At 45.0% G+C, this 144,179-nt stretch overlaps 4 protein-coding genes and 1 pseudogene across 4 annotated transcripts; 2 read left to right on the top strand and 3 right to left on the bottom strand.

Annotated features, from left to right (window-relative positions):
* Nucleotides 1-5,352: 5,352 nt before the first annotated feature.
* On the bottom strand, nt 5,353-5,522 carry LOC145353573 (small nucleolar RNA U3; annotated as a pseudogene).
* A 2,599-nt stretch (nt 5,523-8,121) lies between these two features.
* On the bottom strand, nt 8,122-37,102 carry LOC145352897 (lipase member H-like). Its single transcript, XM_080203197.1, has 12 exons — nt 36,968-37,102; nt 35,180-35,412; nt 33,171-33,230; nt 30,669-31,042; nt 27,326-27,434; nt 24,924-25,025; nt 23,812-23,901; nt 19,458-19,613; nt 16,679-16,771; nt 11,365-11,476; nt 9,827-10,000; nt 8,122-8,631 (listed from the first exon to the last, which is right to left on the bottom strand). The coding sequence occupies exons 3-12, from the start codon at nt 33,217-33,219 to the stop codon at nt 8,544-8,546; spliced, it is 1,347 nt and encodes a 448-aa protein (XP_080059323.1). The 5' UTR covers nt 33,220-33,230; nt 35,180-35,412; nt 36,968-37,102; the 3' UTR covers nt 8,122-8,543.
* A 7,373-nt stretch (nt 37,103-44,475) lies between these two features.
* Nucleotides 44,476-73,563, bottom strand: LOC145353037 (stomatin-like). The gene is made up of 7 exons (XM_080203358.1): nt 73,399-73,563; nt 73,161-73,249; nt 53,509-53,581; nt 52,927-53,009; nt 50,338-50,541; nt 49,683-49,817; nt 44,476-45,031 (listed from the first exon to the last, which is right to left on the bottom strand). The coding sequence occupies exons 1-7, from the start codon at nt 73,469-73,471 to the stop codon at nt 44,846-44,848; spliced, it is 843 nt and encodes a 280-aa protein (XP_080059484.1). The 5' UTR covers nt 73,472-73,563; the 3' UTR covers nt 44,476-44,845.
* A 13,332-nt stretch (nt 73,564-86,895) lies between these two features.
* Nucleotides 86,896-103,951, top strand: LOC145353038 (splicing regulator RBM11-like). The gene is made up of 5 exons (XM_080203360.1): nt 86,896-87,081; nt 90,300-90,462; nt 94,082-94,160; nt 98,353-98,458; nt 103,583-103,951. The coding sequence occupies exons 1-5, from the start codon at nt 86,989-86,991 to the stop codon at nt 103,931-103,933; spliced, it is 792 nt and encodes a 263-aa protein (XP_080059486.1). The 5' UTR covers nt 86,896-86,988; the 3' UTR covers nt 103,934-103,951.
* Nucleotides 103,952-118,076: 14,125 nt separating this feature from the next.
* LOC145352898 (lysozyme C-1-like) lies at nt 118,077-134,369 on the top strand. Its single transcript, XM_080203198.1, has 4 exons — nt 118,077-118,206; nt 125,594-125,767; nt 129,656-129,734; nt 134,303-134,369. Exons 1-4 carry the CDS (start codon nt 118,077-118,079, stop codon nt 134,367-134,369), a joined length of 450 nt encoding a protein of 149 aa, XP_080059324.1.
* The last annotated feature ends 9,810 nt before the right edge of the window (nt 134,370-144,179 follow it).

Raw genomic sequence — 144,179 nt, forward strand, 5'->3', positions numbered from 1 at the left:
TGTCAATCTTTGCTTCTAAAGCTGCACCAGATGCCAGTGTGCGAGCGTCACCGTTAACAAGGACAATTGTGGTTCACGGAGAATGCTTCCTAGAAAACTAGGTATGGGAAAGAGAATGCGATGTAGCCAGCAATATCCAAACACCTGGCACACCTTTCGCAGGGGCGGCACGGTGGTTCAGACTGCTGCCTCACAGCGCCAGGGATCCGGGTTCGATTCCCGGCTTGGGTTACTGTCTGTGTGGAGTCTGCACATTCTCCCCATGTCTGCATGGGTTTCCTCTGGGTGCTCCAGTTTCCCCCCACAGTCTGAAAGATGTGCAGGTTAGGTGGATTGGTCATGCTAAATTCTCCCTCTGTGCACCTGAACAGGTGCTGGAGTGTGACGACTCGGGGATTTTCATAATAACTTCATTGCAATGTTAATGTCAGCCTACTTGTGACACTAAACTTTAAGCATTTCTCCTCTGTCTTACTTTTTCTATCCTTGATTTTTTTTTTCTATGCCATTGCAGTGGATTTATCAAGAGTCTCTTCGTTCAATTCTTCTCAAAACATTAAAGGACTAACAGACATTTCACCCCTTTAACTGTAGATGATACATCAGAAAGATAAACCATTCAATCTCCTGTTTATTTTTCGAGGACGTGAGCATCATTGGTTAGACCAGCATTTATTATTCATCTTTAATTGCCCTCTGAGAAGGTCCAGGTGAACAACCTTCTTCAACTACCGCACTTCATCTGTCATGGGAACGCCTCTAGTGCTTGATATATTTCCAGGTCGGGATGTCCCCATGCACTTGCTGCCCTTGTCCTTATGGTTAGTAGTGACTATGGGTTTGGAAAGTGCTGTCAAAGGAGCCTTGGTGAAGTTGCTGCAGTGCATCTTGTAGATGGTGCGGACAGCCACCACTGTTTGCCAGTGTTGGGAACGAATATTTGTGGAAAAGGGTGCCAATCAAGTGGGCTGCTTTGTCCTGGATGCTTCTTGTTGGAGCTGCACTCATCCAGGTAAGTTGGGGATATTCCATTACACTCCTGGCTTGTGCCTTTTAGATGTAGACAGGCTTTGATGAGTCAGGGAGGCGAGTTACTTGCTGCAGAATGACCAGCCACTGACTGGTTCTTGTAGCTACAACATTTATACGGTTGGTCCAGTTCAGTTTATGGGCAATAGTTGCCCCCAGGATGATCGAACACTTGAACCAGCTCCTTATCCCAATGGTTCGAAAAGGACTGGATCATGAATGGAGAATGCAAGTTGTGAATTAGGTGAGAGTGGGAATTCTGGGTGAGTACATCATTAACTGAAATCTGGTTTGATATCGTGAATTTAACTCAGGATTTTGAAAACTGTAAAGGATGCGCAGGTTAGCTAATGGAAACTGATAGGGACAGTCCACGAGCAATCAGATTGGAAATGATTGTTGGAACAGATATGAATTAGTGTGGGAAGGGAGTTGTGTCAGCTGTTGAAACGTAACATCAGGAATACCTGATATTTAAGTAACTATGATGCAATTTCTCATGACTAAGAGACCGTGGTCTGGAGGGAAGTAGAACTAGACCCTCGTGTAGAGGATTGAGATTTATATTTCATATTGTTTCTGAGACGTGGCCATCACTGGCTAGGCCAACACTTACTGCCCACCCCTAATTGCCCCTTGAGAAGGTGCTGGTGAGCTGCCTTATTGAACCCCAGTGCTGGTGTTGGACTGGGCTGGGCACAGTGAGAAGTCACACAACACCAGGGTAAAGTCCAACAGGTTTAGGTTGTATCACGAGCTTTCAGAGCACTGCTCCTTCAATAGGTGAGTGGAGAAGTAACTCACTCACCTGATGAAGGAGCAGCACTCTGAAAGCTTGTGATTCCAAATAAACCTGTTGAAATTTAACCGGATGTTGCCAGACTTCTTACTATTATTAAATCGCTGCAGTTCGTGTGGTGTAGACACACTCACGGTGCTGTTAAGGAGAGAGTTCCAGGATTTTGACCCAGCGACAGTGAAGGAACAGTGATCTGTTTCCAAGTCAGGATCATAAATGTCTTGGAGGGGGACCTCCAGGTGGTGGTGTTCCCAGGTATCTGTTTCCCATGTCCTACTAGATGGTGGTGGGTTTGGAAGGTGCTGCCTCAGGAACCTTAGCGAGTTTCTGCTGTGCATCTTGTAGATGGTGCACACGGCTGCTATTGGGCGTCAGTGGCAGAGGGAGTGAAATTTTGTGGAAGGAGTGCCAATCACGCAAGTGGCACTGTCCTGAAGAACTCCTACAGCGATGGTCCTGGAGCTGCGATTATTGGCCAATAACCACCACAATCATCTTCCTCTGTGCCAAGTGTGACTCTAACCTCCTGATTCCCATCGACTCCAGTTTAACTTGGGCTCCTTAACACTTGGCTAAGTGCTGCCTTTATTCTCAAGGGCAGTTATTATCACATCACCTCTGGAGTTCACCTCTTTTGTCCACGTGTTATGATTATAGCAAACATTAATTGCTGAATAATCCAAATCCCAGAGGAAAGCTTGGCTTCAGGAATATAACCCCTCTTGTTGTACCCTGAAAATGTCCGCAGCATAGCATTCCAGTCACATTTCTGGGATCTTAAAAGTTCAAAGATTTATTAACAAAGGGAAAAGAAGACTTAGGCACACAAGATTACAGTTACACCATTAAAATATCTTTGAAAAAAGCATGTCCCCTAAAGAAACCTACTTGGTCCGACCCACCAGGAAAAATATTCCAGGCAATATTCCGGATGTTTAACTATAAAAATCTAGTCATTTTACCCAAATCAAAATGCTGTCTCTGCAGTAAAAGAATACCACCCGACTTCTCAAACCAGCTTTCTTCCTTGTGTGGAAAAAGTAAAGTAAAGTAAGGTTTATTTATTGGTCACAAGTCACACTGCAATGAAGTTACTGTGAAATTCCCCTAGTCGGCACAGTCCAGCACCTGATCGGGTCAATGCACCTAACCAGCACGTCTTTCAGAATGTGTGAGGAAACACGAACACCAGAAGGAAACTCAAGCAGACATGGGGAGAATGTGCAAATTCCACATAGAAAGTGACTGAAGCCAGGAATCGAACCCGGGTCCCTGGTGCTGTGAACCACTGTGCGACCATGTTGCCCCAAAACTATGGAACTTCAGAAACAAGACTACTTCCTGAAAGAAGTTTTTGGATTTGTGGATGGCTACTTTAGATTTCATACCTTCTATCAGCTCAGAATACTTCCAGAGTGATTTCATCATTTAGCTAATCCAATTCTGCTCAACGTTTTTCCTTAATATCTTCCTTCATCTTTAATTTCATTGTCCTCAGCACCCCTTTGAATTTAACTTTTCCAAAATATAAAAATATTTCATGATCTTCCTATTGCCTCCCCTTACAGTCTTTACTAATCTTCCTTTGTTTACTTACGAAAGCTTTGCAAGTTGAAAAAGACTTATTTCCCTTTGAAATTTGACAACAGAAATAAGCAAGTCCATTTATATCTCCTAATGCAAATTTCTAAACTCTACTTACTTATCAATCCACTTGACCATAGCTTCATTGCAAATGCATGATGTTAACACTTCTACTCCTTTAATCTCTCAATTCTCCCAGACAAGCTGTCTCCATTAACCTTTGCCCAGCTTAATTACATCATTTACAAACACACAGACACATTGGGTGGAATTTTCCAGCCGCGCTTGCCCCAAAACCAGAAAGGTCTGCCCAAGGTCAACAGACCTTTGCATGGTCCATGTCCCACTCACTACAATTCCCATAGCAGGCGGGACAGGAAAATTCTGGCCATAGCCTTCTTTACAAAATGATGCAATAGCCCCCAGAAATATTTTTAGAAATAACATTAATCCTCACAGATGTCTGAAACAATGATGAAATGAGATCAGGGGCTGAGTGGCCCTGGTAGAACCCAAACAGATTATTGCTAAGCAAGTACTGCTTGGTAGATCCTTCTATCACTTCACTGATGATCCTGAGTAGACTAATGGGTTGCTAATTGGCCAGTTTGGATTTATATGTGAATGTAAACATGGATGTTATAATCTAAGTCAGAATTCTAAGGTAATTTCTGAAGTCACTTGGACTATGGACTTCAGCAAGGCGTTTGATAAGGTCCCCCATGCAAGACTTCTTGAGAAGGTGAGAGGGCATGGGATCCAAGGGGCTTTAGCCTTGTGGATCCAGAACTGGCTTGCCTGCAGAAGGCAGAGAGTGGTTGTGGATGGGTCTTTTTCGGCATGGAGGTCAGTCACCAGTGGAGTGCCCCAGGGATCTGTTCTAGGACCCTTGCTATTTGTAATATTCATAAATGACCTGGATGAGGAAGTGGAGGGATGGGTTGGCAAGTTTGCCGATGACACAAAGGTCGGTGGTGTTGTGGATAGTCTGGAGGGATGTCAGAAGTTGCAACAAGACATAGATAGGATGCAAGACTGGGAGGAGAAGTGGCAGATGGACTTCGACCCGGATAAGTGTGCAGTGGTTCATTCTGGCAGGTCAAATGGGATGTCAGAATATAATATTAAGGGTAAGACTTTTAGCAGTGTGGAAGATCAGAACGATCTTGGGGACTGGGTTCATCGGACTCTCAAATCAGCTTTGCAGGTGGAGGATGTGGTTAAGAAGGGGTATGGTGTACTGGCCTTCATCAATCGAGGAATTGAGTTTAGGAGTCGGAAGATAATGTTGCAGCTTTATAAGACCCTGGTCAGACCCCACTTGGGTACTGTGCTTAGTCCTGGTCGCTCATTACAGGAGGGATGTGGAGGCCATTGAAAGGGTGCAGAGGAGATTTACAAGGATGTTGCCTGGATTGGGTGGCATGCCTTACGAGGATAGGTTGAGAGAGCTCGGTCTTCTCTCCTTAGAGAGATGAAGGATGAGGGGTGACCTGATAGAGGTGTATAAGATGTTGAGAGGTATTGATCTGGTGGATTGTCAGAGGCTATTTCCCAGGGCTGAAATGGCTGCCACAAGGCTGTGCCCTCGATCCCTGACTATTCTCCTGATACACTTCATGACAAATTCCCCTCTAACTCGATTTTCAAGTTTGCTGATGACACCACCGTAGTGATGGGACAGAATACAGGAAAGAGATAGAGAATCTGGTGAAGTGGTGTAACAAAAATAATCTCTCCCGCAGTGTCAACAAAATGAAGGAGATTGTCATTGACCTCTGGAAGCGTAGTTGAGAATATATCCCTGTCTACATCAATGGGGACAAAGTAGGAAGATTCAAGAGCTTCAAGTTTTTAGGAGTCCAGATCACCAACAACCTGTCCTGGTCCCTCCACACCCAGCACTATAGTTAAGAATTCCCACCAATGCCTCTACTTTCTCAGGCTGTGATCTTTTCCTCCATCTCTCTACAAGGGAGGGAAGGAACCCTCAACAATAACACAGAGCAGGTGCTAAAAGCAACACTCAATATCTGCTTCCTGCTCAGAAGAGAACACTATCATTTCTCGAAGAAAGAACTATAGAAATGATCCCTATGAGTATAATCTCAGAAGACTAACCAACTGTGGCACGTCTGCTATGACATCCACCAAGTTCTACAGACGCACCACAGAAAGCATCCTTTCTGGTTGTATCACAGCTTGGTATGGGCTCCTGCTCTGCCCAAGACCACAAGGAATTAGAGAGGGTTATGAACAAAGCCTGTAGCATCATACAAAGATTGTGAAAAAAGTACGTTCTGGTCCTGTAGTTAGAGCCTTCATAGCAAAGGGTGCTTGGTATTTAGTGTGTGTGAATGCTGCCCCCCTGTGGTAACTATCAGTATACCTTCTCATTTGGGAGAATGCTTTTTATTCACTTTAAATGCAAAGTTAAAACAAAACGTAATTTAGACCCGTTCTTTATTAGAAACTCGGTTTATTCTTCCATGCTTTTCCAAATGGCTTCCCCAGGATATAAAAGTGATCAGCAACACCTTCCAAACCTATGCCTCCATCACCAGAAGGACAAGAGCAGCATTAGGACAGCGCAGTGGCACAGTGATTAGCTGTGCTTAGCACGAGGGACCCAGGTTCAATTCCGGCCTCGGGTCACTGTCTGTGTGGAGTTTGCACTTTCTCCCTGTGTTTGCGTGGGTTTCCTCCGGGTGCTCCGATTTCCTCCCACACTCCAAAGATGCACAGATTGGCCATGCTAAATTGCCCCTTAGTGTTAGGGGAATAGGGTCTGGGTGGGATTGTTATTGGTGCAGGCTTGATGGGTTGAATAGCATCCTTCTGCACTGTGGGGGTTCAATTCTATGATTCAGACAGGTGGGAGCACCAGCACCTGCAAGTTCACCTCCAAGTCACCTACCCATCCTGGCTATGGGCTGTTCCTTCACTGTCGCTGGATCCAAATCCTGGAATTCCCTCCCTTACAGCACTGTGGATGTACCTACACCGCATGGAGTGCAGCGTTTCAAGATGGCAACCTCACTACCACCTTCTCAAGGGCATTTAGAGATGGGCAATAAACACTGACCTAGCCAGCGAAGGCCAAATCCTGTCCATGAATAAAAACAACTTGCGGGATTATCAATGGCCTGAAAATTTGGTGAGGGTGGGGAAACCAAAACCCAACTCTAGAAGGCATCTCAGGGTCCCAACATCTCTGGATTAATTTAAATTTTCAACGACTTTTTAACGAGAGGGGCCTGCGTGTGTCCCTGAGTGCCATTTTCAATCCTTAATTTGCCGATGCCTGTTACTGAAACGCTGTCAGGTTCGCTGTGAAGCCTTTGCAAATTTCCCCCATTTATTTAAAGTAAAACTCTCCCAGGCCTCCATGTGCCAATTCCAGAGCTCGACCCTCATCTCGCCGGCGTGGTCCCCTTAATCGCCGTGGAATGCTGTCAACTCTCCGGCCTGTTGTCCTCTCTCTCCAGCCAGGCTGTGTCCGTCCCCAACGTGGCTGCCACCTGTCTTTGCCAGCAGGCAGCTCCCGCCTCCTCCTGGAGATGTTTAGCGTCAGATTCCCACCTCCTCGCCCGTTGGGTTATTCCAGTTTATAAAAAGCCTTGCAAGAGGCTGGGACGCAGGATTGGGGTTCGGGGTTCGTGCAGTTATTGGGTTCATCGAATCTTCTGCCCAGTGAGGGTATTGAGAGGGCAAAAGGTTGGGGTTAAGATGATTAAAAAATTTAGTAGGACAGAAACTGTTTCCGCCATTGGGTAAGACCAGAACTGGGAACACAAACTTTGAATGAAAGTCGGGGTGATGACAAGGGGCACTCTTCCACACAAATGTGGAACTCCACTCCCACACCTCCCCATCACCCCACACCACCCCCCGCACCCCCCACCCCCGCAAAACAGCAAACGAGGCTTGAGAACAGTTTAAAATTTCAAAACTAGATGATAGATTTTTGTTAGGGCTTTTGGGTTTATCAAAATATAAAAGGCAGGAACAGGAGGAGGCCATTGGACCCTCCGAGCCTGCTCCACCATTCACCACGATCATGGCCGATCTTCCATCTCAATAGCCTAATCCTGCTTTCTCCCCAGAGCCTTTGATCCCATTTGCCCCAAGTGCTATATCCAGCCGCCTCTTGAATACATTCAATGTTCTGGCATCAACGATCTCATGTGGTGATGAATTCCTCAGGCTCACCACTCTTTGGATGAAGAAATAGCTCCTCATCTCCGTCCTAAATGGTCTACCCCGAATCCTCAGACTGTGACCTATGGTTCTGGATTCCCTCACCATCGGGAACACCCTCCCTGCATCTACCCTGTCTAGTCCTATTAGAATGTTATAAGTCTCTATGAGGTACTCCCACATTCATCTGAACTCCAGCGAAAACAATCCTAACCTAGTCAATCTCTCCTCATACATCAGCGCTGGGAATCAGCCTGGTAAACCTTCACTGCAGAGCCAAAGAATTAAGATTCAGGTCAGCCACAAATGAAATGGAATGATAGGGCAGAATTTGAGGCCTGCTCAATGTTCTAATGATTCTGTGCATTGTCCATTGACTCTCAGTTGTTGTCTGAAATGGCCTAGCAAGTCACTCAGTTAATGTACGAAGAGGGATGGGCAATAAATGCTGGCCAGCCAGCAACTTCCGTGATCCCCAAATGAATTTTTAAAAAATCACATCAGAGAGCTATGTAATATCCATTTAATAACATTTTTATATACCATTCAGTTTAATGCAGGTGTATGTTCTAGATCAGTATTAAAAAGACACTGGATACATGGCTGGCAGGGCAGTGAGGAAACCAACCCCTGTTCTGAGTCTGGCTGGGTGGCAAATCAACCCTCTCAGAGGCCCAAGGCTGAGAACTCATGCTGTACGTACAAGTTTGGGGATTGACAATTACAGCCAAAAGAGGAAGGTTCTGCATCCAAACGGCCATCAGACTTCACTGATCATTTTACGCATGCAACAGGGTCCTCTGAGAATACACGGAGACATCATAGAGTTATTACAGCGCAAAAGGAGGCCATTCGGCCCAGAGGTGCCATTCGGCGTTGAAGAACAAGGTTGGTTGAGCACCCAACAGGCAGTGGGGGCAGGATATCCAGTCTACATTTCCTGCACTTGACATTCGATTGGGTGAAACGCCTCCTCCAAGTCCTTCTGCAGGGCTATATCATACCTGCACAAGTGGGGCCTTTGAGCAAAAGAATTTGAGTCAGACAACTGTTTTATTTGACAATTTTTGACTTATTACTAAATGTTTTTTCCCTGTTCTAATTTCGAAAGCTGTCCCCCAAGCGACCATCCTTCAGTGTTGAGTGCCATTGGCCTGCAGGTATAGAGGACAATCCCTCAATCTCCTCCCTCCCTCTGTCTCTCTTTCCCTGCTCCTTATCTTTCACTTTTCACAGCATTGCCAAAAGCCATTCATTCTATCCTTCCCGCTATATCCGTATTATAACAGGGAATACACTAAAAATTAAGTTGTGCTTTGAGATTCCCTGAAAGGTGCTATGTAGATGCGAGTTCTTCTTTCCTTCTTGCCATTACTTTTTCCTCTCTATCTGCCGCCTCATAAAATCATAGAGGTTTACGGCATAGAAACAGGCCCTTCGGTCCAACTTGCCCATGCCGCCTTTATTTTTTAAACCCCTAAGCCAGTCCCAATTGCCTGCATTTGACCCATATCCCTCTATACCCATCTTATCCATCTAACTGAATAAATGCTTTTTAAAAGACAAAATTGTATCCGCCCCTACTACTACCTCTGGCAGTTTGTTCCAGACACTCACCACCTTCTGTGTGAAAAAAATTGCCCCTCTGGATACTTTTGTATCTTTCCCCTCTCACTTTAAACCTATGCTCTCTAGTTTTAGACTCTCCTACTTTTGGGAAAAGATGTTGACTATCTAGCTGATCTATGCCCCTCATTATTTTATAGACCTCTATAAGATCACTCCTCAGCCTTCTACAGTCCAGAGAAAAAAGGTTCTAGTCTATCCAATTTCTCTTTATAACTCAAACCATCAAGTCCCAGTAGCATCCTAGTAAATCTTTTCTGCACTCTTTTTAGTTTAGTAATATCCTTTCTATAATAGGGTGACTAGAACTGTAAACAGTATTCCAAGTGTGGCCTTACTAATGTCTTGTATAACTTCAACAAGACGTTCCAACTCCTGTATTCAATGTTCTGGCCAATGAAACCAAACATGCTGAATACCTTCTTCACCGCTCTGTCCACCTATGTCTCCACTTTCAAGGAGCTATGAACCTGTACCCCTAGATCTCTTTGCTCAGCATCTCCCCCCAATGCCCTACCATTAACTGAGTAAGTCCTGCCCTGGTTCAACCTGAAGTTCTTACATTTCCAAGAATTCCGTGGAACTAACCTCTCGGGATAGGTCAATGACCTCAGCTTCATTCGCAGTATTCCAAGTTTCAGTTTGGGTTCTACCAGATTGGCTGAACTGAACATTAGTGAAACAGTGGCGATATTCCCCACGTCTTTGTCAACACTGACAAGGAGAGTGACTTCTTTGAACGTTTCGAATGATTTTGCCTTCCTGAAAAAGAAAAAAAAACAGGAATCGGCACTATGATAAATGTGGGAAGTCAATCCTTAGAATATTCAAGAATTGCCCCTTAGTGTCCAAAGATGTGCAGGTTAAATGGATTGGCCATGGGAAATGTGTGGGATTACAGGGATAGGGCAGGGGAGAGAACCTGGTTAAGACATTCTGTCAGAGAATCAGTGCAGACTTGATGGGCCGAATGGCCTCTTCTACACTGTAGGGATTCTATGATTCTAAATAGCATTAATGTAGTATTGTAAAGTTTAGTTATTAGTCACAAGTCACACTGCAATGAAGTTACTGTGAAAATCCCCTAGTCGCCACATCCCGGTGCCTGTCCAGGTATACTGAGGGAGAACCTAGCATAGCCAATCCACCCTGGCCAGCACATCTTTCAGACTGTGGGAGGAAACAACTGGAGCACCCGGAGGGGACTCATGCAGACACTTGGAGAATGTACAAATTCCATACAGACAGTGACCCAAGCCAGGAATCGAATCTGGGACCCTGACTTTGCAGCAGCGGTGCTAACCACTGTGCACTGTGTCATCCTGTGGTTTCATCCTGGAGAGAAGAAGAGTAGGAACTGTTGAGCATTACATTTGTTTTTTCGGGCATAAAACTGGAGTTAAACAAACAAATTTAGCAGCCAGATGCCTGGCTGCAATGTTTGCATGCGCTATTGTAGTGTCTCACAGTCCTGCATCTGTCAACATTGGTCACATTGCAAAGGTGGACTGGGGGGAGGGGATCAAGATTTTCAGGTGACCTGGGTGTACTGTTGTTTCAATATGTGACTAGATCAGAAGACACAGTAAGAAGTCTCACAACACCAGGTTAAAGTCGAATAATATTTGGAAGCACGAGCTTTTGGAGCACTGTTCCTTTATCAGGTGAATGGGAGTTGGTTCACAAACAGGGCATACATAGACACAAGAGAGTGGGTAGAATTTGGAACTCGCTACCACGCGGAATGGTTGAGGTGAATAACAGGTAACAGTTAAGGGGAGGCTAAAAAGGTAAATGAGGGAGAAAGGAATAGAAAGAAGTATTGATAGGTTGAGGCGAAATAAGGTGGGAGGAGGCTTGTCTATGCCAGTATAGACCAGTTGGTCTGTTTCAATGCAATGTATTTTTATGTCACGAGCGTACTGAAACAAAGGGACAATTTCTGCATCTATAGTTTGTGTAATTGCAATATTCTGTGTCACGGCATGTATTCCCGTAGAGCTTCACGGTGTTATCCAGTGGAGTCATCCGAATGAATTCAGAGGGATATCATAAAGGTGATTCAGATCCCTGGGAAAAGTTCCCATGTGATAGAAGTTTCCAAGTGGACAGTTCATTACACTCACCCATTGGGTTTCGATTTCGCCAGTAATCCATTCTCTCCAGTTAACCCAACTGTAATGTAACCTCTCCGGGTATTTTTGTTCCAGGTGATGATCTCCAGAAGGTAATAATACACTGCGTGATGTGAAGGAAGAAAGGACATTTCAATGTACCGTTCTGGCCTCCAAACGGCAAAAAGGATGCTGAGGCTCTGGAGATGGCACAAAGATTGACCTACAGCAACAATACTGGAACCAGTAGTTTCCAACAGTTGGGAAAATCTGAACAGGCTGGGACTCCTATCTCGCGAAAGGAAAAGATTTGAGGGGGTGGGCCTTAATAATGCCTTCAAAATTATAAAAATGTCCGCAAGGTTGGAAAAGATGGACAGGGTTTTCTGGCCTGGCTTGTCCTGAAACTGTAAAATCCCACACGAGGTCAACGGACCTTTCCGCTGTCCGTCCCTCACATCCCAAAGATGTGCTTTTAGGCTGATTGATTGGGTACTAAATTGTCCCTAAATTGGACCTCCCTGATCCTCGCACATTAGGCCTAGACTAAAATCATGAATAGGTCACTGGGACAGTGGGACGGCGGCGCGGGCTCGTTGGGCCGAAGGGCCTGTTTCCCGTGCTGTGTTGTTCTTTGTTCTTTGTTCTCTCCAATTCTCGTGGCGGGTGAGGTGGTAAAATTCTGCCCAATATTTCTATTTGTGGGGGAATCTGAAACTAAATATAAGGCAGTCACTAGCAAATTTGTTCGGGAATTTGGGAGAAACTTCTTCACCCAATGAACAGTAAGAATATGAAACTTGCCACCACAGGGAGGAGTTGAGATGAATCACAAAGGTGCACTTAAAAGCAAAGTCTGATAAACGCATGAGGAAGAAAGGAGAAGAATGGCTTAATGGCTCATAAATCCTTGACTGGACAATATAGATAGATGGACAACACTTGTTGATCCCATTTCCTTTTCTCATATGCTTTATTTTCTTTTTCCCAGAAATCATTAGGCTTTCATAGAATCCTACATTGCAGAAGGAGGCCATTCGGCCCATTGAGTCTACACCGACCACAACCCCACCCAGGCCCTATTCCCTGCTAATCCCCCTGACACTAAGGGGCAATTTAACATGACCAATCAACTTAACTCACACACCTTTGGACTGTGGAAGGAAACTGGAGCGCTCGGAGGAAACCCATGCAGACACAAGGAGAATGTACAAACTCCACACAGATTGTGACCGAAGGTCAGAACTGAACCTGAGTCCCCTGGAGTTGTGAGGCAGCTGTGCTGACCACTGTGCCACCGTGCCGCTTGAGAATTCAAACCTTGTCAGGGCAACTTGTGAAATTGAATTCAACAAGTCTGGTCAGTTTCTGAGTTGATGACAAGCTGGAAGTGCATTGTGCCATCTTTGTCCTGTCTGACTGCCTCCACCTACCCCAATCCTAATGCATGGTATAGCCTCATTGCCCCAGAAAAAAACCAAAATCCCTTCAGGAGATGGCCTTTGTTTGATCATTAAGAATAGTTAATAAATGAACCTTACCAGCTTCACCTACATTCTTTGACCTACCACACTGACACTGCTAACTGGTGAACTATGAATAAATTTTCTTCAAAGACTTCACTCTATTTCTCTGGGGAAGGGCTTGAGTAAAGTCAATCTGATTTTCATTTTAATAGAGTACTAGTGAAACATTCTGGTCCTAAGTTCCGGAATTCCCTCCCTAAATATTAAATGTATCATGGGATTTGGGGATAGTGTGGGAAAATGGCATTGAAGTCAATGATTAGTCATGCTCATATTGAATGGCAGAGCAGGTTCGAGGGGCTAAATGGCCTCCTCCTATTCCTATATTCTCTTCACTTCTCTAACTCTCTCTTCTTTCCTAGAACATCAAACATAGAACATTACAGCGCAGTACAGGCCCTTCGGCCCTCGATGTTGCGCCGACCAGTGGAACCAATCTAATGACCCTCTAACTTAAACTATTCCAATGTTATCCATATGCCTATCCACTGACCATTTGAACGCCCTTAAAGTTGGCCCTAAGATGGTCCTTAAAACGTCCTTCTTTCAGCAAACTTCAGCCACCAATCTGATTATCTCCTTATGTTGCTTTGTGTTAGGATTAGATAGGAGAACTAAGGAACTGAAGACTGATCTCCAGGGCACTGCTGTGTGCAATCCTATCGGGACACTAAGGAAGGTTAGCTTTTTGTCATTTTCTTTCTCTTTACTAGATATTGAAAATGGGAGTCAAAACTGCTTGGTTGACTGTGCAAATGAGCAATGGGCGGGATTTTACAGCCTCGTTCATCCCGAAATCGTAAAATCCTGCCAATCAACCTTTCCATGATCTGCCCCTCACCCACTCTGATTCCCATGGCAAAATGCTGGCCAATGAGTCTTTTTTCTTTCCAATTGATGGTTGGAAGGGTGTTCATTATAGAGTCGTCTGACTAATTGCTGGAGAATGGCAGTAAGTCGTGTGATAAAACCTGCAGGAATACATTTGTTATCAGTTGGCAAATGGTACTCAGTGTTAAATTATTATTTCTGATGACTGTCCTGTGAAAAGCTTTGGGATGTTTTGCTGCATTAATGGGTCTGTTAAATACAAACTGTGGAATTATTTGTGAAGGCTCTTTGCCAGCGTGGAATTTAAAAGCAAGACTTGTGTGTTCAGTTTTTGCAGGGGCTTAAATATAACAGTCTGGTTTAATTCCTTGTCCATGTTGAGTTAACTGATTTTAACCTTGCTCTCAATTAGCTGGGATAAAGTCCTGGAACTCCCTCCCTAAGGGCAGGCGATGGCCCAGTGGTATTATCATTCAACTATGAATCCAGAAATTCAGCCAATATCCTGGGGACCCAGGTTCAAATCCAGCCACACCAGATAGTGGAATTTGAAATCAATAAACAATATCCACAAATTAAGAATCTACTGCTGACCATGAAACCATTGTCAATTGTTGGAAATATTCTTCTGGTTCACTGATGTCCTTTTGGGAAGGAAATCTGCCATCTTTACTTCCCTACACATGACTCCAGAGCCACAGCAATGCTCAACTGCCTCTCTCAACTGCCCCCTGAACAAGGGCAACTAGGGATGGGCAATAAATGTTGGCCAGCCAGTGATGTCCATATCTCATGAATGAGTTTTTAAAAACAGCACCGTGGTTACACTATATAAACTGCAGCAAGACAAGAAGGCAGTTCACCATCAAGTTCTCAAGGGGAAATTCAAGATGCTAATAAAAATATAGTTACAGGCTAAATCATCTGCAAGGATGATTATAGCATTAATTAATTTAAGGTGAGAATGTACTTTTAGGAAGAGAGAAGATTGATAGATGTGAAGATAAATGAATGGATTTGAGGTAGGTTGGGAAAAATAGATCACAGGTTTGGGGGAGTCAATAGATTGGAGGGATAAATAGATTGGATGGGATTGAGGTGGAGGGACAAGGTGGCTTGGTAGGGTTGAAACATATAAGAAAGTGGTTAGATGGGTGTGAGGGGAAAATGATGAGAATACAGACAAATAAACTGGCCATATCGGATAAGAAGATGGTTAGGTGGGATTGAGGGATATGGGAAAAGGCTGAATTGAGGGATATGGCTAGAAGGTGGGTAGGTGAGATTGAGGGATGGGGAGAAGGTGAGTAGGTGGGATTGAGGGATATGGGGGGAAGGTGGGGAGGTGAGATTGAGGGATATGGGGAGAAGGTGGATGGGTGGGATTGAGGGATATGGGGAGAAGGTGGGTGGGTGGGATTGAGGGATATGGGGAGAAGGTGGATGGGTGGGATTGAGGGATATGGGGAGAAGGTGGATGGGTGGGATTGAGGGATATGGGGAGAAGGTGGGTGGGTGGGATTGAGGGATATGGGGAGAAGGTGGATGGGTGGGATTGAGGGATATGGGGAGAAGGTGGGGAGGTGGGATTGAGGGATATGGGGAGAAGGTGGGGAGGTGGGATTGAGGGATATGGGGAGAAGGTGGATGGGTGGGATTGAGGGATATGGGGAGAAGGTGGGTGGGTGGGATTGAGGGATATGGGGAGAAGTGGATGGGTGGGATTGAGGGATATGGGGAGAAGGTGGGTAGGTAGGATTGAGGGATATGGGGAGAGGTGGGTGGGTGGGATTGAGGGATATGGGGAGAGGTGGGTAGGTAGGATTGAGGGATATGGGGAGAAGGTGGGTAGGTGGGATTGAGGGATATGGGGAGAAGTGGATGGGTGGGATTGAGGGATATGGGGAGAAGGTGGGTAGGTAGGATTGAGGGATATGGGGAGAGGTGGGTGGGTGGGATTGAGGGATATGGGGAGAAGGTGGGGAGGTAGGATTGAGGGATATGGGGAGAAGGTGGGTAGATGGGATTGAATGATATGGGGAGAAGGTGGGGAGGTGGGATTGAGGGATATGGGGAGAAGGTGGGGAGGTGGGATTGAGGGATATGGGGAGAGGTGGATGGGTGGGATTGAGGGATATGGGGAGAAGGTGGATCGGTGGGATTGAGGGATATGGGGAGAAGGTGGGTAGGTAGGATTGAGGGATATGGGGAGAAGGTGGGGAGGTGGGGTTGAGGGATATGGGAAGAGGTGGATGGGTGGGATTGAGGGATATGGGGAGAAGGTGGATCGGTGGGATTGAGGGATATGGGGAGAAGGTGGGTAGGTGGGATTGAGGGATATGGGGAGAAGTGGATGGGTGGGATTGAGGGATATGGGGAGAAGGTGGGTAGGTAGGATTGAGGGATATGGGGAGAGGTGGGTAAGTGGGATTGAGGGATATGGGGAAAAGGTGGGTAGGTGGGATTGAGGGATATGGGGAGAAGGTGGGTAGGTGGGATTGAGGGATATGGGGAGAAGGTGGGTGGGTGGGATTGAGGGATATGGGGAGAAGGTGGGTAGGTGGGATTGAGGGATATGGGGAGAGGTGGGTAGGTGGGATTGAGGGATATGGGGAGAAGGTGGGTGGGTGGGATTGAGGGATATGGGGAGAAGGTGGGTAGGTAGGATTGAGGGATATGGGGAGAGGTGGGTAGGTAGGATTGAGGAATATGGGGAGAGGTGGGTAGGTGGGATTGAGGGATATGGGGAGAAGTGGATGGGTGGGATTGAGGGATATGGGGAGAAGTGGATGGGTGGGATTGAGGGATATGGGGAGAAGGTGGATAGATGGGACTGAGGGATATGAAGAGAGCTGAGTGAGATTTGTCCATGGGGAAGGAAAAAGGCTATTGGGCCTTTCCTGTTTCTAAAAATCCTTGGGTTGTGATGTTCCTTATATAATGAAATATGCATTAAAAAAACAACTTACTGCAAAATGGTTCCTCTGTGGAGGTTTGAAAGAACACTTTATTTGGAAACCTCATTAAACTGCTGGAGTTTGCCCACTTGTCAATGTGATAGCCTGCATTTCAGTGGAGAAATTGAACACTGGGGATTAGTGAAGAATACACGAGCAGCCAATGGCAAATAACAAATCCTCATTCTGTGTTACAGTCATCACAACAGGTGGGATGTACAATGATATAGATTGGAGCCCAGGGCTCCAACAGTGTATCCTGCTTAAGCTATATGTGAATAGCTTTAGACTAAATTAAAGATTTGGATTGATATATGACTCAGGATGTGCCAAAGCATTTATCAGCCAATGCAGTAGTTTTTAAGGCTGTGGAACAAATATGAACCCAGGGAGAATTTTCCCCGACATCCTCGAGCTAGTGTTGTAAAATAGATATTCCCCAGGAGTTGATGTGAGGACAAATCTTTTCCTGAGATACATTAATGATTTGGACTTGGGTGTGCAGGCCACAATTTCAAAATTTGTCAATGGCACAGAACATGGAAGTATTGTTTTTAAAAGTAAAGTTTATTTATTAGTCACAAGTCGGCTTACGTTAACACTGTATTGAAGTTACCTTGAAAATCCACACTCCAGCGCCTGCTCGGGTGCACCGAGGGGAAATTAGCATGACCAATGCACCCTAACCAGGACTGTGGGAGGAAACCGGGGCACCTGGAGGAAACCCACACAGGCACGGGAAGAACATGCAGACTTTGCACAGACAGTCACCCAAGCCGGGAATTGAACCCAGACCCCTGGCACTGTGAGGCAGCAGTGCTAATCACTGTGCCACCGTACTGCCCCGTATGAAGGAGGATAATGATAGATTTTGAGAGGACATATACAGGTTATGGGATGAGCAGACACATGGCAGGTGCTACCTAATTCACAAACTGTGAAGTGATTCATTCTGGTGAAGATGTAATGGAAAAAAGAATACAATTCAAAAGGAGGTGTTGTATAAGAGAGTCCTGAGAGTTTATGTGCTGAAGGTGAAGGAAGTGATTCAAAAGGCATATAGCATCCTGGGCTTTATAAATCCAAAAGATGTGCTGGTTAGGTGTATTGGCCATGTATATCCGAACAGGAGCCGGAGTGTGGCACCTAGGAGATTTTCTCAGTAACTTCATTGCAGTGTTAATGTAAGACTACTTGTGACACTAATACATAAATAAACTTTAAAAGAGCCACAAAGTACAAAAGCAAGAAGCTTATGACCAAAATTTATAAACATTGATTCAGCCACAACTGAAGCATTAAGTACAAATTTGAACACTGCACTTTAAGAAGGATGTGGAGGCTGTAGAGAGGGTGCAGAAAAGATCAAAGACAGTTCTTTGACAGAGTTATCAAATTTGTCCCACTTACTCACTCTTTGCATTTCCTTTCAAGTAGTTATGCAATTTTGGAATTTGTTTCCACCGGCCTTTCAGACAGTGCGTTCCAGATCATCCCTACTCGTTATGTGAACAATTCTTTTCTCATCTCCCCCTGTTTCTTTTTCCAATGATCTCCAATCATTGTCCTCAGGAACAGCGTCCTGCCATTTGATATATTGCTTCCTCTATCTCCCCTATCTTGTCCGCACCTTCATTATTTTGAATGCCTCTATTAATTGTCCTCTTGGGGAGGCAGTGGCGTAATTGTATTGTGGTTGGATGAATAATCCAGAGACCCAAGGTACTGCTCTGGGGACCCGGGTTTGAACCCCACCATGGTAGATGGTGAAATTTGAATTCAATAAAAATCTGGAATTACAAGTCTTATGGTGGTCGTGAAACCATTGTTGATTGTCATAAAAACCCAGCTGGTTCACTAATGTCCTTTAGGGAAGGAAATCTGCCATTCTTACCTGGTCTGGACTAGAACATAGAACATAGAAAAACTACAGCACAAACAGGCTGTTCGGCCCACAAGTTGCGCTAAACATGCCCCTACCTACTAGACTTATCTTTAACCCTCCATCTTACTAAGTCCCATGTACTTATCCAAAAGTCTCTTAAAAGACCCTATCGAATCCATCTCCACCACCACTGCCGGCAGCCAATTCCACGCACTCACCACCCTCTGAGTGAAAAACTCACCCCTGACATCTCCTCTGCACCTACTCCCCAGCACCCTAAACCTGTGTACTCTTGTGGCAGCCATTTCAGCCCTGAGAAAAAGCCTCTGAGAATCCACCCGATCAATACCTCTCAACATCTTATATATCTCTATCAGGTCACCTCTCATCCTTCATCTCTCCAAGGAGGAAAGACCGAGCTCTCTCAAACTATCCTCATAAGGCATGCCACCTAATCCAGGCAACATCTTTGTAAATCTCCTCTGCACCCTTTCTATGGCTTCCACATCCTTCCTGTAATGAGGCAACCAGAACTGAGCACAGTATTCCAAATGGGGTCTGACCAGGGTCTAATACAGCTGCAGCATTATCTCCCAACTCCTAAACAGCAATGTGGTTGACTCTTATATTCCTCTGAAGTGATCTAGGAAGCCACTCAATTGAATTAAGGATTGGCAATAAATGCTGGTCTAGCCAGGAATGTCCGCACCCAGTGAATAAAAAAACGTCTCTGCTCAGAGGAGAGCATTTCTTATTCTCTCCACTCTAGTCTCCATCTGGGTTGACACAATTCTGGTTGGGTGAGAGAGCAGGGGGTAGTCTCGTGCATGTCAAACCAATACTCTGATTAGCACCATCAGATGAGGAGAGGAGACAGTTGACAACAACAAAAACATGATATCTTACCAAATATAGGATAGGTACTGTCTTGTTCTGTGCAGCGGGCTTCCAGGAATTCTTCATACGATGCACAAGGATAAACGGTGATATTACAGGTTGAGGTCATGGAGTTTATATACAAATAGACAGATCTCTGATGGTCGCACACCATATATTTTTTTCCTGGAGGTAAAAGAATAGATAAACAAAGCAGCAATGGGCAACTTGCATTGAACATTGGTGAGATCACAGGACAAGCACCATCAACACTTCAATTTTCCTCTGAATGGCCAGTAGCTCTCAGAAATCTTGCCTCAGGATATTTGATTTGATTTGATGAATTATTGTCACGATTGATTTGATTTATTATTGTCACATATTAGTATGCAGTGAAAAGTATTGTTTCTTGCGCGCTGTACAGACAAAGCATGCCGTTCATAGATATGCAGGTCAGGTTGATTGATCGTGTCAAATTGATCCTAGTGTCAGGGGAATTAGCAGGGTAAATATGTAGGGTTACGGAGATAGGGCCTGGGTGGGATTGTGGTCAGTACAGACTCAACAGGCTGAATGGCCTCCTCCTGTACTGTAGGGGTTCAATGATTCATAGGGAAGAAAAGGAAAGAGTGCAGAATGCAGTATTACAGTCATAGCTGGGGGGTAGAGAAAGATCAACTTAATGCAAGCAGAATGTAGTTTTACAGTCAAGCTATGATCTCAGGCAGGTCATTAATTGCCTGAGCTGTGCAGAAGAGCATCAAGGCTTCCAAGGCCAGCGGGGATGGGCTCCCCAACGACCTACCAGCTCCTGAGATGAGCCATACTAAATCCGGCCCCTTATCCCCATCACTGCCTGAAATAATGTGCTCCAAATCTGATGAACCTTTTTGTTCGCATTTTGTAACTGTACTTGGCTATGATGTATCTGGACATCCTGAATTTCTTTGGTCCTTCAATACTTGAAGTTAAGAAATAGCCAGAGGGGAAATGAATTCTTGGATCGAGTGGTTATGATGCATAATGTAGCACCTTGAACTGATAGTGGAAGCTGAGTTTGTAATACCCTAAAAAAGAATTGAACATATTTGTCAAAAGAAATATTGCAATAAAGAACAAGGAAAACAGGACGTTCTAGTTAGCTTGTTACTGAGCCAGTAAAGGCATAATGTACAAAATGGTCTTTCTGTGCATAGAAATGAAGGGACAAGTATTTCTCTCAGAAGGTCGTGAGGCTCAGGGCGCCACAGTGGTTAGCACTGCTGCCTCACACTGCCAGGGACCCAGGTTCAATTCCAGCCTTGGGTGACTGTGTGGAATCTGCACATTTTCCATGTGCCTGTGTGAGTTTCCTCTGGGTGCTCTGGTTTCCTCCCACACTCGAAAGATGCGCAGGTTAGGTGGATTAGTTATGCTAAATTGCCCTTTAGTGTCTCAAGATTCGGGTGATTAGTGGGGTGCATATCTGAGGTTATGGGGATAGAATCCATCCATCCATCTATCTATTGGAGAGAGTCAGTGCAGACTCGATGGGCCAAATGGTTATTGGGAACAAGTGAGAATGTGGAGTTGAGGTTACAATCAGATCAGCCGAGGTTTTATTGGATGGTGGAGGAGTGCCAAGGGGCCAAGTGGGCGACTCTTGCTCTTATTCTTTATGTGATTCTAAATTCCAATTTGAACCTCTTTGTTCCAAGGTGAATGATTTCAACCTTTCTCCAACTGCTGCAACATTCCTCACACAGTTAATGGGGGAGATTTTGACCTAATGCGCCAGGAAATTGATGGGAACACTTGCCCTGCATTCTGCCTGATATAGTGTAATGTTTGATCTCCAGCTATAAAATTCATAGAATCACTACAGCGCAGAAAGAGGCCCTTCACCCCATCGAGTCTGCACTGAACACAATCCCACCCAGGCCCTACCCCCATATACCCACTAATCCCTCTAACCTAAGCATCCCTGGACACTAAGGGGCAATTTCTTAGCATGGCCAATCAACCTAACCCGCACATCTTTGGACTGTGGGAGGAAACTGGAGCACCTGGAGGAAACCCACATAGACATGAGGACAATGTGCAAACTCCATACAGACAGTGACCCAAGCCGGGAATCGAACCCAGGACCCTGGAGCTGTGAAGCAGCAGTGCTAACCACTGCGCTACCATGCCACCCAAGTTCATAATTATAGTGGTCAGGAACCTCTTCATCAAAGTTGTGATTATCTATATTCACAAATAGGAGTATCTGAGCCACGATCTTTGTATTGCTGCTGTTGCTAATGGAATATTGAACTGATGGAACCAATCAAGGCCTTAATGGAACTAGAGAGAAAGAAAGCAGTGAAAGAATCATCATTTTCACAATCAAATTAAGGCAAATCAAAATCCCTCTTGCATCATTTGACTGCAAATTTAATTTTAAGCAGAGCTGCCTTCAAGGGTAGGGTGACATTTTTACTCTGCAGCTCAAACTGATATAAGATGTTAGCATTCTTTTCCAGAATACAAGAGCAGGGATGTTCTGCTGAGATTGCATAAGGCTCTGGTCATACCTCTTATTCTGAGCAGTTTTGGGCCCCAGACCTAAGGAGGGATGTGCTGGCCTTGGAGGGGGTCCAGAGGACATTCACAAGAATGATCCCAGGAATGAAGGAGTTTGTCAAATGAGGAGTGGGGAAGTTAGGTGACAACAGTTGTGAAAATTGAAGTTCCATGATTGAAAGAAACAATCTGTCAAGTAATGGAAAATGATTATTAGCCAAACACGGCCTTCAGTAAGGCCAATACTGACATATGCAAGATAAGCAAGTATATCTAAAACCTTGTTCCATAAACATTGCATTCCAGGCTAGGACAACAGGATGAAAGGAAAGGACAAGTTACTGTGGCAATTACCAAATAAAGAGATATGGGGACATATTATGCTAATAAAGGATTGGTTTTCTATTGAGTAAGAAAGGGCAAAAGACTATGCTATGATTGGTGGATATGTAAGTCAATGAAAGATGTGAAAAATCTCTTGTTCCTGATTTGCTATAATTGACTATAACTGCTGAGCTATTTCTCTGGAACTTCAGAACTCTCCGACCATCCTGTGCTTGGAGAGGGTTCTCCTTGTGTACAAGTAATTAAAGATCTTGAGTTGGATGCATGTTGTTCAACACTGTTATTTTCATACTCTTGCAACTCGGCCAACGTTGTTTACCTGATACGCTGCAGGAAAGGATGTCCCGAGGCATGGTACATTGGGGAAACCATGGCAGACGCTACGACAATGAATGAATGAACACCACCCGACAATCACCAGGCAAGAGTGTTCCCTTCCTGTTGGCGAACACTTCAGCGGTCACAGGCATTTGGCCTCTGATCTTCGGGTAAGCATTCTCCAAGGCAGCCTTCACTTCATACGACAGCACAGAATTGCTGAGCAGAGACTGATAGCCAACTTTCTCACACATGAGGACGGCCTCAACCGGGACCTTGGGTTCATGTCACACTATTTGTAACCCCCATGACTTGCCTGGGCTTGCAATATCTCACTTACTGTCCTGTCTGGAGACAATATACATCCCTTTTACCTATGCTTAATGCTATCTCCAGTCACATTGTTTGCACCTTTAAGACTTGATTAGCTGTAAAGACTCGCATTCTAATCAGTATTCTATAGACTGTGTGTGTGCCTTTATATGCTCTGTTTGTGATCAGAACTCTCCACTCACCTGACGAAGGGGAAAAGCCCTGAAAGCTAGTGGCATTTGCTACCAAATAAACCTGTTGGACTTTAACCTGGTGTTGTGAGACATTTTACTCCTCATTATATACACAGGTGAGGCTCCCTGATCGAGCAGGCAATCATTACCTCAATCAGGGAGCTCATACTCTAAGAGGTCAACGTCAATGACCTTGTTAAGGGCATTACAGTATAAATGCTCAGATAGTTCAATGCCCATCACGATCTCTTATATCTTAACATATGGTTAGAGCCAAAATGTCGACTGGTGTTAAGAAGAAATTAGATACAGCTTTTGGGGCTAAAGGGATCGAGGGATTTGGGGGGAGGGGGGTATTGTATTTGATGATCATACATGATCAAAATGAATGGCGGACCAGGCTCGAAGGGCTGAATGGCCTACTCCTGCTTTTAGTTTTTATGTTTCTAAGCCTCCGTTCACTTTCTATTGAAAAACTGCGAGGAAGGTATTGGGGATTCCAACTGCCTTGTGTTTGTATGAAGGAGGTAGTGAGTCTCATACAGGTGAATGCAATAACGCGAGAGACCTCGCCCAGCTTTTCAAGAATTGGTAGAACTGCCTGAGCAACAAATCAGCGACAATTTGAAAAGAAATGGAAAACAGGAGCAGGGCTGAGTGCCGATACAAACCACTCATTATAGTAGCAGGACATCCTGGTTGGTCTGTTCCACCATTGGCATAATAATCTATACTCCCCAAAAATTCTTCATAGCCAAGAGCTGTAGGAAGAAAGATTTTTAATGTTATTTTTGTAATAATTATCCCACCAATAAATAAATATCTCACGAGACAGTAAGGTGACTCAAGGGATGGACTGTGATGGGAGAGTGAAGATATTAGAGGGATTAATTTTGATGAAGAGTTCAGGTAGGAGGGAGGTCTTTGACATTCATGAAAATGGATCATTGACTCATACAATCCTTACAGTGCCGATGGAGGCCATTCGGCCCATCGAGTCTGCACCAACAACAATCTCATTCAGGCCCTATTCCCCGTATCCTCACATATTTACCTCGCTAATCCCTCTAACCTACACATCCCAGGACACCAAAGGGCAATTTATCATGGCCAATCAACCTAACCCGCACATCTTTGGACTGTGGGAGGAAACCGGAGCACCCGGAGGAAACCCACACAGACACAGGGAGAAGGTGCAAACTCCACACAGACAACCAGCCAAGCTGGGAATCGGACCCAGGTCCCTGGAACTGTGAGACAGCAATGTTAACCACCGTGCCACTGTGTGATGAGTGGATTTAGAGAGAAATAGGCCATTGGACAGATGGATTTTAATTGAAGAATGAGGGCATTAGGAGGATGGGCTTTGATAGGTTAATCAGGGGACAAGATACTGTTCGAAAGATGGACTTTGGCAGAAGTGTTAACGTCATAAAGGATTGATTTCATTGGGAGAGCCAGGTGTTTTGGGGATGACTTTTGGTGGAATCATTCTGGGACTCAGGAGTGGGATAGAAACTATTTTTTAAATGTTAATGTTGCATGTTAATAAGTCCACCATTATCTAAATGTCTCAAGAGAGAGCCAGGGTACCAGAGGGATGGCTCCAATGAGGCAGTATGTGTATAAGGTGAATGGGCTTTGATATGCGAGCTGGGCATGAATTAAAATCAGGAACCCGCTGTGTGACAAGGTCTCAGATAACTGAAGCTCCACCTTGTTAATAAATCACAACATTCATGTGAATCTGGGCATGTGCTGAGAATGGAATAAGTAGGAATACCATCCGTGTCCGTGTGGAGGACGTCAACCAGCTGAGCGTCAGACGGATCCAGTCTGTCTTCTCTACCTTTTCCTCGGAACAGAGGACCAGCCGGATCGAGGCCTGCAAAGAAAAAGCAAATCTCACCAACAAATCTCTGACTGCTTGCCTAATTTATCCCTCTGTTTTTTCTGTAGGCACAGGAATACATTTTTGCTAACGCCAGCAGTATTCAGGCCATCGTACTGGCACACTGGTTAGCATTGCTGCCTCGCAGCACCAGGGACCCGGATTCGATTCCCCGGATTAGGTTACTGTCTGTGTGGAGTCTGCACATTCTCCCTGGGTGTGCGTGGCTTTACTCCAGATGCTCTGGCTTCCTCCCACACTCCAAGGAAGTGCAGTTAGGTGGATTGGCCGTGCTAAATTGCCCCTTAGTGTCAGGGGGGTGGCACATTGAGAAGTCTCACGACACCAGGTTAAAGTCCAACAAGTTTATTTGAGAGCACGAGCTTTCGGAGCGCTGCTCCTTCATCAGATTAGTCGCTTTCACCTGATGAAGGGGCAGTGCTCTGAAAGCTCATGCTACCAAATAAACCTGTTGGACTTTAACCTGGTGCTGTGAGGCTTCTTATTGTGCCCACCCCAGTCAAATGCTAGCATCTCCACTCAGTGGGTTAGCAGGGTAAATATGTGGAGTTACGGGGATATGGCTGGGTGGGATTGTGGTCGGTGCAGACGCAATGGGCCAAGTGGCCTTCTCTGATTCTATGGTCTCCCGTGTCTGCGTGGATTTCCTCCGGGTGCTCCGGTTTCCTCCCACAGTCCAAAAGACATGCTGGTTAGGTTGCACTGGTCATGCTAAATTCTCCCTCAGCGTACAGGCACCAGAGTGTGGCGACTAGGGGATTTTGCACTTCATTGCAGAGTTAATGTAAGCCTACTTGTGACACAAATAAATAAACTTTAAATAGGTCCATAAAGTGCAAAAGCAAGAAGGTTATAACAATAAATTTTAGATTACAAATAAATAAACTTTAAATTTAGAGAATCATAGAATCATAGAACTCTACAGTGCAGAAAGAGGCCCTTCGGCCCATCGAGTCTGCACCAACCACAATCCCATCCAGGCCCTATCTCCACATCCCTACACATTTTACCCATTTATCCCTCTAACCTACACATCTCAGGACACGAAGGGGCAATTTTAGCATGGCCAATCGACCTAACCCGCACATCTTTGGACTGTGGGAGGAAACCAGAGCACCCGGAGGTGATCATACTTCAGCTGTGAATCTGATCAGTGAACGCCAACAGAGTAATTAATCATAAGCAGTGTCAATGGAGGGAATTTTACACCACGGTTTTTGGAGGGTGAGAATGGCGGAGGGAGTGGAGAATCGAGGGGGAATCCCAAAGTGGGTTTTACTCTGCTTTGGGACGTCACATAATCACTGTTTACAAGAGGCTTTTAAAAACAGGAAATTGGCAAAAGAACACACCGGTAAATAGAGCCCCTAGGTGAGGGAGTGGATCATGCCCAGGCAGTGCCAGGGAACAGTGCAGGAGATGGTCCGTGAAGGTGGTGCTGAAGGTTCTGTGTCGCTGGGGAGATGAGGAGGTGGTGCCCGTGTCTGTGGCAGCGGGGGACGAGAGGAGGTGGACTTCCATGGTGGAAGTGGATTTCTGTGGGGCGGAGAGAGGAAGATCCCAATGGTGGAGGGGGGGGGAGTACAGATTCTGTGGTGATGGGGTGGGTCCTCTGTTCTATTCCTATCTTCTTTTCATTGGGTGCCCTGATCTATTAGGAATCAAGGTTGCTGGTAGGGCAGACTCTGAATGAGCCCATCTCACCTACGTGATGTTATGGGATCTGCTCTGCCAGGTTTTTTTTTGTCAAACTGTTTAAAAATATTGGAGTGGAGCCAATGGGATATACTCTACTTTTCCCACCTGAGTTCAGACTGAGACAAAAATTGAGAAAATTCCACCCACCGCTGTGACTTAATTCTGACACCCCAGTGTGTACATTACACTCACCACAGGGTGGTTAAGCAGAAATAGATAAGCTGAATCATACAACACAGGAGGATGTGGAGATGCCGGCGTTTGACTGGGGGTGGTGGTGGGCACAGTAAGAAGTCTCACAACACCAGGTTAAAGTCCAACAGGGCCCAATTCCATACTGTCAACCTCTATGACATTACACTTGGTTCCTGGACTGGAGAAGGGGTAAGGGCATGGGTTCTGCTTCTCTAGTTGTTGAAACCTGCTACATCTTCCAGTTCTGAGGAAATGTTGCCAACCTAAAATGTTAACTCTCCCTCTCTCTTTTCAGTGATACTGCCTGACCCGGTTTCCATTTCCAGCATTATCCGCTCTCACTTCAGAATTTGACAAGGAAGCGAGTTAATGTTCCTCACCAGTTATTCGTCCAATCTGTCCATCGAAACTACTTCCAACATAGCCAGATACGTGTGCGCCGAGGCTCACACCGATCATATGAATCAGGTTGAAGGAACCTCCAATTTTCTAAAGATAAAGTACATTGGTGATGAACAATAATGAACCTTTACTTACAAGCTAAAAATACAGGGCAGCCCTCTCAGTGTAACTCTGGTACATTTTCTATTGTTAACATTGGGCTATTTTTATTTATTTTTATAATTTTTACTCCATTCTTAAAGTTTTGAAGCCAATGCTCAGAGTAAACCAGACAGCACCGAATCCATCTCTTTGCTAGCTCCAAAAATCAAATCAAACTGAATCCAATTCATTGTCCTTATACATAAGAACATAAGAAATAGGAGCAGGAGTAGGCCATCTAGCCCTTCGAGCCTGCCCCGCCATTCAATAAGATCATGGCTGATCTGAAGTGAATCAGTTCCACATTCCTGCTTTCTCGCCATAACCCTTAATTCCCCTGTCTATCAGAAATATATCTACCCGTGACTTAAATATATTCAGTGAGGCAGCCTCCACCACTTCAACGGGCAGAGAATTCCAGAAATTCACCACCCTTTGAGTGAAGAAGTTCCTCCTCAACTCCGATCTAAACTGCCCCCCCCACCACTTATTTTGAGGCTGTGCCCTCTAGTTCTGCTGTCCTTTCTAAGCGGGAAGAATCTCTCTACCTGTACCCGATCTAGCCCCTTCATTATCTTATATGTCTCTATAAGAACCCCCCTCAGCCTTCTAAACTCCAACGAGTACAGACCCAGTCTATTCAATCTCTCCTCATAGGCTAACCCCCTCATCTCCGGTATCAGCCTAGTGAACCTTCAATACCTGAGGCCCATACAGGCACTGAGAGAGTGCTGCATTGTCGAAGGTGCTGTTCTTCAGATGATTGCAAGAAGCTACAAAGTGATGTAAATTAAGCCCAATCCATTCGCACAAACCAGCCTCCCATCCATTGACCCTGTCTACGCTTATGCATGGGGTCTTTGATTATGCACCAGCATAAGACCCCCCGCACCCTGGATATTCTCTCATCCATCTTCTTCCGTCAGGAAAAAGATACAAAATTCCGACTCAAGAACAGCTTCTTCCCTGCTGCTGTCAGACTTTTGAATGGTCCTACCGTATATTAAGCTATCTTTCTCTACCTATAAGTGCAAAATTATATTCTGCACCCTCTCCTTTCCTTCTCTCCTGTGTACTCTATGAATGATGTGGAGATGCTGGCATTGGACTGGGTGAGAACAGTAAGAAGTCTCGCAACACCAGGTTGAAGTCAACAGGTTCATTTAGGATCACGAGCTTTCGGAATGTTGCTCCTTCATCAGCTGACACATCCCCCCCCACCCCCGAAAGCTCATGCTATCAAATAAACCCTGTTGGACTTTAAGCTGTTTTGTGAGACTTCTTACTGTGCTCGATGAATTGTATACTTTGTCTGCATAGTGCATAAGAAACAATACCCTTCACTGTACCCCAATACATGTGACAATAATAAATCAAATGAAATCAAATGGATATGAAAGGTCCCAGTGCAATGTTCAAAGAAAGCAAGGCAGTTTTCCCCATTGCTTGGCCAATATTTATTCCTCAACCATCACTACCTAAAGCCTGCCATTTATCTTTTTCTTGCTTATGGGAACTTCATAGAAACCCTACAGTGTAGAAGGTGGCCATTCAGCCCATCCAATCTGCATCAACCTCAGTCCCACCCAGGCCCGTTTCCCATATCCCTGTGCATTTTCCCTGCCTAGTCCCGCTGACACTAAGGGGCAATTGAGCATGGCCAATCTGCCTAACCCGCACATCTTTGAACTGTGGGAGGAAACTGGAGCACCTGGAGGAAATTGAACTTGGGGCCCGAGTGCTATGAGTCAGCAGTGCTAACCGCCGTATAGCAAATTGACTGCTGTATTTCTTACATTAAAACACTACTTCCAATTGGCACTAAGGTGCTTTAGGACAGATGAAATGTATTTTATAAATGTAGATTCTTTCTTTTCCTTAATAGCATCAAGAAACTCCTGCCTGATTCCAGCACGGTGGCACAGTGGTTAGCACTACAGCCTCACAGTGCCAGGGATCCGGGTTCGATTCCAACTTGGGTCACTGTCTGTGTGGAGTCTGCACTTTCTTCCATGTCCCCATGGGTTTCCTCCGGATGCTCCGTTTTCCCGCCCGCACTCCAAAGATGTGTAGGTTAGGCTGATTGGCCGTGCTAAATTGCAAGTGCCAAGTATCATGGGGATTAGCAGGGTAAATATGCGGGGCAACAGGGATAGGGCCAGGATGGGATTGTTGTCAGTGCAGGCTTGATGGGTCGAATGGCCTCCTTCTGCACTGTGGGGATTTTATGGTTCTATGATTGAATTACGAGGAGTCTGATGTCTACCTATCTGCTCAAACTCCTCGATAGCTACATGCACAACCAGCTACAAAAATAACAAGGGTCAGCAAGCAGCTCCAGAAAATATGGAGGAAGCCCCAGAAAGCCACAGCTCAAAGACAGACCTACTACATGAATCTAAGTGGTCAGATGCACTTTGTCGCTTGGCCTTTGTCAATGTAGCTCACACCTCGTGTTCCACTTCCCAATTCAAGCATCCCCATCCTCCCCACTCCGACTAGGATGGCAGTCTGAGCCTATATTCCCTCTTCATCACCGTTCCCTTTCTACTGAAGCTAACTGAGTAAGATGGGTATAGAGGGATTTGGGCCAAATGCAGGCAATTGGGACTAGCTTAGCCATTAAAAAGAAAAAAAAAGGACGGCATGCACAAGTTGGGCTGAAGGGGCTGTTTCCATGCGGTAAGCCTCTTTGATTCTAACACCCTTCTTGCTCTCCTACCTGCTCCATGTACTTCCAGCAATCCCAGCTTCTAATCCCTTGTCTTTCTCCATCCTTTTTAATCATTTCCCTTCCCTCTCACTTTCCCTGCCTTCCTGTCTCCTCCTTTCGCCACCATTCATTCTCCGCCCTCGATTGCCATTACACATTTCTCCCACACTCGATTCCTGCTTTGAATTTAGGCATTAATACAGCAATCCACATTCCTGTCTCCCCTATGCATTGCTCTTGTCTGTATTGGTTAAGACTACCATTCTGGTTAGAGTTAATCATGTCCCAATGTTTTAGCAACAAAGCTCAGGAGACCTGAGACTGGGGAGACATTGATTTTCTTCTGTAGATGTTGCCCTGCTCTTACTGAGATCTTGAAAAAAACATAAGAACTTTGAGAATCCAATAATCACCAGACACACAGCCATCAAAGGGGTTTGATACAACAATAAACCAAAACTTCTTACCAGTATCCTAGAAATAACAGGTACCAAAATTTTAGCAACTTTCTTGGTGTTGGAGACGGCAGCTGCATAGTTGATGGTAGTTGCTCCTCTATTCCAATCAACAATGACTAAATTTATGTCACCCATCATTTGTAAAGTCGTTATCATCTTTCTCAACCATCTGGGTGGGGATCCGAATGGTCTGTAGCCATGAATAAGGAAGATGGTTTTCTTGCTGACATCCAGCAGGCTGGTATGGGTGGCATTGATCAAGGTGGCACAGTCTGAGTTCTTCCCCGTGTAGAGCAGAAGTCTCACGACCACCTCAGTGCCAATGATTGTGTCAGTCACTGGTAGTTTTGTGAAGTTGTGGCATTCTGCTCCCTGACTTGGCACTGGAGGAAAATAGAATGATGTGAAAACATAAAAAGCAAAGATGCAGAATAAGGAAAGGTCCTTCAGTTCACCCAGCCTACCCCTTCGAACAACTGCTCATACTTGGCTATGTGTTATAATCCAGGCGACATGGTGGCACAGTGGTTAGCACTGCTGCCTCACAACGCCAGGGACCTGGGTTCAATTCTGGCCCCAGGTGACTGTGTGGGGTCTGCACGTTCTCCGCACGTCGGCGTGGGTTTCCTCTGGGTGCTTCAGTTTCCTCCTCCCACACTCCAAAGATGTGCGAGTTAGGTTGATTGGCCATGCTGAATTGCCCCTTGGTATCAGGAGGACTAGTTAAGGTAAATACATGGTGTTATGGGGTAGGATCAGGGTGGGGTTGTGGTGGGTGCAGACTTAATGGGCCAAATGGCCTCCTTCTGCACTGTAGGGATTTTATGATCCTCTTCATGAAATGCTTCGGGGAAACTTGTGGGAAATTTTCTTCAAACATCCAAAATGTTTAGAATGTACGTCCACAGCAGTTGGCTCATACATCCCAATTGTCAACATATACAGTGGGTGGAAGAAGACTGGTGCAAGAAACCTAGCCAAGCTGATCTGAACATGGACTTCTTCAGCTGGATTTTCCCAATGATCTTCCATAAGATCAGTGGAAAATCTGGAGAGGTGGCAGAAATTACATCCAGTATCAAAGAAGTTGAGCTTGATTAAGTGCACCACTTTACCAAAGGAATTGGTAAATGCGACAGGTGCAATAGTTAAACTCTCTCTTGTTGGAGATGGTCGTTGCCTGGCACTTGTGTGGCACGCATGTTACTTGCCACCCATCAGCCTGAGCCTACATACTGTGCAGGTCTTGCTGCATGCCAGCATGGATATCCCTGTGGGACTCTGAAGACAGTCCGGAGACAGATCAAATGGTCTAGACACATTCAGAAGGCGTTGTTCACTGGCAGTCCACAGAAAGTCCACGGGCGACTCGGTCAATTTGAAGGCAGACTGCAGACAGTCCACAGACATCTTACAGTCTGCAGGCAATCCTGAGACAGGCCAGGAGGAGGAGGAGGAAGAGGAGGCCATCAGAAGGCTGGTGTTGAATTAATCTCAGTCTCCCAAATTAGCATCAACCCTTCTGGATTTCAGGGAGGTGATGGCCTAGTGGTATTATTGCTAGATTATTCATCCAGAAACTCAGCCAGGTTCAAATCCCGCCACGGCAGATGGTGAAATTTGAATTCAAGGAAATATATCTGGAATTAAGAATTTACTGATAACCATGAAACCGTTGTGGATTGTCAGAAAAACCCACCTGTTTCATGAATATCCCTTAGGGAAGGAAATAGAACCATAGAATCTACAGTGCAGAAAGAGGCTGTCTGCCATCCTTACCCGGTCTAGCCTACATGTGACTCCAGAGCCACAGAAATGTGGCTGACTCTCAACTGCCCTCCAAGGGCAACTAGGGATGGGCAATAAAGCCAGCGACACCCATGTCCCATGAATGAATAATAATAAAAAAATTGCACTTCTAATTAAGTTTGTCACCTTATCTACCTGCGTTTATCTAATATTAATAAAATTAATCATTAGCGACATTTATAAAAGGTTGGTTGATTTTACCTCTGATTACGAGTGAAATGAGTAAAACTAAAGTCCTGCAGATCCTGGAAAATGTTCCCCTGAATTGTTACCTGATGTCAGGAGAGTTCCTCTTTCCCCCCAATCACTCCCCTCCTGCCCCTTCCTTACCCCTTTTCAGACCAGGATTATTTAGATCCATTCCTACTGAGACCTACCCACTGAGCCGTGACTGGGATTCAAATTGAGTAGGCCTCATGGTTCAACACGCCAGCCCACTGGGTAAAATGCCAAACCGTTCTAACCATCCAGTTCTGTCTGGTGTTGCTCTGCCCCATTGAATCCAGTCCGCGATCAATCCAGGATATGACAGAATTGTTACAGTGCAGAAGGAGGCCATTCGACCCATCGTGTCTGCGCTGGCATTGTCCCATATCATTCTGGTTTTGAACTTTGCGCATCAACCTGTACACTTAGTGAAAAAAACCCCTCAATTTACTGCAAGTTAGACCAGAGAATGGAAGCAGAGAAAGTCATAGTTACCTGGTACGGCGACTGTGGTACATAGAACAAACGTTAACCAGCGGAACATAATCCTTGGGGCTGTGAAATGAGAAGAGGAATGCAAAAACAATCAGGATTCAGCCGGTGATAAAACATTGAAATAAAGGGTTCCCTTTCTGGAATGCAATTCCTGTTTGCAAACGACAAACAGCAAAAACAAACTTCAAGCGCGGTCAATAGGCAGTCAAATATAAACTAGGGTTACCATAGCGATGGGATAACAAAGCCCATGTGAATTAAACGGATGGGAGAGAAACAAATACAAGAGGGACTCGGCCAGTGTGACATGGTGGGCAGAGGTGCACTGATAAATATTTACATTGGCGGTAAAGCCCCATTAAATCTATTCCTGCCGTGCAGCTATGGAACTAGCAGCACTCGCTGCTCTCTGTATCTGTATCAGTGTGGCACCTTTTGATGCAGAAAAGTCCATTCAAGGCCACAGAAGGCAGGAGAGAATGGGCAGCGAGGAAAAAGAGAGATATAGGGGGGCTGACACGGATGGGCACAGTGGTTAGCATTGTTGTCCCACAGTGTCAGGGATCCAGGTTCAAGCCCAGCCTTAGGTGACAGCGTGGAGTTTGCATGTTCGCCCCGTGTCTGCGTGGGTTTCCTCCTACATTCCAAAGCTGTGCAGGCTAGGCGGATTGGCCATGCTAAATTGCCCCTTAGTGTCAAGGGGATCAGCTAGGGTAAATACACAGGGTAGGGCCTGGGTGGAATCGTGGTCGGTGCAGACTCGATGGGCCGAAGGGTCTCCTTCTGCTCTGTCCGGTTCTATGATTCTGCGAGCTGAATGAGTTGCTAGGCCATTGCTGTGTGTGGAGTCACATTTAATCTGGAGCAATGCAGTGGCCCAGTAGAGGCAGCTGCTTCCCACAGTCCAAAGACGTGCAGGTTAGGTGGATTGGCCATGGGAAATGTGCAGGGTTAATGGGGAGAGGGCCTGGGAAAGATGCTGTGTCAGAGAGTCAGTACACTTTCAATGGGCCAAATGGCCTCCTTCTGCACTGTCGGGATTCTATAATTCTGAGAATTGGAGCTTTTGTACAAAGCCCGCACAGAATTCACAACGCAGAAACAAGCCTTTCATCGCAAGGAGTCTCTTCTTCATACAGACCTTCGTTCAGTTGCTCTATCCAAACTTCATTACCAAGATCCAACAGAGACTGCACAAAGGGCTTTAGGCCAATCGTGCTGGAGGAAGTTGAGGGCAGCGGGATGAAGGGGGCATGAGTTCAAATCCCACTTCGACAGCTGAGGAATTTTTAACCCAGCTAACTGAATAATTTTGGAATAAGAAGAAATCTGGCGTAAGTAATAGTGGCCGAGAAACTCAAAAACCTAGCTGGTTCAGTGACGTTTTTGAGAAAATGTAAAGCTGCTGTTGTTACCTGGTCTGGTTTGTACTCTTCAAATTAAACAAAAATCAATAAATTAAACACAAATGAGAAAAGCAGCAGCCCCTGCTGGGTCACTGCATTGCTCTGGATTAAATGTGACTCCAGTCTCAGCAATGGCCAAGCAAGTCATTTAGCTCACAAAATCATAGAATCCCTACAGTGCAGAAGGAGACCATTCGGCCTATCGATTCTGCACTATCCCACCAGGCCCTATCCCACGTATTTACCCTAGCTGATCTCCCCGACACTAAGGGGCAATTTAGCACAGGCAATCCACCTAACCCACACATCTTTGGACTGTGGGAGGAAACCAGAGCACCCGGAGGACACCCATACAGACATGGAGAGAACATGCAGACTCTGCACAGACAGTGACCTAAGCCGAGAATTGAACTTGGCCCCTGGCGCTGTAAGGCAGCAGTGCTAACCACTGTGCCACCGTGTCACCAGTTGTATCAAAAGCTCTAAACCTCACTGATTGCTGCCGTGTGCTACTTATTTCAAATTAAGGATGGACAATAAATGCCTTCTCGTTTGAGAAAAGTGACTGCTGAAGTGTTCCCCAACAGAAAGAGAACATCTTACCTGGTGATTGCCGTGGGTTTCAGCCTGGTCACGGACATTCAGCCTCTAATCTTTGGGTAAATGTTCTCCAAGACAGCCTTCACAACACACGACAACACAGAATCGCTGAGCAGAGACTGATAGCCAACTTTCGCACACAAGAGGATGGTCTCAATCGGGATCTTGGGTTCATGTCACATTGTCTGTAACCCACACGACTTGCTGAGCTTGCAAAATCTCACTAACTGTCCTGTCTGGAGACAATACACATCTCTTTAACCTGTGCTTAACACTCTCTCCACTCTCATTATCTGTACATTTAAGACTTAACGATGTGTAAGGACTCACATTCCAATCATTATTTTGTAAATTGAGTTTGTGTCTTTATATGCCCTGTTTGTGAACAAAACTCCCACTCACCTGATGAAGGGGCAGCGCTCCGAAAGCTAGTGGCTTTTGCTACCAAATAAACCTGTTGGACCTTAACTTGGTGTTGAGACTTCTTACTGTGTTTACCCCAGTCCAACGCTGGCATCTCCACATTGTCACATGTAGGCCAGACCAGGGAAAGACAGCAGATTCCCTTCCCTAAAGGACACTAGTGAACCAGGTGGATTTTTCCGACAATTGACAATAGTTTCACATTCATCAGCAGATTCTTAATTCCAGATACTTTTTATTCATTTCGAGTTCCTCCATTTGCCGTGGTGGGATTTGAACCCGGGTCCCCAGAACATTACTTGAATTTTTGGATTATTAAGTCAAGCGATAATACCACTAGGCCATCACCTTCCTTGTGGGAAGTGGGGCTCTTAGCTGAGGGTGGTGTGGGACGGTAAGGGTCTCCGGAGCGCTGAGGAGTAGTTGGGGGGGGGGGAATATTAATCCATGCGGGGCTCGATCTGTGTCTTTGTTTAGTTTCACTAAAGTTAAAATTTCTTTTTCCCCTTCTAACTCTTCAAGAGCGAGTGTAAACTGGCAGAACAATCCAAAGTTAGTGATTTAACGCACTTTATCGGATGGTTCCAAGTGCAGTGCAATTGCCCAGTGGACAGTTTACCACTTAAATTCTTATTTGGCAACTTGCAAGAGGGGATTTCCCAGCGCATCTTTGGAGTACCCCCCCAAAATCCAACACTGGGGAGTCAAGGAGGTTGCAGAGGCTGTAAATATTTGAAATCTTTATTCCTGATTTCTTTTTCTTAATTTTAAAATGGGCTTGTTGCCAGAGATTACAGCTTGAGGGGTGCCATGCTTCATCAAATATGGCTCACCAGGCAATGCCGCTGCTCTTACCATCTGCCATGGGACTTGATGGATTGAGTTATAAGGAGAGGCTGGATAGACTGGGACTTCTTTCTCTGGAGCGTAGGAGGCTGAGGGATGACCTTATAGAGGTCTATAAAATAATGTGGGGCATAGACAAGGTATATAGTCAATATCTTTTCCCAAAGGTAAGAGAGTCTAAAACTAGAGGGCATAGGTTTAAGGTGAGAGGGGAGAGATACAAAAGTGCCCAGAGGGGCAATTTCTTTCACACGTTGGTGAGTGTCTGGAACAAGCTTCCAGAGGTAGTAGGAGAGGCGGGTACAATTTTATCTTTTAAAAAGCATTTAGATAGTTACATGGGTACGATGGGTAGAGCAGGATATGGGCCATGTGCTGGCAACTGGGATTAGATTACGGGTTTTAGAAAAAAAGGCAGCATGGATATGTTGGGCCGAAGTGCCTGTTTCCATGCTGTAATCCTCTATGACTCTATGATTCAATGAAAGAATTTACAGGTCAATAATCAATCTGTTTGCTGACCTTATGAAGGCACTTTCCATGGGGTGGGTCTCAAACCCCAAGGTCAATTCCAGGGGGCTGAAAGGAGAGGAGCAGCCTATGAGACTCGAATTGAAGTCTCATTTCCAGCAACACCGGGAGATCCTACAGCATTACTTCCTGTTGATGTCAGACTTTCAAAAGGCAGAGAGGCTCCTGAATGGTTCTTCAAAAATCAGGAAACACATGCCCTTAACCTGTTCATTCCCAGGTTCACAGGAGTAGAATCTAAGCTACATTTTCTAAGGTAAGAGTTTTTTTTCTCACACTTACTAGAAGGTAGCAAGCTAGACTTAACATCTGTAGCAACCTGTACGAACCAGGAGACATATTAATTTTAGGGGGCTTATTCGTGAGAGCACCGGCAGTGGTTTTTAAGGGCCTAACTAGTATTTAATTTTTAATCTAACAACCAATAGAGAGGGATGTCAATTGGCAGAGTTGGGTGCTACTCCTGCGAGATGTGGGGTATCATGGACAATTCAAGTGTCCTGAAGGACTACATCTGTCTGATTTCCCCAGACAAATGAGGTCCCAGAGGGATGGAGGATAGCCAATGCTGTCTTGTTCTTGACGTCAGTGACAGTGAAATTGTTGGAGAAGATTCTTAGGGATAGAATCTGAGTGGGCCTGCTGGAACTCAAAACATCAAAAATATCAGTGAGCTGGTTATCACTGTGTAGCTTGGAAACACCTTCTATGGCTTTTCCTTGACTATGTTTGAATGATGTCACAAGACTTCATGGAGGCCGGAGTCATTGTTGAGGACTCACTTGGAAACTCCATCCTGCGTGTTTATTACTGTGTAGCCACCTCAGGTGGATTTATCCTACAGGTAGGACATATCCAAGCTGATGATGGGACATTGTCTGTGAGATATGATTCCATGAGTATCACTATGTCAGGTTGTTGCTTGACCAGTCTGTGGGTCAGCTCTCCCAGTTTTAGCATAAACTCCCAAATGTGAGTAAGAGGACTTTGCAAGGTCAGTGGAGCTGGCGTGCCATTGTCATTTCCAGTGACTAGGTCAACGCCTATTGGTCTATCCAGGATTATTACATGGTTTGCTACAAACACTTGCCTGGCTATTTCATTGGGCAGTTAAGAGTCACATGTTAGTAAGGTTGGCAGATTTTCTTCCCAAAAGGGCACTGATAAACCAGATGAGCTTTTAGGATAGCCAACGATGGTTTCATTGCACTGTTACCGTGACAGCTTCAAATTCCAGATCTTATAAACTAATTGAATTTAAATTCCACCAGCTGCATTGATGCGATTTGAACTCTTGTCTCTCGGGATCTCTGGATTACTAGTCCAGTGATATTACCATGACGCTATCTTATCTGTATGCAGGTTTTACTATGCACCAATTGGTTTCTTCATTTCCTTCTATGACACTGCATGGTGGCACAGTGTGTAGCACTGCTGGCTCACAACGCCAGGGACCCGGGTTCAATTCCGGCCTCAGGTTTACACATGGAGTTTACATGTTGCCTCCGAGTCTGCGTGGGTTTCCTCTGGGTGCTCCAGTTTCCTCCCACAGTCCAAAGATGTGTGGGTTAGGTTGATTGGCTATGCTAAATTGAGCCTAGTGTCAGGGAGATTAACAGGATAAATGTATGGGGTTACAGGAACAGGGCCTGGGTGGGATTGTGGTCGGTGTCGACATGATGGGCTGAATGGTCTCCTTCTGCACTACTGGGATTCTATGACAACAGTAACTGCTCCTTAGACTTGATCAAAGTGCATGGATTCTCCTCTATTATCCTATTGCAGATTGGAAGGTGGGACCTAACACTGTGTTCTTGCCCACACCTCAATTCCCCACCCTACATGCCTGCCCCTAGCAATCACCCCTTCCCTCACAGTATTTCTACCTGCACTTATGTCAAAGTAAGATCATCTGAGACATGCAAGTTGTCAGACAGGCAGTACCCAAGTAAGCTACCTTCTATTACAGCATTCTGGAAGGGTTTGATGGAGCTGCCATTTTCTGAAGGGTGAGGGCCTCGTTGTTAGCACCTACAAGACTGAAAAAGCAAGACCTAAAAGCTGGAAGTTATTTTCTTCAGGGCTCTTTTGCTCTGTTTTTAATGGTTATCCCTTGTTTTTGGGTGCAGTCTGGTGAATTCATTGTTCAGAGATTCAGGCGTATCCGACACCCAAGCACCCCTCCATTCTTAAACAACGGGGAGATAACCAGAGATTATGCCAACCAGAAGACGAGGTCGTTGCAAGAAGAAAGTTGAATATTGCTAATTAAACATTGACTTGAACGTTGTGCGCATGGACAACAAATTTCTTTAAAACTTTGTTTAGAAACATTTTAATTGTCAGCGTTAAAAAAGATACAGTAAACAAACCTTTAAAAAAAAAGCTTAAATGTCTGACATAGTTTAACCAACCAGAACATAGCACACAGGCTCACAGAGGTGAAACTAGTTACATACAAGTTTGGCAAAAGTTGACAGAGTGTTCAGATCCATCTCCAGTATGTGTTATGCACAGTCTGAGAATAAGCAGCAGTTCATGCTCTGTAGAAGGCACAGTGCCAATCCCACCCCGCTTTGCGCAGAATAGGAGGTTTGGGATCGTGGGGAAGCTGTGTTTATCACTGCAAAACTGGTGTTTATTTACCACCTCCTGTTGGCATTTGTTAGTCTTTTTTCTAGCCTTTTTTTTCTCAGTTCTAACTGGTGTTTTTGGCTAAAGGGAACTTTTACAATGCAGATTAACGAGACAGAGCGGTGACTTAATCCTAATGTTGACAGTTACCCATTGGAAATCAAAGAGAAAGAAACCTCTAGGAAATTGTTGTAAACATGGCAATGAAAGGTTGTTTTCTTTCAGCCTTATTGTGTGACCAGAGCAAGATTGAGAGGGAGGGATTTACGCTGAGGGTAAGGCAGCTAGTGTTTGGTTATTTATTTATTTATCTATCCGTTAAATTTTCTCGCGGGCTTTTTCCCTTTGCAAAAGATTTTTTTTACTGGGAGGACTGCGCAGACGCCTGACACCAGCCAGTGGTAAACGGGAACTATAAAGAGCAGGCCACTCTATACAGCGGCAGCGTTGAGAACGGGCGCAGAGTGAAGGCTGAAGAGCTCAATGGGCTTCGACGTAAACAGAGGCAGGGTAGGTTCTGTTCTTCGTTCTTCCAGGAATTTAAAGAAAGGGGTAATTGTGAGTGAGAGGCCGGTTTGTTGCTTTCGGTGTCGGATGTGGGAGTTCATGGAGTCGCCTAGCCTCCCGGAAGTCCATATCTGCGCCAGGTGCGTGGAACTGCAGCTCCTGAGGGACCGCGTTAGGGAACTGGAGCTGCGGCTCGACGACCTTAGTCTAGTCAGGGAGAATGAGGAATTAATAGAGAGAAGTTACAGGCAGGTAGTCACACCGGGGCCACGGGAGGAAGACACGTGGGTCACGGTTAGGAAGAGTAAAGGTCACGTACCAGAGAGTAGCCCGGTGGCTGTCCCCCCTTAACAGTAAGGTCTGGGTGACAGACAGGAGAGGGGATGGGAGAGAGCAGTCAGTGAAGGGATCCCCTGTGGTTCTCCCCCTCCAAAACAAGTATACTGTTGTGGATACTGTGTGGGGGGGGGGGGGGGAGGGGGGGGGATGATGATGATCCTCCAGAGGTAAGCCACTGGTCACTGGGACGGAGTCAGGCTCTGTGGCTCAGAAGGGAAAGAGGGAGACTAGGAGAGCAATAACAGTGCAGGACACAATAGTTAAAGGCACAGACAGGCGGTTCTGTGGGCGTGAATGAGACTCCAGGATGGTAGTCTGCCTCCCTGGTGCCGGGGTCCTGGATGTCTCTGAGCGGGTAGGAAGCATCCTAAAAGGGGCCGGAAAGAGCAATTCAGGGAGTTGGGTAGTAGGCTAAAAAGCAGGGCTTCTAGGGTTGCAATCCCTGAACTACTCCCAGTGCCATATGCTAGTGAGGCTAGGAACAGGGAGATTGTACAACTAAACGCGTGGCTAAAGGACTGGTACAGGAGGGAGGGTTTCAAATTCGTGGATCACTGGGAAGTCTTCAAGAGATGATGGCACCTGGACAAGAAGGATGGGTTACACCGAGGGGCATGAATATCCTAGCCAGGAGTTTTGTTAGTGTGGTTTGGGTGGGTTTAAACTAATGTTGCGAGGGGTGGGGATCAAAACAATAGGTCAATAAGCATAGAGGCTGGGGATGAGCTTGGAGCCAGGACAAGGCTATCTAAGCGGAAGAGTATTCTGGGGGAGGATGACCTCAATGGGCCTGGAGGTCTGGAGTGCGTCTGCTTCAATGCAAGGAGCGTAATGGGCAAGACAGACGAACTTAGAGCCTTAATGCTTACGCAGAACTTGGATGTGGTTGCAGTGACGGAGACTTGGTTGAAAGAAGGACAGGACTGGTAGCTGAATATTCCAGAGTATAAGTGTTTTAGGCGAGACAGAGGAGGGGCTAGAAGAGGTGGGGGAGTAGCAATACTGGTTAGGCAGCATATTACAGCGGTACAGAGGGTGGACAATTTAGAAGGGTCATGTAACGAGTCACTGTGGGTGGAGCTCAGGAACAAGAAGGGCACAGTCACTATGCTGGGGGTATACTATAGGCATCCCAACAGCCCACGGGAAGTTGAGGAACGGATATGTAAGGAGATTCTGGACAGGTGCAGAAAAAATAGGGTTGTTATAGTGGGAGACTTTAATTTCCCTTGTATAGACTGGAAATTGCATACAGCTGGGGGTCAGGACCAGGAGGAATTTATAAAATGTGTACAGGAATGTTCTTTGGAACAATATGTTGATAGTCCAACTAGAGAGGGGGCTATACTGGACCTAGTACTGGGGAATGAGCCCGGTCAGGTTATCAAAGTTTCAGTAGGGGAACATGTGGTAAATAGTGACCACAATTCTATAAACTTTAGGATAGTAATGGAAAAAGATGAATGCTGTCATACGGGTAAGGTGCTGAATTGGGAGAAAGCTAACTACAGCCGGATTAGGCAAGATTTGGTGGCTGTTCGAGGGCAAATCACATCTGGCATGTGGGAGTCTTTTAAGGAGCAGTTGATAGGGCTGTAGGACAGGCATGTGCCTATAAAAAGAAAGGACAGGAAAGGTAGGATTCGAGGACCGTGGACACCAGTGAAATTGTGGGTCTAATCAAAAAGAAAAAAGAGGCATACGTAAGGTCCAGGCAGCTAACAACAGATAGAGCACTGGAGGAATACAGAGAAAGTAGAAAAGAACTCAAACAGGGAGTTAGAAGGGCAAAAAGGGGTCACGAAATGTCCTTGGCAGACAAGATTAAGGAGAATCCTAAGGCATTTTATACATACGTTAGGAACAAGAGGATTGTCAGGGAAAGAATCAGACCTCTTAGGGACAAAAGAAAGGGAATTATGCTTAGAACCCAAGGAAGTAGGTGAGATCCTAAACGAATACTTTGCATCAGTATTCACAAGGGAGGGGGACATGTCGACTGGTAGTGTCTCAAAGAGATGTGTCGACCTGTTAGAAAAAAATCTCAATTACAAGGGAGGAAGTGTTGGGTTTTTTCGGAAACATTAAGACAGACAAATCCCCAGGGCCTGATGGCAGCTATCCTAGACTGCTCAAGGAGACAAAGATGAAGTTGCTGGGCCTCTAACAGAAATCTTTGTCTCTTCACTGGACACAGGTGAGGTCCCAGAGGATCGAAGGATAGCAAATGTGGTCCCGTCATTTAAGAAGGGTAACCTTCTTAAGCAAGGATAACCCGGGTAATTATAGGCCGGTGAGCTTGACGTCCATGGTAGGGAAATTGTTGGAGAAGATTCTTAGAGGTAGGATATATGCACATTTAGAACTGAATAATCTCATTAGCGATAGACATGGTTTTGTACGAGAGTGGTCATGTGTCACCAATTTGGTTGAGTTTTTTGAGGAGGTGACAAAAATGATCGACGAGGGAAGGGCCATGGATGTCATCTATATGGATTTTAGTAAAGCGTTTGACAAGATCCCTCATGGCAGGCTGGTGCAAAAGGTTAAATCTCACGGGATAAAAGGTGAGCTAGCTAGATGGGTGGAGAACTGGGCTGGCCATAGAAGACAGAGGTAGCAGTGAAGTGGTCTTTTTCCGGTTGGAGGTCTGTGACTAGTGGTGTTCCGCAAGGCTCTGTACTGGGAACTCTGCTGTTTGAGATATGTATAAATGATTTGGAAGAAGGTGTAGCTGGTGTGATCAGTAAGTTTGCGGACGACACAAAGATTGCTGGAGTTGCGGATACTGATGAACATTGTGTGAGAATATAGCAGGATATAGATAGCTGGAAAATTGGGTGGATAAATGGCAGATGGAATTTAATCCAGATAAATGCAAAGTGATGCATTTCAGTAGATCTAATGTAGGGGGGAGCTATACAATAAATGGCAAAACCATCAGGAGTATAGACACACAGAGGGACAGAGGGTGTGCAAGTCCACTGATCCTTAAAGAAGAATCTTTAGAAGAATGAGGGGAGATCTCATTGAGACGTATAAAATGATGAATGGGATGGATAGGATAGAGGTGGAGAGACTCTTCCCGCTCAGAAAGGATAGTAGGACTAGGGGGCACAGCCTCAAGATAAAGGGGGGGAGGTTTAGAATGGAGTTGAGGAGGAACTTCTTCACTCAAAGGGTGGTGAATCTCTGGAATTCTCTGCCCGTTGAAGTGGTGGAGGCTGCCTCGCTAAATATTTTTAAGACGCGGGTTGATGGGTTTTTGATAAGAGAGGGGATTAAGGGTTATGGGGAGAGGGCGGGAATGTGGAACTGAGCCACGACAGATCAGCCATGATCTTACTGAATGGCGGGGCAGGCTCGAAGGGCTAGTTGGCCTACTCCTGCTCCTATTTCTTATGTTCTTATGTAAAGGTGGCAGCACAGGTGGAGAAGTTGGTGAAGAAGGCATAAGGCATACTTGCCTTTATTGGACAGGGCATCGAGTATAAAAGTTGGCATATGATGTTGCAGCTATGAGAACGTTGATTAGGCCACATTTGGAATACTGCGTCCAGTTCTGGTCGCCACACTACCAGAAGGATGTGGAGCTTTTGGAAAGAGTGCAGAGGAGGTTTACCAGGACGTTGCTTGGTATGGAGGGTCTTAGCTATGAGGAGAGATTGGGTAAACTGGGGTTGTTCTCCCTGGAAAGACAGAGGATGAGGGGCAACCTAATAGAGGTATATAAAATTACAAAGGGCATAGTAAGAGTGAACAGTGGGAAGCTTTTTCCCAGGTCGGAGGTGACGAACACAAGGGGTCACAAGTTCAAGTGAGGGGGGCAAGGTTCAACGCAGATGTCAGGGAGACGTATTTTACACAGAGGGTGGTGGGGGCCTGGAATGCACTGCCAAGCAAGGTAGTTGAGGCAGACACGCTGGGATCATTTAAGACTTATCTAGATAGCCATATGAACAGACTGGGAATAGAGGGATACAAACGAATGGTCTAGTTGGGCTCATGAGCGGTGCAGGCTTGAAGGGCCTGTTCCTGTGCTGTATTGTTCTTTGTTCATTTAAAAATAAGCGAAAGGGAAGAGAATTATATAGATTCCCAAGTTGATGTTCCAGAGTCAACTAGGCCAGAACCATGAATGCAAACCTACAGACAGACAGACAGACATAGAGCACAAAGACTAAGGCCCATGCACTGAGGAGGCAGACGACAAAGGGGATAGGAGACAGACCCACAAAAATGACCAACATCTAATGGCGCAGGCTTCTTGAATAGTCCATTCTGATGGATAACAGGTCAACTTTTTACACAATGTGCACCACAGCTCACTTTACAGTACTGCACTCAGAAAGAATAGTTCCCATAGACACCTGTGTTGATGAGCCCACTTCACTTTGTGAAGGTTGTCATGATGTTGATCGGCACTGGGAACAGGATGGTGGAGTTCCGCTCTGAAGCAAGCTCAGAAAGTGTCTGGAGGTAACGGAGCTGCAGGGCGTTCGGACTCAGCGCCATCACCACCGCTGCCTCCTTGAGGGCACGAGAGGCATTCATTTCACCTTCTGCAGCAATCACCTGGGGGAAAAGGGAAGGAAATTGCAGAGGGCCATTGAGAATATGAGTGGATTATTCAGTCCCATCAGATCTGCCATTGAAGAGCTCCAGTTATCAAATCTTTGTATCAATATCCTTTCCATTAGTTTTAAGGTAGCTACGGAGAATGATAGGTCTGGCCCAAAAGAAAACATTCCAAAAGTTGATTGGGGGAGTTTGTTGGCAGGCAAAGGGACACTTAGTCAGTGGGACGCTTTCAAAAATGTGTTAACCAGGTTTCAGGATAAGCACATTCCTTTGAGACTGAAGGGCAAGGCTGGTAGAAGTAGCGAACCTTGGATGATTAGGGATACTGAGCTCCTGGTCAAGAAGAAAAAGGAGGCATAAGACCTGCATATGACCAGCTGGGATCTAGTGGAACCTTTGAAGAGCAAAGAGGGGGTCGGACTAGAGTTGAGAGAGAAATCAGAAGGGCAAAACGAGATTGCTTTGGCAGATGAGGCAAAGAAAAATTCAAAGAGCTTCTACAAGGTGGATTGGCCATGCTAAATTGATCCAAGCGTCAGGGGGATTAGCAGAGTAAATATGTGGGGTTACGGGAATAGGGCGTGGGCGAGATTGTGGTCGGTGCAGCCTCGATTGACCAAATGGCCTCCCTCTGCACTGCAGGAATTCTATGAAATACATAAAGGGCAAAACAGTAACTAAGGAGAGAGTAGGGTCTCTTAGGGATCATCAAGGCCATTTACGTGCGGATCCACTAGAGGGGTGAGATCCGAGATGAATATTTCTCATCAGTATTTACTGTTGAGAAAGGAATGGATGTTAGGGAACTTGAACATAAGAACATAAGAAACAGGAGCAGGAGTAGGCCATCTAGCCCCTCCCTGCCCCGCCATTCAATAAGATCACGGCTGATCTGATAGTGGTTCAGTTCCACTTACCCGCCTGCTCCCCATAACACTTAATTCCCTTATTGGTCAAAAATCTATCTATCTGTGACTTAAACACATTTAGCGAAGTAGCCTCCACTGCTTCAATGGGCAGAGAATTCCAAAGATTCACTACCCTCTGGGAGAAGTTGTTCCTCCTCAACTCTGTAACTTAGGGAAATAAATAGTGATGTCTTGAGGAGTGTACATATTACAGAGAAGGAAGTGCTGGAAGTCTTAAAGTGTATCAAGATAGATAAATCCTCGGGACCTGATGAAATGTATCCCAGGACATCGTGGGAGACTAGGGAGGAAATTGCAGGTCCCCTAGCAGAGATATTTGAATCATCGATAGTCATGGGTGAGATGCCAGAAGATTGGAGGATGGCAACTGTTGTATCTTTGTTTAAGAAGGGTTTCAGTGAAAAGTCTGGGAACTACAGGCCAGTGAACCTAATGTCTGTAGTGGGTAAGTTGTTAGAAGAGTTGTTAGAAGAGAGACAGGGTCTACAAGCATTTAGAGATGCAAGGACTGATTAGGGACAGTCAGCATGGCTTTGTGAGTGGAAAATCATGTCTCACAAATTTGACTGAGTGTTTTGAAGGGATAACCAAGAAGGTAGATGAGGCCAGTGCAATCGACATTGTCTACATGGACTTTAGCAAGGTACCGACCGCATGGTAGGTTGTTGCATAACATTAAATCTCAAGGGATCTAGGGTGAGGTAGCCAATTGGATACAAATTTAGCTTGATGACAGAAGACAGGGGATGGTTGTAGAGGCTGTTTTTCAAACTGGAGACCTGTGACCAGCAATGTGCCCCAGGGATTAGTGCTGGCTCCACTGTTATTTGTCATTTATAGTAATGATTTGGATGAGAATTTAGGAGGCATGGTGAATAAGTTCACAGATGACATCAAGATTTGTGGTATAGTGGACAGTGAAGAAGGTTACCTAGGATTGCAATGGGATCTTGATCAATTGAGCCAATGGGCTGACAAATGGCAGGTGGAGTTTAATTCAGATAAATGTGAGGTGATGCATTTACACCTCAGTCATTAATCACCTGTGACATTCAAGCCAAGTTTGTACAGGCTGTCATCATAATTGAAGAGTCCATGCCCTGGCATCATTCTGGTGAATCAGCATAGCACCCATCCCAGTGCGAGTAAAAGGACCACATCTTATTTGTCTTCTGCTGGTGGATAAATGTATTGTGGGACAGGTCACTCAGCTCCAGAGGTCAGGAAGGTACGAGGAGATGCCATGATAGCTGAGCTTCAGCTCTCTGGAATTGGTAGCTGAATTGGGCAGTCAGAAGTAGCACTGGTATCAAGATTAGTGAACAGTGGCCAGAGACGCCGACCCTCCAGTATCATCTTGGAAACTCCAGATATTTAAGATCTAAAGTACTAGATAAATGATAGGAGCATTGAAAAATAATTTATTTCCAACCCTTTCTGCAATAATGTTAGACTAGGCAATGAAAAAAATCAATTGGGTAATGAGGAATCCATTCCCTCTCCACTGTCTGTGGGAAAGGGCTTCCCTATGGGCGGCATGGTAGCACAGTGGTTAGCACTGCTGCTTCACAGCTCCAGGGTCCTGGGTTCGATTCCCAGCTCGGGTCACTGTCTGTGTGGAGTTTGCACATTCTCCTTGTGTCTGCGTGGGTTTCCTCCTGGTGCTCTGGTTTCCTCCCACAGTCCAAAGACGTGCGGGTTAGGTTGATTGGCCATGCTAAGAAATTGCCCCTTAGTGTCCAGGGATGCGTAGGTTAGAGGGATTAGTGGGTATAATAATGTAGGGATATGGGGGTAGGGACTGGGTGGGATTGTGTTTGGTGCAGACTCGATGGGCCGAAGGGCCTCTTCCTGCACTGTAGGGTTCTATGATCTATCTGAATGGATCTGTTGGGCAACCTATGGGTAAGCACTGGGGGGCCTGGTGAAGGAGGAAGTCATGTTATCAAAACTCTACGATTACATCCAGTCAAACCAAGGCCAGAAATTAATTATCTTTTGTTTGATGTTTGATTTACAGGGGAGTGAAGAATTTTGGTATGAAAGCAAGAAAGTGAAGACCACAATAAGATCAACATGGTCTTATTAAATGGTACAGGACACACAAGGGACAGAACAGTCAATCCTAAAGCTATTTCTTATGTTCTTATGGTTACCAGGCTGTGCCATCTTTAATTTTGAAACTATGATATTTAAACTTTCATCTGATTGGAAATGTTTTACCTTGAACTGAGACAGAGCAAGCTGCTTTAAAATGCAAGGTGTAGGGGAGAAACAAAAAAAAATCACCCTCAGGGGACTGTAAAGAGAGTGACATCTCCTCTAATACAGACACCCATCAAAACTCGGAACTGACAAAGCAATAGTAAAGTACTGTACATGGAAACAATGGCTGCCACCAGATAGACCACCTAAAATGTCTTGGAAATACAAAATGGGTGAAATATTTCAAAGCAGGCTCCCCAACCATTAGAGAAGATTGCAGGTGACGTAATTGGTGTCAAGAAAGTCTTCAGCAGAGGAAGCAGACTGAAGGCTGCTCTCTTTCCCGCTCTCTTTGTGAATGAGTGTACAGTTCGAGAAGTTCTATCACAGAACTAAGATCTTATAGTTATTACAACATCTTCTACAGCTGACTGGATCTAAGAAACCAGCTGGCTTAAATTGGCCACTACGTTTAAAATCTACGCCTCAAAGACAATCAAAGAACGATCCCAGGAATGAAGGGTCTGTCATATGAAGAGTGATTGAGGATGGAGTTTAGAAGGATGAGGGGAGATCTGATTGAAACTTGCAGAATACTGAGAGGCCTGGATAGAGTGGACGTGGAGAGGATGTTTCCACTAGTGGGAGAGACGAGAACTAGAACAGTTTTAAAGGAGTGTCCCTTCACTTCATCATTTCTGATGGTGAAGGGACACTCCTTTAAAACTGAGATGAGGAGGAATTTCTTCAGCTAGAGGGTGAATCTGTAGAACTTATTGCCACAGAGGGCTGTGGAGGCCAGGTCATTAAGTATCTTTAAGACATAGATAGATCGGTTATTGATCAATAAGGGGGTCAAAGGTTACAGGGAGAAGGTAGGAGAATGGGGATGAGAATCATACCAACCATGATTGAATGGCAGAGCAAACTCGATGGGCCAAAGGTTTAATTCTGCTCCTATATGTCATGGGCTTAAAGGAGACTTAACCATTTATTGTTTTATTAATTGGATTCAAACTCCCTTCATTTCTGGTATGTGTACGGGACCAGAATGACTGCACGAGGGTTGAATGCTCGACATCATGTTTTAATCCCTTCTCAATTGCCCATCTCAAGGACAGTTATGGATGGGCAATAAACACTGGCCCAGCAAGTGAGACACACATCCCTGGGATGAATTAAAAATATATATTACTTTCGTGTTTCATGGGTAATAAATTTGCTCTTTCTTTCCACTCAAGGAAATGTTGTTTGATTACGTCCTCCCATCATTACGGCTCACGGCTGAAATCGCTAAATGCATTCTGATTTGGGAAAGGCATACTCTTGAGAAAGAGAAATTTGGATCTTTGTTGTCACCAGCTGAGGAGGTCGAATAGAGAGAAGCCAGTTCACCCCTTCCCACCTGGTAATCACGTTTTGATCTTTTTACAGGTGTGTAAGGGTGAAATCCAGCCCCATTATCCCTCCACATTTCCAACATATAACCGAGCAAGACTCGCAGCCCTCACCTTGGCTTTGGCATCCCTTACAGCTTCAGCTTCTGCTGCCATCGCTCTTTGCAATGCCACCGGCAGTCTCACGTCTTTGATTTCCACTCGTTCTACCTTGATTCCCCATCCCTTCGATGCATCAAACAGGTGTTTCTGAGTGCAGGGGTGGGTGGGGGAGCACAAGGAAAAGACAGTCAGGGAAGGACGATGTGGTACAATTGCTGCTCTGCGTTACAGAATGGTCTGAAAAACCTATATACGTATGTAACAGAGAGGTTATAAAACTGAGTGCGTATCTGTGAGTGTTAAAACTGAGAACCTTATAAATAGGGTACAACAATACCAAAAGTGAGACCCCGGTATTGAAAGTGGAGCAGAATGGAGAGTGTTGCACTGATGGTCTTATACAATGTGCAGTAAGACAGTGCTATAGTACTCAATGATACTGAACACCCAGTATCAAGGGTGGAGTAACAGAGGGAGCATTATAAATTATGAACTTTTTACAGAGAGTGGACCATGTTATAGGCAGTATTTTAATTGAGATGTTTAGACTGAGGGTGACGTGCAACAGAGTATTATAAATGGAAAGTCTTGTGCTAGGTTGGAGCGAATTTGTTTGTCCCAACAGTGTATAATTATTTGTCTGGGTAATTGCTTGTTTTGAGTGTACCTCCATCTCCTGTGCCATGTGCTCACGTTCGGTAAGGATGCTCGTCAGGCTCTTGGTGCCCAGCATGTTCCGCAGTGTTGTTTGAGCCAGGAGGTGAGTAACGCTGGCCACATTGATCACGCTGATGACAGACATCACAGGATCAAAGACACGATAGTAGACGATCGCATCCACCATAATTGTGACGGAGTCTTTTGTTAACACCTGCAGGTTAACCATAAAAATGGGTCAACTGTTTGGACCAACAACTGGTAGTTGTGCCTAATGATGGGAGGAGAATCTAGATACTCGATAACTGAATAGATTTTATTTTATTCATTCATAGGATGTGGGTGTCACTGGCGGGGCCAGTATCTATTGTCCTGAACTGAGTAGTTTGTGAGGCCATTTCAGAGTCAACCACATTGCTGTGGCTCTGGTGTCTCATACTGGCCAGACAGGGTAAGGATGGCAGATTTTCGTCCTTAAAAGGCATTAGTGAATCAAATGGGTTTTTACGACAATTGACAATGGTTTTATAATCATTAGACTTTTAATTCTAGATATTCATGGAATTCAAATTTCAACATCTGCTGTGGTGGGATTTGAACCTAGGTCCCCAGAGTCTTAGGATTATGAATCTAGTGACAACACCAGTATATCATTGCTTCCCCTATAGATGCTATAAAAGAAAGATATAGAGTTTAGAGAGAAGAATTTAAGGTGTGATGATGGAGGAAGCTAACCACCAAGAGCTGGGAACTATATTAACCAGAAACACAAAGAAAATGGAACGAATCCTCAAGATTCTCACTAATTTCTACAGGCGCATCATAGAAAATATTCTCTCTGGTTATATCACAACTTGGTATGGCTCCTGCTCTGCCCAAAACCGCAAGGAACCACAAAAGGTCGTGAATGTGGCCCAATCCATCATGCAAACCAGCCTCCCATCCGTTGACTCTATCTACACATACCGCTGTCTTGGAAAAGCAGCCAGCATAATTAAGGACCCCACACACCCCAGAAATATTCTCTTCTACCTTCTTCCGTCGGGAAATGATACAAAAGTCTGAGGCCGCGTACCAACCGGCTCAAAAACAGCTTCTTCTCTGCTGCCATCAGACTTTTGAATGGACCTACCTCACATTAAGTTGATCTTTCTCTACACCCTAGCTGTGAATGTAACACTACATTCTGCACTCTCTCCTTTCCTTCTCTCTGAACAGTATGTTTTGTCTGTATAGCATGCAAGAAACAATACTTTTCACTGCATACTAATACATGTGACAATAATAAATCAAATCAAAGGTAGTCACTCTTGTGCTGCCAGGGAAACAACTGGATCAGTGACATTCCAGATTATACTCTGCAATTGTAAGCATTGATTTTAACAACTTATGTTTATCAAAAGACAGCAAGTAAACTGCCAATAAAATAAGGGGCAGCACAGTGATACAGTGGTTAGCACTGCTGCCTCACAGCTCCAGGGATTCCGGGTTCAACTCCCGTCATGGGTCACTGTCTGTGTGGAGTTTGCACATTCTCCCCGTGTCTGCGTGGGTTTCCTCCCACAGTCCAAAGATGTGCAGGTTAGGTTGACATCAGTGACTCACCTGATGAGGGAGCAGCAGTCCGAAAGCTCATGATTCCAAATAAACCTATTGGGCTTTAACCTGGTGCTGTGAGACTTCTTACAATACAGGAGAAACATGGCTATGGGTATTAAGAGCTGAGCCATAGGATCGGTTGATTCCACTAGAAATTCAATGGGTCCAAACGCTTTTGTCACCAGCGTGCCACAGCAGCAGTACGTACCATCTACAGAATAAACTGCAGCAACTTGCCACAGCCTCCTCAACAGCACGGCCCAACCTGTGACCTCTCTTACCTAGAAGCACTCAGATAAAAAGCACATGAGGAATGCCAGCAATTCCAAGTTCTCCACCAAGTCACGACGCATCCTTCACTGTCACAGGATCAATATCCTGCAAATCTCGATAAATCCACATGGTTTATATTCACATCACAGACTCTAATGGTTCAAGAAGAATAATGATCAGCTCTCCAAGAGGCAACTGCAACGGGTAATAAATGTGTGTCTTGCCATTAAGCAAAGCTTCAATGTTGCTGTATATGTGGACTGGATGCTCTCACCCAGAGCAGCAATTGTGATTCAGTGTGTATTAATGAGATGGGTTACGGAAACGGGGACAGAAATTGCACCCATGTTTCATAGAAACCTACAGTCCACCTTACCCAGCTCCTCCCCCTTGTAACCCTGCACATTTACCATGGCTAATTCACCTAATTTACACATCTTTTAGACATCCTGGGGCAAGTTAGCATGGTCATTCCACCGAACCTGCATATCTCTGTACTGAGAGGGGAAACTGGAGCACCAGGATTAAACCCATGCAGACATGGGAAGAATGTGCAGATTCTGCACAGACAGTGACCCAAGGCTGGAATTGAACGCAGGTCCCTGCCCCTTCACATTCACTTTTACAGATTATGAAGCCAGGTATTCCTCTTTGAGTGGTTAGGTGTTTGTTTTCAGAGGGGGGAATCCACCTCCGCTTCATAACAGAATCAGCTGGTGAGACCTACCTCTTGTGGTGGTACAGAGAATGAGACCGTCCTCAAATCAACAAGGCAAAAGGTATCAGTGCAGGGTATAGTCCAGAAAATGCCTAGGATTAGAAATAAAGTTAATTTGGGAGGGGGGTTTTGAGTAAACAACAGCTGACATTTATGTAGCACTTTAATGTAGCTAGGTCAAAGAGTTAGGTTTGTAGATGCATCTTAGAGGAGAGCCAGAGAGACAAAGAGACTTATGGAAGTAACTGCAGAGCTCGAGACCCAGGCAGTCAGACTTTTGGGTCAAAGGCTGAACAATGAAAACTGAGTTTGCTCAAAAGGCCAGAATTAGAGAACACAGAGATCCTGGAAGATTGTAGAATTGAGGAGAAGGACAAAGATAGGGAGGGGGAAGGCCATAGAGAGAGCTGATCGCAAGGATGAGCACTTTACAACTGAGATGCTGCTGAAAGGGGAGTTGACGCAGATTAGTGAGCGCAGGCAAGACGGGAGGAGATTCATGAGGGAGGAGCATTAACAACAGCATGAACCAGTTGGGCAGAACAGCCTGTCTCTGCACTGTCAATTCTTGCAATGGATTTGAAAACCTACCTGGGCCTTTGGCTCCACCAGGAACAATGCGACCTAATCGAAATATCACAGCTCGTTCATACTCTTTCACAACCTGGAAGGAAAGTTAGACGATTACATGATTATCAACACTTCAGCATTCACAAACAATCTCTCGCTTGCCCATTCACTCTACAAACAACATCTCTGCAATGTTTGTACCAAGAAGGAATTAGAAGAAAACTTTCTTGTTTCTCTAAACCTCATTCCACAGTGTTTTAACTTGTTACCATTATGTCCCTCCCAATATACACATTCACAATCTGTTCCAAGATATTCTTCCAGTTCTATGACCTAGCTGAACAATTCTCCAGCAAGACTGGAGAGTGTTGTAACACTGAGTGTAAATGGTCATGGTGTTACATTCAGCAGGTCCCTGGTGTGACTCCTGTTGCTGCAAAGGCTGATAGCAAGTGCTCTACAGTGTGATAAGTCGCACCAGAGAACACAAAGACATCTCACTAATGTGATCATACAACACGCAAAATGGTTTGGCAGCACAATGGTTATGTCACTGGAAACATGAATTGAAACCCACCACAGAAAACTGGGAAAGATTAAATAAATTCTGGAATAAAAATGATCAAGAATGGTGACCTTGAAGCCACCACAGAAACCCGACAGTGCAGAAGGAAGCCATTTGGGCCATCGAGTCAGCACCAACAACAATCCCATTTAGGCCTCATCCCAGTAATCCCATATATCTAAATCATGAATCCCTCTAACCTACGCATCCTGGGACATTAGGGGGCAATTTACCATAGCCAATGCACCTAACCCGCACAACTTTGAACAGTGGGAGCACCCGGAGGAAACCCACGCAGACATAGGGAGAATATGCAGACTTCACACAGGCAGTAATCCAAGTCAGGAATCGAACCCAGGTCCCTGGAGGTTCAAGGCAGAGTGCTAACCACTATGCCACCCTCAGATAAAACCCTTCTCATTCAGTAATGCCTTTACTTGGTCTGGCCTTTATCTAGTTTCCTACCCACAACAACGGCCTGCACTCTTGTATTCACAATTGACCAGGGTTGTGTGTGGCTGGGATTCTGTGGTCCTAGTGCTGTGAATGGAGATTTGCCTGAGTGCCTAATTCTCTGCCCTCGATGTCAGTGCTGGCGGTCAGATGAGATCAGAGAATTCCAGTCCCCGTCTCAAATATCATGTGAAGTTTGAGTCTGCTCATTTAGGGAAACGTGTTGGAGCAGTTTGGAGGAAGGTCACTAGCTTGACAGACTCTCTTCCACCTTCTTCCAACAGGAAAAAGATACAGAAGTCTGAGGTCACGTACTAACTGACTCAAGAATAGCTTCTTCTCTGCTGCCATCAGACTTTTGAATGGACACATCTCATATTAAGTTGATCTTTTTCTGCACCCTAGCTATGACTGTATCACTACATTCTGCACTCTCTCATTTCTTACTCTATGAACGGTATGCTTTGTCTGTTCAGTGTGCAAGAAAGAATACTTTTCACTCTATACTATTACATTTGTTAATAATAAATCAAATCAAATCAAAAAATGATGCCCAGAATGGTGAATTGTTTTGTGAGGAAACATTAGACAGAATGGGCTTGTTTTCACTGGAGTTTAGAGGAACGAGGGATGAACTGATTGAAATATAAAAGACCCTTGATGGTCTTGACAAGGTGGTTTCCTTTTGTGGTTAGTCTAGAACTAGAGGGCACTGTTTTAAAATTAGGAGTCACCTGTTTAGAGCAGAGCTGAGGGAATTCTTTTCCCCTCAAGAGAGTTATGTGACTTTGGAACTCCCTGGTCAGAAAGCGCTGCAGAAGAGGTCATTGATTATTCTTAAGTGGACGTAGACAGATTCTTGTTAGGCAACGGTATCAAAGGTTATTGGGGTTAGCTGGGAATGTAGAATTTGAAACACAAAACACATCAACCATGATCTTATTGAATGACAGAGCAGGCTTGATGGGCCAAATGGCCTACTTCTGCTCCCCTTTTGCATGTCCATATAAGGTTATTTGACACAGCAAGGATTAATGTGGGACAGGGAAACAGCATTATCCACAGGATGATGTAAAGGGACACATGACCTGAAATTTATAGTCAATTGTGGACTGGACAGAGACCTGAGTAGCAACAAGTATGGAGTTAGCTCATAGCTTGGGCTATTTATGTATATAATTATGAGTTGTTAATTAACCTATCATTTTCAACCATACAGGACTCGAAACCTTTTTGAGGGACCAACTGAACATATGACACTCAACTACAACCAACATCTCAAAGGCAGAAGGGAATGGGGCAATTAGTCCGGCCTTACTCGTAACACCCACACCCTGTCTATACGTACATATTTTGAAAAAACAAACATTCCCCACTTGCTTTTCTTATCTTTTTCTTGACCTCTTCTCTCATTTTCCTATTTTCTCTCTTTTCAATCATACCTGGCGGTTCTATGTGCCTTCTTCTTCAGTTCTTGTTGAGGATATTCTCTTGATTTATCCAGGAAAATCTGACACTTAATTTATTGGTACATAACTCTTCTAAAGTGGAGATAATCTCTGTTTTGACAATATCTCATGGTTGATGTGCAGTATGGAGTGCTCATTTCCCTTTCCACCTCACATCAGGTGGCTCAGTTCTCAACTTTCTGAGATCTTCCCTATTCTAATCCCATGTTTCAATCACTGTTCTAACATTTCCCCTCCCAGCAAAGCCTCAGGTAATTAATCCTGAGGTTCTCCCACATGCTCAGCTCACCCTGACCTAATCTGACGTACATAACTAATTTCAGCATTGCCACTAGTAAAACGTTTCCTAATCTCTTGCTATAAACTATCAGAACACCTCCTCCCCGACAACAGAAAGACTAGGTGTGGGATTAAGAAAATGCATTGCAGGCGGTTCACAGGAGGTTTATGAGTTTGATCCTGACAGCTTAAGTTTTTTTTCTTTCAGAGGGATGTGCGACTTTGGAACTTTCTGCGTCAGAAAGCGATGGTGATGGGGTCATTGGCTATTTTTAAGGTCGAGGTAGATCGATTCTTGTTCCAAGGGAATCAAGGGGATAGATGGGTATGTGGAACGTGAAAGACAAAACAGATCGGCCAGTATATCAGCAGACTCAAAACAAAAAATTCCCCTCATCTCTGTTCTACAAGGGCGATCCCTAATTTTAAAACAGTGTCCCTTAGTTCTGTACTCACCCAGAAAAGGAAACAACCTTTTTAGATGCACCTGGTCCAGACTGTTCAGGATCTTATATACTTCAATTAAGTTTCCCCCTCATTCTTCTAAACTCCAGAGAATTAAGTCACACATTTTAATGGAATTCTCTCCCTAGTTCTCTCCACGTTTCTCTCCTCGTGCAAGATGTGGATTAAATCCTTCCCTGAGCAAGCATAAGAACAGAAGGAGGCCATTCTAGCCCCTTGACCCTGTTCCATCATTTAATCATGATCGTAGCTGCTGTATACTTTAGCTCCATCCACTCATTCTGGTTTTGCAACCTTCAGTACATTTGCCTAACAAAACTCTGTCAATGCCAGTTTTGAAATATTCACTTGATCCTCAACGTCAACACTTTTATTGAGGTGAGAGTCCCAGATTTCTATTGTCCTTTGCGCTAAGATCTGCTAATTTTAACGTTTTGCTCCAGCCCCCACATCCAGAACTCCACGCAACCCCCATGAACATTTAGTCACTTGGTGGCACAGTGACACAATGGTTAGCACTGCTACCTCACAGCTCCAGGGACCTGGGATCAGTCCCCAGCTTGGGTCATTGTCTGTGCAGAGTCTGCATGTTCTCCCTGTATCTGCGTATGATTCCCCCGGGTACTCCCATTTCCGTCCACAATCCGAAAGGCATGCTGATTAGGTGCACTGGCCATGCTAAGTTCTCCCTCAGTCTACCTGAGCAAGCACTGGAGTGTGGCAACTAGGGGATTTTCACACTAACTTCATTGAAATGTTAATGTAAGACTACATGAATATTTAAATTAAACTAATATTTTCTTATCTATTTGATGTCAAATTTCTGTTTGATTCACAATTCTACAGGATGCCTTGCCAATTTCTAAGGCCGATCTCCCAGATTCAACTCTCCATGAAATTGATGCTGTCAAAAATCTTTCCACCAGTGTCTTAATTCGCAATCGCTGACCTTCACACTGGCTCCCAGATAAGTAAAACCACGCTTCAAAATTCTGTTTTCTCAAATTACTCCTTGCGCACCCCCTCTTTATTCTGTAATCATTGGCGACTCGGCCAACATTGTCTACCTCATATGCTGCAGGCGTGGTATATTGGGGAGACCATGCTACAACAACAAGCGAACAGACACCGTGCAGTAATCACCAGGCAGGAGTGTTCCCATCCTGTCAGGGAACACCTCAGCACTCAAGGGCATTCAGCCTCTGATCTTCAGGTAAGCGTTCTCGAATGCGCCTTTCAAGGCACACAATGCAGAATCGCCGAGCAGAGACTGATAGCCAAGTTCTCCAAGCATGACAGTGGCCTCAAATCGGGATCTTAGGTTCATGTCACACTATCTGTAATGTCCACCAGCATTTGGTTTGTTTTTTTTTGATTTATTAATGTCACGTATTAGTATACAGAGAAAAATATTGTTTCTTGCATGCTATACAGACAAAGCATAACGTACATAGGGAAAGAAACGAGAGATTGAAGAATGTAGTGTTACATTCATAGCTAGGGTGTCAAGAAAGATCAACTTAATGCAAGGTAAATCCATTCAAAAATCTGACAGTAGTAGGGAAGAAGCTGTTCTTGAATCAGTTGGTATGTGACCGTAGACTTTTGTATCTTTTTTCTGATGGAAGAAGGTGGAAGAGAGAAGGTCTGGGGTGCGTGGGGTCCTTAAATATGCTGCTGCTTTGTTGAGGCAATGGGAAGTGTAGACGAAGTCAATAGATGGGAGACTAGTTTGTGTGATTGGGTTATATTCATGACCTTTTGGAGTTTCTTGCAGTCTGGGCAGAGCAGGACTCATACCAAGTTATGATACATAGAACATAGAACACTACAGTGCAGAACAGGCCCTTCGGCCCACGATGTTGCGCCGACCAGTTAAAAAACAATGACCCTCTAACCTAAACCAAACCCTTTCCATCCATAAACCTATCCACGGATCTCTTAAACGCCCCCAAACTAGGCGCATCCACAACTGCAGCAGGCAGGGCATTCCAATCCCTCACCACCCTCTGGGTAAAGAACCTACCCCTGACATCCGTCCTATAACTACCACCCCTTAATTTAAAGCTATGCCCCCTCGTGCTAGTTTTCTCCATCCGAGGAAAAAGGCTATCACTGTCCACCCTATCCAAACCTCTGATCATCATATATGTTTCAATAAGGTCCCCTCGCAGCCGCCTTCTTTCTAATGAAAACAACCTCAAATCCCTCAGTCTCTCCTCATAGGACCTCCCCTCCATACCAGGCAACATCCTGGTAAACCTCCTCTGCACCCTCTCCAAAGCCTCCACATCCTTCCTATAATGTGGGGACCAGAACTGCACACAATACTCCAAGTGCGGACGTACCAGAGTTTTGTACAGTTGCAACATGACGCTGAGGCTCTTAAATTCAATCCCCCTACCAATAAACGCCAAGACACCGTATGCCTTCCTAACAACCCTATCTACTTGATTCCCAACTTTCAGGGATCTATGTACACATACACCTAGATCCCTCTGTTCATCCACACTATTCAGAGTCCTACCGTTAGCCCTATACTCTACACATCTATTATTCCTACCAAAGTGAATTACCTCACACTTTTCCGCATTCTGATACAACCAGAAAGAATGTTTTCTAGGGTGCATTTGTAGAAGTTGATGAGAGTCATAGCTGACATGCCAAATTTCCTTGGTCTTCTGAGAAAGTAGAGGCGTTGGGGGGCTTTCTGAATTAGTATCGGCATGGGGGGACCAGGACAGGTTATTAGTGATTTGGACACTTAAACATTTGAAGCTCTCAACCGTTTCTACTTTGTCTCCATTGGTGTAGACAGGGATATGTTCTCCACTAAGCTTCCTGAAGTCAATGACAGTCTCCTTTGTTTTGTTGACATGAGCGAGAAATTTTTGTTGCGGCACCAGTTCACCAGATTCTCTACCTCATTCCTGTACTCTGTCTCGTCATTGCTAGAGATGCGTCCCACTACGGAGGTGTTGTCAGCAAACTTGAAAATCAAATTGGAGGGGTATTTGGCCACACAGTAATAAGTGTATAAAGAGTATAGTAGGGGGCTGAGAACACAGCCTTGTGGGGCACCAGTGTTGAGGATGATCGTGGAGGAGGTGTTGTTGCCTATCCTTACTGATTGTGGTCTGAGAGTTAGGAAGTTCAGGATCCAGTCACAGAGGGAGGAGCCAAGGCCCAGGCCATGGAGTTTGGAGACGAGTTTTGTGGGAATAATGGTGTTGAAGGCTGAGCTGTAATCAATAAATAGGAGTCTGACATAGGTGTTTTTGTTATCTAGGTGTTCCCGGGTTGAGTGCAGGGCCAAGGAGATGGTGGTAGGCAAACTGTAATGGCTCCAGGTAGTCTGAGGCTGGAATTGATTTGTGCCATGACTAACCTTTCGAAGCACTTTGGAATGATGGACGTCAGAGCCACTGGATGATAGTCATTAAAGCACGCTGCTTGGTTTTTCGTAGGATGAGTCACCTTCTTAAAGCATATAGGAACCTCACATTGTTGTAAAGAGAGGTTGAACATTTAACCTGGGCTTGCAAAATCCTACTTACTGTCTTGACTTGAGGCAATTCATACCTCTTTAACCTGTCATTATTGCTCTCACCACTCGCACCCTGTATCTGTAAAGGCTTGATTACCTGAAAAGACTCACATTCCAACCATTATCTTGCAATTATGTATCTATATATGCCGTGTTTGTGAACCCACCTTTCCAATTACCTGATGAAGGAGCAGCACTCCGAAAGTTCGTGATTCCAAATAAACCTGTTGAACTTTAACCTGGTGTTGAGAGACTTCTTTCTGTATTCTCCATCAGCCCTGAACCATCTCAGATCTCTCCGCTGCTCTAGTTCTGAGCTATTGAACATTGCCAATGTTAATTGTTCTGTCATCGTTGGCCGTGCTGTCAGCTACCTGGGCTCTCAAGCTCTGGAAATTCTTTGACAAACCTCTCTGCCTCTCTGCTGTCCAACTTTAAGACATCCTGTAAGTCTACCTCCTTGACCAGTTTTTGGTCATTCACCCTATTTGGTTCAGTGCCAAATTTTATATTACTATGTTGCTGCGAAACACCTCAGGACATTTTACTATATTGAGGACACTTTCTAAATATAAGTGGCTGATGAGTCAAGAATGCTGCCCTTGATTTATTAAGTTACTTGTTGGATGACTGCCCTACCACGCTGTCCACGCTTGTGAGCCTGTCATTTCCAATAGAGGCTGTCATTCTAACTGAGATGGCAACTGTCTGGTTGATAACTCAGTGTTCCTGACCTGGATGATCATACCCCCTTGGGGACGTGTGTGGGTGGTGGGGGGAGAAGGGGACGGATACAGTTAATTTCACAACACATCCGTTATTTAACTTGATGGTTGAATAGATTCAAGAGGCTGATTAGTCTCCTCTCCTGTGTCCTTTCACTTCCACCTCCTGCAGACATTTGTGAATCGGTTGGGTTTTTCTTTGGATTCATGGCCACTTTTACTGACCCAGTTTTTCAGGTGATGTATTCAATGGGAAACTGAATGAGTACATTAGTCGGAAAGATACAGAAGGACACACTCTTGGAGTGGGATTTATGTGGAGCAGCTCTGACATCTATCATTATGAAGTGCTTCGAAAGGTTAGTCATGGCATGAATCAATTCCAGCCCCCTGGACTACCTGGATCCACTACAGTTTACCTACCGCCATAACAGGTCCACAGTAGACACCATTTCCCTAGCCCTGCACTCAACCCTGAAACGCCTAGATAACAAAGACACCTATGTCAGACTCCTATTTATTGAATACAGCTCAGCCTTCAACACCAATATTCCCACAAAACTTATCTCCAAATACTGTGGCCTCGGCCTCGGCATTTTATCTGCGACTGGATCCTGAACTTCCTCACTCACAGACCACAATCAGTAAGGATGGGCAACAACATTGCCTCCACAATCATTCTAAACACCAGTGCCCCACAAGGCTGTGTTCTCAGCCCCTTACTTTACTACTTATACACCAATAACTGTGCGGCCAAATTCCTCTCCAATTCAACGTTCAAGTTAGCTGATGACACCACCGTAGTGGGTCGGATCTCAAATAACGACGAGACAGAGTACAGGAATAAGGTAGAGAATCTGGTGAACTGGTGCAGCAACAATCCCTCCCTCAATGTCAACAAAATGAAGGAGATTGTCATCGACTTCAGGAAGCGTAGAGGAGAACATGTCCCTGTCTACAACAATGAGGATGAAGTAGAAAGGGTCGAGAGCTTCAAGTTTTTAGGTGTCCAGATCACCAACAACCTGTCCTGGACCCCCATCCTGACACTATAGTTAAAAAAGTTCACCAATGCCTCTACTTTCTCAGAAGACTAAGAAAATTTGGCATGTCAGTTATGACTCTCACTAACCTTTATAGATGCGCCATAGAAAGCATTCTTTCTGGTTGAATCGCAACTTAGTATGGCTCCTGCTCTGCCCAAGACTGCAAGGATCAACAAAAGGTTGTGAATGCAGCCAAACCCATCACGCAAACCAACCCCCCCCCATCCATTGACTCTGTCTACACTTTCCACTGCCTTGGCAAAGCGGCCAGTATAATTAAGGACCCCATGCATCCTGGGCATCGTCTCTTCCACCTTCTTCCTTTGGGAAAAAGATACAAAAGTCTGAGGTCACGTACCAACCAACTCAAGAACAGCTTTTTCCCTGTTGCTGTCAAACTTTTGAATGGACTTATCTTGCATTAAGTTGATCTTTCTCTGCACCCTAGTTATGACTGTAATACTATATTCTGCATTCTCTCATTCCCTTCTCTATGAATGGTATGTTTGTCTGTATAGTGTGCAAGAAACAATACTTTTCACTGTAAACACATGTGACAGCAATAAATCAAATCACATCAATACTGGCATTTGGTTTGAAAGGCCTGTTGGTTTGTTTTATAATATACTCATAAATTTAGCCTTTAAGGAAGAATGTGAAGGCATGACAAAGATTGAGGGGCAGTTCGAAAGAAGTGTCACAGGAATGTGGAACTTCAGTTCTGAGGATTGATTGGAGAGGCTGGGCCTGTTGTCCTCAGAGAAGAGAAGGTTGACAGGAGATTTGATAGGGGTATTCAAAAATCATGAGGGTGCCTGGACAGAGTAGGCAAGCAGAAACTGCTCCAACTAGTGGGAGCATCAAGAAGCAGACGGCACCAGTTTAAGGTGATTGGTGAAGGAAGTAAAGAAGACACAAGGAAAATACATTTTGGCACAACAAAAGGTTAGGATCTGAAATGCACTCCTTGTGATTGTATGGAGGCAGGATCAGCAGAGGCATTCAAAAGAGAATTGGATTGTTACCTGAAAAGGAAAAAAAAGTAGGACTACAGGGAAAAGACAAGGGAGCTGGTGGAGCAAATAGGCCAAATGGCCTCATTCTGTGCCGTTTTATGATTCTATCGAGGGATAGTTTAGCATTGATCATTGGGAAATGATTGAGATGGAAAATGTGGGGTGATCAATGGTAATGTCACTAGCCTGATTATCCAGAGGCCCAGGCTGATATTCTATGAGTCATGGGTTCAAATCACACCATGGCGGCAGGTGGAACTTAAGAATCATAGAATGCCCACAGTGCAGAAGAAGGCCATTCGGCCCATCGAGTCTGCACTGACCACAATCTCATCCAGGCCCGATTCCTGTAACCCCACATATCTACCCTGTTAATCCAGACACTAGAGTCAATTTAGCATGGCCAATCAACCTGCACATCTTTGGACTGTGAGGGGAAACTCACGCAGACACAGGGAAAATGTGCAAACTCCACACAGACAGTGAACCAAGGCCGGATTGAACCCAGGACCTTGGCGCTGTGAGACGGCAGTTCTAACCACTGTGTCACCGTGCCGCCACGATTAAATTTACAGTAGGGTCATACAGGGTAAATGGTAGGACTCTGAACAGTGCGGTTGAACAGAGGGATCTGGGAATACAGGTACAGAATTCCCTAAAAGTGACGTCACAGGTGGATAGGGTCGTAAAGAGTGCTTTTGGTACACTGGCCTTTATAAATCGGAGTATCGAGTATAAAAGCTGGAGTGTTATGGTAAGGCTTGTATAAGGCTGAATTTAGAATATTGTGTACAGTTCTGGTCACCTAGTTACAGGAAGGGTGTAAATAAGGTTGAAAGTGTGCAGAGAAGGTTCACAAGGATGTTGCCGGGACTTGAGAAGGTGAGTTACAGAGAGAGATTGAATAGGTTAGGACTTTATTCCCTGGAGCGTAGAAGAATGAGGGGAGATTTGATAGAGGTGTACAAGATTTTGATGGGTATAGATAGAGTAAATGCAAGCAGGCTTTTTCCACTGAGGCTAGGGGTGAAAAAAAACAGAGGGCATGGGTTAAGGGTGAAAGGAGAAGAGTTTAAAGGGAATACTGGGGGGGGATTCTTCACGCAGAGAGTGCTGGGAGTGTGGAATGAGCTGCCGGATAAAGTGGTAAATGCGGGGTCACTTTTAACTTTTAAGAAAAACTTGGACAGGATCACGGATGAGAGGGGTGTGGAGAGATATGGTCCAAGTGCAAGTCAGTGGGACGAGGCAAAAAAATGGTTCGGCACAGACAAGAAGGGCCAAAAGGCCTGTTTCTGAGCTGTAATTTTCTATAGTTTCTATGGTCATCATGCCCAATATGGTGATTATGACAATCACTGACTGCTTTACTCACGCCCTTTCAGGAAGGAAATCTGCCATCCTAACGTGTCTACTCTACATGTGACTCCAGACTCACGGCAATGTGGTTGACTCTTAAATGCCCTCTGAAGTGGCCTAACAAGCCACTCAGTTCAAGGACAATTAGGGATTGGCAACCAATGCTGGCTTTGCCAGCAATGCCCACATCCCATGAAGGAATAAAGGAAAAACAAATTGACTGAGTGAATCATTGGCCGTTAGACTGCTTCTTGCTTCCAACTCAAGCTCAGCTAGATGAGAAATGAATGAGTCCCTTGTGTCAGACAACAAGATGACATCTGCACGGTCAATAAGAAAGACTTGCATTTATCAGACTTGTGTTTGACAATGAGCTTTTTGTGTCTCAGAAACGTCGCAACACCCTTCGCTTTCATTAATTTTAATATAGATAAATGTGAGGTAGTTTTTTCTGAGGCAAGTACAATAAAATCACAAAATCCTTGGAAAATTCAGAGTCTAAATCTATTTGTGCAGTAAAGTGTACAGATAGACAAATCATTAAAAGTAACAACAGATTCATGTTTTTTAAAAAAACAAAACCCAGAATCACAGAATCCCTACAGTGCAGAAAGAGACCAATCGGCCCATCGAGTCTGCACCGACTCTCTCCAGTGGCCCATCCTACCCAGACCAAATCCCTGTAACCCCACATACTTATGCTACTAATCCCTCTAACCTACACATCTTGGGACACTAAGATGCAATTTAGCATCGCCAATTCACCTAACGTGCACATCTTTGGACTGCGAGAGGAAACCGGAGCATCCAGAGGAAACTCATGCAGACATGGGGAGAATGTGCAGACTCCACACAGACAGTCATCCAAGGCCGTAATTGAACCTGGGTCCCTGGCGCAATGAGGCAGCAGTGGCAACCACTGTCACACCGTACAGAGACAGAGAGAATTGAAGAGCTGAGAAGTTCTTTTAAATGGAAAGATTAAAAATAGAAAAGTCTTTGACCAAAAACACTGGGCAGGATTTTCTGGCCCCGAATGTGGCAGACATCGTCATGGGTGGGGAGGGAAAATTTGGTGAAAGACCAAAGGTCAATTGGCTCTTCAAACTTTCCCATCCTGTCCACAATAGTTGTTGGAGTAGGAAGATCCCACACATTAACTCCTGTTTCTCTCTCCACAGATGCTGTTTGACTGTTGGGTACTTTTAGTATTTTCTGTTTTTACTTCTGATTTCTGGCAGCTGCAATATTTTGCTTTGGTGTTGTGTGAAGATATGCTAAACCTGTGTAGGGATTTGGTCTGCCTGTTGTGAATGATTGCTGTCCCTATTATAAACCAGAATACAGAAGCATTGGAAAAGCTGCAAGCAACATTTGGAAGGATAATGATGAATGGGATGGATAGGATAGAGGTGGAGAGACTCTTCCCGCTAGGACTAGGACTAGGGGGCACAGCCTCAAGATAAAGGGGAGGCGGTTTAGAACGGAGTTGAGGAGGAACTTCTTCACTCAAAGGGTGGTGAATCTCTGGAATTCTCTGCCCATTGAAGTGGTGGAGGCTGCCTCGCTAAATATTTTTAAGAAGCGGGTTGATGGGTTCTTGATAAGAGAGGGGATTAAGGGTTATGGGGAGAGGGCGGGAAAGTGGAACTGAGCCACGACAGATCAGCCATGATCTTATTGAATGGCGGGGCAGGCTCGAAGGGCTAGATGGCCTACTCCTGCTCCTATTTCTTATGTTCTTATTATGTAATACCACAACTGAGGAGTTATACAGTGTCTCAATTCTGGCTATCCGAAAACCAGCTATGTCCAAAACCTGGGCAATTTCCTAAATTGTGAAGCGTGAATTTAAATTCATATTAAACGAGTAAAATAACTCACCAGCTTTTTTGACGGGGGGGCTGCACTGGCACGGACTGAGTACTGGCTTTGGGGGCCTAGGCATTTCCCACGCTCTGAGTGGTCTGAACGGCCCTGGACCCCAAGCCCACCAAGCTTGACCTCATCTGCCCCACTGAACCTAGCCCAAACCACCGATCCGAAAAATGATTCTGAGAAACAGCTGGCACAGACTCGGTCCCGAGGCTGCCGTTTTTGAGGCACTGTGCCTGTGTGTACATCTCTTCACAGCGTAAGTGGGAGAAAACATTTCCAGGAGTTGGAGGGTCAGTAACCAGAAAGCTCAGATTTAAAAGTAGCGCGTGCAGTTGTGGTCGGCTCACTATAGAAAGTGACTGCATTAGAGGGATTAAGAGGGAATTCACCAGGATACTGCCTGGGGTGGAGCATTTGAGCTATAAGGAGAGATTTGGATTGTTTTCTTTGCGGGGGGGGGTGGGGGGGGGCACATCTTTGAGGTGTATAATATTATGAGGGGTATTGACTGGGTGAGTAGGAAGGAGTCGTTCACCATGAGGGGTCAACCACAAGGGGCGTGCTTTTAAGGAGAGGAGCAGGGGATTTAGAGGGGATTTGAAAAAAAAAATCATGCAGAGCGTGGCAGGAATCTGGAATGCGCTGCCTGAGAAGGTAGTGGACGCCGGAAACCTTACAACCTTTAGAAAGCAAAAAGAGAAAACGCTGGAAAATCTCAGCAGGCCTGGCAGTATTTGTAAGGAGAGAGAAGAGCTGACGTTTTGAGTCCGGATGATCCTTTGTCAGGGGGTCAGATTTGTCACGGGTTTCAGATGTCAGCATCTGCAGCAATTTGCTTTTAAACCTTTAGGAAGCATCCGGATGAGCGCTTGAAATATCGTAACATTCAAGGATATGGGACAAAGTGCGCAACTTCAGTGGTAGTTATTGTCGGTGCAGACACAATGGGCCGAAGGGTCTTTTCTGCACTGGATGTCTCTACGACTAGGGTAAACCAGGTGGCAAATTCCAAACACATTCTAAACCAAGAACATTTTGCTCATGTCCTCTCTAACCCTTCTACTAATCACCTTAACTCTGTGGCCCCTGGTAATTGATTCCTCAGCAAGGGGAAACAGGATATTCCTGTCTACTGTATTTAGATCCTTCATCATCTTGTACACCTCAATGAAGTCACCCCTCAGCCTCCTCAGTTCCAAGGAGGAAAAAACCCAAGCCTATCCGATCTTTCCTCATAGCCGCAATTTTCAAGCCCTGGCAACACTCCTGTAAATCTCCTCTGTACTCTCTCCAGAACAATAATGTGGCAACTGGAACAGAGATGCCTCGATAGGAAGCAAGAGAGGTGAAACCACAAATGAAATTTGAATACAAACACGTGGAGGGACGTGCGTCCTACCTAGAGTTCATAGAATGTATTGTGGTGACATACATTGTAAATTAATCAGATAAACAATATTTCTTTGTGGATTGGCTTGAAGCCAGTGCACCCGATGAATTGATTTCCTGTTGAGCTAAATTAGTTCAATTAGCTTTCTTTTCAACAAGTAAGAAAGCAATTATTACACAGTTTAGCCTGCAATGGGCTAATCTGAAAACAATTTGAGACAGAAAAACTGGCACTTAGATAGCACCTTTTGGGCCCCTCACTGTTTATCTACAACCAATCAGTGCATTTTGAAAATGGAATCACTGTTGTAATGTGGAAAACATGCAAAGCTCCCACAAACAGCAATGGAATAAATGAGCTGGTATCCTGTTTTAATAATGTTGATTCAAAGATAGATATTGGCCAGGCACAACGGAGAACTCTCCTGTTCCTCTTTGAAATCGTGCTACCACTCTGGGGTGGCACAGTGATTAGCACTGCCGCCTCACAGCACTCACCTGATGAAGGAGCAGTGCTCCAAAAGCTAGTGGCTTGTGCTACCAAATAAACCTGTTGGACTTTAACCTGGCGTCGCGAGATTTCTTACTGCGTTTACCTCAGTCCAACGCCGGCATCTCCACATCATGCCTCACAGTGCCAGGAACCCGGGTTCAATTCCCACCTTGGGTCACTGTTTCTGCGGAGTCTACACAAGCTCACCGTGTAAGCAAGAGTTTCCTCCAGGTGCTCCGGTTTCCTCCCACAGTCTGAAAGACGTGCTGGTTAGGTGCACTGGCCTCCCTCAGTTTACCCAAACAGGCTCCAGAATATGGTGACTAGGGGATTTTTGCAGCAACTTCTTTGCAGTGTTAATGTAAGCCTACTTGTGACAATAAAAAATAAATAAATATTTCACATCCGCCGAGAGGGCAGATGGAGACACTTCAACCAAAAGGGGCATGCATCTCTGACAATGTAGCACTCCCATAGGGCTGAATTATAGAGTCATAGAGGTTTACAGCATGGAAACCGGCCCTTCAGCCCAGCTTGTCCATGCCTCCCTTTATTTTATAAAACCCCTCAGCTAATCCCAATTGCCCGCATTTGTCCCATATCCCACTATACCCATCTTACAAATGCATATGACTGGCATTTAGATTGGAGTGTTAGCCTTGTCTTAGCCTTGATTTTGTGCTCAAGCCTCTGAAGTAGGCCTTAGACTCACAAATATTTGACCCCGAGGTCACTAACATAGCTAAGTCTGACAGTATATCCCGATAACTGTTTCCAACCCTTATCTCTTGTCCTTTTGCAAGGATCATGATTGAAGATTGTGTGTATTAATGCACCACGGTGCTATCACCCCTAACTCTTGAATCAGAAAGTTGCGGGTTCAAGTACCCCAGAGACTGGAGTGTCTGACACAGTTGGTGCCAGTACTGAGGGAGTGCAGCACTGCCAGATGTCCAATCTTCACAGGAGACATTAAACCCAGGCCATATGTGTACTCCTTCTGGTGATCCCAAAATATCCCATGGTTCTATTTTGAATAGTGGCAAAGTTATTCCTTCCAGGATCCTGGCAAATATTCATTCCTCAACCAACAGCTAAGAGTAGATCAGCTGGCCAATATCACATTATCACTGTGGATACTAGCTGTTCACAAACACACTGCCTCATTTCCAACATCACTGAACTGGCGATGTTTCAGAAAAACAATATTTCATTTGTTATAGTAAGTTTTGGGATCCTGAAATCATCAAATGCTTAAAAACACGGATTCCTTTTGTGAGCCCAGCAATTGATAGTTGGAAAATTAATAAGCAAGTGAGCGGAGGCCGACATTGTCCATACCTATAGGTAGGACGGCACAGTAGTTAGCACTGCTGCCTCACAGTGCCAGGAATCCAGGTTCCACTCCGGTTTTGGGTGACTGTCTGTCTGGAGTCTGCACACTCTTCCCCTGCTTACCTGGGTTTCCTCCAACAGTCTGAAGATGTGGGGGTTAAATGGATTAGCCGTGTTAAAATTGTCCCTTTGTGTCCGAAGGTGTGGAGGTTAAGCGGATCAGCTATGGTAACGACACGGGGTTATGAGGATAGGGTGGTGGGGTGTGGACCTGGGTAAGATGCTCTTTCCGAAAGTCAATGCAGACTCAATGGGTTGAATGGCCTCCTTCGGCACTATAGGGATTCTACGGTACAGATTGTGGAGAAAGGCTCAGTGGACAGGAACTAGGCAGGATTTTAACCCTCATCCCACGATCAGCCATGCCACATCCAATATTTCCAGTACGACTACAAATTAGATTAAATTATGCAGAACAGATCAGTGAGTGAACCTGGTTACGGTTCAGCTCCAAATTGACTGAACAGTTACTTATGAGTCACTGGGGAAAGCCTTGTAATTTAATTGATTGCGAGTAGACCTCTCGTGCCAGTGCTTTTCAAAGATAGAAATCGGATCTCTATAGTGCTCTTCGTGACCTTGATCCTTCTTAAGCGGTTCACAGTAAACAAATCACTCTTTGAGCCAAAGAAAGAAACAGAGATACCAGTGTGGGTCACAGATAAGATTTTTGATCTGGCTACAGCTTCCCTTGAAGTCTGGTCGCTGTTATAGTGCAGGAAAACACAGCTGTCAGTTTGTGCACAGCAAGATCTCACAATCAGTGATGTGAGAAATGACCAAACAAATCTGTTCTAGTGATGACACTCGAGGGCCTCATTGAGCAAACTGAGAGAGGCAGACCATAACTAAAAGGTTGCTTTTCTCTTTCAGGAAGCTTGAAGGGTGGCATGATGGCACTGTCATTAATACTGCTTCCTCGCAGCGTCAGGGACTTGGGTTCGATTCCGGCCTTGGGTGACTGTGCGGCGTTTGCACATTCTCCCCATAACTGCGTGGGTTTCCTCCCACACTCCAAAGATATGCGGATTAGGTGGATTGGTCATACAATTTAGCCCTTTAGTGTCCGGGAGATTTGCAGGATAAAAATGCGGGATTACATGGATAGGGTCTGGGTGGGATTGGGTCAGTGCAGGTTTGATGGGCCAAATGGCCTCCTTCTGCACTGTGGGGATTCTATGATTCTTCTGTAAGCAGGAGGAGGCCATTTAGTCCCTCAAGCCTGTTGCACTATACAACGAGATCAGGTTAATGAGTATTTCAACTCCATGCATCTGCCTGGCCCTCATGTAGTTTTATGGTCTTGTCAGCGCATTGACTGATATTCTGACCTGCATCCTCTCCGTGTATAAGCACACGCTGACCCCTGGACTGTCTCCCAATAAGCTCAGTGCTGTGGACTGTTCAACTATGTGGGATGCATCACACAGCTTAACCATGGAATAATTCAGCACAAGAGGCCATTCAGCCCATCATCCCTGCATCAGCTCTTTGGAAGAGCAATTTAATCAATTCCACCCGATTCTCTTCAAATTCTCTTTCAAAAGTTATGATTCATCATCCAACAGTCTTTCAGGCAGTGCATTCCAGGTCAACTCACCACTTCAACCATGACTAAATGGCAGAGCAGACCTGATGGGCTTAGCTCTGCTCCTACGTCTTATGATCTTAAAGAAATGTTAGCCTCTGGTTCTAGCAGTTTTAAATCTGTGTTCACCCTTTCACATATCTTTTGTCCTCCCTTCTATTACTGCCTCTGCACTTCTTTAAAACCTGCAATAGCTGCAACCTCTAAAGTTTATTTATTTATCAGTCACAAGTAGGCTTACATTAACACTGCAATGAAGTTACTGTGAAAATTCCCTGGTCGCCACACTCCGACACTGTTTGGGTACAGAGGGAGATTTTAGCACGGCCAATGCACCTAACCTGCTTGTCTTGTGGACCAGAGGAGGAAACCGGAGCACCCGGAGGAAACCCATGCAGACACGGGGAGAACATGCAAACTCCATACAGACAGTGGCCCAAGTTGGGAATTGAACCTGGGTCCCTGGCGCTGTGAGGCAGCATGTGTGCCACCATGCCACCCATGTGGCTGTGACTTGAAACATTTCTCTCTTCTGAGTCTTCTGGGTATTTCCAGCATTTTCTGTTCTTTATTCAGATTTACAGCATCCTCAGTGGTTTTGCTTCTATATCCAATTACTGGCTCTTCTGCCTAATGGAAGTAGCGGGTTCTTCCCGATTTACTCCATCAAAATGACTCTGATTTTCAAATGCTTGAAAATGCTTTCACACGTGCTTTTCACATCTTCTTTTAACTCTTCCCTCCTTTCAGCAGAACAATCGCAGATACTACAGTCTCTCCACATATCTGAAGTCCCTCATCCCTGGCACCATTTGTTCATGGAATGTGGGTGTTGCTAACTGGGCCAGCATTTATTACCCATCCCTGATGGCAATTAAGAGTCAACCACATTTGCTGTGGGTCTGGAGTCACATGTAGGCCAGACCAAGTAAAGAAGGCAGATTTCCTTCACGAGTGGACACTGGTGAACCAGATCATTGTGGCACAGTGGTTAGCACTGTCGCCTCAGAAGCGCCAGGGACCCAGGTTCGATTTCCGGCCTGGGTCACTGTCTGTGTAGAGTCTGCACATTCTCCCTGTGTCTGTGTGGGTTTTCTCCCACGGTCCGAAAGACATGCTAGTTAGGTGGATTGGCCATGTGAAATTCACCGGTGTGTGGCAACAAGGGGATTCTTACAGTAACTTCATTGCAGTGTCAATGTAAGCCTACTTGTGACGCTAAATAAATAAATAAACAGACCAGTTTTGACAACAATCAACAATGGTTTCACGGTCTTCATTAGACATTTCATTCCAGATTTTACTGAACTGAAATTTCACCATCTGTTGTGGTGAGTTTCGAACCCAGATCCCCAGAGTGTTTCCTGGATCTCTGGATTACTGGTCCAACAGGGTAAATATGTGGGGTTACAGGGATAGGGCCTGGACGGGATTGTGGTCGGTGCAGACTCAATGGGCTGAATTTGGCACTGTAGGGATTCTATCATTCTACTCTATGATTCAATGACAATTCCACTGCGCCACTGCCTCCCCCAGGGGAGGCCATTAACAAGTGTTTTACAAAGATTGCGCAGAACTTCCTTGCTTCTGTACTTCATTCCTTCATTAACAGAAAATAGGATTATCGGGCTTCATGAAACAGTCTTCTCGATTTGTCTCTCCATCTTCCGAGATTTGCGTACGCACACCCTGAGCTTTCTCTGAACATGCGTACCCTTTAGAATTGTAAACTGTTGACAACGGACGGCTAAAGCCCACTCCAGCACCAACAAATTTTTTTGACTCCTGATGATCCAAATGACTGATCTAGCAGTGCGGGCTATTGAGGAAAATCTTATTTTTAACAAATATAAAAACACAGAGCAAACTTAATCAAACCTGTCACAAGCTAGTGCAGGATAACAGTGAACTTTCTCAATTAGCAGAGGATATTGTTGCAAATCAAGTGGGGGAGAGAAACTAAGCGATTTTTAAACCGTCCGGAGAATAAAAATGATTGAAATTACCTTTATACAAAACCAGATTGAGAGGGGGAAAGTTGCAAGAATGAAGATGCACGAGAGGATGATGAGAATCCAACCGAAACACCCAGTCCCTGCACAGAAAAGACAGATTGGTAAAGAGATCCACACTGCAATCAGCAAAGGGAGACAGAGAGAGAGAGAGAGAGAGAGTGAGAGGGGGAGAGAGAGACAGAGACGCAGGCATGCCTGTGATTGTATTTATTATTCCTACACTTGTTACCTCCAGGGTTGTGCTCTGTCTCTGAGGCCTCCCCGACTCGCACTGCACCCGGTCTCCTTGCGCTCAGTTCCATAGTGAAGCCCCCTCCTGATGCAGCCTGCCTGAGACTCAAATCCTGGGAACGCCCTGGAACACAACAGCAGCTGTCAATACTAACTAACACACACTGGGCTGAACGAAAGCACGACACAGCTAAACACGCCCCTGCCTCCAATAGGTTTGTGAGGGTTGCCAAGGCCCTCGGGAATTGGACAGTAATATGGGCTACATGAACTTTTGCATGCTTCTGCCAAGAGTTTGTTAAAGGGGCTTCTGCCCTCAGCAGATCACTCAGGAAGAAAGAAACTTCACACAGGCACCTTTTTCTGTTTTTGATTTCTTCTTTGACTGCAAGCAAACATTGCTCAGGGAGGATTGTCATTTTTTAAGTTTCTCATTAAGGTGGCATCCATGCCTCATAGTTGTGGGTTTCAAAACCCACTCACAGAATGACACAGCGCAACAGGAGGACCTTCTGCCCACAACATCTCTCCTGCCTTTTAAAATAACTATCCAATTAGTCCCACACCCTGAACCTGGTCCTCACTGTGCTGCAAACATTTTCCTTTCAAAGAATTCATCCCATTCAAAGTTACTATTGAATCTGGTTGTATTAGCGGTACACTAGTGGTATTTAACTTCATTTATTATTACCTTGCATGAAGTTGAACTTTCTCTGCACCCTAGCTATGACTGTAACACTACATTCTGCACTCTCTCATTCCCTTCTCTATGAACGGTATGTTTTGTCTGTATAGCGTGCAAGAAACAACACTTTTCACTGTACGTTAATACATGTGACAATAATAAATCACATCAAATCAAAAACACAGGTACAGGACCCCCTATCTGGGAAGCTTGGGACTGGACAAGTGCTGGATTTCTGGTCCTTCTAGAGAGGTGGTGGTAGGGGGAATAGGATGGTAATTAATTAAAACTTAAAGCCACGCTGATTTCTTTGCCCCCAGGGAATTGATGAAGAGTAGACTAGACTGGTTTTCATATTGTTAATCCGACATGGAATAAATAAGATTGAGATCAAATGCGGCAGACAGCAATACCTGATGAGGATTGGAGTTTCCAGGATGGGAGCTGGTTTTCAGGAACTCCAATAGGGAGAGAGCGTGTATGTGTGTGTGTGTCTGAGGGACAGAGGTGAATGTGTATGTGCGTATGACAGAGAAGTGAAGGAGGTACAAGACGGGTGGGTAAGTGAGAAACAGGGAGTGTATATATGTGCAGATTTGAAAGAAGTGAGAATGTGTGTGTGTGTGTGTGTGTGTTGGGGGGTCATGGAGGTTTACAGCATGGAAACAGGTCCTTCAGCCCAACTTGTCCACGCCACCCTTATTTTTTTTTAAAAAAACCCCTAAGCTAATCCCAATTGCCCGCATTTGGCTCATATCCCTCTGTATCCATCGTCCCCATGTAACTATCTAAATGCTTTTTAAAAGATAAAATTGTACCCACCTCTACAACTACCTCTGGCAGCTTGTTCCAGACACTCACCAACGTGTGAAAAAAAAATGCTCCTCTGGATACTTTTGTATCTCTCCCCTCTCACCTTGAACCTATGCCCTCTAGTTTTAGACTCCCCTATCTTTGGGAAAAGATATTGACTATCTACCTTGTCTATGCTCATTATTTTATAGACCTCTGAAAGGTCACCCTTCAGCCTCCTACGCTCCAGAGAAAAAAGTCCCAGTCTATCCAGCCTCTCTTTATAACTCAAACCATCAAATCCCTGTAGCACCCTAGTAAATCTTTTCTGCACTCTTTCTAGTTTATATAATTCTTTCCATAATAGGGTGACCAGAATTGCACACAGTATTCCAAGTGTGGCCTTATCAATGTCTTGTACAACTTCAACAAGATGTCCCAACTCTGAGTGAGTGAATGTGTATGTGTGTGAAAGAGGTGAGAATGTGAATGTGTGTGAGAGAAGGGAGAATGTGTGTGAGTGGTGAGAATGTGGGAGTGTATGAGAGATTTGTGTATGCGTGCACAGGAGAGGTGAGTGTGTGAGAAAGAGGTGGGGCTATAAGTGTTAGTGTGTGTGTAAGAGAGAGGTGAGAATGTGAATGTGCGCATTAGTGACAGCATGTGTGTGTGTGTGACATGAGAACCCAGCACTCCTAATTTTAATTGTGTGTAAGCAAAAGCAGCAGCATCACTCCTCCCACTAAAAATGACAGAAAAGGTAAGACTTTGGTGGTTGGTTCAATAAGAGAACTTTTTAGCTATAAGTGCCTATAAGAAATATAAAAGACTTAAAATTTGATTCCATGTTTGTACCTATTGCACAAAAATAATCAACTTCTGTGGGTTAACTCTTCAACTCAATAAGAGTGTTTCTCAGGGATTCCATCAGTACTCTCAGAAGGTCAAAAGGTTCAGGAAAATCCACAGTGGGGAAATCAAACTGACAGCATCATTCAAGCACTTGCACCATGCAGGGAAGTGTATTGATTGACCCGTTAAATATTGGAAAAAGCTCTGATGCGCATGTATGCACTGATGTATAGGAACTCCGCAGTTACAGCGATTGGCAAAAGATCCAGAGGTGAGATGATGAACAAAGCTTTTTATGCAGCAAGTGTTTAGGGAATGGAAGAGTAAAAAAGTTGGCAAATTATATTACAGTTATTTAGAACGTTGGTTAGGCCATGCTTGGAATACTGTATCCAATTCTGCTCACCACGCTACCAGAAAGACGTGGAGTCTTTGGAGGGAGTACAGAAAAGGTTTACCAGGATGTTGCCTGGTATGGAGGGTATTAGCTATGAAGAGATTGAATAAACTGGGATTGTTCTCCCTGGAAAGACAGAGGCTGAGGGGTGACCAGATAGAAGTTTATAAAATTATGACAGGTATAGATAAGGTGAACAGTTGGAAGCTTTTTCCCAGGGCAGAAATGATGATTACAAGGGGGCACGAATTCAAGGTAAGGGGGGCAAAGGTTCAGTGGAGATGTGGGGGGAGTATTTTTACAGAGTGTGGTGAAGGCCTGGAATGCACTGCCAAGTGAGGTAGTTGAGGTGGATACGTTGGTGACATTTAAGACTAATCTGGATAGACACATGAACAGACAGGGAATAGAGGGATATAAGCGATGGTCTAGATAGGACAACATGATCGGTGAAGGCTTGGAGGGCCAATGGGCCTGTTCCTGTGCTGTACTATTCTTTGTTCTGACCTCGAAATTACCACTTTGAAATCTCTGTAATATTTCTTTGGCTGTATTAATGTATGTGGGGAACATGAGTTTCATTGCACTGTGTGAGATAGCCATTTTGAAATATTTTAAGTTTAAAGTTTATTTGGTAATCTCACAAGTAGGCTTACATTAACACTGCAATGAAGTTACTGTAAAAATCCCCTAGTCGCCACACTCCGGCGTGCGTTCAGGTATGCTGAGGGAGAATTTAGCATGGCCAATGCACCTAACTGGTATGTTTTTCGGACTCTGGGAGGAAACCAGAGCACCAGGAGGAAACCCATGCAGACATGAGGAGAATATGCTAACTCAACACAGACAGTGACCCAAGCTGGGAATTGAACATGGGTCCTTGGCACTGTGAGGCAGCAATGAGAATCACTGTGCCGCCTACTTTTAATGTTCTTTCAGATATTTTACAAATAAAGAATATTTTTGCAAAAAAAAAACCAGTCTGGTGGAAGCAAATTCACGTGATGGAATTTTACCATCTTGCCCAGCTTGAGTTTATATGATTCTGCTAGACACCAACAAAGAATGCCGTTCTGCAAGCCTTGCCCGCTCCAATTCTAGGTAAAATTCCACGATAAAATTCTGGCAATAGTTTTCAAAAGAAAATTGCATATATAACTGAGGGGAAAATATATTGCAGAGCCACAGAGAAAGGGCAGGGCAGGGAGGTGAATTAAATTATTCTTCTGGAGATAATGCTCATGCATGGGCACAGGACACATTGAAATGAACCCAGAAAGCGGGATATAACTCAAGTTGTTTCAAATATATTGTGGTAGAGTTTCCGCTCTGGTTGTAATCAGGAAGTTGTGGAAAAAATGTGCGGTTATGTCGCAGTTCAGTTTTTTTGCCAAAAAGTAATCTACACAATCAAAAACAGTCCGCGTTTTGGTTTCATGAACCAACACATGTGGACAACATATTAGAATATAATGCTTTGCAGGTATTCCTTAATTTCCTTCAAAGTGGTGACCAACTGAAGCTTTATCATCAAAAGTAAATGACATGAGTTCAGTTGGTTACCTGTGTTTAACCTGATTTACTGTAAAAAGACACACTTTTTATGAGGCCAGAGGCATATTCAGGTAAGTTTTTAAAAACCCTATGTCAGTAAGTAGCTGGGTGAGTGAGGGTGACGGGCTAAGTAACGCAATGGGGAGTCAGGTTGGGGGAGGTGGTAGTTAGATTGGATTGGGGTATGTAGTTTGGGCTGAGATACCTTAGCCTCATCAGGTTGGGGGTAGTCAGGGCTTGGGGTGGGGGTCAGCAGGTTGGGTTAGGCGTAGTTGTGCGAGCGGGTCAGAGCGTTTAGTTGATGGAGTTGGGGCGAATAGTTGGGTTGGATCGAGGGTTAGTTAATTGGTTGGGGGGGGGGGTTGTTTCCGAGTTGGGCTGGATTGACAGTTGGGGCAAACGGATTAGTCAATGGTATTGGGGAGTAGTTGGGTTGGGTACAGTCGGGGGTTGTGAGTAGTCACTTTGGGAGGGAGTGAAGACTCAGAGAGGGGAGGTAGCCAGTTGGGTTGGGGTTGGGATAGTTGGGTTTGGGGTGGAAGAAAAGGTATTAAGTTGGGATCTTGTTGGATTGGATTAGTGGGTAGTCAGGGATTAGCCAGGTGATAGGGGTTTGTCAGTAGAATTGGGGGAGTAGTTGGGATGGCTCAGAGAGGGCCGTAGACAATTTAAGCGGGGGGACAGAGGTCAGAGTTAGATTGGGGCAGGTAGTCGGTTGGGCCAAGCTGGAATAATCAGGTCATTTCGGCAGGGTGGTTTTAAGGGGCATTGGTTGTGGACTCCCACTGATTTACAAACCCTCTGTGGATCTGATGTCTAACATGGATGTCTTCAGTGGCTTGCGAAGTCCGATGTTCATATATGAATTAGAATAATATTCATAAAGAAGTGGAGTGGGAGCAGTTTGCAAATTGGAGCACAACCGCTGGTACAGGCTAACTGTAAATTCTGTCTAATCCACGAGGAAGCTGAATCATAGAATCCCTACAGTACAGAAGGAGGCCTTTCAGCCCATCGTGCCTGTATGGACCACAATCCCTATTCCCATAACTCCACACATTTACCCTGCTAATCCCCCGTCACTAGGGTGAATTTAGCACGTCCAATCAACTTAACCTGCACATCTTTGGACTGTGGGAGGAAACCAGAGCACCTGGAAGAAACCCACGCTGACACAGGGAGAATGTGCAAACTCCATTCAGACAATGACCTGGGGCCAGAATTGAACCCGGCTCCCTGGCGCTGAGAAAACCTGGTAAATTTATTGAAGACGGTCAGAAATCCTAAAGCCACCTGGAATTTACATTACGTAGAGAATAACTGCACAGGGAGAGAATCGTCTGTGGGACAATTTAAGGACCATTTCGATAAATGTTTGAGAGGGAGAGGGAGGGAGACAAGAGTTATTTTGAGCTATTGGTATGTCAGATATCATGTCCTTCTGCATTTCCCTATATTAAGTTACTGAAACTGATAGAGACGCAGCAAAACCGGTGGTGGAGTGGGGGAGCAGTGTTGGTTGAGTCAGTAACAAGCAAGTGATAGAAAGGACTGTCAACTCTCCAGGGGTGACCTAAAATTTCCAAGAATGAAAGATCAATCTCCAGAGTACTCCTGTGAGCAAAGCACCAGGGAGAAAAGTCACAGGAAGCAGAGAAGAACTTGATTCTTTTCATTTCATTTTCTTTGAGCTCATACAAACCAAGGAATAAGGAGCTAATAGGCCACTCGCCCCGCCCCTCAAGCTTGCACCACTCTTCAAGTAGATCAGGGTTTCCCCAAACCTTTTGAGCCACGGAACCCACTGTGACTGCCCAACCCCATCGGGGAACCCCTAAAATTCGCAATGTCGATACCCCTGCTTTGTGTGAAATAGATGTGAACATAGAAATAAAATGTAAGCAAGTCTTTTCTAGCTGTATCAATTTGTGTATTAGGAATTAGGAAGAGGCACACAATCACATACATTCACCAGCCACACGGCTCCCTTATGTTAACCCCTGGCCAAGCCACCCCCCTATAATCAATTAGTAGCCACTTTAGGAGTGGCTAAACTGGTCATAATTTAGAAAAAATAAAAACTAAAATTAATTTTTAATGTCAGAAGTGATCCTGGAAAGCTGATTCTCGTATCAGACATACACACCTCTCTATCCCACATTCACACACCTCTCTCACTCACCCCTCTCAGGTGCATTCACCCTGCTCTCTCTCTCACACACACACACTCATCCTCTCACACAAATACACACATCCTCACACACTCCCTCATCCCTCTCTCTCGCATGCATTCATCCTGCTCTCTCTCTTGCCCTCAGCCCTCTCAGATGCATTCCCCCCACTCTCTCTCTCACACATACACATATCCTTAAGCTCTGTCACATACACAGACATCCTCACATATATCCTCTCTCACACACACATCCTCTCAAACACTCACTCCTTTCACATACATTCATCCTGCCCTCTCTCTCACACACACGCACACTCATCCTGCACTCTTCACACTCATGCACACATCCAATTTCTCTCTCACACTATGTCAATTGTATCCCCAGTTAGTCAGGCAATCTTTAATCCAGGCTAGTATGTTACCCCCTGCACTGTGAGCTTTTATTTTCTGCAGTAATATTTGATGTGGCACCTTATCAAATGCCTTCTGGAAACCTAAGTACAGTACATCCACTGGTTCCCCTTTATCCACAACACATGTGACTCCTGCAAAGAACTCCCATAAACTAGTTAAACATGGTTTCCCTTGCACAAAACTCTCACAGAAGCTACAAAAACATTTCAGATGGAAAGACTGGTTGTTGGGGAAGTGGAAAATCATGCGACAAAACATACAGGAATATTTCCAACCAGTGTTGGTAACTCACCTGCAAATTGATGCAGTTTTAAATGATTGTACTTCCCAGGTTCAGAACAACAGGAGCACACAGCTCAGAGCACATCAAACAAATAGCTCTTCACTCTTTGACACTGCCGAAAACAAATGGCACTTTCCTCACTCTCTGAACTAACTGCAATTATCGCCCCACATCTTTGAGTTTCCATTAATTTTGCTGTGTGCAGTAGTTAATATTTAACCGCAGGGATATTCTGTTCTTTTCCACAGCTAATCTAATTATTACATCTGTTCATCACACTAAAACGGGATCCATATCCTGTGTGTGTGTGGGGGGGGGGAGTGGAGGGGTTGAATAATCTTTAAAACAAGGGGCGGGGGAGGCAATTTCAGAATAAAATTGTTAAGGGTGGAACTCCTGTTGAGGTAAGTCCATGGCACATGTTTCAACAAAAACTTAACACTAATGCAGCCACTTCAGTGTGAATAAACACTTTGAGGATTCTGCTGGGAAGTTGTCAAACAACATGCAGCACCAAGCCTCAGAGAGATATTAGATCAGGTTACCATAAACCTGGCCAAAGAGATGGATTGCAAGGAAAGAGGACAGAGCAATTTAGGAAATAGGAACACGAGAAGGCCTTTCAGCCTCTCTAGCCTGTGAGCAGGAGTAGGCCATGTGGCCCTTCGAGCCTGCTCTCCCATTTAATTAGATCATGGCAGATCTGATGGAAGGTCTACAAGACACAACAGGTTACAAGATGAAGGCATATAAAAATCACCGGCTCCAACACACCCCTCCTTGATGAGCTCAGTGCATTCTACACCTGTTTTGAGCAAGAGGTCAGCGAGAGTATGCCCTCCACCCTGGATGAGCCTGTATCTGGGGTTACCACTGCAGATGTCAGAGCAGCTTTCTTGAAAGTCAACCCACGGAAAGCGATTGGCCTGGAGTAGGTACCCGAACGAGCACTCAAAACCTGCACAGATCAGCTGGCAGGGATATTCACAGACATCAACAACAATCTGACACCCCTATTTATTTCAAGATGACAACCATCATTCCAGTACCTAAGAAAAACCAAGCAGCGTGCCTTAACGACTATCAGCCGTTGGCTCTGATATCCACCATTATGAAGTGCTTTGAAAGGTTAGCCATGGTATGAATCAATTCCAGTCTCCTGGACTACCTGGATCCATTACAGTTCATCTACCACCATCTCCCTGGCCCTGCACTCAACCCTGGAACACCTAGACAACAAGGACACCCATGTCCGACTCCTGTTTATTGACTACAGCTTAGCCTTCAACACTATTATTCCCACAAAACTCATCTCCAAACTCCTGAGCCTTGGCACCTCCCACTGCGACTGGATCTTGAACTTCCTAACTTACAGACCACAATCAGTAAGGATAGGCAACGATCATCCTCAACAGCAGTGCCCCACAAGGCTGTATTTTCAGCCTCCTACTATGCTCCTTACACACCTAAGACTGTGTGGCCAAATTCCCCTCCAATTCAATTTTCAAGTTTGCTGACAACACCAGTGGGTTGGACCTCAAACAATGACGAGACTGTACAGAAATGTGATAGAGAATTTGGTGAACTGGTGCAGCAACAATAATCTCTCCCTCAGGGTCAACAAAATGAAAGAGATTGTCATCGACTTCAGGAAGTCGAAAGGAGAACACGTCCCTGTCTACATCAACAGGGACAAAGTAGAAAGGGTCAAGAGCTTCGTGTTTTTAGGTGTCCAGATCACAGACAACCTGTCCTGGTCCCCCCATGCCAACACTGTAGTTCAGAAAGCCCACTAATGTTCAGAAAACTAAGGAAAATTGGCATATCAGCGATGATGCATCAGAGAAAGCATTCTTTCTGGTTGTATCATAGCTTGGTATGGCTCCTGCTCTGCCCAAGACTGCAAAGAACTACAAAAGGTTGTGAACGTAGCCCAATCCATCACACAAACCAGCCTCCCATCCACTGACTCTGTCTACACTTCCCGCTGCCTTGGCAAAGCAGCCAGCATAGTTAAGGACCCCACGCAGCCCAGACATTCTCTCTTCCACCTTCTTCCTTCGAGGAAAAAGTACAGAAGTCTGAGGTCACGTACCAACCGACTCAAGAACAGCTCCTTCCCTTTTGTTGTCAAACTTTTGAATGGACTTATCTTCTATTAAGTTGATCTTTCTCTACACCTTAGTTATGACTGTAACACTACATTCTGCACTCTCTCGTTTCCTTCACTATGAATGGTATGCTTTGTCTGTGTAGCACGCAAGAAACAATACTTTTCACCGTATGTTAATACATGTGACAATAATAAATCAAATCAAAAAAATCCACATTCCTGTCCAACACCCTCAATGACTGCCATAAGCCTTGACTCCCTTATCTATCAAAAATCTGTCTAACTCAGGCTGTCAACACAGAATCTGATTTGTTACACAAACAAGTTAATACAATAGAAGCTGTGAATAATAGAGTGTGGAGGCGGCACATTCACTTATGCTTCCTAAAAGGATACTGGAGAAAAGAGATATTACAGGTCCATGAGGAGCAGGCAGCTGAGTAGAACTTGGTTCTGTTGCTTTTGAAACAAGGCAGCCCAGTTTGATGGGTTAAATAACCTCCCTCTATACTATAACTATTCTGTGATTCAGTTCCAACTATATCTATGCATGTATTAGGAACTAGGAAGACGCAAACAGTCACAAATACATTCGCCAGCTACACGGCCCCCTCACGTTAACCCCTGGCCCAGGAGGTTATAGAAGGAGATAGTCATCGACTTCAGGAAGCGTAGCGAAGGGCATGCCCCGTCTACATCAACGGGGACAAAGTAGAAAGGATGGAGAGCTTTAAGTTTTTGGCATCCTGATCACCAATAACCTGTCCTAGTCCCCCCTGCCGACACTATAATTAAGAAAGCCCACCAACTCCTCTAGTTTCTCAGATACCTAAGGAAATTTGGCATGTCAGCTACAACTCTCACCAACTTTTACAGATGCACCATAGAAAGCATTCTTTCTGGTTGTCTCACACTTGGTATGGCTCCCGCTCTGTCTAAGACCACAAAAAACTACACAGGGTCATGAATATAGCCCAATCCATCAGGCAAAACAGCCTCCCATCCATTGACTCTGTCCACACTTCCCACAGTCTCAGCAAAGCAGTCAGCACAATTAAGCACTCCACGCACCCTAGAAATACTCCCTTCCGCCTTCTTCCATCAGGAAAAAGATAGAAAAGTCTGAGGACACGTACCAACCAACCCAAGAACAGCTTCTTCCCTGCTGCTTTGAAAGAATCCACCTCACACTAAGTTGATCTTTCTCTACGCCCTGGCTATGATTCTAACACTACATTCTGCACTCTTTCCTTTCCTTCTCAATGAACGGTATGCTTTGTCCGTATAGCATGCAAGAAAAAAGACTTTTCACTGTATACTAATCGACGTGATAATAATAAATGAAAAAGTATGGCACAGGGAGAGGCTGTTCAGCTTTGAGTCCATCCCAACTTTCTGTCAAACACTCCTATGAATTCCATTCTATCCCTATAATCCTGCAAATTGCCTCAAATTCCTTTGAAAATCATTCATCTCTGCTTCTACTAGCTCCGTAAGGATGTGTTCCAAGTCATTATCATTCGCTGTGCAAGCAAGTTCTTCTTTGCATTTCCCCAAACATTGAACCTGTGTCACAATGTCTTTGTACCATCATCTACTGTCAGTCCTCCACCTGCCCCACAAGTGCCCCCTGCAGGCTGGGGAGACCTAAATCACTGGCTTCACCTGCCACAGGAATGAGAATCTTTCTGCCAGAGTACCAGCTGTGGGGTGGGAGGTCATTACCATTGAGCTCAACCACAAACAAATGGCAGGATACTTCACCTATAGGGGAATGTGATCCCTCTTATATTACACTGAATCCTCCTCTTACAGTGCCCCTTGCTGGCTGGGAGTACTCACAATGAGAAGTCTCACAACACCAGGTTAAAGTCCAACAGGTTTATTTGGTAGCAAAAGCCACTAGCTTTCAGAGTGCTGCTCCTTCGTCAGGTTAAATGGGAGCTGTGTTCACAAACAGGGCATATAAAGACACAAACTCAATTTACAAAATAGTGGTTGGAACGCAAGTCTTTACGGGTAATCAAGTCTTAAAGGTACAGACAAAGTGAGTGGAGAGAGGGTTAAGCACAGGTTAAAGAAATCTGTATTGTCTCCAGAAAGGACAGTTGGTGAAATTTTGCAAGCCCAGGCAAGTCGTGGGGATTAGATAGTTTGACATGAACCCAAGATCCCAGCCAAGTACTCTACCCTGCTAATGATATACTGGATCCTCCTGTTCCAGTGCCTCCTACTGGCTGGGAATACTCTACCCCGCGAACATTACGCTGAATTTTCCTGTTACAGTGCCCCTTGCTGGCAGGGAGTACTACACCCTGCAAATGTTACACTGAATCCTCCCAAAACAGATAAAAGCAAAACACACTGCAGATGCTGGAATCTGAAACAAAAACAGAAAATGTTGGAAAATTTCAACAGGTCTGACAACATCTGTGGAGAGAGAATAGAGCTAATGTTTCAAGCCAGGATGACCCTTCAGAGCTAAGAGCAAAGAAAATCAGAAGAGATTTATACAATTTGGGGGGGGGTGGTGCTGTAATAGGACAAAGGGAATGTAAATGAGGATAAAGGCAGCCTGAGATATGCGAAAAGTCTCCACTCAGTGATCAGAATGTGTGAATAGCAAAACAGAGGTACAGATTGTTAAGGCAATTGGCCTGAAAGACTGGGACTTGGAGTGGGGGGGGGGGGTGCAAGGAGAGTGAGAAGAAGTGGAAAAATAGAAGCAAGAAATGGTAAAATTGATGAATGGGATGAAAAGAAGAAACAGGACGAAGAAAAATAAATGGAAATGGGGTGATGGTGGAGGGGATGGTTTATGTTCTGAAGTTGTTGAACTCAATGATCAGTCCAGGAAACTGTAAAGTGACCAGTCAGAAGGTGAGGTGCTGTCCCTCCAGTTTGCATTGAGGTTCATTGGAATATTGCAAAAGGCCAAGGACAGACATGTGGACAGGAGAGCAGGGTGGTATGTTGAAGTGACAAAGCGACAGGAAGGCCTGGGTTCCGCTTGTGGATGGACCAAAACTGTTCAACAAAGCCGTCAGTCACCCTGTCTATGTTTGATCTCTCCGATGTAGAGTAGACTGCACTGGGAGTGGCAAATGCCTTAGACCAGATTGAAGTAGGTACTTGTGAAGGGGTGATTATGACCTGGGATGGTGAGCAGGGAGGAGGTAAAGGGGCAGGCGTTGCACTAGCTACAATTGCATGGGAAGGTGCCATGGGCAGACGGTTAGGCATTGGGTACAGAAGAGTGGACCAGGGTGTCCCAGAGAGAACAGTCCTGGCAGAATGCAACAGGGAAGGTGAGGGGAAGATGTGTTGAGTAGTGGTGTCGTGCAGCAGTCGGCAGAGAATGATCCTTTAGGTGGGGAGGGAGGTGAGAGTAGTGGCCTGGGGATTGGTTGGACCTGGTAAAGATCCCTGTCAACTCCAGTCCTCCCACAACAACGCCCCCTACTGGCAGGGAATACGCCACTTCAATAGTGCAACACATCCTGCTTCCGCAGCGCCCCCTGCCCGCTGGGAGTACTCCTACAACGCTACGCTGCGCTGCGCGCCCCCCCCGGACCGGAACATTCCACCCGGCCAGTGGTCCACTGAATCCTCCTGCAAGTGCGCCCCCCGCCGTCTGGGAGGATATTCGTTTCATTCACGGTTGCTGAGCCTTCAGGCAACAGCGCCATCGATCGGACAAGTGTACTTCACCAGAAGTGGCCCACTGACTCCTTTGAGCACAGCGACCCTGTCCATTAGGCCATTCAAAGTGTCCCGACTCTTCCTTAAACTAAGTACCACTCCGACTGATTCTGCTCCCCACTGGCTCTATGCTGCGTCGCCCCGTCAACGAGGAGTACTTCACCGAATTAACGCTGCGCCGAAACCCTCCCAAAATTCCGCCCCTTGTGGCTCGGAGTTTTCCACCCTGCAAACTGTGGACTGGGTCCTCCGGCTGCAGCGCCTCCTGTGGCTGGGAGTTCTCTAGCCCACTAACTGTGGACTAGGTCCTTCTTATGCAGCGCCCCCTGTGGCCGGGAGCCCTCCACACGGCCAGCTGTGGACTGTGTCCTCTGGCTCCAGCGCCCCCTATGGCTGGGAGTCCTCTTCACGGCGAACTGTGGACTGGGCCCTCCGCTCCAGCGCCGCCTGTGGCTAGGAGTCCTCTTGACCGCTAACTGTGGATGGGGTCCTCCGGCTCCAGCGCTCCCTGTGGCCGGGAGGGTTCCCGGCTGTGGGTCGTGTGGCAGTCGCGGGGAGGATGGTAACGCGGATTGGGGCCGGGGATTGATGGTGAGCCGGAGGGAGGAGGGGGGCCTGGGGCCATGAGTAAACAGGACGAGGCGGACAGGACTATATTTGTGGGGAACCTGGACAGCAACACTCGGGAGGAGATCCTGTTCGAGCTCTTCCTGCAGGTAAAAGGCCAAGTAGATTAATTAATAAACTGTACAACGCGCCTAGAAACACCCCCATTCTCTTCAGAATATCCCCTCAAAATACCCCTCCACACTCAGCCCAGCCCTAAATACCCCCTGAAAATCACCCCCTGAAAAATCATCCCATGAAAATCACCCCCCTGAAAAATCATCCCCTGAAAATCACCCCTGAAAAATCATCCCCTGAAAGTCACCCCCCTGAAAAATCATCCCCTGGAAAGTCACCCCCCTAAAAATCATCCCCCTGAAAGTCATCCCCCTGAAAATCACCCCCAGAAAAATCATCCCCAAAAATCATCCCCTGAAAATCACTCACCTGAAAATCACCCTCTGAAAATCATCCCCTGAAAATCACTCACCTGAAAATCACCCTGCTGAAAATCACCCCGCTGAAAATCACCTCCTGAAAAATCACCTCCTGAAAAATCATTCCCTGAAAATCACCCCTGAAAAATCGTCCCCTGAAAATCACCCCCCTGAAAATCACCCCCTGAAAAATCACTCCCCTGAAAATCACTCCTCTGAAAATCACTCCCCTGAAAATCACACCCCTGAAAATCACCCCCTGGAAATCACACCCCTGAAAATCACCCCCCCGAAAGTCATCCCCCTGAAAACCAGCCCCCCCCCCAAGAATCTCGGACTGTGAGTATTACCCTGAAAATTAACTGCTTCAAAATCAACCTTCTGAAAGTAGACCTGAATAAAGCCTTCCTCCTGAATATCCCCTCTGAGAATTTCCCTAAACCCCATTCTCTCCTGCGAATCCCACACTGAAATTTTCCCATAAAATCTACCGCTGATAATCTGCTCTGAGAAAATATACCCCCAAAAATCCTTCCCTTTAAATATGTCCTGTTGGATATATTCCCACCCTGAAATATTTCCATAAATCTGTGGGCAAAATCTTTACCAGGGATTGCACCTGTAGCATCTCTCCACTAAATACATATGCTTCAAACCCATTGCCTTCAGAATCCACTCACATCATAAAATACCCCAGAAAAACCTCATGCAAAAACACCCGCCCCATCCCCATCAAAGAAAAGGTCTTGTGAAACTTGGATGTGCGAGTGTTACACTGAACCATGGCTGGCACTTAAAGTTACAGAGCTGTAATCAGAATGTAAATGGGTGCTGAACCAAAGCAGGAAATTTGGATTTTGTTGTGTGGGGAGGAGGATGAAATCTTCACCAAGGAGGTTTCTTTGAGGAGGAGAGAGGGACAGAGTGGTTTAGAGGCACAATTGCAGAGTCTGATGCGCAGTTGCAATTGGTGAAGTGAAGGGATTCTGGGGTGCACATGATTGGAAGGGCGCAGAGGTGAAGGGCTTACTGCTAGGGGACACGGGAGGGGGGGTTCCCATCAAGACACTTAAAAAAGGGAGAATCTTCTTCATCCTTTCAGATTTTAGGCCTGTGGTTGGATTTGCTGTCAGATAGACCTCACAACAAGCCTCTTCCTTGCCAATATCTGCTCTGTGCACAGTCTGGAGATGAGTTGCTTTGATGAGTCCAGGTGCACAAGGGTTACAACTTCAACTCTCCTGATTCCTTTGATGCTACTGAGAATGAGTGCGTGTTCTGAGTGAAAAACTCAGTGTGGAGGGCGTCAGTATGAGGAGAGGCTGGAGAAACTTGATTTGTTCTCACTGGACAACGGAGGTTGAGGGGCGACCTGATAGAAGTCTGCAAGATTATGAGAAACATGGACAGAGTGGATAGCCAGAAGCTTTTTCCGAGGGTGGAAGAGTCAATCAACAGAGGGCATAGGTTTAAAGTGCGAGGGGCAAGGTTTAAAGGAGATGTACACAGAGGATGGTGGGTGTCTGGAACTTGCTGCCAGAGGAGGTAGTGGAAGCAGATACGATAGTGACTTTTAAGAGATATCTTGACAATACATTAATAGGATGGGAATAGAGGGATATGTTCCCTGGAAGGGTAGGGGGTTTTAGTTAAATCGAGCAGGACGGTTGGCGCAGGCTCGGAGGGCTGAAAAGTTTGTGCTGTAACCTTCTTTGAACAAGACAAAAGATGGGTAAATTAACCTTTCTGGTGCTCGGTTTAGAAATTCTCCAGTACCCTTTCTAAATCCGAGTGTCAGTTTGAACTCTCAATGTGGAACATCCCCTAAATATGTGAGTGGAACGGGTTCGCAGGAATGAGATTGTCAGTGACAGGTGCAGGAATTATGCTTCAAAAGAAGCATAATAACAAAAAAACAGAAGTGCTAGAAAGACTCAGCAAGGCTGGTGGCAGCGTCTGGGCTGGTGCCGAGAGAAACAGACTTAATGTTTCGAGTCTAACTGACAAAGGGTCATCCAGACACGAAACATTGGCTCTATTCTCTCTCCACAGATGCTGTCAGACCTGCTGAGATTTTCCAACACCTTCTGTTTTTGGTTTCAAATCCCTAGCAGCTGCAGGATTTCGTTTTTCCAAAAAAGCACCGTCGCCCAGAGAGTAAAGTGAAGTTGGCTCTCGACACCACAGGGCGTGGTTGAGACAAATAATAGAGATGCTTTTAAGTGGGAACCAGACAAACACACAAGGGAGAAAGTGCTAGCAATTTTATTGATGGGGTTAGATAAGGAGAGTTGGGGGAAGGGTACAAAAACTATGTCACAAACTTGTGCCAAATCACTTGTTTCTCTAATAACTTAATGATGCATTTTATTAATTCAAAATAAAATTATTCTCCTCCATTGAAGATATTTGGGTAGGCAGCTCCCTCTGTTAGTCCCAGAAGGATGCTGAGAGAGAAACACTCTGACTCAGACTTTAATAAACATCTGAGATATTTGCATTCTCTCAACTGCTGGAACTATAGTGCACTGTGCACACGGATAGTTTTAAGCAGAAGTCATTCAGCCCTTTATCTCACCTATCCACAGTGTATTTCGAATAATTGTAAGTGCATGGGCTGCCAGGAACTTAAGAAGTTCCTTTGGATCATGATGCAATACATTATAGAACAAGGCCATTCAGCCTGTCCTGTCTATGCTGGTTCTTTGGTACTGCTATTTCTGCTCTTTTCCCACAGCCCTCCAGATCTTTCTCTTTTAAAGTAACTGACCCAATCTCTTTGGGCAGGAGACAGCAAAGGCACATTGGGCCAAATGGCCTCCTTCGCTGCAAAGTTCTACGATGCTAACATGTCAGTGAGTGTTACGACTGATGCTGTTGTGTGATCGCAGGCTGGACCATTGACCAAGGTGCACATAGCTAAAGACAAGGATGGCAGGCAGAAGACTTATGGCTTTGTCTGCTTCAAGCACACCGAGTCCGTTCCATACGCCATCACCTTGCTAAACGGAATCAGATTATACGGTAGACCGCTGAATCTGCAGTATCGCTCTGGTATGTCATGTGGTTCTATACTTTAGCATTCGCTACTACAGAGAGTTTGTTCCAATGGTTTTTTGAGCTGCTGATTTCTGTTATGCTGGGTCTCCTATTTCTCTGCCAGAGCAGCCCATTGATCAGAGAGAGCTAGAGGCCATTGCAGTTGAGAAGCAGATTTAACCAGATTGTTAGTTCCTGGCAGCGTGGTGGTACAGTGGCTGGCACTGCTGCCCCACAGCGCCAGGGACCCTAGTTCGATTCCTGACTTGGGTCACTGTTTGTGCGCCTTCCCTGTGTCTGCGTGGGTTTCCTCCTGGTGCTTCAGTTTCCTTCCACAGTTCGAAAGACGTGCTGGTTAGGTGGATTGGTCGTGCTAAATTCTCCCTCAGTGTACCCGAACAGATGCAGGAGTGTGGCAACAGGGGGATTTTCACAGTAACTTCATTGCAGTGTTGATGTAAGCCTACTGGTGACTTTGATAAATAAACTTCTGTACTTTACGCTGGGCTGGAGTGATGTCCTAGCTTGTGTGCTCTGGAGGGGGATTTAAAGCATTAATCTTCTGACTCAGGGAAATGAGTGCTGCCCACTTGCACAGTGGCTGACACTATTTTAGGGGCTTCCATTGATCTCAATATTGCAGAGGTGAAAAATTAATCAAGGCATCAGATCCTGATCTCTATGTAAATGTTTATATATTAATACAAGAATAAATGAGTGGCACGGTGGTTAGCATTGCTGCCTCAGAGCGCCAGGGACCTGGGTTTGATTCCTGACTTAGGTCACTTTCTATGCCGAATCTGCATGTTTTCTCTGTGTCTGCGTGGGTTTCCTCTGGGTGCTCCGGTTTCCTCCCACAGGCTGAAAGATGTGCTGGTTAGACGCATTGGCCATGGTAAATTCTCCCTCAGTGTAACCAAACATGTGCCGGAGTGTGGCAACTAGGGGATTTTCACAGTAACTTCACTGTGGTGTTAATGCAAGCCTACTTGTGACACTAATAAATAAACTTCTTAAAAACTTCTAACTAATTTACAACCATATATAGTTGTTGATCAATAGACAACTGCTTTAGCCCTTTAGTTTACAGCAGTGTCCCAGAAACAACACATGGCCAGTTAATCTGTTTCATTAATGCTTGTTGAGGGACAGTTGCAGGCCATAATACTGGGAGAACCTTCTTTGAAAAGTGCCAGGCGATCTTTCATATTCATGTCGTTACCAGGACCTCACTTCACGTCTCATCTGAAAGACAGCCTCTCCAACAATGCACTGCTCCTTCAGCCCTGCAATCAAATGTCAAAATGGTTATATGTTCCAGTCTGAATGTAAAAATCGATATTTCCACTAATCCCTTGAGTGAGAGTTAGGTTTAGAGATTGTTTGATCAGATATTGTCATATGACATTTCCCTTCGATACAGGTTAGTGGAGCAGGGGACACTGAGATGTCTGATTCATATCTTTTGTTGACATAAGCCATTTTGTGCAGTATCAATGAAATTGGTTCCCAGGAATAGTCATGAACAGTGAATTAGAATCATAGAAACCGTACGGTGCAGAAGGAGGCCATCCCGCTAACCTACACATCCAGGGACACTAAGGGACAATTCAGCATGGCCAATCAACCTAACCTGCACATCTTTGGACTGTGGGAGGAAACCGGAGCACCTGGAGGAAACCCACGCAGACACAGGGACAATGTGCAGACTCCGTGCAGGCAGTGACCCAAGCCGGGAATCGAATCCAGATCCTTGGAGCTGTGAGGCAGCAGTGCTTGCCACTGTGCTGCCTACTGTTTGAGACTTAGTGCTCGTCCTAGCCTAAATAAAACTAGTTATAGGTCCCAGAAGATCTTTGGTGCATTGTGATTCATTTAGATTTCTGTAAAGTTACTACAGCAGCATGTTCCCCCAGTGTGTGATTAGTATATTGGCTGGAGGTGCCTTAAGTGGGAGAGGCTATATTGTCACTGGGCTAGTAATTCAGACCCGGTCTAGGTACTTGAGTTTGAATCCCATCATGGCAGAGGATAAAATTTGAATTAAATAAAAATCTGGAATTAAGAAATCTAGTAATAGTCTATGAAATCATTGTCGAATGTCATATAAACCCATCTGATTCACTAATGCCCTTCAGGGAAGGAAATCTGCCACCCTTATGCAGTCTAGCCTACATGTGACCCCTGAGCCACAGCAGTATGGTTGACTTTTAAATATCCTCTGAGATTGGGCAGCATGGTGGCACAATGGTTAGCACTGCTGCTTCACAGCTCCAGGGACCTGGGTTCGATTCCTGGCTTTGGTCACTGTCTGTGTGGAGTTTGCACATTCTCCTCATGTCTGCGTGGGTTTCCTCCGGTGTTCCAGTTTCTTTCCCACAGTCCAAAGATGTGCGGGTTAGGTTGATTGGCCATGCTAAAATTGCCCCTTAGTGTCCTGAGATGCATAGCTTAGAGGGGCTAACAGGTAAATGTGTAGGGATATGGGGGTAGGGCCTGGGTGGGATTGTGGTCGGTGCAGACTCAATGGGCCAGATCGCCTTTCTGCATTGTAGGATTTCTATAATTCTATAAATGGCTCAGCAGGTCACTCAATTGAAGGGCAGTTGGAGATGGGTGGTAAATGCTGGTCCAGCCAGCGACATTCACATCCCATGAATGAATAAATAAATCAGAATTGCTGCTCGCCATTGCCGAAACTATTGCTACACTTTGTTAATTTTTCTCTCTATGTGACTCACCGCAACTCTCTGCATGGCCTTCGCTAACCTATCTTTATTTGATATTTATTACAGAGAGCGCTATTCATCCCCCATACTCCCCTTCTCCTCCCCAAACTAACTGGCACCATTCCTGTTTGTCTCGGCAATCCAAGATTGATAGTGCTGTAGTTAATTAATCCCTACAACTACTCCAAGATTGTGTATTAAACATGCGTTTTTGTTTTTATTCATGGGATGTGAGCATTGCTGGCAAGGCTAGAATTATTTAATTCTAATTAAATTGCTTTTCAAAGGGTGTTGATGAGCTGCCTTCTTGAATCGCTGCAGTCCTCGAGGTGTGGGTACACCCACTGTGCTGTTAGGAAGGGAGTTCCATGACTTTGACACCAGTGACAATGAAAGAACATAAGGATTGACAAAGTTGGGGAGTTTAAGGTAGTAATAGGAATCTATAGGTTAGGGAGAAACTACTTTCTCTTGTGGTGAAGGGAGTGGGGGGGGCTGATTAAATTCAACCAAGGCATTCAAGGATAATGTTAAGAAACATGACTTTGCACAAAAGATAATGGAAGTTTGGAACTGTCTCTCCTACGGGTATTAATCCTGACAGTATATAAAAGAACAGTTCTTTTCCATCATAGGAGGTTAATTAAATTGAGGGAATAAACCGTTCTGATTGTATGATCATAATTGCAGCCCAGTCTATACTGAAATGAAACAAGGAGTTCTAACTTGCTTTTGCTAGTGATTGGGCAATTGGAGTGAGTAAATTGAGTGTATTATAGAAGAGCACTGTCCAAAAAGCTAATGGTTTTGACAGCACATTGTAACTGACACCACTTTTTATGAGTTTAGCAGCTGCAATTTGTTTTGTGATGATATCAGGGCAGCTTTGTTTGTCTGTGTTCCAGGGAGCTCTCACACAGTGGACCTAAGCACAGCATACCCAGGACTGGACAACACACAATGCCGAGCACCGCAAGATAGCAGGTACAGAACAGTACTTTTCCATTGCTACACAGCGAAAGATGCACTCTTTCTGTACTTGCCTTATTGGATAAGGGACCTCTCGCTATCCCTGTAACCTGTTGATATTGTCCAAGCTGGTTTGTGAGGACTGCAAGAACCAGCACCTTTAGGACAGGGAGAACGGGGTAAATATGTCTTAATGAAATGAAAAGATATATCCTGCAACTTCGGTAGCCAGCATTGTTCAGTAACCCCATGTCACTGAACTTCCAAGATCATGTGTGTGCCGAGGCTCTAACTGAAAGCTAGGTACTTTCCCGTGGTTGTTGGGAGGAGGAAGCATGAAAATCAGAAGAGGGAATTATTTCTCCAGTGGGTCCTGTCCTGCGTCACCGAGCTGTTCACAGAGGAAGTCATCTACACTTTCAATCTGGCATAGAAGCAAAACAATCTGTCCCCATTCTTCATCACCTCTGCCTTCCTTCACCACTTCTCCTTCCCCATCGCCTTGCCTTCTCCTTCCCCATCGCCTTGCCTTCTCCTTCCCCATCGCCTTGCCTTCTCCTTCCCCATCGCCTTGCCTTCTCCTTCCCCATCGCCTGGCCTTCTCCTTCCCCATCCCCTTCCCTACTCCTTCCCTCTTCTTCCGCTCCATTCCTCCTTGCGCCCCCTTTCCGCCCTCTCTCCCCCTTTCCGCCCTCTCTCCCCCTTTCCGCCCTCTCTCCCCCTTTCCGCCCTCTCTCCCCCTTTCCGCCCTCTCTCCCCCTTTCCGCCCTCTCTCCCCCTTTCCGCCCTCTCTCCCCCTTTCCGCCCTCTCTCCCCCTTTCCCCCCTCTCTCTGCCCTCTCTCCCCCTTTCCGCCCTCTCTCCCCCTTTCCCCCCTCTCTCTGCCCTCTCTCCCCCTTTCCGCCCTCTCTCCCCCTTTCCGGCCTCTCTCCCCCTTTCCCCCCTCTCTCCCCCTTTCCCCCCTCTCTTCCCCTTTCCCCCCTCTCTTCCCCTTTCCCCCCTCTCTTCCCCTTTCCCCCCTCTCTTCCCCTTTCCCCCCTCTCTCTGCCCTCTCTTCCCCTTTCCCCCCTCTCTTCCCCTTTCCCCCCTCTCTTCCCCTTTCCCCCCTCTCTTCCCCTTTCCCCCCTCTCTCCCCCTTTCCCCCCTCTCTCCCCCTTTCCCCCCTCTCTCCCCCTTTCCCCCCTCTCTCCCCCTTTCCCCCCTCTCTCCCCCTTTCCCCCCTCTCTTCCCCTTTCCCCCCTCTCTTCCCCTTTCCCCCCTCTCTTCCCCTTTCCCCCCTCTCTCCCCCTTTCCCCCCTCTCTCCCCCTTTCCCCCCTCTCTTCCCCTTTCCCCCCTCTCTTCCCCTTCCCCTCTTTCCCCTCCCTAATAACAAAACACTGGAAGTTATTTCTGAGAGTATAAAATGCTAAATAGTTAAGTTAAACTTCTGTTTGTCCTTGGCCTGGCCTTGTCTTGAGTGACGTCAACATTCCTGGTTCAGTGCTAGAAAAATGCCATAGAAGCACTGGAGAAACTACAAAATAGCATATTACAAGGATATTGCCAGAACTGAGAGAATACAGCTCTTATGAAAGATTGAACAAGTTGGGTTAATTTATTCGGGAAAGAGAAGAGTTCTGAATGGTTTGGATAGAATTGGTATGAGGGAATGTTTCCAGCTGTGAGAAAATTCAAAACTGGGATCTCTAAAGACCAGATAGTTATTAATAAATTCACAAGGTAGAGAATAGATTGATAAAGACAAGAGCAGGAACTCGAAGGTCTATTATGCAGTTAGCCTAGACCATAAGTTTTACATTTGATTTTGGCACTGGGGGGAGCATAAATGTTTCACTCCAGGTATGATTCAAGTAACCCACTAGGAAGCTGATATCAAGGCAAACTTTATTTAAGAACACAGTTGGAATATAATAAAAAGAAGTAGCATAACTTTTACCAAATAAAAATCTTAAACATGACAAAATATAATTCTTAACAGCCAGCTATTTCTATTGTTCCAATTCAGTAGTATCTCCTATAGACACGAATCCTTTCTGTCGAACCAGTAAGGACCCAAACCAAAAATGCATATGTGATACTGAATTTCCAGCTTTATAAAACTTCTGGACCAAGATCCGGACAGCAGTTTTCAGAGAACGACATACCCTCAAAACTTCAGAGAAATAAACCTCATCTCTGTCTCCAGACCTCAGAGACAGAAAAGAGAGGCACTTCTTCTCCTCACAAAAACCAGATTGAGCTTGAGTTCTCTGTGTAAGCCCAACTGTACCCAGTCATATGACCATATCTATCAGTTATCCTAATCAAGCCCCACTCTGCAAAATCCCAGGGGAACACCAAGAACAACAGAACAACATTAGCTCAGATTAAACAATTGTGCTGCTGCAGCAGCAGCAATACAGGATGCTGGTTATGAACAGAGTGTCTCCAAGTGCATAGAATTGCTACAAGAGATCCTGCTCACGAATACGACTCAAATACATTTCTTCAAGGCACAGTATTGTCATAAAGTGCCTAAAATAAAATTTATTGGGAGCTATAAAACGTAAATTTGCCATTACAAAACTCAATACTTGACAAATTGCCAAGTGTCTCATGGAATGTGTAGGTTGTATATTTAATTGATAGAAAAATATTAGAATTAAATTCTAATTCTGAATTATTGCATTGTATGACTTTTTAACTATAATGTTGTCAGTAAAATCATCTTTAAATTAAGCTTTTGCTTATGATGTATGGAATTAGCATGATTTTTTGGCACTTGATTCTCATGGTTTAAAAAATAGCTTCTATTAACCTGTATAGAACAACTTATCATCTTGGCTGTATTAAAAACAATAATGGTTGCAACCATAAAACCTGTTGCTTGAAGCAAAGACATTATCTATAACCATGGTGTAGCTACAGCACTCACAAACAGATGTAATTCGAGCACAATGATTTTTTTTGTTGACACAATTTGAAGTCATAAGATGCTGCATAATGATAAAGAATAGTACAGCACGGGAGCAGGCCCTTCGGTTCTCCAAGCCTGCGCCAATCATGTTGTCCTATCTTGACCAACTGCCTGTACCCTCCCCTATTCTCTGTCTGTTCATATGTCTATCCAGATAAGTCTTAAATGTCGCTAATGTATCTGCCTCAACCCCTCGCTTGGCAGTGCAGTTGATCGGAGTGCAGGACAGGCATGTGCCTGTGAAAAGGAAGGACAGGAAAGGTAGCATTTGGGAACCGTGGATGACCAGGGAAATTGTGAGTCTTAGCTAAAAAGAAAAAGATTGCACACGTGAGATCTAGGCAACTGAAAACAGATGAAGCACTTGAATACAGGGAAAGTAGAAAAGTGTTCAAACAGGGAGTTGGGGAGGGGGTTGCAAAAAGGCGTCACAAAATGTCCTTGGTAGACAGGAATAAGGAGAATCCCAAGACATTTTATACATATGATTAGCCTTTTCTCCCAGTAGAAACCCAGCTCTCTTCTGAGTTTTTAAAGCTAGTTTTCATGTGAACATGACCCAGTAGAAAAGGCTGAGGACCACCACCTGTAGCTATAGCTGCAGGTTGCTGACTCCTGAATCAGTAGCAAATCCTTTACTCATGACTTAGACTGTAGAACTTAACCCCACAGAAATCGTTCAGGCAGTTAGCTTGGATGCTTTCACAAGGAATCTTGACTACTGAAAAAAAAGGACATAGAAAGCCATTCAGGAAGGCTGAGATGAGGAAACGCTGTGTAAACACCATCACAGACTAGTTTGGCCAAATGGCCTGTTTCTGCTCTGTGATTCTATATTATGTTTCCAACTCTGGTGTAGCACCTTTAACATGATAAAGATGATATTAGGACAAACGAGCAGAAGCTTCATTAAAGAGGGATGTTATAAGGAGCATCGTAAAGACGAGAGAGAGGCTCAAAGAGAGAATTCCAGACCTTGAGGCACAACAGCTGAAGGCATAACTGTCTGCGATGGAACAGTGAGAATCAGATGTGCAAAAGTCAGGATTAGAGGCGCACAGACATCTTGGAAAGCTGTAGAGCTGGAGAAGGTTATAGAGAAAGAGAAGAGTGAGGTCATAGTTTTGAATACCTTGGATAAATATTTTTACATCTTGGGGCCAGTGTTCTACAGTGAACTGAGGGTGATGCATAAGTCAGCCCTTGCCTTCCTTAGTCTCCTGTTAATATATTCATTGTATATTGTTTTAGGAACTCTCCATTCCAAGACAGACCAAGTTCTTCCTTGTGCCTGCCTCCGCCATACTCCATGAACAACAACTTCAGCAATCCTGATCCTTACTACTGGCAAGCTATAGTGAGTATGAAATTATGAAGCCCTGTGGATTGGAAACCCGAGGTCTTTCAGACCTAAAGCCTCGTTCAATAGGTAACCAACCTCTCCCAGAGACAGTGAACAGTATTTCCTATAACAGCAACTTGCATTTATACAGTGATGCTAATGTAGCGGACTGTCCCAAGGCACTTTACGGAGGCATAGTCAGACAAAAATGAATGCTGAGACAAAGAATGTGCTGTTAAGGTGGGTGAGTGATCAAAAGCTTGGTCAAAGAAGTTGGTTGGAAAAAGGAGACAGATGCAGTGAGGTTTAAAGAGGAGTTTCAGAGCCTGAGATCTGAAGAACCTTACTGATGGGGCAAAGGGATATGTGTGCACAAAGGGGCAGAACGTGGAGAGTTTTGTGGGAAGTGTTCTGGAGCTACATTACTAAGAGTAAGAGGGGCCGAAGTTGTGGAGAGATTTTAATACAACAATGGGAATTTTAGAATGGAAGCATTGGACCAAAAGCCATTGCAAGTCAAGTGAGAACATAGGAAACAGAGTTCAGGTGAGATTAAGTTGGACAATGGGAGGCGTGCCAAGACAGTAGAGTCTGCCGGAATGGTTTTGTCTGCAGGTGGCAGCCCTGGGTGTGGGTTTCAGTAGCTGAGGTGGGGAAAGGCAGCGTGAGGAGATGATATTTGTTACAAGGCGAATCTAGGGTCAGAAGCTCAAATTGAACAATCGACATTGCAAGCAGTCGGGTTCAGCTGGAGACAGTTGCTGAGGATGGAATCTCTAGAGATGGTGTAGACATGTGCTTCCTGAGCAGGCTGGACAGTGTTAGGCGAGAGATTAAAAACAGAAAATGCAGAACAAGTTGCTCCTTCAGTCTTGGAGAAACGTACAGGTTGTGTTCCAGCTTTGGCCCCTTGACTTAGTGGTTCTGAGTCAGCCAAGAGATTTTTATTTCAATGTATTTGTTCATGGATTTAAGTGTCACTGGCTAGGCTAGCATTTATTGCCCCTCGCCAACTGCCCTTGAGAAGGTGGTCACCTTCTTGAACCATTGCAAGGTACTGTTGGAGGAACCTTGGTGAGTTTCTGCAGTGAATTGTAGATAGTACACACTGCTGGTGGTAGAGGGAGTGGATGATGAAAATGGTGGATGGAGTGCCAAACAATAAGTCTGCTTTGTCCTGGATGATGTCAAGCTTCTTGAGTGTTGTCGAGCTGTGCTCATCCAGGCAGTGGAACGTATTCCATCACATGCTTGACTTGTGCTTTATACATGGTGGACAGGTTTTGAGTCAGGAGGTGAGAGTTACCTCAGAATTCCCAGCATCTGATCTGCTCTTGCAGCCACAGCATTTATGTAGCTGGTCCAGTTAAGTTTCTGATTAATGGTAACCCCCAAGATGTTGACAATACAATAGCATGTAATATGGGATGCTAAGGGTGTGCTGTACCATCAGTGATGCTGGAATACGCCTCCTTCAATCTTACTGTTTTGAATTCAAGAACCAACATAGCATTTCCCTACTCTTCTTTCCCAGGAATCTCCTATCTCCTTCCGTAGGCTTTCAAAGAACACAATGTAACATCACTTAAACATGACATTATTAACTTACTTCACCTTTAGCCTCTCAATCTAAACAAAAACGCAGGTGGTCCATCAGCAGTGCTTACCCAGGCCCAGGAGCAGAAGTAGAGTAAGGCCAGTGAAAGGAAACCAGAGCTATAGATCAAAATAAATTACAAATGGGAACTATAAGGCTGCTTTGCTGAATGATGTTCAATGATAAGGTATTGTTTTTGTAAGGGCCAAGCTGTCATGCGTAATGTTTTGTTGTCCTGTTTTAAGGTCAGCTAATGAAGGTCACAAAATTTAATTGTCGTTAAGTAAGTACAGGCTGGAAGATCAATTTGAGTTCAATTGTTGTGTGAGGGAACAGTGAAAATTGGAAAATGCTCATCAGTTGCAGGCCCCAGGTCAGAAGCATTAGGTGACTGGCTTTCTTTCTCTCTTTTAAAGCTTGTTTTGCATCTGTAACAAAGTATGACATCTGGAGTAGGATGGACAAAATGCACGCACATGTACCATTTTTACATATACTAGAAAACCCACCGTGATGCTGCTATTGGTAAGTCAGCGGGTACACTGTTTTATCAGAGGGCGCACCGTTTGGTTATCATAGGATACACCATTGTATTAGAGCGTCAACATTGTACACTTAGTTTATCAGAAGGTACACGTATTAAACTGGACGTTACAGGGAATACAGCATTATTTCAGAGGGTCCACCACTATATCACAGGCTGCGTTATATGGGGTTTATTGTTTTATCAGAGTTGTGCGCTTATGAGAGAGCACACAATTTGAAAGGGTAGGAACATTAAACCATGTATGGTGCCATGGTCCTAGTGCTGCCACATGTTTCATTAAGGCAATAAAATTAAATTGTTGTTCAGTAACTTAAACATGCCATTGAAGTAGTTGTTCCACAGTATTGTCTTATTGGAGGGTGTCAGTATTCCAAGTGACTGCTTTTGATGTTTTTAATTTTGTTTTTAAAATTTTAAACCTATACACAGAAATTTGCATTGGAATTGACATCTAAAGTGCAATGGGAAATAAGATGGCTGACAGTAGGAGAGAGAAGGCAGTTGTCGGTGGACCCGAGAACATGGGTTTGTGCTGTGTGACTGTGAGGGATTGCAGAGGTAGGATGCCTGAGGCAAGAACGAGATTTCAAATCCAGTGCGTCAGGTCCAGACAGCCAGAGATTACCAGCAGAAGCAGATGTGATGGCCATGTCATTTATTGTTGGAAACTTGGTGTTTGTCTAAGATGGAAGGCATTGGAGTGTTGGAGTTTTGTGACTCGAAGCATGGATGAAGATTTTGGTCATAGTGGCATAAGATGGGGGTAGAGGAAGTAGAATGCTGGATCATGTATTAAGCATTTCCGTCCTATTTATCTGTTGTCCTTAGCTTGTTAAATAACTCAATCAGCTCACTTAGTTTCTCCCAGGTGCTTATGTTCATTGGTGCTTAATCACAGAATCTCGGTGAATGCTCCAGTACTGAGGCAGTGTTGCATTCTCAGAAGTGCACCTTTCAATGGAGACTTTATACTGAGGCATGTAAAGACGGCATGGCACTATTTGAAGTATACCATGAGCCTCTGTCTTCTGAACTAGGAAGTAAGCGGCCATTCATCCCCACAAAGCTGTTTCACTGTTCAGTTAGATCAGGACTGATGTGTGCCTTCACTTCACTGTCTCATACATACAAGCAGGCACAGGAGTGCCCATTCAGCCTCGTTAACGTGCTCCACTACTCAGTCAGATTGTGCTGGAGTTCTTTGTAACTTCAGCTCCACTTCCTACGCACACACACCCCCCACCTCAATATCCTTTGACTCCCTTGTCAATGAAGAATCAATCTCATTCTTAAAACTATTCAATGACTCAGCCTCCACTCCTCCATGGGGAAGAGAATTCCATTGATTGACGACCCACTAAGAGGAGAAAAATCTCCCAATTTCTGTCTTAAATGGGAGACCTGTTATTTTTAAACTATGTCCCTTAGTTCTAGTCTCCCCACAAGGGGAAACATCCTTTCAGCATCTATCCTCTTGGGAGCTTAAGCGTTTCAATAAGATTACCTTTCACTTTCTAAACTCCAGTGGATACAGGCCCTGGTCTAACCGTTCCTCACTGGACGGCCCCACCATCCCAGCAATCTTTTGAGTGAACTTGCTTTGTTTTGGGATCATTTAAATTCTTCTGCAGCAAAATCTAACTCAATTTGGAATTTTCAATTGACTCCCAACTTCAGCAGCTCTTCTGGAGGTGGAATGGTGGCACAGTGGTTAGCACTGCTGTCTTACAGCACCAGGGACCTGGGTTTGATTCCTGGTTTGGGTCACTGTCTGTGCGGAGACTGCACGTCCTCCCGGTGTCTGAATGGGTTTCCTCCAGGAGCTCTGGTTTCCTCCCACAGTCTGAAAGACGGGCGGTTAGGTGCATTGACCCAAACAGCGCCGGAGTGTGGTGACTAGGGGAATTTCACAGTAATTTCATTGCAGTGTTAATGTGAGCCTAATGTGACTAATAAATAAACTTTAGGAGGAGAGAGTTTGAGATTTCCATTCACCTTTGCACGAAGAAGTGCATCTTGGCATCTCCCCTGGACAAACTAGTTGTTCTATGATTATGGTTGAATGGTGAGACAGGTTTGAGGGGTGAATGGCCTCTTCCTTCCTACATTACTTCCTAGATCAGAAGACAGAGGAGAACTCCTCTGCTCTTCTTCATATAGTGTCATGCAGATTTACAGGATGTCAGTGTAAAGTCTCAATTGACAGACACACCTCTGAGAGTGCAGCACTCCCTCAGTGCTGCAGTGTCAGCCTAGATTTTGTGACTAAGTGCCGAATGAGTATAGATATTATAATTTTAAAGTTAGATCATAATTAGATCACCTCTAAATCTTTACTCAGGGGAATTTGTGCAACCTTACTTCATAATTTAACCCTCTTAGTCTCAGCATTATTCTGGTACATCAATGCTGCAGTTATATATGGGTGATTCCTATATTACATCAGGGATTGCATTCATTGCCTGTAAAATGCTTTGGGATGTCCAACTGCGATATAAATGCAAGTCTTTACTTTTTTGTTCCTGGGTGTACAATCCCATTAATCAGCTTGCTTTCTCTTGTATTTCTTACCTTTCACAGCCCTGTAGCACAGTTCAGCACTGAGCACTGTACTTGAGGAGTTGGCTGTGTGCCTGCATTTTTATTTTGCACTTGATAATTAACATTCCCGGAGCCTTGTGCTCTTATCTCCCTGAGCTTCCACCCCACGATCGTGTTTGTCACTTTCACCACACTGCACTTGGTGCTGTCTTTGGCATCAGAGGAGAGGGCCTGGGCTGTATGAATCCCTCCCCAGTTAACAGCTGGTTGATACTTGCTTAGCGGGTTGAGCAGCTTCTAATCCCACAACCGGGGTGCCTGGGGGAATTGCAGAACCAGACTCTGGCAGGATTCAACGCTTGCAGGGACAAAGGGAAAACATGGTGTGGCGGGATTGGTGCAGAAATCCCAAGGTGTTTTGCCATTCTTAAGGTGGTTTGCTTTTCTTTTTCAGATGAACACTTATGCGCTGCAGCAGTACCACATCAATTCGCAGATGGTTCAACAGCAACAACAGCAGCAATATTACCAGGCAATGGCACAGCAGGTGGGACTCACGGCTCAGATGCCTCCTTTCAGTCCAGTGCCATCGGACCTCGTGGCCAGGTCACAGCAGCCGGCCTGGGATAATTGGCAACAGAGGGACCCAATCCACGGGAACTGCTGCGGCAGCGGCGGAGGAGGAGGGCAGGAAAGGGAGTCCGACACTGACAGCGATAGCAGAAGCCGGGAGAAGCTTCAGACCAGCAGCAAGCAGCGGGAGCGCCAATACAAAAAGCACAAATCCAAAAAGAAGAAATACTGATGGTGGTGGTGGTGGTGGTGGTGGTGGACAGTGGTGGGGGCAGAGGAAGGTGGGGGCGGGGGACTTCGACTGAACCAAATATAGAGGCTCTAACCTTTGGCCTCTAAGAAAGATGCATGGAAGACCTGGAAGAATCAGACTAGTTCAATATGAACTTAAGCTAAACCAAATAGCCCGAGAAATGTTCTGGTGGCAAGTCGAATTGGATGCACAGGTCTGATGTAACGGTCGAGGAGGCGGTTTTGAGAGTGTTGTTGCCACACACTTGGATTAACGGTGATAGTGTGATCACAGGGGGCTTGGGAGAGTATTTATGGTGGGCGTCGGAAATATTTCATGGCCACTCCACTCATAATGTGAAACATATTTAACAGCGCTCCAAACATAGGCTGTACCTGGAGAGAAGTTTCAGAACTGACTGCAATCGGTGTAAACCTATGCTTGCTTCTCTCTGCTGGTGGCACTAAACGGGAGCAATTTGAGTTGATGAATTAGTAGTAGTGCATTGGGCCACTTTATACTTCATTGTTTCCGTGCAACTTTCTGAAAAGATACTAATATGACTGAATGACATGTAATTAATTCTTGCACTTGAGCGAAGCTGTATGGTAGACTGTCCAACAATGTTGCTACCGGCTTGGTAACCTTTGAAAGTGGCATGGGTTGAATAGTTTGGCAGTGTTCCAGGCCTTTCTCTGATTCACACTGCCTTCAGCTATGGGTTCCTGTTGTGAATATGAGAGTACCAGAGCTGGCTAATTCTTTGTCTGTTTAGCAAATTAAATACTATTGCAAACAGTTCTGTCTTCACCTTGAAAAGTTATTTTCTTGTACAAGTTGAATGTTTCTTCAGAGACATTGTAACTAAACCTTAAGTTGCACTGCAGTAGTGATATTGTAATCACAGCAGGACGAATGATATGGATAGAGCACTCGCCATCTCCCGAGGCACTGGAAAGGTCAAAAGCACACTCTGTCCAGTTGATCCTGCAAAGCCATCTATACTAAAGTTTGGGGTCTTGTGCCAAAATTGGGAGAGTTGTCCCACAGAGTAGTCAAACTGACATAGTCGCACTCAGCAAACCGTACCTTATGCCTTAAAGCCCCTACCAACCTCTGCGCATGGCCTGTGCCACTGGCAGGTCTGAGCCCTCCAGCGATGGTGACTTAATCATCATCACCATCTCACTTGAGAGAGTGTGAGCCCTTAAAATTGATTCCCGACTGCAAGAAGTCTCATGGCAGCTGGCCAAACGGACAAGCAAACCTCCTGCTGATTACCACCTAGAAAGACAAGGGTAGCAGATGCATGGGAACATCATCACCTGGAAGTTCCCCTCCAAGTCACGTACCAGCCTGTTCCTTTACTGTCTCTGGGTCAAGATCCTGGTGCTCTCTCCCTAACAGCACTGGGGGGTGTACCTATACCATGTAACTGTAGCGGTTCAAGAAAGCAGCTTGTTACCACCTTCTCAAGGGCAATTAGGGATGGATAGTACATGCTGCTCAGACAGTAACATGCAAATCTGTGAAAGAATTTAAAAAATCTCCCTCACCTGTTGAATCAGTACTGTTTACTGTTGACTACAACTTTGAAGCACTGTGGGTAACAAGGGCACAAAGACTGGTTCGATAGGACCACTATGACTGAGCTGAACAGATCCTGAAGGACAAAACTGTGAGGCTGGGCCTATGGAAGATGATAAGAGAATCATTAGGAGAGAAAAACCTTGGCCTTACCTGTCTCACTGTCACAGATACATTTGTTTATAACAGCATTGGCAGGAGTAAACATTACTGGAGTTGAAGTTCTGCTTTCACATCATATTGGCACCAGCACTGTGCTAAACGGGGTGGATTAAGAACATCTGGCAGCTTAAAGTTGCACATCAATGAGGTGCTGTACATCAAAAGCAGCAGAATTATATTCAAATATAGGTTGTAATCTCAAAGTCTGGCATCTTCTGCATTCTCGCATTACAATGATGCCAGGAGATCAACCCTGGTTCAATGAAGAATGCAGGAGGATCTGCCAAAAGCAACACCAGGCATGCGAAACTGAGCTGCTAATCTGGCCAAGCTACAACATAGAAGTTGATGCTAAAAAACAGGATAGAGCGAAACAATCCCAAAACCAACGGATTTAGATCAAAGGTCTTCAATTCTACCAAACCCAGTGGAGAGTGGTGGTGAATAGTTAAACAAGTAATGGAAGGGGGAGGTTCCACAAATCCTAATCAAGAGGGGAGTCCAACATGTCAGTGCAAAGGACAGAGCTGAAGCATTTTCAATCTTCTTCAGTCAGAATGGGTGATCATCTCAGCCTCCTCCTGAGGTCCACAGCATCATGGATGCCAATTTTCAGACAATTCAATGGCTGAAGACACAGCAAAACCTATGGGCTCTTTTACAATCCCAGCTGATGGGACAGTCAGGTCCCAGAGTGGAATCCGGCTTATAAATCCTAACTATTTTTTGTTTGCAGACATGGGTGAACAGAATCACTGCCGATTAACTTTTAATAAAAGGATAAAACATTTATTAACAAGAAAGTTTGAGGTATAATATGCTACTACTCTACCACAGCTCCATCTTTACAGATGTACACAGATTTGTAAGGATAACACAATTGACAATATATTTCATCCTCTTGTGTGATGTGAGAATTCAGGGACCCTTCCGGTGTCCCTGGCTCTTTCATGCGTGTCCAGCTACAGCTCCTGTTAGATCGCTTGCCAGCTCTGGAACTGTAGATGGATTCACTTTGGAGCACCCACAATGCTGAGGAAGTCGTGAATAACTTGTTCAGCGAGTTGGTCACACCGCAGACAAAGATTACTGAGGGAGCTAGGGAATGGGTGACAGAGGAAGAGTAGGAAGGCAAGGATGGTGCAAGAGGGAGGGATCCAAATTCCTGGGACATTGGAACCAGTCCTGGGGGAGATGGGACCAGTACAAATCGGACAGTCTGCACTTGGCCAAGACTGGAACCAATGTCCTCAGGGAAGTGTTTGCTGGTGCTGTTGGGGAGAGTTTAAATTAATGTGGCAGAGGGATGGGAACCAATGTAGGAAGTCAGAGTAGAGTAGGGACAAACAAAAGGCAGTAAGGAGAAAAGTGAATGGCAGAGAAACCAAAGTCAAATATCATAATGCCATAATATAGAACACAGAGATTAGAGAGCTCAGTGAATGGGTCCAGTGAGGCTAAGAGAAATGAAACACAAGGAGAGTGTATAAAACAAGATTGGACAGATAGTCTGAGAAAGCAGGGCAGAGAGCAAAGGAAGTCCAAATTAAACTGCATTTATTTCAATGCAAGAGGCCTGACAGGGAAGGCAGATGAACTCGGCATAGATGGGTACATGTGATTGGAATATTATAAATATCACTGAAACATTGCTAAGGGAGGGACATGGCTGGTAGCTCAATGTTCCGGTGTACAGATGCTATAGGAAAGATAGAACAGAAGGTAAGAAAGGAGGAGGAGTTGCACTTTTGATGAGAGAAAACATCATAGCAGTATTGAGAGGTGATAGTCTTGAGGGTTCGCCCACTGAGTCTATTTGGGAAGAACTGAGAAATAAGAAGGAAGGGAACATTTTGATCGGCTTGTACTACAGGCTCAAATAATCAGCAGGAAATTGAAGAGCAACTATGTAAGGAGATTACAGTTGCAAGAAAAATAAAGTGGTAGGGGACTTAACTTTCCCAGCATTGAAACTGGGAAACCTTTATAAAGGCAATTTAAGTATCTTTGCTGGACCAGAAAAGACATTTCCTAGACTTGATCTTCAGCCTTGTATTGTCTGGTAACTATAAGCTGGATTTGACTTATAGATTTATTTAATTTAGATGTTGCTTGTGAAGTGGGAAGTCTTAAGGAGTTAAGGGATCATGGATATATTTTGGAGAAACAGGTAATTTCTGCATAAACTGTGTGAATAGTGATTCATATGCTTAACTGTCTCAGAGTACTACAGTCCTGTTCATGTGTATTTGACTTTAATAAATAGTCTTCAATAATTGTTAAACAGCAACTGGACTGGTTATTCACACTGAGGTTTCACATGACTCCTTGCAGCATTCCAAAAACAAGACTATACACCATCATTAACCAGTGTTTCAAACTGGGACACCCTCGCAGATAACATCAGTGTGGGTCATGATTGACTGTAGTACACATGCCTTGTGCTCTAGAAGTAAGCTTGCCCCAAGCCAAACTGCTACAGTACAGCTACAATGCTAGCATCTACCCAACAATGTGAAAAATTGCTCATGTATGTTGAGCCCACAAAATGCAGGACAAATCTAATTCAGATAATTACAGTTCCCAATCATTAGTGAAGTGATGGAAGATGTCACTCTCAGTGCTATCAAGCAGCATTTCATCAGCAATAACCAGCTCACCAGTTTGCCAGCACACTCAGAAGCATTGGGTTCTGCAAGGGGCACTTGGCTCCAGACTTCATAGTATTCTAAACTGGAAAAAAAAGAGCTGAATTTGAGAGGTGAGGTTAAAGTCACTACATTAAGGCGACATTTGACGTAAGGTATCAAGGAGCCCGAACAAAACTGATCAGTGGGAATTGGGGAATCTCTCCACTGGCTGGAGTCATACCTAGCACAAAGGAAGATGGTTGTGATTGTTAGGCTAATCATCGCAGCCCCAAGGCATCTCCACATGAGTTCCTCAGAGGGTGCAACTATCTTCAGTTACTTTCTCAATGACCTTCCCTGTGTTATAAGGTTAGAAGTGGTGATGTTTGCTGTTGATTGCAGAACGTTCAGTACCATTCATGCAGCACTCCTCACACGCTGGAGCAGTCTGTATCCATATGCAGCAAGTCCTGGACGCTGTTCTGACATTTGCTGATATGTGGTAACTAACTTCTGTGCCATACAAGTCTTCATGTAATTGCCATCTATTACAGTCAATGACATGACCATTGCTGAATCCCCCACTTATCAGTTATTTACCACTGATCAGCAACATAAATAGACCCATGTAAATACTGTGGCTACAGGAGCCAGGCAAATGTTGGGAATTCTACTTCCCGACTCCCTAAAGCCTGACCACCATCTGCAAGAAACATGTAAGGAGTGTGATGGGCCTAGATGTGTGCATCGATAACACTCAAGAAGCTCATCCAGGACAAAGCACTCTGCATGATTAGCACTCCATCCTCCACCTTAAACATTCAATCCTTCCAACACCAACGCACAACAGCAGCAGTGTGTACCATCTGTAAGGTACATTGCCGCAACTCACCAAAGTTCCTTTGACAGCGCCTTCCAAACCCACGATCTCTACCACCTAGAAACAACAAGGGGATCAGATACATAGGAACACCACCAAGTTCCCCTCCAAGCAACATAGCATCCTGATACAGAACTGCGCTCCCTCACTGTTGACCAGGCAAAATCCTGGAACATCCAACAGCACTGCAGTAACCACACCGCACGGACTGCAGCAATTCACTAATTACTCCTGGGCAGTTAAGGATGGGCAACAAATACAAGCCTTGCCAGGGAGGCTTGCATCTCATGAGCGCTTGATAAAATATTTTCATGATCGCTGAATATGAGACACATTGTAACCACAGTGGGAAATTTTCTCCAAAGGCACCATCGTCCTTGTTTCATTCTCCGATAAATTTGATGTTACATTTTTTTATCTGTGCTTTTGTTGCTTGCAATCAAATGTGCCATGAATCTGAACAATCTGGGATGCTTCTAGAAAGAGCACTAAGGACATCGCCTTCCACACTCCCAGGCAGTCCCAAAGTGTGTTACAAACACTGGAGCATTATTTAAATTGTAGTCACTGGTGTAGCGTCAGAAAACTTGGCAGGCAATTAACAATGTCCCACAAACAATAATTAAATATTGAATAAATCATTTTCTTAGTGATGTTTATTTTTTTCAGTTTGCTCTTTCACAGGTTGTGGATGACTTTGATTTTGAATAGATTTGATTTGATTTGATTTATTGTCACATGGATTAACATACAGTCCTTGTCTTGCATGCTGTACAGACAAAGCATACCGTACATAGAGAAGTAAAGAAGGGAGTGCAGAATGCAGGATTACAGTCATGGCTAGATCAACTTAATGCAAGGTAGGTCCATTCAAAAGTCTGACAGCAGCAGAAAAGGAGCTGTTCTTGAGTCGGTTGGTACGTGATCTCAGACTTTTGAATCTTTTTCCCAATGGAAGAAGGTGGACGAGAGAATGTCCGGGGTGTGTGGGATCCTTCATTACGCTGGCTGCTTTTCCAAGGCAGCAGGAAGTATAGACAGAGTCAATGGGTGGATGATGGATTGGGCTTCATTCATGACCCTTTGTAGTTTCTTATGATCTTGGACAGAGCAGGAGCCACACCAAGCTGTGATACAACCAGAAAGAATGCTTTCTATGCCACAAAAGTTGGTGAGAGTTGTAGCTGACATGCCAAACTTCCTTAGTGTTCTGAGAAAGTAAAGACGTTGATGGGCTTTCTTAAAGCGTTGGCATGAAGGAACTAGGACAGTTTGTTGGTAACCTGAGCACCTAAAAACGTGACCGTTTCTACTTCGTCCCAATTGATGTAGACAGGGGCAAGTTCTTTATACGTCCTGAAGTCGATGACTATCTCCTTCATTTTGTTGACATTGAGGGAGAAATTATTATCGTTTAACCAGTTCACCAGATTTTTTATCTCTTTCCTGTACTCGGACTTGACGTTGTTTGAGACCTGTCCCACTACGTGATGTCATCAGTAAACTTGAAAGTCAAGTTGGAGTGGAATTTGGCTGCACAGTTACAGATGTATAAGAAGTATAGTAAGGGGCTAAGGACACAGCCTTTTGGGATACAAGTGTTGAGGATGATCGTGGAGGAGGTGTTGTTGCCTATCCTTACTGGTTGTGGTCAGTGAGTTAGGAAGTTCAGGATCCAGTCACAGAGGGAGGTGCCGAGCCCCAGGCCATGGAGTTTGGAGATGAGTTTTGTGGGAGTTGAAGGCTGAGCTGTAGTTGATGAATAGGGGTCTGACATAGATGTCTTTGTTATCTAGGTGTTCCGGGGTTGAGTGCAGGACCGGGGAGATGGCATCTGCTGTGGACTTATTGCAGCAGTAGTCGAACTGTAGTGGATCCAGGCAATCTGGGAGGCTGGAATTGATTCGTGCCATGACTAATCTTTTGAAGCACTTCATAATGATGGATGTCAGAGCCACCAGATAGTCATTAAGGCACACTGCCTGGCTTTTCTTTGATACTGGAATGAGGGTCATCTTCATGAAGCAGATAGGAACCTCAGATTGTTGTAAAGAGAGGTTGAAAATGTTTGTGAATAGCCCCGTCAACTAATCTGTGCAGGATCTGAGTGATCGGGCACCCCATCCGGGGCAGTCGCTTTCCGTCAGTTGATCTTCAAGAAGGTTGCTCTGATATCTGCAATGGTGACCCCAGATATAGTTTCATCTGAGGCTTCTGGGTGGAGGGCATGTTCTCGCTGACTTGTTGCTCAAAGCGAGCTTAGAATGCATTGAGCTCATTGGAGAGGGGTGCGTTGGAACCTGTGATTTTACATACGTTCATCTTGTGTCTTGTTATGCCTTGCAGACCTTGGCATAGTCGACTGGAGTCCGCGTGGCTAGCTTGGGACTCTAGCTTGGCCCGTAATGTCTTTTGGCATCTTTGGTGGATCTCCTTAGATCGTATCTGGCTTTCTTGTAAAAGTCAGGGTCACCTGACTTGAATGCCTCAGATCTGGACTTCAGCAAGCAGTGGATATTCCTGTTCATCCATGGTTTCTGGTTGGGGAACATGTGAATTTGCTTTTTTGACACACAGTCTTCTATACGCTTACTGGTGAAGTCAGCTACTGTAGTGGTGTACTCATTCAGGCTGGTCACAGAGATTTTAAATGCGGACCAGGCCACTGGCTCTAAGCAGTCCCGAAGGAGATCATCCGATTCCTCAGAACAACATTGCATGACTTTCTTTGATGTTGGCGAGGTCAGCATTTATTGTCATTGCTAATTGTCCTGGAAAAGGTAATTATGAACCTCCTTCTTGACACACTCCTATGGTGCTGTTCATAATGGGAATTACCAAATTTTGACCCAGTGACAGTGAAGGAACGGCGATACATTTTCAAGTCAGGATGGTGAGTGACTTGGTCGGGAACTTGCAGGTACTGGTGTTCTTGTGCATCTACCGCTCTTCTCCTTCTAGGTGGTGGAGGTCATGGGTTTGGAAGGTGCTGGCAAAATAGCTTTGGTGAGTTGCTGCTGTGTATTTTGTAGATGGTACACACTGCAGCTCCTGTGTGTCGGTGGTGGAGGGAGTGAATGTTTAAGATAGTCAACCAGGCAGTCTGCTTTGTCATGGATGATGTCAAGCTTCTTTAGTGTTGGGGCTGGCAAATGAAGAGACTTCTATCACACTCCTGACTTGTACCTTGTGTTGGAGAGGAGATCATTGGTGAAACAGCTGAAGATTGTTGGACCTAGGATACTTCCCCAATGGACACTTGCAGTACTGTCCTGGGACTGAGATCATGCACTGTGTGGATGGCTGCAGTTCAAGAGGGCAGCACACTAATTTCTGAAGGGTAATTATGGATGGACAATAAATGTTGACCGGTGGTGATTTCACCTGAGGGTTACCACACCTGAGGCGAGGGACAAGATTGAGAAAGTGAGGCCTTCATGAATAACAGTAATATACAAATGAATGAAAATAGCTGACTAGACAACACCAATTAGGTGCATCATCCTGACCCATCTAGACCTCTTAATATCTCACAATACTAACACTCTTCACAATGATATGTCATATTATGGGATTTCCCCTTGCAATGATTAGAACTAGTCCATTAAAAGCACGTGACGCAATCTCTTGTATGGGGTCATAGAATCATAGAATTTTACAGTGCAGAAGAGGCCCTTTGACCCATCAAGTCTGCACTGACGCATTAGAAACACCTGAACTCCCACCTAATCCCATTTGCTACCATTTGGCTCATAGCCCTGATGTGTCAAGTATTCATCCAGATACTTTTTAAATGATGTTAGACAACCTTCCTCTACCACCCTGCCAGGCAGCGCATTCCAGGTTGTCACCATCCTCGGGGTAAAAACATTTTTCCTCACATCCCCCTCTAAACCTCCTGCCCCTCATCTTGAACCTGTGTCCCCTTGTGACTGACTCTTCAACAAAAGGGAACAGCTACTCCTTATCCACTCTGTCCATGTCCCTCATAATCTTGTCCATCTCGATCAGGTCGCCCCTCAAATCTTCTCTGCACCTACAAAAACACCCCAAACCTTCGCAACCTCTCTTTATAACTTAAATGTTCCATCCCAGGCAGCATCCTGGTGAATCTCCTCCGCACCCCCTCCAGGGGGTGTGGCGACTAGAATGGCACATAGCAATCTAGCTGTGCCCTCACCAAAGTTCTTTAGAACTCTACCACGGCTTCTCTGCTTTTGTAATCTACACCTCGATTGATAAAGACAAGCGTCCCATATGCCTTTTTCACCACCCCACTAACATTCCCTCCCATCCGAGAAAACAAAGGGATCTAGGCTGGATTTCAATCAGGTCAGTCCTTTATGTGAGATGTATTCGATTAACACAGTTCTTAGTGGGCAGACACAAAACATTGGCCCCAATTTGGAGCAACAATAACAGTGCAAATGGGACAGCTGAGGGGTTTGAGAGCAACACATTTCTATCTCTGCCTCTGGGCAGGTTTCAGTGCATTCTTAACTCCTTCCTTTGGTCCATCCCCACGTTCTTCTTTTAATCCTGTTCCCCACGCACCCCACTCTGTTCCCCTTCTAACTCCTACCCAATCATCCTTTTCCCCCTCTCCCCATCTCACTTCCCATTCTCCCCTCAGTCCCGATCCCATCTCCTTCCTCAGCTCCTCCCCCGTCCCAATCCTGGTTCCACCTCTCAGGCCTATTCCCGCCTTCTCCTCTTAGTCCTGTTCCTGTCTCCTCCCCTCAGTCCTCTGCTTCAGGCTATCAAAAAGTGTTGTGTGCAGAAATACCTGTAAGATCAACTCACGAGTCTCTTCAATTGGTACAAGAACAGATCAAGGAAGGAACCAGGAGCAGGTTTGAGGAGGTAAGGGAGTAGATTCTCAGCATGAAGCAAGGTGCCAGCCTAAACCGCAGAACAGCAGGCGTATCAAATCTTTGCGACTGTGAATTGAAAGAGTATTCTAAGGTGTCATCTGTTTTGGTTTCAGTATGTGTGCTTTAATCTGTCACTAGTCCCATGCAGTACTTATCCTGGGAGTGTTTAATGGGGACAGTGTAGAGGGAGCTTTACTCTGTATCTAACCCCGTGCTGTACCTGCCCTGGGAGTGTTTGATGGCGACAGTGTAGAGAGAGTTTTACTCTGTATCTAATCCCGCGCTGTACCTGTCCTGGGAGTGTTTGATGGGGACAGTGTAGAGGGAGCTTTACTCTGTATCTAACCCCGTGCTGTACTTGTCCTGGGAGTGTTTGATGGGGGACAGTGTAGAGGGAGCTTTACTCTGTATCTAACCCTGTGCTGTACCTGTCCTGGGAGTGTTTGATGGGGACAGTGTAGAGGGAGCTTTACTCTGTATCTAACCCCGTGCTGTACTTGTCCTGGGAGTGTTTGATGGGGGACAGTGTAGAGGGAGCTTTACTCTGTATCTAACCCTGTGCTGTACCTGTCCTGGAGTGTTTGATAGGGACAGTGTGGAGGGATCTTTACTCTGGATCTAATTCATGGTAGCTGGATTCTCAAACAGTGCAAAGTGATTAATGTTGTGTGAAATATAGCTTGCTGAAATTTGTCCAATGGTTGCTTGAATGAGAAAAAAATTGAAATGTGGTACCTCATGTGAAAAGATTGGACAAGCTCTGTCCCATCAAACACTCCCAGGGCAGGTACAGCACAGAGTTAGATAAAGAATAAAGCTCCCTCTACACTATTCCATCAAACACTCCCAGGTATGGGATGGGGTTAGATAACAAGTAAAGCTCCCGGTACACTGCCTCCCATCAAATGCTCCCAGGACAGGTACAGTACAGGGTTAGATGCAGAATATAACGCCCTCTATGCTGTCCCCATCAAACACTTCCAGGGCAGGTACAATGCAATATTGGATACAAAGTAAAACTCCCTCTATACTGTCTCCATAAAACATTCCTGGGCCAAGTACCTATATGCTATCCCATCAAACACTCCCAGGACAGGTACAGCACGGGGTTAGATACAGAGTAAAGCTCCCTCTACACTGTCCCCATCAAACACTCTCAGGACAGCCACAGCACGGGGTTAGATACTGAGTAAACCTCTCTCTACGCTGTCCCATCAGACACTCCTCCATGTTAAAGGAACTGAAATTACAGGGTTAATTCTTTCATCCCATTTCAATGGCAAATTACAGATGGTAAATTGATGCTTTGAGGAATGGTGAGCAAGCAATCTAACTTCAAGAAACGAGATTTATTCTTCATGACCTTGTGGCTGATAACATTGAATTAAAATGCTGGAGAAAGTGTTGGATAGAAATTCCTGTGAATATGTTGAAGTTTCAAGGACATTTGGAAAACTGCATCAGATTTGTACAGAGACTGTCAAACTTAAATTGACTTGCTCAGAGCACAGAATTACACTCACAAGGTCACGTTTAAAATCGGACATCAATCACCCACATCACCAAGTTGTGAAGAATTTCTGAACATCATTCTGAAAAGGGAGGAAGAAGGAAAAGGAAGATTGTAACTGGAATTCCAGAGTGCAGGACGGGTGACAGGAAATCGAAATCAGTGTCAATTTAGACAATGAAGATGGAAAAACATACCAATATTACATTTCAGCTTCATCAGCAAAGGGAAGCTGTGTTAACAATTTGCCTCACTAATTAGTTCTTGTTAGTATGATTGGGGTTTGATACTTAGTCTGGGATGAAGAAAGGTGGATGGAACTTTACCGGCACGTCTGCCCGAGGTTCGTACGATCCCGCCTGAGTTCAAAGAAGAATGTCATTCTCCGAGCCTTGCCCGCTTGCCAGTAAAATTACAGCCGGTGAGTCCGAAGCCAAGATTCTAAATTTAAGTTAGGCAAACTTCCACGAGACAGGAAATGGTCTGATCCAAATAAACTGGAAGAGCCTGTAGTAATGCAGAACAGAACAGGACAGAAATACTCGATACAACAGTGCGTAAGATTATGTGTACTAATCGTGTATAAAATTATGAAGGATATGGACAGGGTGAGGAGGGAGCAGCTGTTCCCCTTGGTGGAGGGGTCGATCACATGGGGGCACAGTTTTAGGGTGAGGGGCCGGAGATTTGGAGGGAATTTGATTAAAAGAAAACCTTTTCACTCAGAGGGAGATGGGAATCTGGAATGCACTGCCTGGGAAGATAGCGGAACCAGAAACCTTACAGCCTTTCGAATGAGCACTTGAAACATCATAACATTCAAGGGTCTAGGACAAGAGCGGGAAAGTGGGATTAGTGCGCCTTTGGTGGGAGTTATTGACAGTGCAGACTCGATGGGCCGAAGGGCCTTTTCTGCACTGTATGACTCTATAACCAGCACTTACGCCCAAAAGACAAAGGCTGCACCTGTGTAAGTGTAATTCTAATACTGATTGTTTCTCTTTGCGGATCACCTCAGATGCAGTTTGCGGGGTAGGGAGAGGCGGGGTGGAGGGGGAGGTGGAGATATGAGAATGACAGATGTCTATTTTGAAGAGTTGATCCCCAGAACAGGACAAAATTGCTATAAATGGAGACACTATTTCAGGGTCAATTCCAGTGGCAGCGCATTTTAATTTATTCTCCAGTCTAGACTGCAGTCAGGGACAAGGGCAAGAAGAGCAGTCAGATACAGCGCAATAAATTCAACACTGCAGTATTTTATCATGCAGATACTGTAAAGATCAGTCTGTGATCAAATGTGATAAGAGATTGGATGAAACTCAGAGAAAGGTCTGACGCAGGCGCAGGGAAAAGTAAAAACCCAGGAGCTAAGGAAAGGCTGTAAAAAGCAACAAAGGTTCTGTAGGGCAGATGTAGAGAAGACATTTCCATTTGTTGAACTCAAGGCCATCGGGGCCATAATTAAAAAGCTGACATAAAAAAATGCAACAATAAACCCAGGAGAGCTTTATTATGGTTAGGTTGTGAAAATCAGCCCAACTTGGAAAGGTTCAAGGTGTATTTAAATACATTAAAATACTGTGGATGCTGGAATCTGAACCAAAAGCAGAAAATGTTGGAAAATCTCAGCAGGTCTGACAGCATCTGTGGAGAGAGAATAGAGCCAATGTTTCGAGTCTAGCTGACCCTTGGACAAAGAACAAAGAACAGTACAGCTCAGGAACAGGCCGTTTGTCCCTCCAGGCCTGCACCAATTGCCTGTATCCCTCCATTCTCCGTCTGTTCATGTGTTTATCCAGATAAGTCTTAAACGTGGCTAATGTGTCTGCCTCAACCGCCTCACTTAGCAGGGCATTCTAGGTCCCCGTCACACTCTGTGCAAAAAACTTCCCCCACACATCTCCGCTGAACCATTATCTCCTTACCTTGAACTTGTGCCCCCTTTGTCAGAGTCATCTAGACTCAAAACATTGGCTCTACTCCCTCCCACAGATGTCATCAGACCTGCTGAGATTTTCCAACATTTTCTGTTGGAAGGTGTATTTAGAAGTGTGCTTTGACAGTGTATTTCCCCTTAGGGTCCTGGGATGTGTAAATTAGAGGGATTAGCGAGGCAAATATGTGGGTTGACGGGAATAGGCCCTGGGTGGGACTGTGATCAATGCAGACTCGGTGGGCCAATGGCTTCCTCTGCACTGTAGGGCTTCTATGATTCTAGAAGGAGTCATGCTGAGCTGTTTTTCACCTATTAATGCATATGCAGGGATTAGGCGAATATCAGCTCACTAAAACATGAGATAAGGGAACACCTGAACCACTGAAGATCTGTGTAGGATCATGGTGGGGGAATGGGGTTCACATTATAGTTAAGTTGCCGGATTGATCGCTTTTTGTTTCCTCCTCAGAATCGAGCTTGAGGTGACTGCTGATCAAAAATACCCTGCTACAGAAGAGCAGAATTGTCTAAGGGACTCCGACCAAAGTCAACGCCATCAGAATGAAGACCCTTCTAATACTCAGCACTCTCCTCATGATGGCAAACTCCAAAGTCTTTGAAAGGTGTGAGGTAGTTCGCCTTCTGAAGAATAATGGACTGGATGGTTACGAAGGGTACAGCCTGAACAATTGTGAGTTCCGCTTGCTGAACATTGTCAAATACTGATGCCCTATTTCATCCTAATAACATTGCCACTTGGTCTGACTGCTTTGAATGACATTCACGTGGTTCGTGGGTAACAAATTTGGGATTCTGAGGACATTTTTTATATATATATATACAATAGTTAGATGGCATGATGATGGAAGTGGCCACTATTTGTAGAATCGATACCCTGTCAGTGTTAACAAATGTATACTGGTTAATCAGAATGCTGCTCTAACACTGCTGTCTTGTTTAGTTCTAAAGCGTATATTCTGGAAAATGTTTCACTCATCCGACATGTCGCTCAACTCAAGTGGCCCAACAAACACCCTTGTGCAGAATTGTACACAGAGAATCCTCTCAAGCAACACCACATTGCAGCGGCCATGTGTACCATCTTCAAGGCATCAAGATTTCGTTGACCACACCTCCTGAACCTCTGACCCTCACTTCCTTGAAGGATGAGACAAATAGTTGCATGGGAATAACCATTGCCTCCTGGTCCCCCCTCCCCCGCTGCCCCCACCCCACATTCCATTCCCCCCCCACCCCGCCCGAGTCATGCATAGAACATAGAACATAGAACATTACAGCGCAGAACAGGCCCTTCGGCCCACGATGTTGCGCCGACCAGTTAAAAAACAATGACCCACTAACCTAAACCAATCCCTTTTCGTCCATAAACCTATCCACGGATCTCTTAAACGCCCCCAAACTAGGCACATTTACAACCGCAGCAGGCAGGGCATTCCAATCCCTCACCACCCTCTGGGTAAAGACCTGCATGACCCTGATTTGGAAATATCTCACCATTCCGTCATCATCATTGAACCAAAACCTTGAAACTCCCTCCCTAACAGCACTATGGGAGTGCCTACACCATGGGTTTTGCTGTGGTTCTATATGATCATGGCTGATCTCCAGCTCATCCTAGTTTCCCCATTGCCCTTGTTCCCGCTTTTGATCAAATATTTGTCTATCTCTTTCTTGAATCAATTGATTGATTTTGCATCCACTGCACTCTGGGGCAGTGAGTTTCATAGATTCATAACCCTCTGTGAGAAGTAGCTTCTCCTTACCTCTGTCTTGAACTTCCCCCTCTCTTACTTTACAACTATGACCTCTTGTCCTAGACTGTTCCAGAAACAGGAACATTTGGTTAATATTTACTTTATCAATCCCATTAAACATTTTATATACTTCTATCAAACCCTCCCTCATACCTCTGTACTCCAGTGAATACAAACCCAAGCTACTTAACCGATCCTCATACGACAGCTCCTTCAAACCTGGAATCAATGCAGTGAACCTCTTCTGAACCGCCTCCAACGCCACCACATCCTTCCTCAAAGAAGGTGACCAAAACTAAACATAGTACTCCAAGTGGGGTCTCACCAATGCCTGATACAATTGTCTACTTTTATATTCTAGATCTTTTGCAATAAATGTCAAAATTCCATTTGCCTTCCTTATAATGTTCTGCATCTGCATACCCACTTCCTGAGACTCATGGTCAAGGACACCCAGAACCCTCTGCATAGACACCTTTTGAATCTGTTTCCCATTTAAATAGTAATCTGCACTTTTATCTTTCTGGCCAAAATGGATAACCTCACATTTATCCACATTAAACTCCATCTTCCAGGTTCTGATCCATTCCCCTAAGCTGTCAATATACAAAGAACAAAGAACAACGCAGCACGGGAAACAGGCCCTTCGGCCCAACGAGCCCGTGCCGCCATTTTAACATTGTGAGTGCCCTCTTCTACCTATGACCTTTGTCTACGCCTATTGGGAATGATTGAGGGAAGACTAATTTAGGGACAATTTGTTAACACCAATTAGCCGAAGAGCACGTTTTTGGGGTGTGCGAGGAAACCGGAGCACCTGGAGAAAACCCACGCAAGCACGGGGAGAATGTGCAAACTCCCACAGACACTGGCTCATATCCATGTATCTGCACAGCAAACAGTGATAGTCACTGAGCTGTCATGTTGCCCATATCCATTTGTAAATTTTTTATCTCGTCATGACGGCCTGCTTTCCCACCTATTCTCGTGTCATCAGCAGATTTTGCAATGTTGCACTCTGTCCCTGCTTGTAAATAATTGGTCCAAGAGCTAAACCCTGCGAGATCCCACTAGTTACAGATTGCCAACTGAAGAAGGACCCATTTATCCCACCTTCTGCTTTCTATCAGTCAGCCAATCCTCAATCCAAGCCACTACTCCACCCCCAGCCCCGTGGGACCTAACCTTCTGGATCAACCTCTTGTGTGGCACCTTATCAAATGCCTTCTGGATATCCAGATAGATCACTTCCACAGGATTCCCATTATCTACCTTGCAGGTTACATCCCCAAAGAACTCTAGCAGGTTTGCCAAACAAGATTTGCCCTTCACAAAACCGTGCTGACACTGGTGAATTGAGTTTTGCTTTTCCAGAAGCTCAGTCACCTCCTGTTTAATGATTGACTCCAGCAACTTTCCCAACACAAAGGTCAAGCTGATTGGTCTACAGTTTCCCACCTTTTCCCTTTCTCCTTTCTTGAATAAGGGTCTCACATTAACATGTTTCCAGTCCACCGGTACCTTTCCAGAATCCAAGGAAGTTTTGAATATCATAACTAATGCATCCACTATTTCTGCTGTCGCTTCCTTTAACACCCTAAGGTGTAGGTCATAAGGTCCCAGGGTCTTACCTACTTCTAAACCCTTCAGTTTACTGAGTACCTTCCCCCTGGTTATAGTAATTTCACCAAATTCCACTGTATCAACGGCAGTTTTTGGGACAGAATTATTATCTTCTACTGTGAAGACAAAGTATTGGTTTAGTGCCTCTGCCATCCGAGTTTCCTATTATCGCCCCATCATTTCCATTCTCTAAAGGGCCAGCATCTGCTTTCACTAATCTCTTCCTTTTTATGGACTTGTAGAAACTTTTAGTGTCAGTGTTTATGTTTTCAGCTGTCTTCCTTTCATGGTGCATTTTAGCATTTTTGATATTGCATTCAGTCACCTTTTATTGGTGTTTGAAGTTCTCCCAATCCTCCACACTGCCACTAACCTTTGCGGTATTATAAGCCCTTGATTTTGCCCTTATGTTATCCTCAATTTCCTTATTTAACTATGGATGATTTTTCACCCTTTTGCAATTCCACTTTCTCCCAGGAATGTACCTTCGTTGAGATGTCCTTACTATCTAAACAACTGCCAGTGTTCTTCCATTGTCCTCCCTTTTAATATTTTTGCCCAGTCCATTTGGGCCATTTCTTTCCTTAGGCCTGCATGATTATCCTTGCTGAATGCTAAAACTCGAGTGTGTGATTCTGTCCTCTCAATTCCAATCTGAATTTGAAATTCTATCATGCTGTGATCACTCCTTCTAAGTGGATCCTTCACCAAAAGACCATGAATCAACCCTTCCTCATTAGATGATATCAGATGTAAAGCAGCCAGCTCTCTGGTTGGCTCCGTAACATGCTGCTCTAAGAAATAACCCCTCATACACTCCATGAATCCTTCCTTAAGGCTATACTTGCCAAGTTAGTTAATCCAGTCATTATGCATGTCAAAGTCACCCATAATTGCAATGTGCCCTTTTCCATAGAATCCCTACAATACAAAGAAGGCCATTTGGCCCATTGAGACTGCACTGACTACAATCTCACCCAAGCCCTATCGTCGTAACTCCACATATTTAACCTGCTGATCTCTCCGAAACTAGGGTTAATTTAGCATGGCTAATCAACCTAACCGACACATCTTTGGACTGTGGGAGGAAACCCACTTAGATACGGGGAGGATGTGCAAACTCTGCACAAATCCAAGCTGGAAATCAAACCCGGGTCTCTGGAGCTGTGAGTCAGAAGTGCTGTGCCACCATGCCATCCATGAAACCCTCCTCATTTCCTGATTTATACTGTGCCCTACTTCTACTGTTCTGTTTGGGGGATTGTAAATGATTCCTAGTGATGTGTTTCCTTGTTTCCTATTTTTACCCAGACTGACTCAAACCTTTGTCTCCAGCGCCATTATCATTTCTGAGTACAGCCTTGATGTCATCCTTAACCAACAGAGCAACTCCACTTCGTACTCCTTGTCACCTGTCCTTCCAGAATTCTTGAATATCCTTGGACATTCGACTCCCAGTCCTGATTTTCTTGTAGCCACATTTGATTAATCCCCACCGGGTCAGACCTGTTTGCCAATATTTGTGATGTCAGCCCATCAATTTTGTTTCGAATGCTGCGGGCATGTAGGTGTAAGGCCTTCAGATAAGTCTTACTGGTTTGTCTTTCTCTCACTCTGTCCTTATTTGTTGATCCCTGGTAACATTGAGCCTTATCTCTAATACTGACTCCAGATTTCTGTGTACATTTTGTCTTTTTATGTTTCCTCCCTCCTGCAGCATTGTTTTTCGATTGACTGTTTAATCTGTTGACTTTCACCTTCCATCTCCTGCTCACTTGTTGTCCTGCCACTTTGGATCCCATCCCTCAGCCTTCTTTGTTTAAATCCACCCATCCACCAATAGTCAGTGGTCATTTTGCTGTGCCGCTGTGCTGTTTGTGGTGATTGTTCCTTTAAGGTCAACACAAAGGAAGAGGGTCTCCATGGAAGGAGGTAGGGTAGCACGGTGGCACAGTGGTTAGCACTGCTGTCTCACAGCACCAGGGACCCGGGTTCAATTCCTGACTTGGGTCACCGTCTGTAGGGCATTTGCACATTCTCCCCGTATCTGTGTGGGTTTCCTCCGGGTGCTCCGATTTCCTGCCACAGTCCAAAGATTTGCAGGTTAGGTGAATTGGTCACGCTAAATTCTTCCTCTGTGTACCCGAACAGGAACCGGAGTGTGGCAACTTGGGGATTTTCACAGTACCTTCATTGCAGTATTAATGTAAGCCTACTTGTGACTAATAAATAACCTGTAAAAAACTTTTACATTTTAGTAATTAATTGCCTGTGTATAATGTTTCATTAGAATTTAGGACTGAGTAACTAAGTTATTGAAGATTGTATGAAGGAATTAAAGGGGGAGGGCTTTGGAGATTGCCCCTTTAAGGGCAATATGGCAAAGAAAGGGTCACCTAGCTTGGGGGACCAATTGGGACTGAGAGTGAGTAATCACCCCGAGGATGGAGTCCTCTCTTAGGCAGAAGACATGTAGGAGTTAAGAAAGTTGGGTGGGCTGCTGGTCTTTGTATAGATTTTCTTATTAATAAATACCTTTCGTGTTTCTGATGAAGCCTGTGAATATACATCATTACTACTGGCGACGAGGATAAATTATCTTGACACTGCCTCTGGCCCGACACCTGTGAGTATCCTGTTTTAATCAAAGTCTGAAGGAAAATACTTACCTGAATGCTCCTTTGTGTGTGAGTGGAACTATTTGAGATTTTATCAGATTCTGAAGGATGGATGCAGAGCAAACCTGGATTGGCCAGTACAGTCAAGGGTTTAGAAGAGAAAACTAAGAGAAAATAACCCCCAGAAGCAAGAGCTGTGACTTTGCATTGAGGGGGAAATGGAACCTAAACTAAAATGGAACCGAGTTGCTGCAAAGTTTTTTGATGAAGCTGGGAGCACAGAAAGCAGTGCTTTGAGTTAAAAGAAATATGAAAAGGCCAATGTGAGCAACAGGAGGCATCCAGAAGCACAGGAAAATCAAGAGGATGAGACTGACAAGCTCCTGATGTTGGAGCAGAGCCTGCGGGGAATAGCAAACACTGCACTGCTGGACTTCAAACAGGGAAGGTTTTCAAAGAGAGATCCTCAGCCTTTCTGAAAAGGAGAAGTTAAAAGGTTTTGGAAAAAAAAACAAAACTCGGAGCTGGATCTTCCAGTGAAGTTGATGGAGGAATCAGCACATCAGAGAAAACAGATTCTCCAGGAGACCAAGGAAAGAAATACGGCAGGAATCGCCAAGAGGGTCGCTATCCTCTGAATAGAAGTGAGGTTTTAACCGTTCAAAAACAAACAGCCAGGTTCACGCCAAAACTTCAAAAGCACTGGATAAACACAAAAAGGAAGTTGGCAGTTGCTGACAGTTTAGTCAAAAGAAATGACACATTTAAAGCGACGGCGACACATTTAAAGCGACGGTGACACATTTAAAGAGACAGCGACACATTTAAAGCGACGGCGACACATTTAAAGCGGCAGTGACACATTTAAAGCGACGGCGACACATTTAAAGAGACAGCGACACATTTAAAGCGACGGTGACACATTTAAAGCGATGGCGACACGTTTACCTGGGGCTACCACCTGCTTTGGGCTGGAGCCCTGTGTTCATCCTCTCTGTCCTGTGAAGTGGCATTTACCTGTGCAGAAGCTGGCTGTTGTTTCAAGCTGGCTGTTGTTTTAACAACCTTACTGTTGCTTCTGGTGCTGTTGACATTGCTGTTGCTGCCTCTTTTGTTCCACATCGACGCTGTAGCTGTACATTGAGCTCCACAGAACGTAGTCAAGGCCAAAACATTACCTGATTTCAAGAAGGGATTAGTTAATCGCTCTTGGGGCTAAAGGGATCCAGGGTAGGCGGGGAGGAAGGCAGGATCAGGATATTGAATTTGATGATCAGCCATGATCAAAATGAATGGCAGAGCAGGCTCGAAGGGCTGAATGGCCTACTCCTGCTTCTAGTTTCCATGTTTCCATGTTGCTAAAGCTTCAGAGAAGGCGAGCAGCAGAGAAGGTCAGCTCAGAATGGATAGAGTCTGAGGGGAGTGAAATGGCTTTCAAAAAGTTGAAAAACAAAATCATTGGCAAGGCAGTGGAACCACGCCCTCGGAGTTCCTCGGAGCACAAATCCTTCCAAATGAAACTGCGATTCAGTCCAAATCTTTGAAAGCTTCCCAACCTGTCAGTCTCATCAAACATGGACTCCGGCTGCGTCCCTTGACTGACTTTAACAAATTCCATAGAGCTTGGGAAACCTTGTGCATCAAACATAGAATCACAGGATCTACAATGCAGAATGAGGCCATTCGGCCCATCGAGCCTGCACCAACGACAATCCCACCCAGGCCCTATCCCTGTAACCCCACATATTTACCCTCCAAATCCCCCTTAGTCCCAAAGGGGCAATTTATCATGGCCAGTCAACCTGAGACACACATGTTCAAGCCAGAAGGCCGGGTTGTAGCACAATTAATTTGACGTTTATCTATTGAGGTGGCAGAGTTGACAGCTTACGGGCCCGTAACCAGGCTGGAAGTGGGTGAGATCCTGGCGGTTTTCTCACACGCAGGCACGTTTCAGGAATTTGAAACCGCTCTGCTTGCATTGGGCCTCATTCGCTTTGGCAGTTAAAATTCTGCCCTGCTTCGTCTTATAATTTGTACTTGTTTTGGCTCTGATTTCCAGATGTTTGTACAGCTTTCTATGAAAGCTCTTACAACTCGGCGGCTGTCCACCTTGAGTGGGCCAACGGAAAAGTCTTGTCGATGGATTGCGGCATGTTCCAGATCAACAGTTTCTGGTGGTGCCTGGACACGGACACTCCCGTCTCCAAGAGGAACTGCGGCAGAAGCTGCTCAGGTAGACCAATGTTGGCCAAGTTCAAATCAATCACAAGTTTTTGAATGTTGTTCAATGCTAATCCCGTTGAAAACAAAATGATCTTCCACTGGACTGATTTCACCACCTCCCCCCCAAGTCCATCTTTCTCAGTTGCTGACGGGGTTGCCAACTTTCCAGGGTTGTCCTGGAGCTTGGAATAATGCACAATTGGGTTCCAACAGACCTCCTGTGCGCAGAGGGAAGCAATGATGGCCTAGTTTTATTATCGCTAAACCATTAATCCAGAAACTCAGCTCTGGGGACCTGGATTTGAATCCCACCACAGCAGATACTACAATTTGAATTCAATAAAGTTTATTTATTAGTCACAAGTAAGGCTGACATTAACACCGCAATGAAATTACTGTGAAATTCCCCTACTCACCACAGTCCGGCACCTGTTCGAGTCAATGCACTTAGCCAGCACGTCTTTCAGAATGTGGGAGGAAACCGGAGCACCTGGAGGAAACCCATGCAGATATGGGGAGAACATGCAGATGGTGACCCAAGTCAGGAATTCAACCTGGGTCCTTGGCGCTGTGAGGCAGCAGCGCTAACCACTGTGCCACCGTGCCACCCTAAATTATAAAAATTATCTGAAATTCAGAATGGTTTGACCGTGAAACCATTGTCAGATGTTGAAAAAAATCCATCTGGTTCACTAATGGCCTTCAGGGAAGGAAATCTGCCATCCTTACCTGGTCAAGCTTACATGTGACTCCAGAGCTACAGCAATGTGGTTGACTCTCAACTGCCCTTTGAACATAGAGTCATAGAGGTTTACAGCATGGAAACAGGCCCTTCAGCCCCACTTGTCCATGCTGCCTTTTTTTTTGAAACCCCTAAACTAATCCCAATTGCCCGCATTTGGCCCATATCCCTCTATACCCATCGTACCCATGTAATTATCTAAATTCTTTTTAAAAGTTAAAATTGTACCCACCTCTACTACTACCTCTGGCAGCTTGTTCCAGACACTCACTACCCTCTGTGTGAAAAAATTGCTCCTCTGGACACTTCCGTATCTCTCCCCTCTCAGCTTAAACCTATGCTCTCTAGTTTTAGACTCCCCTACCTTTGGGAAAAGATATTGACTATCTACCTTGTCTGTGCCCCTCATTATTTTATAGACCTCTACAAGTTCACCCTTCAGCTTCCTATGCTCCAGAGAAAAAAGTCCCAGTCTATCCAGCCTCTCCTTATAACTCAATCCATCAAGTCCCAGTAGCATCCTAGTAAATCTTTTCTGCATTCTTTCTAGTTTAATAAATATCCTTTCTATAATAAGGTGACCAGAATTGCACACATTATTCCAAGTGTGGACTTATCAATATCTTGTACAACTTCAACAAGATGTTCCAACTCCTGTATTCAATGTTCTGACTGATGAGACCAAGTATACCGAATGCCTTCTTCACCACTCTGTTCAACTGTGACTCCGCTTTCAAGGAGCTATGAACATGCATCCCGAGACCTCTTTGTTCTGTAACTCTCCCCAGTGCCCTACATTAACTGAGTAAGTCCTGTCCTGGTTCAATCTACCAAAATTCATTAACTCGCATTGTTTAAATTAAACTCCATCTGCCATTCGTCAGCCCCCTGGCCCAATTGATCAAGATCCCGCTGCAATTGGAGATGACCTTCCTCACTGTCCACCACGCCACCAATCCCAGTAAGGTTATGGCTGATCTGATAGTCACTTCAACTCCATGTACCTGCCTACTCCCAATAATCTTTCAGCCCTTTTCTTATCCACAATCTATCTACAGCTGCCTCAAATCTTTACACTGCCACAGCCTTTTGAGGAAGAAAGTTTCAAAGACTCAACACCCTCTGAGAGAAAATAATTTTCATCGCTGTCTTAAATAAGTGACCTCTTAATTTTAGACAGTGGCCCCTGGTTCAATACCCCTCAGGAACTTAAATGTTCTGATCAAGTTGCCTCTTACTCTTCAAGTGGATACAAGTCTAGCCCCAGCTAAGAGCCTGGTAAGCCAGAACTGCTTCCAACACATTTACACCCCTCTTTAAGTAAGAAGACCAGATGTCACCTCACCAGTGCTCTGCATTCCTGAGTCATAACATAAGAACATAAGAACATAAGAAATAGGAGCAGGAGTAGGCCATCTAGCCCTTCGAGCCTGCCCCGCCATTCAATAAGATCATGGCTGATCTGTTGTGGCTCAGTTCCACTTTCCCGCCCTCTCCCCATAACCCTTAATCCCTTCTCTTATCAAAAACCCATCAACCCGCTTCTTAAAAATATTTAGCGAGGCAGCCTCCACCACTTCAACGGGCAGAGAATTCCAGAGATTCACCACCCTTTGAGTGAAGAAGTTCCTCCTCAACTCCGTTCTAAACCGCCTCCCCTTTATCTTGAGGCTGTGCCCCCTAGTCCTACCTCCTTTAGCTGTGATGAAAGGTCATCCAGACTCAAAACGATGGCTCTATTCTCTCTCCACAGATGCTGTCAGACCCGTTGAGGTTTTCCAGCTGTTTTTGTTTCAGATTCCAGCATCCGCAGTATCTTGTTTTTATCTCCCTACTTTTGCATTCAATTTCCCTGGCAATAAATAAATAAGATTCTAGTAACTTTCCCAATTAGTTGCTGTACCTGCATGCTAGCCTTTTGTGACAGATACACTAGGACACTCAGATCCCTCTGTAACTCAGAGCTCTCACTCTATTTAGATAATAGTCTTCGTTTTCATTCTTCCTCCAAAATTGTCCGTTTTACTCATTCCCACATTATACGATATCTGTTAAACCTTTGCCCACTCACTTAATCTATATAAATCTTCCTGTATTCTCCTTATGTCCTCTTCACAATTCACACTCCTACTTTTCTTTATATTATCAGCAAATTTAGCAACTATGCCTTCTGCCCTTTCATCTGAGTCATTTGTATAAATTGTAAAACGTCAAGGCCCCAGCATCAATCCCTATGGCACAGTGCTTGTTCCACCACCACTATCTTAGATGCCAAGTGTTGTAAATAAAGCTGAAGGCAGTACCAGATTTAATGTTGGAAGGTTAATTGATGAAGGGACCATTGGTGGGTATTACTACATTGGTTTCTTGGAGACCACCTGGAGCTTTCTCACCTGAGAAAGCAAGTACTGGCCATGACTCAATGGGCATCGCCCTTGTCTCTGCTAACACCCTAGTGCAGCACTGAGGGAGAACTATCAGAGGTACTGGAGAGGATTGTCCATACCCACATGGCTGTTTTGTGGAGATGGAGGTGGCTGGCCATTGAGCATACCATTGTTCGCACTCTCCACCGCTGGGGAACCTATGGCAGGGAGTCTGTGGGAAGAGTGGTCCGGGACAATAGCCGGAAAACCCTGCCCGGATGAGTCATTAGTGTTCCTGCTGCAGGAGCTATTTCAGAGAAGACCTAAAGAGTTCACCCTGGTGTCCCGGTCAATATTTACCCCTCAACTATAGCTAGTAAAAATAGATTATCAGCACATTAATATCAGGGGGAAAATTAGAGCCATAGGACAGGATTTTTCAGTCGCGTTCACCCCAAGACCACAAAATTCAACCGAGGTCAACAGTCCTTTGTATGGGCCATGTCCCACCTGCTACGATTCCTGTGGGGGACAGGGACCTGAAAATTCCACCCATAGATTCCAATAGAACTCCTACAGTGCAGAAGGAGACCATTCAGCCCATCGAGTCTACACCGATTCTCTGAAAGAGCATCCGACCCAGGCTTAGCTGTTCATTTTGTACATTACATTCGTGACTATACTTCATGAACTGTAAAGTGCTTTGATTAGGCCTTGAAATGCGTGACTTAAGTTCAATTCTTCCCAACTCCTTTTATGCTCTCTAATATTTAACATGTTTTTATTGCAGCTTTTCTAGATGACGACCTGACTGATGACATTAAGTGCGTGAAGTCTATCGTCAAGTTGCACCCTGGAATGTCAGCCTGGTACAAAGAACCCTCTTTTCTACTTTTGCCTCTCACAAACCCTTTGATATATTTTGTTGGCGTGATGGAAAACCAAAATATTTTATTGAAAGGAGTCTCCACGCTCCATATGGATTAGCCCCAAGATTGAAAATTGTAACAGAAGAAGGAAGTCAAATCAGAAGTTAGCAAGAAGGTTCCCAAGAGCCCAGCTTTTCAGAAGGAATTGGAGGGAGAGTTCCTCGATTTCAGCCTGGAGAGACTGTAACATTTACGTGACAGGAGGAGACTGACTTGAACTGTTAATGCAGAGGTTGGAGCAAGCGGGGAAGGGCAGCACACGGGAAATACTGTGTCATAGCAGAGCGTTAACAAAAGAGACGGAATGATCTGAATGGGAAGAATATAGAGAGGGAATGAGAGAAAGTGACAGAAACAGAGCATGTGAGAGAGTGAGAGTGGCGGAGTTCATTCATGGTGTGTGGACACGGCTGGCTAGGGAAGCATTTAATTACCATCCTCATTGCCCCTTGAGAAAAGTGTTGATGGTGCCACCTTGAGCCGCTGCAGTCCCTGTGGTGTAGGTACACCCACTGTATAATTAGGGAGAGAGTTCCAGGATTTTTAACACATGTCCTGCCCGCCAAGATCCTGTTTGAACCTCGCTAGTCGCTAGTCAGGGTCTTTCTCCTATCAGGGTGGGCATTTTGCACAGCTTTGGGAGCCAGTTGTTTTGTGGAGAGATCACAAGTTAAACCTGGGCAGTCCCCAGTGAGCTCTGCTGGAGGATTGGGGATCCTCCTTTTTGAGCATCCTTAAACCCATACACAAATACTCTGACTCTATCACCCACCCACACACACACACACACACACACACACACACACACACACACACACACACACACACACACACACACACACACACACACACAGACTCTCTCTCACACACACTTGTACACACACACAGAATCTCCCTCTCTCACACACACACACAGACTGTTTCTCATGCACACAACACACACACACAGACTCTCACACACTCATAACACACACTCACACACACACATTCACACACACAGACACACACACTCATACACACACACACTCTCATACTCACACATGCGCACACACAGACACACACACATACTCACACAGACACACACTCATACTCTCATACATACGCACACACACAACACACACACACGCATACAAACATCCACACTTTCACACACACACACACACACACACACAAACATTTAATCTCTCGCAGACAGTCTCATCGATGCACACAGACATGTTATCAGTATGATGGCAACCAAAGGAGGGGTCTTCAATGGCCATCCCAAATGGTGTCCTTATCCTCAGCAAACCTACCCTTCAACACCTCAGTGGGGCCTCCCTGATTGGCCCTAGTAACCTCAGACCCTTCCTTTGGTTGCCACCACACTGAAATTATTCCAGGGCTGGATTGGATTGGACTTCCCAGAGAGTTGAGATTGTTTGAAGGGAACAGGAATGTATGGCATGAACAAGGAAATTTTCCTCGCAACAATTTTAGGGCCAGTTGGTATCATATCAACAAAAAGAGAAATCAAACATCTCAGCTCCAGGATATCACTGCAGGAGTTCCTCAGGGTAGTGTCCTAGGCCCAACCATCTACAGCTGCTTCATCAATGTCCTTCAGTCCATCAGAAGGTCAGAAGTGGGGAAGTTTTCTCACGATTGCACAGTGTTTAGCACCATTGATAGCTCCTCAGATACTGAAGCAACAAGACCTGGAGGATATTTAGTCTTGGGTTCATAAGTGCCAGGTAACATTGCACCACACAAGTGCCAGGCAATGACGAGAGAAAAGAGAATTCAATCAACTCCCCTTGGCATTCCATGGCATTACCATCACTGACTCCCCTACTGCTGGGAGTTACCATTGACAAGAAATTGAATTGGATACACATAGATACTGTATTATAGAAGAAGTCCCAGATGACCAGAGGCTGCTCTGCTCCTCAAGGGGGTGACTAACAAGTGATGATTTAGCCTGAAGATCACTACAGCTCAAGCAAGTGGTGAGGTAGAGAAAGCAGGGCCTTCATGAATAACCACAGCCAGTACGGGGATTGAACCCATGCTGTTGCATCACTCACCAGCTGTCTAGCCAGCAAAGCCAACTGACTCCCGAACTGTAGTTATAAGACCAAGTCAGATACTGAGGATCCTGTGGTGAGTAGTTCACCTTCTGACTCTCCACAACATGTCCACCATCTACAAGGCACTAGTCAGGAGTTTGAGTGGGTGGGTGCAGCTCTAACAGCACTCAGGAAGCTCGACACCATCCAGAGCAAAGTAATCCACTCGATTGGCACCACATCCACCATCTGAAACATTCACACCCCCCCTCCACCAATGCACAGTGTGTACCTGCTGCAGCAACTCACCAAGGCTCCTTCGAGAAAACCTCCCAGACCCGTGACCAGCACCATCTAGAAGATCAAAAGCAGCAGGCGCATGGGGACACCACCACCTGCAAGTTCCTCTCCAAGGCACTCACCATCCTGAGAGAGAACTCTACCCCCGTTCCTTCCCTATCGCCGGATCAAAATCCTGGATCTCCCTCCCTGTGGGTGTAGCTGCACCACATGGACAGCAGCCGTGCACTAAGGTGGCATGCCACCATCTTCTTAAGGACATGGGCAATAAATGCCAGCCTAGCCAGCAATGCCCACATCCTGTGAAGTATGCAGTCTCACAACACCAGATTAAAGTCCAACAGGTTAAAATGTATATATTCACAGGATGCGATGTGGAGTTGCTGGCGTTGGACTGGCATAAGCACAGTAAAAAGTCTCACAACACCAGATTAAAGTCCAACAGGTTTATTTGGTAGCACGAGCATTCGGAGCACTGCCCCTTCATCAGGTGAGTCGCTGTTGGACACCATCCAACTTGTAGGTGGTGGTGTTCCCATGCATCTGCTGCTTTTGGTCTTCCAGATGGTACAAGTCACGTAATTTGAAAGGACAACCAATATTGGAAGGTGTTCTCGAAGTGAGTTGGTGCATTGGTGAGTTGCTGCAACAATGGTACATGCTGTGCATTGGTGGAGGGGGGGGAGTGAATGTTTTAGCTGGTGGATGTGGTGCCAATCGGTTGAACTACTTTGTCCTGGATGGTGTCCAACAATGACTCACCTGATGAAGGAGCAGCGCTCCGAAAGCTCGTGCTGCCAAATAAACCTGTTGGACTTAACCTGGTATTGTGAGACTACTTACTTTGCTGACCCTAGTCCAACGCCGGCAACTCCACATCACATCCTGTGAATATATCCATTTAAAAAAAACAGTTAGGGAAAGTAATGATGCCAAGAGTGCCATTGGACAATAAAGAGTGAGCATTTGGAGCTATTTAAAATACAGGCCTCCCAAGATGTGAAGTAAATATGCCTTTGCGGAATTCAGGAAAACATATTTTACTATCCCTCACCATTCCCTAAATTCCAACAACAGCTCCACTTTAATTGCATCCTGTTGGCATAAAACCCTTTCAGATGTGCTGAGTTTGTGAAAAGCCTTGTACAAGAGCGCTGGAGCTGTGGAAGGTGGTCTCAGTGATAAATGTAGAGCAGAATCACCAGTGAAAAGGTTGTTCTGATTGGTTGATAAGTGGAGGAAATCCAGGATTTTCCACCATTCTGCAGCTCCTTCTCTTTCTCCCCTTGTGAAATGTTCCTTAGAACCTACCTCCTTGACCAAGTCTTTAGACACCTCTCCCTGGTTTTCTCCTTGTATCACTGGCCATCAGACTTTGGTAACGCTCTTGTGAAGCGCTTGTGAGGTCTTGCAAACCAAGGGTGCTACGTAAATGCAAGTATTTGTTACTGTGGAAGAAGATCTGAATGGAAGAGATTCCTGGGCAATCTCTGAGTTTATGTAAACGCAATCAGAACCTGAACTATCCCAAGCGCAAGAAGGAACGATATCTGGAAGTTAGTTTAGCATCAACTTGGTCAACTAACCAATGCCTGGGGTGAGATTTTCTGGCTGTGCTCACCCTAAGACAGGAAAATTCCATGCCTCGTCTTGAATTTTGTAGCCAGTTTCAATGATAAGCATTTATATTTAATGCAGTAACTGTTTAGTGCTTACAGAAGGGAACAGAGAGCTATCAATAGGAGAAGTGTTTGAGGAGGTCCAAAGGGTGATCATGAGGAGGAACTCTCTACCTCAGAAGGCAGTGGAGGCAGGGTCATTGAATATTTGTAAGGCGGAAGTGGATAGATTCTTGTTAGACAAGGGGAGCAAAGGTTATCGGGGGTTAGATGAGAATGTAGAACTTGAAATACAAGTCGATCAAACATGATCTTAACAAATGGTGTAGCAGGCTTGAGGGGACGAATGGCCTACATCTGCTCCTATTTTGTATGATTGTACTGGAAGATGGAATAGGAGGTCACGAAATGGATCAGCCAGTTTCTGAACCTGAGCCAGCGTTGAGTCACTAAAGGGCAGTAGAATAAAAAGATTCAAATTTGAGCTGGTCAATATCTGGAGACTGACTGTTGATGGAATATTGTCATCTGTCTTTTGCAGGGTTGCCTGGAAGCTCAGATGCAGTGGGAAAAATCTCGAACACTTTGTGTCTGGATGTGGTATATGAAGATGTCAAAGACCCTGTTGAACATAAGAACATAAGAACATAAGAAATAGGAGCAGGAGTAGGCCATCTAGCCCCTCGAGCCTGCCCCGCCATTCAATAAGATCATGGCTGATCTGTCGCTGCTCAGTTCCACTTTCCCGCTTTCTCCCCATTACCCTTAATCCCCTCTCTTATCAAAAACCCATCAACCCGCGTCTTAAAAATATTTAGCGAGGCAGCCTCCACCACTTCAACGGGCAGAGAATTCCAGAGATTCACCACCCTTTAAGTGAAGAAGTTCCTCCTCAACTCTGTTCTAAACCGCCCCCCTTTTATCTTGAGGCTGTGCCCCCTAGTCCTACTGTCTTTTTTGAGCGGGAAGAGTCTCTCCACCTCTATCCTATCCATCCCATTCATCATCTTATACGTCTCAATGAGATCTCCCCTCATTCTTCTAAACTCTAACGAGTACAAGCCTAGTTTATTCAGCCTCTCCTCATAGCTCAACCCCCTCAACTCCGGTATCAGCCTAGTAAACCTCCTCTGCACTCCCTCCAGGGCCAAAATATCTTTGCGCAGGTGCGGCGCCCAAAACTGCACACAGTACTCCAGCTGCGGCCTCACCAATGCCCTATACAGCTGCAGCAAGACCTCCCTACTTTTATATTCAATCCCCCTCGCTATGAAGGCCAGCATCCCATTTGCCTTCCTGACCACCTGCTGCACCTGCAAGCTGGGTTTTTGCGACTCATGCACAAGGACCCCGAGGTCCCTCTGCACCGTCGCCTGCTGCAGTTTTTCGCCCCGTTAATAATAGTCCTTCCTACCATTCTTCCTACCAAAGTGGACCACCTCACACTTGCCAACATTAAATTCCATTTGCCATTTCCTGGCCCATTCGCCCAGCCTATCTAGATCCTTCTGCAGACTCTCCACACCCTCCGCACAATTTGCCGTTCCCCCAATCTTGGTGTCATCAGCAAATTTCGACACCCTACACTCGGTTCCCTCCTCCAGATCATCTATATAAATGGTAAAAAGCTGAGGCCCCAGCACCGACCCCTGGGGCACTCCACTAGTCACCATCCGCCAATCCGAATAGCACCCGTTGACCCCCACTCTCTGCCTCCTATTTGACAGCCAATCCTCTATCCACGCTAACACCCTACCCCCAACTCCATGTCCCTCGACCTTCTGCAATAACCTCTTGTGAGGTACTTTGTCAAACGCCTTCTGAAAATCTAGAAAGACCACATCCACCGGCTCTCCTCTATCCACCGCCCTAGACACATCCTCATAGAACTCCAGTTTGGAAGATGGTCCCTATGCAAGGACCACGCAGGACCATGCACTGCCAGAACCCTGTAAAGGGCTGAGAGAGATTGTCCTTTCAAATTACGTTAACCTGCACTTAGCCACACATGTTCATTATTCAGTCCCTCGGGATCACTCTCTATGCTTCTAACTGGCAGGAGAGTGATTGCGAGACACCTCACCTGCTCACCATTTTGAGGGAGGTAATTTAGGTTGGACACAAGGATGCAATTTTGCACAGCTGATAGTCCCAATATATCTCATCAAAGTGCAAATGCACAGCCCATTGTGAAATGAAACATGTTGACTAAAAGGTTTGTAGTTTATAGAATGACAAAATACCCCATGCAGCAACTTGGCTTACTGGAATTGACAGTATAGTGGGATGTCAGTGGAACCGTAACCCAGAGACCTGGGTTCGAATTCCACTACGGAACTTGGCAAATTTAAATTCAATTTATTAATTAAACCTGAATTAAGTATTTCATATTAGTAATGGTGAAAATCCGACAATGTAAAAAACCCCTGATACCCTTCAGGGGAGCAAATCTGCTGTCCTTATCCAGTCTGGTGTACATGTGACTTGAGGCCCGCAGATTGTGGCCAAAGCTTAACAGGCCTTTGCATGAACTAACTCACTTCTCACAGAAGGACAACAAGGATGGAGAGCCAGTGCTACTCTCACCAGCAGCACCCACATTCCAGGAATGAACAATAAAAATTTGCATTGCTAATGGTTCTTTGAAAGTGTTATCCATTTATCCCGACTTCCTCATGGTTTCCCTTGCCTTTGAGCGTTTCCTTTCCAAATATACATCAAATTTCTTTTTGAAAGTTAATTTTTTTAAAATTCATTCATGGGTTGTGGGTTCCATTGGCTTGGACAGCATTTATTGCCCTTCATTAATTCCCCTTGAATTAATGAAGGGCAATTAATCTTGTAACAGTTAAATCTTGAATTAATCTTGAACTGTTACAGTCTACATAGTGTAGGTACATCCACAGTGCTGTTAGGCAGGGGTTTCCAGAATTTGGACTCAATGACAATGAGGGGTTTGGTGATATTGTTCTCAGTCAGGATAGTGAGTGGCTTGGAGGGGAATTTGTAGGTGGTGGTGTTCCCATGTGTCTGCTGCCCTTGTCCTTCGAGGCAGTAGGTCTTGTAGGTTTGGAATGTGCTGCTGAAGGAAGGAATGAAGGCACCTTTCCTTCATATCTTGTATGTTTTTTTCTAAATCCTTAACATCCTGTTCACATCTATTCATTTTATATCTCCATTGTAATTAAACTGATTTATATACATTTGTTTTCTGCATTGCTTGACCAATTAACGTACCAAATGCTTCAGTTCCATTCACACAATCGCTCTGTCCTTGCCTTACTTCCCTCAACTATTCTGTTTCAAAAAATACCATTACATTACCAGCAGAAAATAAAATAGAATCCCTCTCATAGAATCCTTATGGTGCAGAATGATGCCACGTGACCCTTTGGGTCTGCACCAGTTCCTTGAAAGACCATCCCAGCTGGCACATCCCCTCTGCCCTATCCCTGTAACCACTGTGCCACCATCTCCCTGATATTTTCTTGACATTTCCATTCCTATACAACCCCATGGTACTTTATAACCCCATGCCAACTTAATGCTAACTCACGCCAATGCACATCCCCCATGCAACTTTCTTTGGCCTTACCTCTCCAGGCCAATTCACCTGCTTCCTTTGAACAATTGGCAATTCCTTAACAGCTTGGACCATGCTTTGGCAGCTTTGACAGTTTTTTGACAACTCATCGAGTCATAGTCATTGAGGTTTACAGCATGGAAACAGGCCCTTTGGCCTAACTTATCCATGCCTTTTTTTTAAACCCCTAAGCTAATCCCAATTGCCCACATTTGACGCTTATCCCTCTACACCCAGCGTACCCATGTAATTATCTAAATGCTTTTTAAAAGATAAAATTGTACCTGCCTCTCCTACTATCTCTGGCAGCTTGTTCCAGACGCTCACCACTCTCTGTATGAAAAAATTGCCCCCCTGGACACTTTTGTATCTCTCCCCTCTCACCTTAAACCTGTGCCCTCTAGTTTTAGACTCCACTACCTTTGGGAAAAGATATTGACTAACCAGCTGATCTGTGCCCCTCATTATTTTATAGACCTCTATAAGATCACCCCTCAGCTTCCTACGCTCCAGAGAAAAAAGTCCCAGTCCATCCAGCCTCTCCTTATAACTCAATCCATCAAGTCCCGGTAGCATCCTAGTAAATCTCTTCTGCACTCTTTCTAGTTTAATAATATCCTTTCTATAATAGGGTGACCAGAATTGCACACATTATTCCAAGTGTGGCCTTACCAATGTTTTGTACAACTTCAACAAGATGTCCCAACTCCAGTATTCAATGTTTTGACCAATGAAACCAAGTATGCCAAATGCCTTCTTCACCATTCTGTCCACCTGTGACTCCACTTTCAAGGAGCTATGAACATGTACCCCTAGATCTCTTTGTTCTGTAACTCTCCCCGACGCCCCACCATTAACTGAGTAAGTCCTGCCCTGGTTCTATCTACCAAAATGCATTACCTCACATTTGTCTAAATGAAACTCTGTCTGCTACTCATCAGCCCACTGGCCAAATTGATCAAGAGCCTGTTGCATTTGGAGATATCTTTCTTCACTGTCCACTATGCCACCAATCTTGGTATCATCTGCAAACTTACTAACCATGCTCCCTATATTCTCATCCACATCATTAATATAAATGACAAATAACAGAGAGCCCAGCACTGATCCCTGAGGCACACCGCTGGTCACAGGCCTCCAGTTTGAAAAACAACTCTCTACAGTTGAGGGGGTTGAGCTACGAGGAGAGGCTGAATAAATTAGGCTTGTACTCGTTAGAGTTTAGAAGAATGAGGGGAGATCTCATTGAGACGTATAAGATGATGAATGGGATGAATAGGATAGAGGTGGAGAGACTCTTCCCGCTCAGAAAGGATAGTAGGACTAGGGGGCACAGCCTCAAGATAAAGGGGGGGGCGGTTTAGAACGGAGTTGAGGAGGAACTTCTTCACTCAAAGGGTGGTGAATCTCTGGAATTCTCTGCCCGTTGAAGTGGTGGAGGCTACCTCGCTAAATATTTTTAAGACGCGGGTGGATGGGTTTTTGATAAGAGAGGGGGTTAAGGGTTATGGGGAGAGGGCGGGAATGTGGAACTGAGCCACGACAGATCAGCCATGATCTTATTGAATGGCGGGGCAGGCTCGAAGGGCTAGTTGGCCTACTCCTGCTCCTATTTCTTATGTTCTTATGTTATGTTCGTATGTTCAACTACCCTTTGGCTTTTGTCAAGAAGTCAATTTTGTATCCATTTAGATACCTTGGATCCCGTGAGATTTAACTTTATTTAACAACCTACCATGCGGTACCTTGTCAAAAGCCTTGCTAAACTCCATGTAGACAACATCAGTTGCACTGCCCTCATCTACCTTCTTGGTTACCCCTTCAAAAATCTCAATTAAATTTGTGAGACATGATTTTCCACTCACAAAGCCATGCTGATTGTCCCTAATCAGTCCTTGCGTCTCTAAATGCCTGCACATTCGGTCTCTCAAAATACCTTCCAACAATTTACCCACCATAGATGTGAGGCTCACTGGCCTGTAGTTCCCAGGCTTTTCCCTGCAGCCCTTTTAAAACAAAGACACAACATTTGCCATTCTCCAGTCTTCAGAAGTCTCACCTGTGATTGCTGATGATTCAAATATCTCTGCCTCGGAACCCGCAATTTTCTCCCTAGCCTCCCACAACGCCCTGGGACAACCTCACCAACTCCCGAGGATTTATTTATCTTGATACGCTTTAAAACTTTCATCTCCTCCTTCTCTGTAATATGTACATTCCTCAAGACATCAATATTTAATTCCCCAAGTTTCCTGGCATCTGTGCTTTTCTCAACAGTAAATACTGATGAGAAATATTCATTTAGGATCTCACCCATCTCTTGTGGATCCACACGTAGATTACCTTGTTGATCCTTAAGAGGTCCTACTCCCTCCCTTATTACTCTTTTGCCCTTTACGTATTTGACAGCTCTGACAGTTTATAGTTCCTTAATAGCTTCATAAGTTCTTTGACATTTTTAACAGTTCCTTAACACCTTAATAGTTCTTTGACAGTTCCTTGACAGCTTTGCGAGTTCCAATGCATTTATGAATTTTTTATGCACATTGCAGTTACTTTTAACAATCCCAAAAGGTGCCTAACCTCTCTCAAATTTGGGACTGCATCCAAAGGGGTACCTTAGTCTTCAAAGGGGAAACCAGTTTCTCCAAAGTAATTCACCAAGTTTGGACCTTTGGTTACCTGGTCTTATCTTCACACTCCAGTTTCACATTTTTGTTTGACCAAAATCCCATTTCAGTGGAGGCAGCTGGTGATTTAAGTGACCGTAAGAAGTGCATGTCTGAACCTCAGTCCAAATCCACTGCAACTCTTCATAGCAAAAATCTGGACCAACATCTCCTTATTTACTCTGTTATAATTATTCGTAATTTGGACATGACCTTTCATTCACCCTGTGAATGTATTTGCTCTAAGGAAATTAATATTTATTCTCTATTTTCTCCACATCACTGAATTTCTTCATCATTAATATTACTTCGGTAAATCTCTTTTGTACGCTAGCTCTTGAGGTTTTGACATCCCTCCTAAGATTAGGCACAATGGCCAGAATTTTCCAACCTCCATCAGGCGAGACTCATAAAATCCTGTCTGAGATCAATGGAGAATTCTATTCTGTGAGCTGTGTCTGCCCCAGTTTCATTCCAGCCAATGTACACAATTCTCCCCTCACGCCTGCTACAAGAATTGTAGCGTTCGGGGAAGGTTGGCGGGGGGGAGTTAGTTGGCATGGGGAGAAGGTGGGGAGGGGGTGGCGGTGGTCCATGCAAAGGTCCACTGACCTTGGGTGGGATCCTCTCATTTTGAGGCTAGTGTGACCAGACAATCCCACCAAATATTCCAACTTGAAGCCTATCCGGTGTCTTGTAATGGTTTGGCTTAACATCCTTACTTCTGTACTCTTTATTCATAAAAAGGCTTTTCCTTTCATCTTCAAAGTTTTATATATGTAAAACACCCAGGCTTCTTAGATCCTGCACCTCATCCAACATCTTCCCAAAACCTCTCTCAATGGCTATGTGAAGAGGAGAACTTTAAACAATCCTTGCTCCATTTGTAGCAGGGCTTCTCAAGTCTTAGACCATAAGACATAGGAACAAAATTAGGCCACTCAGCCCATCAAGTCTGTTCCACCATTCAATCATGGCTGATATTTTTCCTACCCCTATTCTCTTGCCTTTTCCCCATAACCCCTGATCCCCTTGTTAATCAAGAACCTATCTATCTCTGTCTTAAAGACACTCAATGACCCGGCCTCCACAGCCTTCTGCGGCAAAGAGTTCCACAGATTCACCACTCTCTGGCTGAAGAAATTCCCCCTCATCTCTGTTTTAAAGGATCATCCCTTTAGTCTGAGGTTGTGCCCTCTGGTTCTAGTTTTTCCTACTAGTGGAAACACCCTCTTCACGTCCCCTCTATCCAGGCCTCACAGTATCCTGTAAGTTTCAATAAGACCCCCCCTCATCCTTCTAAACTCCAACAAGTGCAGACCCAGAGTCCTCAACCGTTCCTCATCCTCATTCTAGGGATCTAGAATCTCCTCTGGACCCTTTCCAGGGCCAACACATCCTTCCTTCGATATGGGGCCCAAAACTGCTTACAATACTCCAAATGGGGTCGGACCACAGCCTCAGAAGTACATCCCTGCTCTTGTATTCTAGCCCTTTCGACATGAATGCGAACATTGCGTTTGCCTTGGGTCATAATCCCCAATGAGGGGAGAGTGTGGGATTGTTAGCTCTAAGGCAACAATGGCTGCCAGACTCTTTAGCTCCTCATGTTGTTTTTCTTATCAGTCTGTGTGGGCTAACAGTTCAATCTTTAAGGTCAGATTGCTGCTTGCAACAATAAAAGTCTAGAAGAAGGCTGGGTGGTTGTTTTGTTTGAAAACAGAAACTTAAACAGTCCCAACTACAGCAGACTTCACCCTGGCTTCCCTCTCACAAACCCCAGGAGCAAACCTCCTCCCAGCCCACTATTCTTACCCAGGTTTGAATGCGGTATTTGGCAATAAACTACATATAGAGGGAAAATGTTTGGGAAACATTGATGAAACATTGCAAGTGTTGGCATGGTGTTCATTAAGTTGTCCCAACCTAGCACTAATGCAACATTTATAACCTTGTATTGGAGAGCAAGTCACTAATAATCACCAATATTTGTTCTGGGTTTGAGTTCAGACTGTGGAACACCAGCCTCTGTAATGGTTAATTTACATTTGTGTATTTGAATGTTAGTGAATAAATAAATGCAACAAATATCAGCTTTCGAATGTTTCATTCCCGTGTTACTTTATAATTCTTTGGGATGTGAACATCATTGACAAAATCAGCATTGCCCATCCCTAATTGCCAATGAGAAGGTGGTGGTGAGCTGCCTTCTTGAACCGTAGCAGTCCGTGATGTACAGGTACAGCCACAGTGCTGTTAGGGAGGGAGTTCTAGGATTTTGAACCAGCGACAGTGAAGGAACGGCCTTCACTGGGAGTCATTGTTCAAGATTCTTTCAAGGTTAACGTGCAGGTTCAGTCGGCAGTTAGGAAGTCAAATGCAATGCTAACATTCATGTCAAGAGGGCTAGAATACAAGAGCAGGGATATATTTCTGAGGCTGTCTGTATAAGACTCTGGTCAGGCCCCATTCAGAGTATTGTGTGCAGTTTTGGGCCCCATATCTAAGGAAGGATGTGCTAGCCTTGGAAAGAGTCCAGAGGATGTAAAAAAGAACAAAAACAGCCCAGGAAACAGGCCCCTTGGCCCAACGAGCCCACGCCGCCATTTTAACATTACGAGTCCCCCCTCCACCCATGACCCTTATCTATGCTTATGGCATTCCACATTGAGGGAAAACTAATTTAGGGACTATTTATTACACCAATCAGCCTAATAGCACATCTTTGGGGTGTGGGAGGAAACCGCAGCACCCGGAGAAAACCCATGCAAACACGGGGAGAATGCGCAAACTCCCACAGACACTGGCCCAAATCCATCTGCACAGCAAACAGTGATAGTCACTGAGCTGTCGTGTTGCCCAGCATCTGGTCCAGTTTAAGCACACACTAACGACATGAAGCACTAGGCTATTCTCGAACATCCAAGAGCAGCCCTTGTACGACCCATCGCGTGTATGCCCCTCGTTGGACAACAAGGCGGACCAACTTAAAACCTGTGAATTAAAAGAGAAAAACATTAGTATCATTCCACATCCTTACCAGGGACGTCCCAAGGCTACTGAACCTTATTTAAAACAATCTCGTATATCCCTCCATCTCTAACCCACTCATGTGCCTGTCTAAATAACTCCTAAACAACTTACACAAGAATGATCCCTGGAATGAAGAGTTTGTTGTATGAGGAACGGTTGAGAATTCTGACTCTGTACTCATTGGAATTTAGAAGGATGATGGGGGATCTTATTGAAATTTACAGGATACTGCGAGACCTGGATACAGTGGACGTGGAGAGGATGTTTCCACTGTAGGAAAATTTAGAACCAGAGGATACAACTCCAGGCTAAAGGGACAATCCTTTAAAACAGAGATGAGGAGGAATTTCTTCAGCCAGAGAATTTGTGGAATTCTTTGCCGCAAAAGATTGTGGAGGCCGGGTCATTGAGTGTCTTTAAGACAGAGATAGATAGGTTCTTGAGTAAAAAGAGGACCAGGAGGCAAAGTATTGATTTCAAAACTCTCATCCTTGTGTTCAAATTACTCCAAGACTTATACTCTCCTCTCCAGCCTCCACGACCTCTGTGCTCCTCCAAATCTGACCTCTTGAGCATGCTAAATTTGTATCACACAACGTTTGGGATCATACCGAGACATCAACCCCTGGAAATGCCTTCCGACATCTCTCTGCCCCCTCTGTCCTCCCTTGAAACCTACTCTTTTAATCACATCTCCTTTTATGTCTTGGGGACACAACTTATCTGATTACACTTCTGTGTGACACTTTAGGCTATTTTACTGTGTCCAAAATGTGACATAAAGGCAGCTTGTTGTTGTTGTTGAAAGAATGTTCCAGACACCGATTGTTTAGAGTGTGTCGCCGCGTTTATTTATTTGCTAACTCTTGTGGGTAAAAACTGCAAACTAACTTTCCACAAAGCTGGAGCTTGAAGCGTTACAGAAGCAGAATGGAAGCAATGAAGGGAGTTATTGGAAGATTGGGATAAGTTAACGCTTCACATGGTAACTCTCTCTGTCCCTCCCCACCACATTCCACAGTGTGTAATGATCATTCATTTAAACTCTGGAGTCAATGAGAGGATTTGGAGCCAGTCTCCGATACAGAGAGTACCACATTGTTGACTGGGTTTCAGATTCACTGCAGCAGATC

This window comes from Carcharhinus amblyrhynchos, chromosome 15 (assembly GCF_965287045.1).
Source record: "Carcharhinus amblyrhynchos chromosome 15, sCarAmb.v2.hapA, whole genome shotgun sequence".
Taxonomy (NCBI): domain Eukaryota; kingdom Metazoa; phylum Chordata; class Chondrichthyes; order Carcharhiniformes; family Carcharhinidae; genus Carcharhinus; species Carcharhinus amblyrhynchos.

What these genes read in the sequence shown, in the direction of transcription:
- LOC145352897 (XM_080203197.1), bottom strand. Translation starts at nt 33,219, where the DNA reads ATGTTCCGCTGGTTAACGTTTGTTCTATGTACCACAGTCGCCGTACCA. An exon ending in CCTCCACACGGACACGGATG is followed by an intron (nt 23,902 to 24,923) that starts GTATTCCTACTT and finishes TTCTTCCTACAG; the next exon opens with CTCTTGGCTATGAAGAATTT. An exon ending in CACAGAGGAACCATTTTGCA is followed by an intron (nt 11,477 to 16,678) that starts GTAAGTTGTTTT and finishes CACATCACGCAG; the next exon opens with TGTATTATTACCTTCTGGAG.
- LOC145353037 (XM_080203358.1), bottom strand. Translation starts at nt 73,471, where the DNA reads ATGGAACTGAGCGCAAGGAGACCGGGTGCAGTGCGAGTCGGGGAGGCC. An exon ending in GACAGAGCACAACCCTGGAG is followed by an intron (nt 73,250 to 73,398) that starts GTAACAAGTGTA and finishes TTTTCTGTGCAG; the next exon opens with GGACTGGGTGTTTCGGTTGG. An exon ending in CAATCTGGTTTTGTATAAAG is followed by an intron (nt 53,582 to 73,160) that starts GTAATTTCAATC and finishes CTTTCCTTCCAG; the next exon opens with GTTGTGAAAGAGTATGAACG.
- LOC145353038 (XM_080203360.1), top strand. Translation starts at nt 86,989, where the DNA reads ATGAGTAAACAGGACGAGGCGGACAGGACTATATTTGTGGGGAACCTG. An exon ending in TGTTCGAGCTCTTCCTGCAG is followed by an intron (nt 87,082 to 90,299) that starts GTAAAAGGCCAA and finishes GTGTGATCGCAG; the next exon opens with GCTGGACCATTGACCAAGGT. An exon ending in GAATCTGCAGTATCGCTCTG is followed by an intron (nt 90,463 to 94,081) that starts GTATGTCATGTG and finishes TCTGTGTTCCAG; the next exon opens with GGAGCTCTCACACAGTGGAC.
- LOC145352898 (XM_080203198.1), top strand. Translation starts at nt 118,077, where the DNA reads ATGAAGACCCTTCTAATACTCAGCACTCTCCTCATGATGGCAAACTCC. An exon ending in AGGGTACAGCCTGAACAATT is followed by an intron (nt 118,207 to 125,593) that starts GTGAGTTCCGCT and finishes TCTGATTTCCAG; the next exon opens with ATGTTTGTACAGCTTTCTAT. An exon ending in CTGCGGCAGAAGCTGCTCAG is followed by an intron (nt 125,768 to 129,655) that starts GTAGACCAATGT and finishes TTTTTATTGCAG; the next exon opens with CTTTTCTAGATGACGACCTG.